This window comes from Nicotiana sylvestris, chromosome 11, assembly GCF_000393655.2.
Source record: "Nicotiana sylvestris chromosome 11, ASM39365v2, whole genome shotgun sequence".
Taxonomy (NCBI): Eukaryota; Viridiplantae; Streptophyta; class Magnoliopsida; order Solanales; family Solanaceae; genus Nicotiana; species Nicotiana sylvestris.
The window spans coordinates 64,802,583-64,946,761 of record NC_091067.1 but is presented as its reverse complement, the minus strand read 5'-3'; the positions used below and the strand labels follow the sequence as shown (position 1 = coordinate 64,946,761).

At 39.5% G+C, this 144,179-nt stretch overlaps 3 protein-coding genes across 10 annotated transcripts; 2 read left to right on the top strand and 1 right to left on the bottom strand.

Annotated features, from left to right (window-relative positions):
* The first annotated feature begins 53,706 nt into the window (after window positions 1-53,706).
* On the top strand, window positions 53,707-77,090 carry LOC104239282 (uncharacterized). Its single transcript, XM_009793884.2, has 7 exons — window positions 53,707-54,244; window positions 54,356-54,444; window positions 54,541-54,679; window positions 75,589-75,684; window positions 75,855-75,977; window positions 76,272-76,534; window positions 76,650-77,090. The coding sequence occupies exons 1-7, from the start codon at window positions 54,103-54,105 to the stop codon at window positions 76,758-76,760; spliced, it is 963 nt and encodes a 320-aa protein (XP_009792186.1). The 5' UTR covers window positions 53,707-54,102; the 3' UTR covers window positions 76,761-77,090.
* Window positions 77,091-78,699: 1,609 nt separating this feature from the next.
* LOC104239283 (uncharacterized) lies at window positions 78,700-86,287 on the top strand. 8 transcript variants are annotated; one of them, XM_070162492.1, is made up of 4 exons: window positions 78,700-78,856; window positions 83,528-84,745; window positions 84,897-85,513; window positions 85,652-86,287. In XM_070162492.1, the coding sequence occupies exon 3, from the start codon at window positions 85,091-85,093 to the stop codon at window positions 85,481-85,483; it is 393 nt and encodes a 130-aa protein (XP_070018593.1). In that variant the 5' UTR covers window positions 78,700-78,856; window positions 83,528-84,745; window positions 84,897-85,090; the 3' UTR covers window positions 85,484-85,513; window positions 85,652-86,287. The 8 variants fall into 8 exon arrangements, 5 of the variants coding, with proteins under 5 accessions (XP_070018593.1, XP_009792188.1, XP_070018592.1 ...); XR_011403613.1 differs by lacking the exon at window positions 83,528-84,745 and having other exon boundaries at window positions 78,701-78,856; window positions 85,055-85,513; window positions 85,652-85,830; window positions 85,945-86,287; XR_011403611.1 differs by lacking the exons at window positions 78,700-78,856; window positions 83,528-84,745 and adding an exon at window positions 78,863-81,202 and having other exon boundaries at window positions 85,055-85,513; window positions 85,652-85,830; window positions 85,945-86,287.
* An 8,167-nt stretch (window positions 86,288-94,454) lies between these two features.
* Window positions 94,455-94,916, bottom strand: LOC138881111 (uncharacterized mitochondrial protein AtMg00860-like). Its single transcript, XM_070161313.1, has one exon. The coding sequence runs from the start codon at window positions 94,914-94,916 to the stop codon at window positions 94,455-94,457; it is 462 nt and encodes a 153-aa protein (XP_070017414.1).
* Window positions 94,917-144,179: the final 49,263 nt, after the last annotated feature.

Below are 144,179 nucleotides of genomic sequence, written 5' to 3'. Positions count from 1 at the left end.
TTGTAGTCGGAATGCTTCTGATCTTGTAACTGTTGCTACCTTCTATCATGTAGCTTTTATGACTCGAACTTTGTATGTGCGCCTATGCGACTCTTCTCTTCTCTTTCCTCCAGCTTTTAGCCAATCTCTAGGCTTCACTTTATGAACATATACAAAATTATGTCAAGTTGTCCCTCTGGGCGTCATTAACTTTACTATATCTAAGTAGGCCATAATATACCATAATTCCTACTTCGATTTATCATTACTGATGTCTGCTACCAAACTCCAGGTTACTCTTGTTGTTTATCTTATATGCATAAAGCTAAATCCTTTAACGCTTCTTCATTACTATTCATCTTAAGACTGATGGCCCAATCTCATCTCGTACTTTGTAACTTTTAGCCATCCATTATTGATTTACCTCAATGTTGTTCTACAATCTACCATTTGAAGACTTGAAACTTCTTGCATAATATATTGCCGCTAGGGCCCATGTCTCATCGGGGACACCTGGAGTAATTAGACTGATCCACTTAGGAGTGATACTATACTTCCATAACCGTATTTTATAGTTTCCCAATGTGATTCATCTTACGTGGATATTTTAACCCTGTCCAATTCATGAGATCCCTTTCTTTTCTTCGTCAGATCATTACTCAATCGAAGGTCCAAACATCATCCTTTATCTATCACAATTACACCCTTATTCTATTACCAGGGTAATATTCCATCTCTTCTTAATGCTATTATCCTTAGACTCCTTTGAGTTCAATCAGGCTACAGTGAGCTTTCTATAACTTAGAGAAATTATCTGCTCTTCTTGTTTTCATGGGCTTAATCCTGAGGACTTGTCCATTTTCGTTACCTTCTTACTCGCCTGTTCTTATCCTTACTCCTATCTTCTAGAACCTTGTTGCTTCACCATATAATAGCTTGTGACCTACACAACTCCATTTATATTACTTGCAATCTTTCAACTTGCTTGCATCATAGATTTCCTTATGTCATTTTGGATCATCAAGTAAGACATCACATTGTCTCTAACTCTTCTTTACTCTGTTAGTCAGGCTTTTTGATACCTAGACCATAGGCTGGAAGATATGCTACTGATGATGCCGCTATTATTCCTGGTTACTGAATCCCCATGCTTCTAGCTTTTTATCCATAGTATGGACTATTCACAACCTTCTGCATTTGAGTATCTCGTACGTTGTTCACTTTAACCTCACCTACTTTAAAATATCACTTTACATTTTTCTATCTTTCTTTCATAACCTCTCTCCCGCGTAAATATAAATCGCATCCACCATTTGAAGCTCTATTATATTACTTGCACCTCTGGTGCCTATACAATCTGGTGGGAGCTTCATACTGACTTTTTAAGAGGCTGGTACTTCTTCTAACTGGCTTTATCATAGATCCTTATAAGATACGATTGTTATAATATATCCCTTGTACCTTTGATATTAAGAGTAATTCTACAATATTCTCAATCACGATTTCTATAATTTCTGGGTCCAATAATCGGATTCCTGATTCAATTCATTGATGTAACTCTTTAGTTTTTTCCTTCTTCTGATCGACCTTTATGTCGGTTTGAATTATATCCGGCTCTAGGGTTCATGTTATTAGTTATTCTATTTAGTCGTTCATGGGCGCTAAGGAATATGCATGATACAATCCTTTAACAATTTAATCCTTCGTTTATGACCTGGGCTCAATTCTTTCTTTTAACGTATACCAGAATCTTCTACGGTTGTATATGCTGCATGTATAAACTCCGAACCCTTAAGTGCATTCATAACGTAATCCATTCTGGATCATTGATCGAATAATTTCTTTTATTACACCTTAGCTTTCTTTAAAAGTAAACAATTACTTTTCCTAGTCTTTTGCCCCCTCGTTGCATGCATACCTAGCTTGCCTTAGTGCCCACACATATTGGAACTCCATACAACTCATATGATCTTGAATATTACTTCTGATTTTACTCCCCATTCATTAGCCACGGTGGGTGCCACTTTCTTATAGAGTGCATGCAATGTTGTGTGGAGACTTGTTATTATACGACCATTTCCTCTTTAGGTTTCTATGCTTAGGTTGAAGTTTTCTTCCTTATCTCCTCAACTACTCTTTCATTGTAGTACTGAGGGAGGTCCCTCTGACTCTTGTAAAGCAGTGAGCTTATTACATCATATACTCGACGGAATTTTCGATGTCCTTCCTCACCTATAATTATCTGTAGTTACTTACCTCCTCACCCTTCTGCTTGTAGGGTTGCTTCTGAACTGATATTTGACTATCTTCTCAGTGGCACTTTCTTTTATCTCTGTAACACTCATACCGTATCTTTAACTACCCCGACTCCTATTTGAATATATCTCAACTATTATAATGACATGATAGCGAGACTGAATTCTCCACGTTGGGGTTTACTACATTTATCTTACACGATCTACTGACTCTTCTTTAACCTCCAGTTTAGTCGTAACTAGGCTCTTCCCGAACAAATTACTAATTACTCATTGGCCCATTCTTATATCAATGTTTCATGTAATCATTCTTGGGTTATTTCCTTTATCTTAACTTATGTCTCGCACTGGCTCTTTATCTATCAATAACATCCCGACAGGGATGCTTACTTCCTTTCCTTGATGTTGTGTTTGCATAATGTTCTGGAATAGTAGTATATCTGTAGGCTTCGAATAAGTGCAATCTCATTTATCGCATTCTTCCTTTACCATTCCATAATTACTAGAATCACTTAATTCTTACTTAACGCCATATCACACGATATTCCCCCCTTTAGGGGAGTACTGAGAGTTGGAGCTACGACAACCTACCTATGATGTTTTACCTCTTCATCTTTGGTGTCCTTTCATACCATCGATGACCCTTACTCGCCTTGCAGTAATCCTTCTATACTGACGATAACAAAATTCCTTACACACGATGGTGACACTTAGTGTAACTAAAACATATAGTCCCTTGAGCTTAACTTTGCTCATATTGCTTGTTTTAGGCAAGCGTCTTCTTGAATGACCATTCTCTAAATTTCTCCTGAATCTTCTTCTGTTGTCCATTCTACTATTGCCGAAATGAAATCTGAAATTCTCATGATGCCGACTATTATCAAATCATTCAGTCCCTAATTCATGTTTAGTTTATCTTGTTCACCAATCCATACTGGCTTTTATTACTATTGGGTCTAACTTTTCCTTTCTGATAGTCACGCTGGAGTCACGAACTTATTCCTTGAAATGAGGATATGATTTTATGGACTATACTCTTTTGTTGTCTCAAGGCTTGTCACCTTTTGTCTTTTCCTTCACTTGATTATAGACTCTGTAATATTGCCATCATTCGTTGCCATCCGTGTATCACATCTTACTCATAATGCTTCACTAACTCTCTTCTTATTTCCCGCTAACATCTATGTCTATTACTTTATTCTGAAAACTCGAACAAGACATTCTTTTGCTTTTAGCTCCCCTTGCTCTATCTATTGGTTTTTTGAATTACCTAACATTCTTTCTCTACTAGGGCGGAAACCACACTAAGATAATATTTGTCCCTTCAAATCTCCCAGTTCCTATCGTTGTAATACTCATATTTGGTTGTACTATTTTATAGTGCACCATCTGGGTGTCTCACAAGGAGATCCATTATCAAGTTTGCACCATCCCTCGGAAATGTTAACTAACTCTACCAATCCATCCTCCATTTTGGGTTACTCTAACCCCAGCCGGATCCTGATAACTCGTTCTTATCTTAAACTATATCTGTTAGCTCCTATAAGGCATAACTGAGATCGATGTGTCTAATTATGCATACCTCTGTTACTATTGAAGGTAACTCAAAATACTTATATCTCTCTTCCTAAATGGTAAATAAGGATAATCTTTATTAACTGGGTACCTTGTACCCTTCTTCACCTTGCTTCTTTTACTTACTGTAACTCGTGTCTAACTTTTGATTCCATTATTCCTTTTTACCGTAAGACTGAATAAGTATTCTTTCCTAAAAGCTCCTTATCAAGAACCGTACACCTTTTAGTATACACATGATCTGTTGAAGACCTCTCATTTACCCATCATAAGCCAAATGCAAAAATCAAGTTCCTCTAACTCAACACTTTCATAGCTATATCTCTTATCGATCATCTTTCTGAATGTAGGCATCTTCTTATTACGAATAGAAGTTCGGGATTTGAATTCTTATAAGTGAGCTTTATCACACGATCTAGAGTAAGAAGAAAGAGTGACAGTCCTAAATGCCCTGTAGCCTCCTGCTTAGAAGTGTAGTGCACAACACACCCATAAACAAGACTCTACTAGACACGGCTTGTAGACTCCCTAGGACAGAACTGCTCTAATACCACTTTTGTCACGACCCAAATCGATGGGCCGCAACAGGCACCCGGCACCTTACTCAACCGAGTACCTACGTAACGTATCTTTCGTATCATACTATCATAGGTAAATGAGCCAGAGAGGCTATCGTGAGATGAGTACAATAAAACATGGAGAAATACTCGACATTGGATGATCCAACATATAGTCCAAACTTATACATATGATGTACAAGCCTATAAGGCAAAAATAACCATTCGTATACTAAACATCGACCGACAAGGCCATACAATCTTTTACGTACATAACATCTATCTACAAGCCTCTAAGAATACATAATTTTCACAAAGGTTGGGACAGAGTCCCGCCATACCAAACAATACACGTCTAAATCATACTAACCAAACAAGCAACTCCGAAGCAAATGGAGCGCACCAACATCTTCTGTTGATCTGATTACCTACTTGGATGGCTCTCGACCTGTCTATCAGGACCTGCGGGCATGAAACGCAGCATCCCTAGGCAAAAGGGACGTTAGTACGAAGAATGAACCGAGTATGTAAGGTACGTAAATAAGTACATAACAGACACGGAAGAAATATAGAGTAAATGACTCAACCTGTAAGTCTGGATAATTCTGTAAATCATGAAATAATTATAGTGTCATGCATATACGTATGAATGTCATGTCGTGCATAGGTACATGTGTTCATAACATCATCAAGCCTTTTCGGGCATCCCATCAAATCATCTCGGCCACTATGGGCAAATCATCAACGTATACCAGTTGATCATGTGGTGGTGCGTATATAACGCCATAACCTTTCCTATATCTCATATACATAAATATATATATATATATATATATATATATATATATATATATATATATATATATACGCGTATATAACGCCATCTGGTCATGGGGTCAATGTGCATGTATAAATGCATATGAAATACGTCAATAAAATCTCTCGATATGGCATAAGGCCATTATGCCTCTAATTAATATCATGAAATAAACTTTACCAACATACGTATTTTGAGACCCATGAATAGATGATACAATAATATGACACATGGGGAATCAATAACATAAGCATCTCTAGTATTTCTACGAATAGAGTCATTTATGGAAGTTGTGCATTTTCTCATTTCGTTCGTGTCATAAAGATCATGCCAAAAAGAAAGAAGGGATAGCCTTAACATACCTGGAGTAGGGAAAATTCGTGTGATTCTCATATTCTCTTTTTTTTTTAAAAAGAAATCGCCCAACTGTTTTCTATTGAAATGTTAATGGGCTTCAATTGAGTACACTGACTTTTCTTGTTAAAACTAAAAGAAGAATAGAGAACTGCTGGGAATTATCCAAGACAATCGAAAGAGGCAACCTGGAGTGCACAAGGGAAAGATTCACTAAAAGCATGACCGTGTATATACCTACTCTTAACTATGGAATTCATTTCCAATTTCAGTCTCAAATATTTTCCTGATAAGCAAATAATCTCACGTATATCAGAGATTCATGAAAATTTAGAAAGGGATAATGAACTCTCATATTCTCATCTTACCAAAGTTCATATCTTGTATGTAACAATTAAGGTTGCCACATATTAAAGAATGACTGAGTCATTGGCTTAATAAGTGGCTTGTTGCCACGTTTTTAGAGGGGTGGGTGGGAAATATTAATCATTATCCACTTACAGGTAACTAGGCAATGTCCCGTTACCCGATAATTAAATAATTACCCGTAAAATTAAAAAAAAATCTCAAATTACTTATACTTCTACTCATTTTTAACATACTTTATACATCATACTATCACGGTCGTATGGTACCTTGTATGGTACTAGTCCATAAATATCGGGTATTATTACTCGGCCCGTATTTTATCCCAACATGCCAAACTTGGACGAAAATTTATTTTTCTTAACTTGCTTCCCCTCTCACCTTCATGAATTTACTTATTTTCTTTAATTCGTATACCCTTTATCCTTCATGGCACTTACTTATCCCTTGTTATAAATAGCATAACTTTGTTAACCTCAAGATAATCTCATCCCCGAGTCTACGTCGATTAACTGAAGATGAAACTTTTAACGTACAAAAATGCGAGATGTAACACATAACATCTCATTTTCAATCTTATATCAATTTACTTGTGGCGTACTTCCACGTACGAAAACATGGGGTGTAACACCACACTTGTTAATCCAGATTATCAATGGTTGCTAATTGACCGAATCGTTTATATGAATAGCATGTTACCACAATACTACTCGTCTATCCATAATATATCAATCCTATATTCCTATGGTATTGAGTCTATCATGAAAAAATATAATACGGTTTTTAACTCAGCAAGACTATTAGATATATTCTTATACTAACCGTAAAATCGTTCCCCAAGCCATGGGTTCAGAAACAAGCTCTCTTTAATTCTACTATAATCTAATCACGGCTTTCCCAAGCATAGCATAGATATTAGGAATTTGTGAGTTTTGTCGGGTTTCGGGGAGCGGGCTCGGGGTTGACTTTTTAATTTTAGTTGAAGATTGAAGATTTATTATTCAGAATCATTTCTTGTGGCTTTCATTTATGATATTAAGTTATTTTGGCTAGATCTGAATTGTCTGAAGGTTGATTCACGCGGAAAAGGCTTATTGGAGGATTAATTTAGCTTCATTGAGGTAAGTATCTTGCCTAAACTTGTGTGGGGGGAGAACCTTTTAAGATTTAACCTTGATTTCTTATTCGTGTTATGTGAAAAGTGATGTGTACATGAGGTGAAGAGTGTGTACACAGGAGTTATGGGTGCTTTGTGACTTGGTTGGAGCATGAACTATTAATATGACTTAATTTTATAAAGTAACTTAATTATATAAAACATGCTTACACCACTTTAGGAATACTTGATCATGATCGATATATTTGACTTAGCCATAGTCATGTTTTATTTGTTGAGCGCCCCTCCGCACTTTTATTTTATTGACATGTCCTTATGTATATTGTTGATAAGTTGTGATCTTATATCATGATAAATCTCTGGTATTATTATTTTGTGATATTGTGGCATATGTAGACATGTTATATAGATTGATTGCTATTGTGCAGAGTATAAGGGTGGCATTTTACTACTGTCGATTGTATAGAGCGAAATGAGTGGCTATTGATATATTGTATGGGGTGGCTATTGATATATTGTCTGGACGAAGCAATACACGTGGCTATTGTAATATTGTCAGGGTGGGATGATACGGGTGACCATTGTAATATTATTATAGTAGAGTGATATGGGTGGCTATTGTTATTGTAATGATAATGTGGGTACGAGGTGCCATTTTGTGAATCTCTTTGTATTGATTTGTTGTTGAAACTGAGCATGTACTTGTATTGAGCAGTTATCACTTATTCCATTAAGGTTATTGTTATTACTGTTTTCCTGTTATACTTTTGTTATCAGTCTTGATTTATTGCACATGTTATTTTTTACTTGTAAGTATCATACGACTTGACCTCGTCACTACTTCCGAGGTTAGTCTTGATACTTACTAAGTACCGACCGTGGTGTACTCATACTACATATCTGTATATTTTGTACAGATCCAGGTGTTGGATATAGCAGACCCAGGCAGTGAGAGCCTCTTTGATTGTGAGGATTCAAGGTAGAGCTAATTTGATCGTCGCAGTCCTTTGGAGCCTTTTCCTTATACTTATACTGTCAATTCTCTCTCCGAACAGTATTGTATTTGAGAAATTTTTATGTATTCAGTAACTACTGAGTTCTGGGAATATATTGTGATTTTCGTCGTGTTGACTCATATCACCTTTATTTATGCATTTACATTAAACTCTACTTCATTATATCTTGTCTTTATTGAATTGAAATTAATAATTGGCCAACTTACCTAGTTTTGATACTAAATGCCATCACGATCTTGAATGTGTAATTTTGGGCCGTGACACCTATGTTAGAATTTGCGTCGTGACAGCTTTTTAGTCTTTTTTATAAAATATTAAAAACAAAATGTACCTCCCCTTTTCTCTCTCTCTCTTGTTCTCTTTAAATTTCATTTACCCACTTTTCGATTTGATTCTGTTACATCTCGTGTTTTCGTACGTTAAAAGTTTCGTCTTCAGTTAATTGACGTAGACTCAGGGGTGAGATCAGCTTGACGTTAACGTATTTACGCTATTTATAACAAGCGATAAATCAGTGTCGTGAAGGATAAATGGTACACGAATTAAAGAAAATAAGTTTCGTTGAAAGTGGCCGATTTGGGATAAAATACGGGTCGAGCGATAATACCTGATGATTATGAACTAGTACCATGCCAGGTACCATATGACCACGATAGTATAATGTATAAAGTATATTAAAAATAAGTAGAATTTTAAGCAATTTGTGGCAATTTTTAAATTACGCTGGTAATTGGTTAATTACTGGATAACTAGTTAATTACTGGGTAACGGGACATTAATCAATTAACTAATAAGTGGATAAAAATTTATAACATACACCCCTAAAACGTGACATAAAGCCACAACGACTAAGGATGACTCTTAGTCATTTATGCCATGTGGCTACTTATGGTTAAACTAAATTTAACTAAATAAGACTTTAATATAAGTCTTATCTCAGAATATCCATTAGGATCAAAATAAGACTTTGATTATAAGTCTTATCATTCCCTCTTAGTTCAATACGTAAGGAGCTAGGATCAGAATGTTTATGGGTCCTTATTGAGATATCATCCTTTCTTCAAAATAGTTAAGGAGCATAAGCTCATTTCGTTCAAAAATTCAAAGAAGCAGAAGCTTATTTTTGTTCAAAGTACTTCACCATAGTTCCATCCAAATTTTGCGGTTTTAAAAGAGTACGGTGCAATCTTCAAGAACATTATACGGAGTTTTCCTTACTCCGGGCATGTTAAGGCTACCCCTTCCTTCTTTTTGGCATGGTCCAATTATAGAAGAAATGAGCAAATACATAGTTTTCATAAATGACTCTATTCATAGAAATACTAGGGGTCTCTGTGTTCTTGACTCCCCATGTGACATATTATTATATCTTCTGTTCATGGGTCTCAAAATAATATGCAATTGATAAAGTTTATTCGAAAATAATATTGAGATTTTTAACGTATTTTAATGCATTTTATTCATTTATGCATGTACATTGACCCATGACCAGATGGCGTTATATACGCATATTTATATGTATATATTTATGTATATGGGATATGGGAAAAAGGTTACGGCATTATATATGCACCACCACCTGATCAGTAGGTATATGTTGATGATGTTGCCCACAGTGGCCGAGATGATATGATGGGATGCCCTCAATGGCTTGATGATATTATGTACACCCATACCTATGCATGGCATGACATTTATACGCACGTGAATGACATTATAAATGTTTCAGAATTTACAAAGTTATTCAGATTTAAAGATGTGTTTCTTTATTTCATGTTTCATCTATGTCTTTTAAGTACTAATTTTCATGCCTTACATACTCAGTATATTTTTCGTACCAATGCCCTATTTCACGGGGCCTGTGTTTCATGCCCGCAGGTGCAGGTAGGCAAGCTGACGGTCCCCCTTCTTAGGATCCCTTATCAGCAAGAGTTGGCGTGCTCTACTTGATTTGGAGTTGCTTTTGATTTTCGTACGATATGTTTGTATATATATGGGTATGACGTGGCTTGGTCCCGTCTTTGTATAGTTATATTTCTATTAGAGGTCTGTAGACAATATGTCTAGTTGGATAGTATGTAGCCTTGCCGGCTTCCAGTTTTGAGATGTATAGTTGTCTATAGCAGCCTTGTCGGCTCGCCCTATGTATGTTGCACGTATATGTGTGTATGCCTTTTTGGGTAGATTTACTTCATGTACGTTATTCTCGTAATTCAGCAGATGTTATTCAGGTTTATATCTTAGACACATGCTTGGGGGTATTTGACAGGTAGGACTCGGGCACCCGTCGCGGCCCATCAATTTGGGTCGTGACAAAAGTGGTATCAGAGCAGTTCTGTCCTAGGGTTGTCTACAGACCGTGTCTAGTAGAGTCTTGTTTATGGGTGTGTTGTTCACCACACTTATAAACAGGAGGCTACAGGACATATAGGATGTTATCCTCTCTTTTTATCTCAGATCGTGCGATACAAGAATTCATGTTCCTAACGATATGTTATATTTTCAGTGATGCCTTCAAAGAGTATGGCCACCCAGAAGGGAAAGTCTGTGGCTGGTGAGACTACTAGTCGAGCACCATGAGTTACCAGGGCTTGGGGATAGTCTCATAGTGAGGTTACATCTCAGACATCACATACCCCGCCCTTTCCAAAAGAGTTCTGAGGGGCACCAGCTCCAGCGCTCGCCCCTGTACATTCAGCACCTCAGCTTCATACACCGGGTCAGGAGATGAGAGATGCTATTCAGCTATTAACCCAATTAGTAGCCGCACAGGCTCGGCGTCAAGAAATAGGTATTGGTCATGTAGATAGGTCTGTTTATCAAGACCCAAACCGATGGGCCGCGATGGACACCCGGTACCTTATTCAATCGAGTACCAATATAATGTATCTTTTCATGTCATACTATCATAGATAATTGAGCCGGAGAGGCTACCGTGAAATGGGTATAATACAACAAGTAATGTCGACTTATACATAAGACATATGGGCCTCTAAAACCAAAATAACCACTTGAATACTAAACATGGGCCGACAAGGCCATACAATCTCTTATATACATGACATCTATCCACAAGCCTCTAAGAATACATAGGTTTTATAAAGGTCGGGACAGAGTTCTGCCATACCAAACAATACACATCTAACTCATACTAACTATACAAGCAACTCTGAAGCAAATGGAGCGCACCAACATCTTCCGCTGAGCTGATAGCCTATTTTGAGGGCTCTCGACCTGTCTATCGGGACCTGCGGGCATGAAATGCAGCATCCCTAGGCAAAAGGGACGTCAGTACGAATAATGTACCGAGTATGTAAGGCACATAAATAAGTACATAGTAGATATGGAAGAAATATAGAATAATTGACTCAACCTGTAAGTCTGGAAAACTTTGTAAATCATAAAATACTTATATTGTCATGCATATGCGTATGAATGTCATGTTGTGCATAGGTACATGTTTCATAACATCATCAGCCTCTGAGGGCATCCCATCATATCATCTTGGCCACCATGGGCAAAATCATCAATGTATACCAGCTGATCAGGTAGTGGTGCGTGTATAACGCCATAACCTTTTCCATATCCCATATACATACATATATACGCGTATATAACGCCATCTGGTCATGGGTCAATGTACATGAATTCAATTCATGAAAAGTATATTAATAAAATCTTTCGGAATGTCATAAGACCATTTTGCCCTTGAGTAATATCATAAAGTAAACTCTTTTCAACTTTCGTATTTTTCTGAGACCCATGAACAGATGATAAAATATTATGACACATGAAAATTCAAGAACATAGATATCTCTAATACTTCTATGAATAGAGTCATTCATGGAATTTGTGCATTTGCACATTTCGTTCGTATCGTATAGATCATGCCAAAAGAAAGAAGGGATAGCCTTAACATACCTGGGGTAGGGAAAATCCGTATGATACTCTTGGAAAAGGTTGCATCGTACCCCTTTAGAACCACAAAATTTGTACGTTGTTAAACTTCCAGTAATTCTCATTTGATTTAGTTGGTTGGAAAACATCTTTGTTGCAGCTTGCTTAACGTTCTGATAGTGCTTTCTATAAATGAAGAAATTAGCTTTGAAAGCTTGAAAATGGCTAATGTTTCCAAGGTTAAGAAGTCTAATGTGTTCCTTTTGATTGAATAATGCTAATACCTTTCACTTGTAAAGGTTCTGATGTAAGAAATGTATAGTAATCATAACAAGTGGTGTCTACTTTCCTTTCCAACTTAATTGCCACCTATTAAAATGACTAAAGAGTTATTCCCTTAGGTTGTGGCCACTTGCCACGTTTTTGGAGGGGGGAAGGGATTAATCTTATCCAAATAAATCCCCAATTAATTAGGTAATGTTCTGTTACCTGATAATTAATTAATTACCCGCAAAATTGAGAATTATTCCCACTTACTTAAAATATTACTCACTTTTCACATACCTTATACACCTTACTAGCATGGTCATGTAGTACCTTGTATGACACTAGTCTATAAATACCGGGTATTTTAGCTCGGTCCGTATTTTACCCCAAAATGCCAAACTTGGACAAAATTCATTTTCTTTGACTTGCTCCCCCTTTCACCTTCATGAATTTACTAATCGCTTGTGAAATAGCATAATCCTTATAATCTCCAAATAATCTTTTACTTGGACTGATGTCGATTACCTTATGATAAATTTAACGTACAATACTTCAAGGTGCAACATCATCGTAACTTAATACTGTGAAGTGTGACATCATCGTAATGTAATACTGCTTTGTGTAACACTATCGTAACTTAAGACTACGAAGTGTAACATCACTGTAATGTAATACTATTAGGTGCAATATTGTCGTAACTTAATACTGTGAAGCGTAACATCATCGTAACATAATACTGCAAGGCGTAACATCATCATAATATATTACTGTAGAGGGTAACATCATCGTAATATATTACTGTAGAGCATAACATCGATGTAATACTACGGGGCGTAACATCGTCAGTACGAGGGTTCGTGACTTTATTAATTTAGACCCTCCAGTATTCACTAGGGCAGATCCGAATGAGGACCCTCATGTATTTATTGATAGAGTGCATAGGACGTTATGGGTAATGAAGGCCACTGCGACTGAGTCAGTTGAGCTAGCTTCTTATAGACTCCGAGATATTGCAGTTAATTGGTACGAGTCTTGGGAATTGTCCAGAGGTGAGGATGCCCCTCCAGCAGTATGGCAGGAGTTTGCAAAAGCTTTTCTTCACCATTATCTGCCAAAAGAGCTTAGACGGGCCAGAGTTGATAGGTTCTTGACCCTTCAGTAGAGTAACATGAGTGTTCGGGAGTACAGTCTTCAGTTTGATTCGTTGTCTAGGTATGCACCCACTATTGTATCTAAGATGGAGGATCGGGTTCACCGGTTCGTGATAGGATTAGAGCCTCACTTACTTAATGATTGTATGTCGGTCTCACTTCAGCCAGACATGGATATTTCTCGTATTCAAGCATACGCTCAGGGTGTAGAGGAACGTAAACAGAAACAGAGGGCCGATTGTGAGCATTATAGGGCCCAGAATAAGAGAGCGAGGTCTTCAGGTCCTTTTGGTGAGTTTCGAGGTGGTCAAAGGCAGCAGTACCTGAGGTATCCAGCCCAGCCATCGGCTAGCGCGCCCCCTTAGTGTGGCGGTAAGAGATTTGATCGTTCCTCATATTCAGGGTCTGGTCAGAATTTCAGGGCCTTAGGTTCTCAGTATAGGGGTGAGTCAAATCAGATGAGGTCGCCCTTGCCACGATGTGTTCAACGTGGTAAGCAACATACCAAGCAGTTCCGTATGGGATTAGGTATTTGTTATACTTCTGGTTACCCGGGCCACATTATGAGGGATTGTCCGATGAGAGGTGATGCAAGCATAGCTCAGCCAGTGGGATTTGTAGTTGGTTCATCATCATCAGTACACCCCTCTAGGCAAGGTCCACAAGCAACAATGAGTCGTGGTAGAGGCAAAGGCGGAGCATCTAGCTCGAGCAATCCTTAGAACCGTATTTATGCGTTGGCCTGATGTTGTTACAGGTCAATTGTCAGTCTCCTCATATATGTATATGCACTGATTGACCCAGGTTCCACCTTATCATAAGTTACTCCATTAGTTGCTAGTAAGTTTGAAATAAAACCTGAATTGGTTAAACCTTTTGAGGTATCTATACCTGTTGGGAACTCAGTGATAGCTAAGCAAGTATATAGGGGTTGTATAGTAGTATTTCATGGTCGATCTACCGTAGCATACTTACTCGAGTTAGATATGGTAGAATTTGATGTTATTAATGGGTATTGATTGTTTGGCTTCTTGTCATGCCAATGTTGAGTATAGATCAAAGATAGTCCGATTTCAAGTTCCAGGGGAGCCTGTTTTGGAGTGGAAAGGTAATACGACGTCGCTGAGAGGTAGATTTATTTCCTATCTCAAAGAAAGGAAGATGATCAATAAGGGCTATATTTATCACTTAGTTCGGGTTCAGGATATGGAAGTAGAGTCACCAACCATTTAGTTCATCCTAGTGGTTAATGAGTTTCCCGATTAACTTCCGGGTCTCCTGCCAGAGCAAGAAATTGAGTTTGCTATTGACTTACTACCAGATACTCACCCAATATCTATTCTTCCCTATAGAATGGCCCCCGCAGAGCTGAAAGAGTTGAAAGAACAACTAAAGGACTTGCTTGAGAAAGGCTTTATCAGACCTAGCACATCACCATAGGGAGCACATGTGTTATTTGTAAGGAAGAAAGATGGTTCCTTATAGATGTGTATTGATTATAGACAGTTGAATAAGGTGACGATCAAGAATAAGTACCCGCTCCCGAGGATTGACGATTTATTTGATCAGTTGCAAGGTGCCAAGTGTTTTTCAAAATAGACTTAAGGTACGGGTACCATCAGGTAAGGGTTAAGGAGGAAAATATTCCGAATGAAGCATTTAGAACCATATACGTGCACTTAGAGTTTCGTGTTATGTCGTTCGGTTTGACCAATGCCCCAACAGTATTCATGGATTTGATGAACCGTGTGTTCAGGCCCTTTTTAGATCTGTTCATAATTGTATTTATCGACGATATATTGGTGTATTCTCATTCAGAGGCTGAGCATGCTGATCATCTGCATATTGTGCTCAGAGTTCTACAAGAAGGGAAGTTGTATGCAAAATTTTCTAAATGTGAATTCTGGTTGAACTCTGTAGCTTTCCTATGGCATGTCATTTCGGGTGAAGGCATCCGGGTGGATAAATAAAAGATTGAGGTAGTAAAAACTTGGCCTAGACCCACAACACTGACGGATGTTCGTAGCTTTCTTGGTTTGGCAGGTTATTATAGGAGATTTGTAGAGGGATTTTCTTTCCTTTCAGCACCTTTGATAAAGTTGACTCAGAAGGGAGCAAAGTTTCAATGGATTGATGCTTGCGAACGGAGTTTCCGAGCATTAAAGAACATATTAACGTCAGCACCGGTTCTAACGCTTCCAAAAGGGACCGATGGTTACGTTATCTATTGTGACGCTTCAAGCGCTGGGTTAGGTTGTATGTCGATGCATCATGGTAAGGTTGTGGCTTATGCTTCTAGACAACTAAGAAAGCACGAGAAGAACTACCAGACCCATGATTTAAAGTTAGCTATGGTGATTCATGCACTAAAGATGTGGAGACACTACTTGTATGGCATTCATGTTGATATCTATACGGATCATAAGAGCCTCTAGTACATCTTCAAGCAAAAGGAATTGAATCTACGTCAAAGGAGATGGTTGGAGCTACTTAAAGACTATGACGTTGATATTTTATACCATCCGGAGAAGGCAAATGCAGTAGCCGACACCCTCAGCCATAGATCTATGGGTAGCCTACCGTATTTACAGCCAGAAAAGAGGGGAATAGCCCATGAGGTTCATCAGCTGGCTAGTCTTGGAGTTCGGTTACTAGACTCAGGTGATATTGGAATTACTATTCAGGATACGGCAACATCCTCTTTAGTAACTGAAGTAAAGGAACGCCAGTACAAGGATCTTGTGTTAGTTCATTATAGGGATACCAACCTTCATAAGGATAAGACACCATTTGAAATTACATAAGATGGGGTCCTCAGATATCAAGGACGATTATGTGTCCCTAATATTGTAGGGCTACGTCGGTAGGTTATGGCAGAAACTCACTTTCTCATTATTCTGTCCATTCAGGAGCGACCAAGATGTATCATGATATCAGGGAAGTGTATTGGTGGGACAGAATGAAGAAGGATATAGCAGAGGTGTTGCTCAGTGTCCTAACTGTCAGCAGGTTAAGATTGAGCATCAGAAACCCGGTGGGTTATTGCAAGCTATGGTGATTCCGACTTGGAAATAGGAAGTAATCAATATGGATTTCATCGTAGGCTTACCTCGTACCCAACGTAAGTTCAATTCGATATGGGTGATTGTTGATAGGCTTACAAAGTCAGCCTATTTTCTGCCCATTAGAACTATAAATTCCTCAGAGGATTATGCAAGGCTTTATATTAAAGAGATAGTACGACTCCATGGTGTCCCTGTATCTATTATCTCGGACAAAGGAGCTCAATTTACAGCTAACTTATGGAGGTCCTTCTGAAAAGGATTGGGGACTCAAGTAAGTCTTAGCACATCATTTCATCCCCAGACAGACGGACAGGCTGAGTGTACTATTCAGACACTGGAAGATATGTTACGAGCTTGTGTAATAGACTTCAAAGGTAGCTGAGATGATCATCTGCCGCTTATTGAGTTCACATATAATAATAGTTACCATTCCAGTATTCAGATGGCTCCATACGAAGCTCTTTACGGATGGAAATGTAGATCGCCTATAGGGTGGTTCGATGTTGGAGATTCTGTATTACATGGGCCAGACCTGGTTCAACAAGCCATAGAAAAAGTAAGCTTATCTAGGATCGACTATTGACAACTCAGAGTCGTCAGAAGTCATATTCTGACATACGGCGGCGAGATTTAAAGTTCAGGGTTGATGACTGAGTATTCTTAAAGGTGTCACCTATAAATGGTGTGATGAGGTTTGGCAAAAAAGGTAAGCTTAGTCCACGGTATATTGGGCCTTATAGGATCATTTGGAGAGTGGGCCAAGTAGCTTATGAGTTAGAATTGCCCTCGGAATTGGAGTCTGTCCATCCGTTTTTTTACGTATCTATATTACGGAAGTGCATTGACGATCCTACCCGAGTGGTGCCCACGGATGATGTACAGATTACAAAAGACTTGTCATACGAGGAAATTCCGGTTGCCATCCTAGACCGACAAATCCGCAAGCTACGGAATAAGGAGGTAGCCTCCATAAAAGTACTTTGGAGAAACAACAATGTGGAAGAAATGGCTTGGGAAGCCGAAGAAGACATGAACTCTAGATATCCTTACTTATTTCCTCCTCCAGAGAAGGGTCTGACTGGGACATCACAACCAGTGTATAAATTCTTATGTTGGTTATTGTCGTTGGTCGTGTGAGGTCATTATCGTTATTGATGATCATGGTCCTATGTGGTATTAAATTATTGAGTTTCTACAGGAAGAGTAGGTAGTAGCGTTGTTACGAAGGCGACCCTGCCAAAGTTATATAGACCCCGGGGAGTTAAACATTCGAGGACGAATGTTTCTAGGGGGGAGGGTGTTACATCTCGCATTTTTGTACGTTAAAAGTTTCGTCTTCAGTTAATTGATGTAGACTCGGGGGTAAGATCATCTTGACGTTAACGTATTTATGTTATTTATAACAAGCAATAAATAAGTGTCATGAAGGATAAAGAGTGCACGAATTAAAGAAAATAAGTTTCGTTGAAAGTGGCCAATTTGGGAAAAAATATGGGTCGAGCAATAATACTCAATGATTATGAACTAGTACCATGCCAAGTACCATATGACCACGGTAGTATAATATATAAAGTATATTAAAAATAACTAGAATTTTAAGCAATTGTGGCAATTTTTAAATTACGCGGGTAATTAGTTAATTACCGGGCAACGGAACATTACCCAATTAAGTAATAAGTGGATAAAAATTTATAAAATACACCCCCAAAACGTGACAAAAAGCCATAATGACTAAGGATGATTCTTAGTCATTTATGCCATGTGGCTACTTATGGTTAAATTAAAATTTAACTAAAATAAGACTTGAATATAAGTTTTATCTCAGAATGTCCATTAGGATCAATATAAGACTTTGATTATAAGTCTTATCATTCCTTCTTAGTTCAATATGTAAGTAGCTAGGATCAGAATGTTTATGGGTCCTTATTGATATATCATCCTTTCTTCAAAATACGTAAGGAGCAGAAGCTCATTTCGTTCAAATATTCAAAGAAGCAGAAGCTTATTTTCATTCAAAGTATTCCAGTATAATTTCATCAAAATTTTGCGGTTTTAAAAGAGTACGGTGCAATCTTCAAGAATATTATACGGAGTTATCCTTACTCCAGGTATGTTAAGGCTATCCCTTCCTTATTTTTGGCACGGTCCAATTATACAGAAGAAATGAGCAAATTCACAGTTTTCATAAACGACTCTATTTATAGAGATACTAGGGATCTCTGTGTTCTTGATTCCCCATGTGACATATTATTATATCTTCTATTCATGGGTCTCAAAAGAATACGCAGTTGATAAAGTTTATCCGAAAATAATATTGAGATTTTTAATGTATTTTCATGTATTTTATTCATTTATGTATGTACATTGTCCCATGACCAGACGGCGTTATATACGCGTATTTATATCTATATATTTATGTATATGGGATATGGGAAAAATGTTACGGTGTTATAGACACACCACCACATGATCAGTTTGTATATGTTGATGATGTTGCCCATAGTAGCTAAGATGATATGATGGGATGCCTTCAGTGGCTTAATGATATTATGTACACACATACCTATGCATGGCACGACATTTATATGCACGTGCATGACATTATAAATGTTTCAGAACTTACAAAGTTATTCAGATTTAAAGATGTATTTCTTTATTCCGTGTTTCATCTATGTCTATTACGTACTAATTTTCATGCCTTACATACTCAGTACATTTTTTGTACTGATGCCCTATTTCACGGGGCCTGCGTTTCATGCCCGCAGGTGCAGGTAGGCAAGCTGATGGTCCCTCTTCTTAGGATCCCTGATCAGCGAGAGTTGGCGTGCTCTACTTGATCCGGAGCTGCTTTTGATTTTGGTACGATATGTTTGTATATATATATATATGGGTATGACGTGGCTTAGTTCCGTCTTTGTACAGTTATATTTTTATTAGAGGTCTATAGACAGTATGTGTAGTTGAATAATATGTGGTCTTGCCAGCTTCCAGTTTTGAGATGTATAGTTATCTATAGCAGCCTTGTCAACTTGCCCTACATATGTTGCACGTATATGTATGTATGCCTTTTTGGGCAGATTTCCTTCATGTACATTATTCTCGTAATTCAGTAAATGTTATTCACGTTTATATCTTAGACGCATACTTAGGGGTGTTTGACAGGTAGGACTCGGGCACCCGTTGCGGCCCATCGGTTTGGATCGTGACAAATTCTTTGCTGCGAAGAAATGGAAAATTAGGGGTTATTTTTTGGGATGATTTTGGGTTATCTTCCTTCTTTGAGTTTGTTATGAATATTTCTTGAAGTCCGCATCATTAAATTGGATGTTTTAGCAAAAAGTTTCAGAAAAACTTATGAAAACTAAATGGGGAATCCCAATCTGAACTAAATTTCTTACCTTGATTAAGTTAACTCGATAATTATAGCTAAGATGATTATAGATAAGAAAGAAGGATTCTTCTGATGTCAAGTGAAATTACAAATCAGAGAGTTTTGGATACATAAGTAATATCAATGTATCTGTCCATCTTTCTAATGGTAAAGGAAGAAATTATAACAATAATTGTGATTTTGGATGAAAATCTTGAAAAGAGAATTAAAGGGTATGAAGAAGAAGATAAATAGCGTATATTAGGGCAACTCGCTTATGTTTCTTTAGTATATTTTATTTATACATATGAGTTTTAGGTTTGGTGGGGTATGTCCTGCTTTAATTGTTTCAATATTTATTAGATTGAAAATAAAAAATAAAAAATATGGAGTAGAAAAATTTTGCATTGAAAAGTTGAATTTTTCATCAATTGTGACTTTTGTGTAAGTATTGAAAGTATTATGATTTTTGCGTAAGAAAATATAATTTTGTGACTTTGAAAGGAAAAAACTGTAGTTATATGACCATTTGTAAAATTTACCCTGAAAGGAAAAAATTGTAGTTATATGACCATTTGTAAAATTTACCCCCGGTCACCAGACTCCTTTAAATACTTTATTTATGTCTCGCCCCTAAAATGATCTTGTCAATATCAACCGGCAAACCATCATAATAATTGGTGCGCAAACGTCTTTTTTCTCTAAAATAGGATTACAACCAATTGAATGGTTCCATAGATTCGCTGGTATGTGGTTATAATTCCATAGTTTCGTACATTATTTGTCTTACATTTTATATGCTTTATTGATAAATTACACTTTATTTAAGCGTAATGGAGTCTATTTTATGTGTAGGTGAATTAGAGATAAAAGTAAAAGAAAAAGGAGACCTATAAGTCGAAAGCGTGCGTGGGAGAAGTGAATGAGAGAGCCTGGCGACGCTAGGCTTGAAGCTAGCGTTTGGATGGTGAGGCCAGGCAAAGGCCAGGCTTGAAGCTGGCGTTCTGGCAAGACCAGGCAAAGGCCAGCTCCACCAGGCGTTATGTGTGGCGACGCCAGGCCTGGGGCGAGATCCATTCCGAGTTTTAAAGATTTATTTCGTCTCCTGGATTAACTAGGACTTGACCTACACATTTAGGTTTTTTCCTACACATATAAAAAGACCTAAAAATGCCACCTTTAAGGGAAATTGGGAGACAGTTAAGGGATATCGAGATTGGATAGATTTGAGAAAGGATTCGACCTAAGGAGGCAAGAACACACTGTTGATACCCAATTTTTTCCTATATATATTTAATACATAAATATACTTTCAAAATAGCATATATGCATATATAAGCATGCATAAGCATTTTTATAATTTTTCTATAATTTTGAAGGCTTCAAATTGATTTATTTCCTCCCTTTTTACTCATAAAATCTCCGATAATTATCCTTCAAATTATTTTTGTGGTGATTTAGCCATCTAAATTCTTTATTTATGTCAAAATATTGTTAAAATATTTTTAGTGCATTGTGTATAATTGCATTTGCATTTTTAAGCTAATTTGCATATATTTGCAATACTATCCTAATTAATGCATAATTACATTTATATGCATACAATAATCTTCTATATTTTTAAAATGTTAAATAGCTATTTTGAAATTATTTTAGTATAAAAAATGATTTTTTAGAAATTATTTATTATTTATTATATATTATATGGGGTTAAATTGGCTATTTAAAAGTTAGCCAAATAATATTTCAATTTTAGCCTAAATTCAACCCAATACCCAACCCAATTTCTGATTAAATTACCTGACCCAGGCCCTAAATACAGCTACCCAACCCAAGACCCTATCAGATCATGGTCGGCCCTCGTTAAAACTTGCCCTTTTAGAACGCCAGGCAAAGGCCAGCTCCCCCAGGCGTTATGCGTGGCGACGCCAGGCCTGGGGCGAGATCCATTCCGAGTTTTAAAGATTTATTTCGTCTCCTGGATTGAATAGGACTTGACCTACACATTTAGGTCTTTTCCTACACATATAAATAGACCTAAAAATGCCACTTTTAAGGAAAATTGGGAGACAGTTAAGGGATATCGAGATTGGATAGATTTGAGAAGGGATTCGACCTAAGGAGGCAAGGACACACTGTTGATACCCAATTTTTCCCTATATATTTTTACTACATAAATATACTTTCAAAATAGCATATATAAGCATGCATAAGCATTTTTATAATTTTCTATAATTTTTAAGGCTTCAAATTGATTTATTTCCTCCCTTTTTACTCATAAAATCTCCGATAATCCTTCAAATTATTTTTGTGGTGATTTAGCCATCTAAATTCTGTATATATGTCAAAATATTGTTAAAATATTTTTAGTGCATTGTGTATAATTGCATTTGCATTTTTAAGCTAATTTGCATATATTTGCAATACTATCCTAATTAATGCATAATTACATTTATATGCATAAAATAATCTTCTATATTTTTAAAATGTTAAATAGCTATTTTGAAATTATTTTAGTACAAAAAATGATTTTTTAGAAATTATTTATTATTTATTATAAATTATATGGGGTTAAATTGGCTATTTAAAAGTTAGCCAAATTGTATTTCAATTTTAGCCTAAATTCAACCCAATACCCAACTCAATTCCTGATTAAATTACCTGACCCAGGCCCTAAATACAGCTACCCAACCCAAGACCCTATCAGATCATGGTCGGCCCTCGTTAAAACTTGCCCTTTTAGAACGCCAGGCAAAGGCCAGCTCCACCAGGCATTATGCGTGGCGACGCCAGGCCTGGGGCGAGATCCATTCCGAGTTTTAAAGATTTATTTCGTCTCCTGGATTGAATAGGACTTGACCTACACATTTAGGTCTTTTCCTACACATATAAATAGACCTAAAAATGCCACTTTTAAGAAAAATTGGGAGACAGTTAAGGGATATCGAGATTGGATAGATTTGAGAAGGGATTCGACCTAAGGAGGCAAGAACACACTGTTAATACCCAATTTTTCCCTATATATATTTAATACATAAATATACATTCAAAAATAGCATGCATAAGTATTTTTATAATTTTCTATAATTTTGAAGGCTTCAAATTGATTTATTTCCTCCCTTTTTACTCATAAAATCTCCGATAATCCTTCAAATTATTTTTGTGGTAATTTAGCCATCTAAATTCTGTATTTATGTCAAAATATTGTTAAAATATTTTTAGTGCATTGTGTATAATTGCATTTGCATTTTTAAGCTAATTTGCATATATTTGTAATACTATCCTAATTAATGCATAATTACATTTATATGCATAAAATAATCTTCTATATTTTTAAAATGTTAAATAGCTATTTGAAATTATTTTAGTACAAAAAATGATTTTTTAGAAATTATTTATTATTTATTATAAATTATATGGGGTTAAATTGGCTATTTAAAAGTTAGCCAAATTGTATTTCAATTTTAGCCTAAATTCAACCCAATACCCAACCCAATTCCTGATTAAATTACCTGACCCAGGCCCTAAATACAGCTACCCAATCCAAGACCCTATCAGATCATGGTCGGCCCTCGTTAAAACTTGCCCTTTTAGAACGCCAGGCAAAGGCCAGCTCCACCAGGCATTATGCGTGGCGACGCCAGGCCTGGGGCGAGATCCATTCCGAGTTTTAAAGATTTATTTCGTCTCCTGGATTGAATAGGACTTGACCTACACATTTAGGTCTTTTCCTACACATATAAATAGACCTAAAAATGCCACTTTTAAGGAAAATTGGTAGACAGTTAAGGGATATCGAGATTGGATAGATTTGAGAAGGGATTCGACCTAAGGAGGCAAGAACATACTATTGATTCCCAATTTTTCCCTATATATATTTAATACATAAATATACTTTCAAAATAGCATGCATAAGCATTTATATAATTTTCTATAATTTTGAAGGCTTCAAATTGATTTATTTCCTCCCTTTTTACTCATAAAATCTCCGATAATCCTTCAAATTATTTTTGTGGTGATTTAGCCATCTAAATTCTGTATTTATGTCAAAATATTGTTAAAATATTTTTAGTGCTTTGTGTATAATTGTATTTGCATATTTAAGCTAATTTGCATATATTTGCAATATTATCCTAATTAATGCATAATTACATTTATATGCATAAAATAATCTTCTATATTTTTAAAATGTTAAATAGCTATTTTGAAATTATTTTAGTACAAAAAATGATTTTCTAGAAATTATTTATTATTTATTATAAATTATATGGGGTTAAATTGGCTATTTAAAAGTTAGCCAAATTGTATTTCAATTTTAGCCTAAATTCAACCCAATACCCAACCCAATTCCTGATTAAATTACCTGACCCAGGCCCTAAATATAGCTACCCGACCCAAGACCCCATCATATCATGGCCGGCCCTCGTTAAAACTTGCCCTTTTAGAATGCCAGGCAAAGGCCAGCTCCACTAGGCGTTATGCGTGGCGACGCCAGGCCTGGGGCGAGATCCATTCCGAGTTTTAAAGATTTATTTCGTCTCCTGGATTGACTAGGACTTGACCTACACATTTAGGTTTTTTCCTACACATATAAATAGACCTAAAAATTCCACTTTAAAGGGAAATTGGGAGACAGTTAAGGGATATCGAGATTGGATAGATTTGAGAAGGGATTCGACCTAAGGAGGCAAGAACACACTGTTGATACCCAATTTTTTCCTATATATTTTTAATACATAAATATACTTTCAAAATATCATATATGCATATATAAGCATGCATAAGTATTTTTATAATTTTTCTATAATTTTGAAGGCTTCAAATTGATTTATTTCCTCCCTTTTTACTCATAAAATCTCCGATAATTATCCTTTGAATTATTTTTGTGGTGATTTAGCCATCTAAATTCTGTATTTATGTCAAAATATTGTTAAAATATTTTTTGTGCATTGTGTATAATTGCATTTGCATATTTAAGCTAATTTGCATATATTTGCAATACTATCCTAATTAATGCATAATTACATTTATATGCATAAAATAATCTTCTATATTTTTAAAATGTTAAATAGCTATTTTAAAATTATTTTAGTACAACAAATTATTTTTTATAAATTATTTATTATTTATTATAAATTATATGGTGTTAAATTGGCTATTTAAAAGTTAGCCAAATTGTATTTCAATTTTAGCCTAAATTTAACCCAATATCCAACCCAATTCCTGATTAAATTACTTGACCCAGGCCCTAAATATAGCTACCCGACCCAAGTCCCCATCAAATCATGGTCGGCCCTCGTTAAAACTTGCCCTTTTAATTTCAAACGACTCCCCAACCCTAATCATTTCAACCCACCCCGCCGCCCTAAGGTTCTCTATGCTCTCAAAACACTCTCAACCTAACCCTAATCTTCCAACATCGATTTCCCATCTTCGTCCATTTACGGTGCCCTCTCATCGCCTCTTACGCCTCCAATGGCTTCTCTCATGCCATTCTTGCCTTCTCTAAGGTCCTTAAAGGCCTAGGGCCACGCCGACTTGCATCTAGGGTTCATCTCCTGCCTGTTCTTGGATATTCCAGTGTGATTTCAAGCGGAATCATTCTATATTTGCTACGATCCTTGGGATTCTAGACAGGTTTCTTTCGAAACCCTAATTTCTTTTCTACACCTCCTAGATCTGTGCAGATCTAGGACGATTTGAGTTTGTTTCTTAAATGTTTTACACTATCCTTGAGGTTCTTTACAAGAATCATGTGATTTCAAGTGTTTTTCATCTTCTTCTAAAACTAGGATTTTCAGAACTTCTTTTAAAAACTTTGTCTAACTGATTCTTTGTGTTTAAACTACTATTTCTTACATATTTTAACTGATTCTATGAGTTTACTACATCTTAACTCGTCTATGTTGAAAAGCCCTAATTTCTAGGGTTCTTTCATTTTGTTCTGTATTAGCATGACTGACCGGTTCTCGTTTTGAGTTTCTGTGATTTCTCGTGACTATCGTACCTCGATATGTTTCTACTGACTTTCTTAGCCTGAACTTACACTGACTCTATGTGCTTGTGTTAATCTTGACTGCTCAAGACTTGCCACTTTCTTGTTGAATCAGTATTGTTTAACTTTTATGTTTGCTAGAGTTGTATGTCGACTCTTGACTATTCATGTCTTACTTTATTTATATGCTAAACGCTAACTCTTTTCATGACTATCTCTTTGATTGATTCTGAATTTCTTGTTTCTTGGTTTGATTTGAAAACTTTCCTTTAAACCTTCGATTCTTACCTTCCTACTCAATGTGATTGATTTGCTTGCCTAAACTAACTTTCCCTTACCTTGTCTGCATGGTTACTTGATTCTTACCGACTATCTCTTTAATTAGAATTTTTCTGAACCTAGCCCTAATTGTTTACTCTATGCCCACTGTGTTTGAATTGTTTTATCTGTTATGCTCTAGTTACACATTGATTTCTTTCCTTATTTGTTACTTGTTCTTACCGTTTGAACTGATTCCCTTAATTAAAGGAGTACTTGGCTGATTTTCGTTCTTAATTGATTCTATAGTTCTATAATTGTTGAACAATTGATTCTTGCCTTATTTACCTAACTTTCAAACTATTATATATACTCTCTTCTCTTTTCATTACACAGACGAACACATTAGTTCAAAACTCTCTCACACTCAAAACTTTTCTTCTCTCTCTCTTTAGTTACTTGTTATTATTCTGAGTTAGCTGGCTGCAAGCCAAGCCTAACTATTGTGCTCTCCTATTCCTCACTTTGTGTTTACTATCTCTCTACTGGTATGTTCTGATTTCAATTCAAATCCCAAAACCAATATGTTTCTTTTACTGCTTCAGTTTATCATGATTCTAATTCGTTTCTATCTATGGTTCTGTTGTTCAACATGTAATTGACATGTTTACATTACTGCTTCATCTAGCATGCTAGTATAACCCTCTTAGGGCCTTTCAGAACAAATCTACCCCCCTCCCCCCTAGTAGTCTGCCTCAACATGACTCTACCCTATTTTGAATGCTTGTCTACTTGTTATCCAGTCTTGATATGCAAACTGATTTGTCACTTTAAATGGCTGATTCTATAATTGTTTCTGAAATTCCTACTGTGTTGTTACCAATAGCTATTCCCTAATCCCTTAAACCCCCACAAGAACTGCTATGCTCATGTATACTATATGCTCTATGTGTCCCCAATTCCCATTCTCCTGTGTGAAGGACTGTTATTTGAGTGTTGTTGAACTTGTTTGACTGACCTGCTGTTTTTTTAATTACACAACTGTTTCAAAAGCTGTTTTACTAAACAACTCTCTTGTTTACAAAATTATTTCAACTAAGTCTCTTTTTACACTACTTTCCTACTAAAACCTCTTCAAAACTATGTCAAGCACTCTCACTCCACTTTTAGATCCTTAAGTTCTTCCCCTCCAATGTGTGACTGCTTTGGGATCCCTATGAGATCCCTCTGAACTCTTATGCACTGGAGCGGGCTCTTCCACACTGCACGTACTTAGTTCTGGTTATAAAGTCTAGGTGTGAGCACCGTCCGGGATCCTTGAGATCCTTAGGGAACTCTGACGCACCTAGACAATGATATTGTCTATGGAATTTGGCATTTGAGGCTATTGAAGGCTTGGAAAAATCATCTGGGCCTGCTTTCAGGCTCCCTATAGTGTAACTTTTTATTTTTCTTTTCTTATCTACTTATGTAATTCATGCAATATTGGTCTGTAATAATTTATTGTAAACAGATATTGGGGTTGGCTAGTAAAAAGGGGAGGGTAGTCATATATGTTATCAACATCAATGGGTAGAAACCATGCCTTAGGGTTACATTTCTCGTATGTTCATTAGAATCCATGTTTAGGACCAATACATTCCAAACATGTCATGCATTAGATATCATGTTCTTAGGTTTACTGTTTTTTGTGCCTTAATGTTCTACGAAATGTAAAGAATAAACCTTGGATATTACATGTACCCTATTATCAAAGTTGAGTAGTGTACTCAAAGTTGATATCACAACAACACTACTAAAAATTGTATAATAAAAAACTATTCCATGAATGGATCCGTGATTCAATTAAAGTCGCATTTGCTGCTTTGCACGTTACCATGTGTGCATGTGCAACATTAATCTTTTGAGGTCCTCATTATCTTCCCCAAGTGATTAAACAATTATCAATGCTGGTTCCTCCCATGTGCAGCCATTTTGCACCATGTGCATCCAATTTGAACGATTTTGCACCATGGTTTTTTGAACAAATAAATGTGCAAATTATCCATTGTTTTCCACCATAAGCATGTGCTTTCCTTTGAAAAAAGAGCTGTTGTATTTGTTGTAGGCGTGCACTTTGTGCAATATTTTAATTCTCATACCTCTTGGAATCTCCCTTTGCACACTCCCATGGAGACACACATCACGAGCTGTGTATATAAAGCAAATTGAAAGCTGTTCACTTGTGAGTTGTGATCCTCGAAAGTGAAAGCTGTTCAAGCTTGAGCTTTGTTATCAGTGAATCACTTTTAGGATTCCCCATGTGCATGCCTTCCTATTCTATCGAAGAACAGCTCCCCATTCGCATCAAATGGCGAAAAAAGTGAAAACTTGCATTGATTAGCTGCATTTTTGCATTTGTTGACTGAAGCCTCAATGCCTCTGCGCTCCAGCACGTCTTTAGAGACAAGCTAGCCCAACAGTAATGTTCCAAAAAGCATGTGTCAAATAAACAACATGCTTGACAATAAAGCTGTCCATAGAAAGTGCTCCTTGATACTTTAGGTCAATGGAGGTCAAAGTTAAACCCTTGGTAATTGCCACCACGCCTGAGTTCCTTTTGTTTCTATCGAGTTTGATTCCTCGATTCTTTCATGTTGCTTATATTTTATTCTGCAAATGAGCACGCTTATGTCTACCTTCAGCTTTCTGTCCGAAAAATGAGTGTACAACACTAACACTACCAACTTTGAGTCCGCAAGAATAGGGATTTAACACATAATGTGTACCTGCAAGAAAGTAAACAATGTTAGCTTTAAAATTTCTTACCAAACTCTCCTCAAGAATGATTCGAGTATGGTAGAGAATTGTATCCTCTTTTCCTCATAATTCCTTGCAACCTTCACTCTTATGTAGGGACATTGCATCTTATCTTCATTAATAATCCTCCTTCCTTTTGAGTCCATATCCCAGAAACCATGACATTCAATATTTCCTTCATCTAGAGCATAATTAGCAAGGTGATATGCTAGTGTATTCCCTTCTCTGAATATGTATGTGACCTTGAAGATACTTTGTTCTTTCAATCTTAAAATCTCCTCTACATGATCAGTAATACACCAAAGAGGCTTCCATGATTCCTTTAAAATGTTCTTTAGTAGTAGGGAATTTGTCTGCAGCCATATCTGAAAATAATTAAGATTTTTGCACATCTTTAATGCCTCCACAATAGCTACTGCTTCTGATTCATTATTGGTTCCTTCAGAAATCTCCCTTCCTTCCGTGTATATCAAATCACCTACCTCATCCCTTATGCAGAAACCAATTGAACTCCTCCCTGGGTTCCCTCTACATGTTCCATCCATATTTACTTTGATCCACCCTCTTGGAGGAAATTCCCAAAACACCTTTTCATATTTCAATCGAGGTGTGTATTGCTCCATCATTGTCAGTAAGTCCGGCCACTTGTGAGGCACATGCATTCCAGGCTTTTTCAGTTGGACTAGAGCTTGCAGAGTAGATGACACCTGGTATATAACTCTGCTCACTGACACTGCTTCTCCATATTTCAAACTGTTTCTTCTCTTCCACAGTTCCCATACAATGCATGCAGCTAAAGCTTGTAAAACTGGCTTCAATCTGGGAACAATTGGTGTTGTCGAACACTTTGTAATTGCTTGTTGTAATGATAACCCTTCTAATGCAATTCCTGCTCTCCTCAGGAAGTAATTCCAAACACTCCTAGCTGCATTAGATGTGAAGAACAAATGTACTAATGACTCCTCCTTAGGATCAGCACAGCACCAACATTTAGATGGCATGGAGTATCCTATTTTTCGTAAGAAATCATCAAGTGGCAGTTTGGCTTTCCACACCTTCCACAGGAAGAAGGATATCTTAAAAGGTAATCCTTTGACCCATATCATCCTGTAAGCTAATCTTAGGTTGTCTCTTCTTCGCAGGTAATCCCATGCAGACACTGAAAAATGACCTCTTGTTTCAAGCATCCAGAATGGTGTATCTAACTCTGCACATTCGTTTGGTGGTCTAATATTCTGCACAATGTGGTTTGCCAAATCTTCAGGTAGAGTCTGAAATAATTTTTCCAAGTTCCACATACCATTTTCAACCAGATCATTGACATTGTGAATATCCTCATCGATACCAAAGTCTGCAGGCACTTGGAAATATAAGGCTCCCAGCTCAGTCCAATTGTCGAACCAGAATTGAGCTGATCTCATTCTCGGTTTCCAGTAGATTTGATGCTCAATCAAGTCCCTACATTCTATCATTTTTCTCCACAAGTTGGATCCACGCTTCCAAGGTACAATTACTGGATTTAGTTTCTTGCAGTACTTTTGACTAATAAATGCACTCCATAAACTGGGTTTTGTCCTGAAATTCCACCACAATTTACAGAATAATGCCTTGGATACATCATGTAGGGACCTGAAGCCTATGCCTCCCTCCTCATAAGGCATACAAAGGTTAGTCCACGATAACCAGTGTCTAGAGTTGCCTCCCACATTGCTGCTCCAGAAGAATTTGGCAAAAATGCTATGTAATTTATTGATCACATAAATTGGTGGATTAACTGCTGACAACATATGAATTGGGATACTCTGCATGACATTTGCGATCAATACAGCTCTGCCTCCTACAGATAGGAGTTTGCCTTTCCACGACTGCAGTTTGTCCATGACCTTAGTGATTAATCCTTGGTAATAGTCACTCCTTCTTCTTGCATAAAAAATAGGGCATCCAAGATAGGTCATAGGGAAACATTGTCTTCATATACCTGTAATCCTTTCAACCTTGTTAATCACCTCATTATCCGTTAATTGATGCATGTATATGGCAGATTTGGCTTTGTTCACCAGTTGACCAGGCGATGATTCATAAGCTTGCAAAACCTCCATGACAAGTCTCACTGAAGTTTCATCAGATGAGGAGAAAATGATTGTATCATCAGCGTATGAGAGATGATTTATTTTTGGGCTCCATTTTGTCATTCCAAATCCACGGAAATACAGGTTAGAGTGTAGTGAATTCAAACCACGAGACATTGCTTCTGCTGCTAGAATGAATAGGGTTGGTGACAAAGGGTCACCCTGCATAACTCCCCTCAAAGATTTGAAGAAACCATTTGGCTGCCCATTTATAAGAATAGAGTACCAATTATTCCCAATCAAATCAAAGATCAATCCAATAAACGCTTCAGGAAATCCCATCTTCCTTAGCATTTTGGTCAGGAAAAGCCATGATAGCCTATCGTAAGCTTTTGTCATGTCGAGCTTAATCACAATATTTGGGCCTTCTTTTGTTCTAACCTGATATCCGTAATGATTTCTTGAGTTAACAGTACATTCTCAATTATATTTCTTCCCTTCACAAAACCTGCCTGTTCCTATGAGATTAAGTTTGGTAAATATTCAACCAATCTTTCATGAATAACCCTCGAGAAAATCTTGTTAACAAAGTTGCTGAGACTGATTGGTCTCATGTCTGCAAAGGTCATCACTTCTTTTTTCTTTGGTAATAAAACCAGGTTTGTGTGTGTCACACTCTTTGGCAATTGCTGACCGTAAAAGAAAGCCCTGACCATGCCGACTACATCTTCTTCAATGATTTCCCAGCATGTTTGGTAAAAGGCTCCAGTGAAACCATCTGGTCCGCCTGCTGAGTCCCCATTCAACCCCATAACTGCTCTCTTCACTTCTTCATTGGAATGCAAATCCATCAATCTCTCATGTTGATCGCTATCTACCATTGAAGGTACATGATTTAGAATATCAAAATCATTAGGCACTGCACTCTCAGTAAATTGATCCTTGTAGAAATTTACTGCTTCTTCTGCTATTAAGTGATCTTCTTCAATCCAGTTACCAAGGCTATTCTGGATCCTTGATAATTTCAGTCTCTTCCTTCTCCCATTAACCTGAGCATGGAAGAATTTAGTGTTTCTATCGCCATCTTTGAACCATAACATGCCAGCTTTTTGCCTCCAGAATTCTTCTTCTAATGCAAGATATTTAATCATTTCAGCTTGGACCTATCGTAATCTTTGTCTGTTCATCTGTGTAGGATTGACTTCAAATTGTCTTTCATGAACCAAGACCACCTCCTCAAGGCTTGCAATCTTTTGGAATATATCCCCATAAGTAGCTCTACTCCAGGTAGATAGTGCTTGCTTAAGCTTCTTTAACTTGTAGTTAAAAATGCAGAAAGGGTTAGCACTAAAATCAGCATTCCAATTCTCCTTCACTACCTCTTTGAAAGTTTCATGCTTTGTCCAAAAGTTTAGAAATCTGAATGACTTCTTAATTGGAGGAGTTTCTATATCACATTTCAGCAGCATCAGGCAATGATCAGACCCAATTTTGGACAAGTGAGTTACCTCCAATCCAGGAAAGGTCTGTTGCAATTCATTATTACCAAAACATCTGTCCAATCTTTTAAAAATATAATCCTCCTCCGATCTTCCATTCCACCATGTAAATATGCTTCCTTTAAATCCCAAATCTGTTAAGTTGCAGGTATTGATGCAGTGTCTAAAGTCATCTACTTCAAGGAGAGAAACTGGCAAGCCTCCATACTTCTCTTCCTCGTCCCATATCACATTAAAGTCGCCTCCAACTAGCCATGGTACTATCATATCTAATGCCATTTCATACAAAGTATCCCATAGTTCAATTCTTTCAATGCGATCACATTTGGCATAAATTAGTGTAAGGATGAGCTCAACATGTGTTTCAGTGTGCATCAATCTCAAAGTCAGCTGTTGAGTCATGTTATATAGAATAGTAACCTCAAAAATTTCATCAATGAAAGCCCAAATCTTGTTTGCACATTCACCATAGCCTGTGTCAAACCAATTCTTGCTCTATACCTCTCCATTTTGTGAGACTGTTGCATAGGCTCAATGATTCCTATGAACTCAAAGTGATGTTTCCTGTGCATTGTAATCAGCCTTTCAAATGCTTGCATTGTATTTACTGACCTCGCATTCCATATAATGGCATCCATTAAAGGTTTTTGGGTTTGGACAGTGTTCTCCTTGTTTGTACCCCTCCTGTTGGGATAGATGGTTCTTTGACTTGTTTGTTTTTTCTCTTTGTTGCAGATTTAAACTGCTCAATGTGCCTAGGTGATAAATCTCCTTGCTTGGCAACATTGAGAAAGTTTTGGGTTGTTGACTCCTCATCCAGGTCCCTGTTTGCCTGATTACTTTGGCCTTCAATTTCTTTAGTGTTAGCTGTAACCATTAGACCAGATTTTTCATGTAGGATATTTATCTGTTTGTTACCAGAACTGCTGACATTCTGTTGATGTGCATATTTTAATATAACAGTACCCTGCTCTGCAGCTTGTGGATATGGTTGTTGGTTTGTAGCATTTGCACTAACAATTGGCATTGCATTACTACAGTTTGGACCTTGTTGTCCTGCTTTGGTCTGCTCAATATCTCCAAGTGTTCCTCCTGGATCATCAACATTGCACAGCTCTGCATTTTTTAGGTTTAGGTCTTCAGCAGCTGCATTCTGTTTTTTAGAAGTTTGCTCTCATTTGCTTTTCTCATTTACACTTGGATCATCTTCATTATTTGCAGCCCCTCCTATCTTATCATCACTTGCCATTCCATCTGGAATTTGACCCTCTCCTGGATCTTCTTCAGTCTGATTTAACCACAACTTGCTTCCTTTCCAATTAATTGTTTCACTGCTTTTAAACATTTCAAAATCTGTGTCTTCCACCTGCTCATTGTCATTGCTTGTATGCTCTTATTGCCTTGTCACTGCATGCACAGTATTTACCTTAACTGAATTTTTGGCCATTGTCTCATTTATCCTAGTGTCTTGAGATGGTATGTCTTTACATGAGGTGTTGGTACCTACAGCATTGTTAGCAAAAGCTGTTTGCACCCAAGCTGCTGTTGATTTCTCATTGTCTGCATTGAACTTTGTTGTTGGATTCCCATTTGTAGTAGGAATAAGTGTTGGAGCTTTGTGGTTCAGTTTATTAGCTTCAGTATTTGATAATTGTCTCCTAGCTGAAATAGGAGAAGTTATCTTTTGTACTAGCTGCTTGGTCGATACATGAACTTCCTGCTCCTCTGAATCAATGACCACAATTGTTGTGGAATTATTGTGATGTATATCACTGTGGTTTGTTGTTTTTTGAACTTCCTCCACAACTGCCAGTTGGTTATCTTCATTTAACTCACCATTTTCAATTTCTAACACTGCAAATTTGTTGGTTGATTGTATTTGTTTTCCTACAGCAACATTGTTAACACGAACCATTTCTTTCCCTTATTCAGTATTATCTTCAATTTGTTTGCCTTTGTTTAGTCCCCTATTGTCGCGGACTTCCTTCCATTGAGGGCCTATATTACCAACTACCTTTCCACTAGTAAGGACCATCAAAGGAGCATCATGTTTTGCATGTTTTTTGTTTTCTTGTTGCACATTTTCAACATTTTCTTGCTGCTGGGCAGTTTTGGTTTCCCTTAGCTCAGGATTAATTCTCCAACATTCCATCCTATCATGTCCTTGTAATTTGCATTCTTTGCAATACTTAGGTAGGTAGTCATAGTTAATGGTTACCCATTCAGTTCTTACCTCTCCATTTGTCTCATTGAGAATGTCCATTCGAACTTTCTTTGGGAGATTAGCTAGTAGGTCCACCAGCACTTTCACACGAGCACAGCTATGTCTTGTTTTCTTTATAGTGGCCAAATCCAATTGAAGGGGTTTACCTACAGCTGAAGCTAAAGAGAATAGGAATTCCCTGACAAAGTATGTTGGCAGTAGATTAGGGAATGATATCCAGGCCATAACCTTAGGTGTCTCTTCTCCAACTTTGAATTTTGCATCATAAATCAGTGTTCTCAATTGATATTCATCCCCATGCTTATCCTTAACATAGTACACACCTTTTGACGAGAAATCTACATAATCTTGCCATAGTGTAAATCGTATCAAAATGTGTCTATCACGTAGATATCCTATGTTGCATTCAGCTTTGATACCACATTGTAATGGGACTATTCGACGTATTTCATTGATATCTGGCCATCCGTATGAAAATTTGCACACCACTGCCTGTTGCAATCCCTCAATATATTTCATACGTTCTAAAACAGACTGTTGGTTGTCCTTGAAAGTATTGAGCTTGTCTAGTAGCTATTGGATCCACCTGTACTCTTTCTTGCATAGTTGAAGTACTGGCCATGGGTTTGAGTGCCTTTGCGTAGTCCATTTGTTTTGGAACGTTAGCAGTCATCGTACATGGCTGTGTGATGTTGGGGGCTGGTTGGGGTTGTGGCCCATCGATTGAAGGTAGCTTGCCACTGGCCACTGTGGCCATGGAAGCACTGCGTCAAAAAATAGTGGACTTCCCAGGAAAATCTTGTTTCTTTAAAGAAATTGAAGTATCATTGATCCACCAGTTTAGTACAAAGTATTTCTCTTGCACAAATTACAATGTATAACTATCTTTGACGATAAAAGCTGCAGATTATACTAATTAGATGCTACAGTAGCTCCAAAATTTTTTGTAATACCTGTTGTTGATTTTGGCTTCAAATCAGATAATTCCAGTTAAAAAAACAAAGCTTCCAAGTTGATCTTCAAAACTTCAGCTTCACGTCAAAAGCAGTAACATGTAGGCTTGCAATCGCGATGCTACAGTAACTCGCAAGATGAAATTAAAGATCTGATGCATTTGGTTAAAGTGTTTAGGAAGAAATCAAATGGGGATTGATCACAACGAGAAAGGTGTTCTTTTGGTACTAAGATTGTGATCTTAACTTGCCGAAGTCCGAAATTATGGCCGATGAATAGTGACGGAATCACTATTCATGGTCTTCTTCCAAGAGGTTGTAAAATGGGGATTCTTTACCAAACACTATATTAATTATGCAAGATAGGTTTATTGTTTCAACATCTCATTTGACATTATTTTTATCACTTAGAGATCCTACTTTACGCTAAATAACAGCGTTAACATAAAACTGCTACTCCTGCATATCCCGAAATCATGTTATAGCTTTTCTGGGCATTGAGATGTCATGCTTTAGGAGTTTTGCGTATCCTGAAATCATTCTGCATTTTATATGTGCATATTAGATACCCTATTTTAGGATCTCATTCAGTCACACTTAGTTTAAACTACTGGTTATAAAAGATGTAAAAGCAATGTCACATTTGTCCTGTTCAAGTAAAATTGGTCATAATTCTTGTATCTTTGCAACACTTAGAATTGCATGCTCCTAAACTATTTTAATAATTCTGACGACTGTGCACTATCCCACGCCCAGGCAATCCTTAGGTAATCAACTCTTACAAAAAACTAGAAACTGCCTCTTTATGTTTACTGCGTAATAATTAACAGGCTTTAAAATTAGTAGGCAAACTGATAAGGGCCTTGCTTCTGAGTTTATAAAATAAAACTGCATATCTCATGTGTTCTGATATTTACCTAGACATCATGTCTTAGGATACTGTTTAACAATATTGCCTTATTTGTGTTTGAGTCATGCTGCTTACATGCATTATCTGTGGAGGTGAACCTGAGCCTCTTATCTGCTATTTCATGCTTTTATTTGTTGAAGTCCTATGTGTTCTTGCTTGTCGCCTTAGTATTTTCTCCTTTAAACCTTAGGGGTCTGTCTAGAATTGCCTATAAATAGAGGTCTTAAAATCCTCCAGGACTATTAAGAAGGGACGGGTAATAGCAAGCAATAGAGATCGTTAACCAACACTTGCTTTAATAATCACTAAGGGGTGAGAAGGGTAGATATTGGATATGATGACTACGTGCTAATGTCACGTGTAGCCCCTCTTTGAGGAGTGTTTACCGGGCATTGCGTGGGGTGATCCTGTAGGCTAACCAACCTAAGACCCCTCCTTTCCAAACTCCTTTTTGCTTAAAACTTTCTTTTATACAACTTGTTCAGATCCTTTGTCTTATTATCTGAGTTATACAATGTCCAACATGTTTTATTTGCAATTATTTATTTCAACTACTTATTTATTAAAGGACTAATTCACAAGTATAAGTTCGCCTGGGACCCACCGTTGTGGACCGCGAGGAGTGCCTAACACCTTCCCCTCAAGGTTATTTCGAGCCCTTACCCTAAATCTCTGGTAATGCAAACCTATCCAAGAGTTAATCGCTCCAGGTGCCCTAACGCACCTTAATCTGTTAGGTGACAACTCTTTCAAATACCCAATTCCCGAAAGAAAATGAATTATTTCCCTCATGAACGTCGGAACCCGGACTTCTTCTCCGCGGAGGGAAAAAAAGGGGCGCGACACACACTAGGAGCAAGGCGGAGAATTCTTCTACGATTTTTTCACTTCCTTCTTCCTATTTTCATTATTGGTTATGAATTCTAGAATTCATACTATTATGAATAGTTAATTTGTTATCTAGGGTTTTGATGGAACCTATTGGAGGATGATTTTCCTGTTGCGTTAATATAGATTTGCTGTAGTTTTTTCTTTATTTGTTCAACTACGTTTATATTGTGGTTGGTTGAAGAGCTCTCAATCGACTGTGACTATTTAGTGTGTATTACTCGGGAGAGAGAGTGAATATTTAGGTAGTTGTTGAACAACATCACTCCTAGTGTATATGAGGGATCAATATGGAGGGTTTAATTGTGGGATTACGGATAGCGAAACCATGGTACGATCTGATTGAGCCATACTTAATGCCAGTTGGCGTAATTCGGGAGAATATATCTGGTAAATTATGGTAATTATTCAGGAGCGAGTTATGACAACCAGAGCGATCAATCCAGATATTACAAGAATTGTAAGATCTTTACCTCTTTATCGTCCTGGAATTTCATCTTTACCTAAAAAAATGGCGTAATGGCTTCCTGGCCACTTAAACTTGTTGGGCTTTTGAAAGCCGATACACAAACTTTGGACCTTCCTATTTGAACACTCGAACTCATGATTCCATTAACTAATAAACACTTCTGACCCTTGAGCCTATGCGCGTGTATTACACATACACATACGTGTCCATCCAGTCAGCAAATGATCCATCCAGTTAGCGAATGACCAATGAGATTATTACACATCAAGGGTGCGAAAACAAACCCCAGCTGATTGGGGTCCCCCCTCTTTTAATCAATAGACTGACCAAAATCAACCATGAACTTCCATAAAATCCACCATTTTTCACTTCTAACAAAATTGGTTTTTTGTTGCTCAACGAAAATCTATAGATCTAGCCGAGTTTACAAACTCTTCGGCGACCATACATTGTCATTGTTCATAGGCTGAGGCTATGTCACTCGCCACTGATACTTTTGCTATTCGTTATTGTTGGTTTTCTGTTTGAGGGATTGGAATGTTTATTGTAGTTTCCTTGCAATTGACTTTGTGCTTTGACTGATATTTTCGGCGATTTGTGGATTTTCCGGTCATTATTGGTTTTACCGATGCTTGATTGTTGCAACTATTTTGTCAAAACTCCAAAATCAACATCCAATCCCTCAAGCAGGATTCATCATCTTCTTCGGCTTCCAAAGCACTAATCGACAAGCAAAAAATCGATGATTTAAACCTTCCGTGACAGGAGGTGATTCGCCGCCTTAGGTTTCTGAAACAACCGGTGACTTTGTTCAGAGAAGATGATGTGGCGAGGGGAATAGGGGTTTAATGATTTTGGAGCAGGGCTTATTTTCTTTCTTTTTCTTTGTATTTTTTTATAGATTTTTTTAATCAAAATTATTGTAGTGACGCGTTTAGTTTAGATGATTTGCACATACTTTGTCCAAATCACCTCTGTCACTGCCACATGTGCATGGTCAATGGTCAAATATGTTTATTAATTATCAAATATACAAGTTCAAGTGTTCAAATGGGAAAGTCTAAAGTTTGTGTATCGGCTTTCAAAAGCCCTACAAGTTTAAGTAGCTAGGAAGCCATTACGCCTAAAAAATTCATAGAAATTTGATTTCTTCAAATTCAAGCAATTTGTAAAATCCATCTTTTTTCACATGACCATTCTAGTTGCACACGCGCCCCATTTAAGAGATAAAAATAACACGGGCTAGTCAATTTTCGGACTGGTCATTCCAAAATAGCCAGCGTTTGCAAAGTCATTAAAAAATAGCCGTTATTTTTCTGCAACACAAAAAGTTCCAGCATAATATATTGGAGATCGGTGCACCTGTGTATGAACTTCCAGCATATTATGTTGTAACTCTAACATGTGGAGAGTTGTAGTATAATATACTGGAGATTGGAGCACCAGTGCTGGCAAGGGATTTTTAAAGATGATGGGGCTGAAGAAGAATGTCGACCTAGTGTGCTTGAAGGAGTCTTACATACCTTTCGAATACCTGTATGAGAGGTATGGCCATAGAAAGTCTTTCTGTACCTACCATGATGAGATCTCTCTCACTTCTCTAGGTCACATCCACGTCAGAGTGTTCATATTCATTGTATGCTTCTTAGGCCCGATAGTGTTCCTAGTGAAAAAGGGAAGAATCCACACTAGGTTGTCCATGGTTACCAAGATTGTGATGGAAGGGATTAATGGACAGACATATACCATAGTTCCCATGATCTTACCTGACATCTACAGGGCTCTGGAGCACTGTCAAAGAGAGGTCAAGCATTTCGTGGGTTGTAACTTGTTGCTACGATTGTGGTTGTTAGAGCATTTCCAAAAGGGCCACTATCGCCAAGAATTTCCGCGAAGAGATTGGAACGACCATATTGCCTTCCATCACCCCAAGCAGATGACTTACATTCCAGACAAGTTTGCTCAGCCGGAAACTGCTAAAGAATGGGTAGGGTTCTTCGACAATCTGACCGAGGAACAAGTGCAATGGATGTTTGAATAGTTCCCAACAGACGAATTCATCGTCAGATCCAGGGATGCTACGCACTTGGTGTTGATCGGGTTGAGAGGGATATACCCCTATGTCCCTATCCGAGTTATGAGGTAAGCAGGTAGGAAACAGGTTGTACCAAGAGTTGTCAAGATGAGTCATTTCAGGTCATACTTTCAAGACGACGACATCACATGTGGCACTGCAAAATCATTGTGGAGAAGAACACCGTTGAGCCAAACAGGTATCATGCAAGGTGAGAGCCTCTCTACCCGGTATGGGTAGAGGACAATCTAAAAGGAATGGTGACACCAGGGGCCGATCGAGGGAATAGAATTATAGATGAAGAAGCTGAAGCTCAAGTCAAATACAACATGTTGCGCAAGAGGGTCCACGACTCTGAGAATGAGCACTGGGAAATACATGAGAGGAATATGAGGTTGATCGAGGAATGGAAAGAAATGGCAGTCACTTCTAATAGGAAACTGGAATATCTGGAGCGAGGAATAGTGGAGCTGGAAGGTAAAGTCATAAAGAGGATTGAAAATTGCCAGAACGCTGAAGGAGGACATCTGGCCAGAGCCTACTTGCTGTTGGGGCTGCACAAGCTGGGGGATCTATATGATAGAGTCCAGAAGATTGAATCTGGGGAAGGTCCTTCTTAGACCAAATATGCTAGATTTATTTTCTTTTCCTAAAATGTAATAAGACCAAGTGCCAGCAGTGACTTATTTTTTATTATCTTAGTGTCGTTTTGGGATTCGTCAATTTTTATATTATGAAATGAAGCATTTATTGGCATTTAAAGTTCTCCAAATTTATTTGTCGCTAGCCTACCTTGGGCACAACTAGGTTCCCAAAGTAGGACACAAATTTACATTTCCGTAATTACTGCAAACATTTCAGGATCCTCACTGACTTGTTACCTTTTTATTTTTCCTTATTTTTATTATTCCTATCCCCTTAGGTTGGTTCACTCATACTAGCCTCATCAGTGTAGCACACCAGATCTAGAGGCCCTCCACCTCCTCCTCCTCCAAGTAACACAAAAGGTAGAGGAAAAGCAAAAATGGACGACTTAAGAGGTATCCAAAAGGAGAATGTTGAGAACGCAGAAATCTCAAATGGTCGTAGTACTCCGGCCCCAAATGATCTAGTTCTGAGACTAGAACAAAAGATACTGGAACTACAAGGAGAGCTTGAGCAGGTTCGCAACTTGGAAAACTTGTCACTCACCTTAAATGTCCCCGACATCCACCAACAAAACACAAAGAACCCAATACCTCCTCAGAATACCCAAAATCAAAATCCTCCCCCACCAAATCAATATGCAACTCCACCCAAAATCTCAATCCACTACCAACTCCGCCACACCATCCTGAGCCCGCCGAGTCCCTGGGTAGCTTGGCAGAATTTACTTCTATAGCCATTCTAGGCATTTAAGATTTCCCGTAATTTTGTTTTAAGATTTACTTGATTCAAAATAAATGCTCGATTTATCGAGTCGTACTTTGTCTGGACGATTTTTTCAATTTTAGTCAAATGCATTTGCTCTTTATTATTCATTATTATTTTTACACTTTTCCTTTCTACAGTGTTATTATTACTTTTCCTAATGAACCAGTGACTGTGACATGTAATGAGGAAATGCAACATGAGAATAGTGATTCAGATGAAGAAGATGAGATACCCGAGAAAATTATCAGGGAGGTTGAAAACTTTGACAATAAGCCTAATTCCAATCTGGACGATATCGAAGCAGTAAATTTGGGAGACACTGAGACCGTCAAGGAGACCCGCATTAGCATTCACTTGTCACCAACAGAGAAGGAAGAGTACATTTGCTTCCTAAAAGAGTATGAGGATATTTTCGCATGGTCATATGATGACATGACCGGTTTGAGCATATCCATAGTGACTCACAAGCTGCCTACCAATCCCATGTGTCTACCAGTAAAACAGAAACTCAGAAAGTTCAAACCTGACATGAGCCTGAAAATCAAGGAGGAAGTTACCAAGTAGATCAAAGCCAAAGTTCTTAGGGTGGTTGAGTACCCAACCTGGATAGCTAACATTGTACCAGTTCCGAAGAAGGATGGGAAGGTCAGAGTATGTGAGCAAGTCCCAAGAATGACTTCCCATTGCCAAATATACACATTTTGATCGACAGTTGCGCCAAGCATGAACTCCAATCCTTTGTGGATTGCTTCGCGGGTTATCACCAGATTTGGATGGATGAAGAAGATGTAGAGAAGACATCTTTCATCACACCGTAGGGTGTATACTGTTACAAGATGGTGCCATTCGGTCTGAAGAATACTGGGGCTACTTACATGAGAGCCATGACAACCATCTTCCATGATATGATACACAAAGAAATAGAGGTATATATGGACGACTCCATTATCAAATCCAAGAAGGCCGCAGATCACATAGCTGACCTGAGAAAGTTCTTTGATAGGCTAAGGAGGTACAATTTGAAATTGAACCCCGTAAAGTGTGCACTCGGGGTTCCCACAGGAAAATTAGTGGGATTCATTGTCAGTCGTCGAGGGATCGAGCTGGATCCGTTTAAAGTCAAGGCTATTCTGGAGTTACCACCACCTAAGAACAAAAAGGACGTGATGAGCTTCCTAGGACGTCTCAACTATATCAGTCGCTTCATAGCGCGGTCCACAATCATATGTGAACCCATCTTCAAGATGCTGAAACAAGATGGACAGAGGATTGTCAGAAAGCTTTTGACAAGATCAAGGAGTACCTATCCATACCACCAGTTCTAGTCCCGCCAGAACCAGGACGACCTTTGCTACTCTATCTATTTGTATTAGATGGAGCCTTCGGATGTGTTTTGGGACAACATGATGAGACACAAAGAAAGGAGAAAGCCATATATTACTTTAGCAAGAAGTTCACACCTTACGAAGCATGGTACTCTCTGCTGGAACACACTTGCTGTGCTTTGACCTAGACAGCTCAGAAATTGAGGTATTACTTCTGTGCCTATACTACATACCTCATATCGAGGATGGACCCTCTAAAGTACATATTCCAGAAACCCATGCTGACTGGAAAGTTGGCCAAGTGGAAGATATTGTTGAGTGAGTTCGACATCGTCTATATAACTCAAAAGGCGGTCAAGGGACAAACATTGGCAGATCACCTTGCTGAAAATCCGGTGGGAGGGGAATACAAACCTTTGAAAACGTATTTTCCTGATGAAGAAGTATCATTCGTAGGAGAAGACATTACCGAAGCATACGATGGTTGGACGATGTTCTTTGACGGGGCTGCAAATTTCAAAGGAGTAGGCATTGGAGCAATTTTGGTATCAGAAATAGGTCAGCATTATCTGGTATCTGCTAAACTCAGATTTCCCTACACCAACAACATGGCAGAGTATAAAGCCTGCATACTAGGACTCAATATGGCAGTCGACATGAACGTTCAGGAGCTACTGGTGATCGGTGATTCAGATTTGCTTGTGCACCAGGTACAAGGAGAGTGGGCCACCAAGAATTCCAAGATATTGCCATATCTGCACCATGTGCAGGAATTGAGAAAGAGGTTTACAAAGATAGAATACCGACATGTGCCCAGAATTCAAAATGAGTTTGCCGACACATTGGCCACCTTGTCATCTATGATACAACATCTAGATAAGAATTACATTGATCCCATTCTGATGAGGATCCATAATCAGTCGGCATATTGTGCTCATGTTGAAGAAGAAACGGATGGAAAGCCTTAGTTCCATGACATCAAGGAGTATTTAACAAAGGGATAATATCCGGAACATGCAAACCACACTTAGAAACACACACTCAAGAGATTGTCAAATCACTTCTTCCACAGTAGAGGGAACTTGTACATAAGAACTCCTGATTTGGGTTTACTAAGGTGTGTCGACGCAAAGGAAGCTTCTAAGCTACTTGAGGATGTGCATGCCTAGACATGTGGCCCACATATGAATGGTTTTGTCTTGGCTAAGAAGATACTCAGGGCAGGTTACTTTTGGATGACAATGGAGATGGATTGCATTCAGTATGTCCGCAAATGCTTTCAATGTCAAGTGCATGCCGATATGATAAAAGTGCCGCCAAATGAGCTCAATGCAACAAGCTCACCTTGGCCATTCATCGCTTGGGGAATGGATGTTATTGGTCTGATTGAGCCCACTGCTTCAAACGAACACAGGTTTATTCTAGTAGCCATTGATTACTTCACAAAATAGGTAGAGGCTGCATCTTACAAAGTTGTAACCAAGAAAGTCATCACACATTTTGTCAAAGATCGAATTATTTGCCGATTCGGTATTCCCAAATCCATTATTACTAATAATGCTGCCAATCTCAATAGTGATCTGATTAAATCTATGTGTGAAACTTTCAAAATCAAGCACAAGAATTCTACAGCCTACAGACCTCAGATGAATGGATCCGTAGAAGCCGCCAACAAAAACATCAAGAAGATACTAAGGAAGATGGTAGAGAACCACAAGCAGTGGCATGGGAAACTACCTTTTGCTTTATTGGGATACCGCACTACGTTCGCACATCAACCGGGGTGACTCTTTATATGTTGGTTTATGGTACCGAGGCTGTCATCCCAGCCGAAGTAGAGATTCCTTCTATGAGAGTCATACAGAAAGCTGAACTCAGCGATGCAGAGTGGATAAGGAACCACTATGAACAATTAGCCCTTATAGATGGAAAGAGGATGAACGCAGTGTGTCACGACCAACTTTATCAAAATAGAATGTCTAGAGCTTTCAACAAAAGGGTTAAACCAAGGCAGTTCGCACCAGGGCAGCTGGTATTGAAGAAAATCTTTCCACATCAAGATGAAGCCAAAGGGAAATTCTCTCCCAACTGGCAAGGTCCGTAAATGGTTCACAGGGTTCTAACAGGAGGAGCACTCATACTTGCAGAAATGGATGGAGAAGAGGCAAAACCAATCAATTCATATGCAGTTAAGAGATATTATGCCTAGATTATTTTGCATTTTCTCTTCTGATGTAATTGAACTACGCTTGACCTGATTCCCGTTTAAGAGGGGATACGTAGGCAGCCTTATGGGTTTGGTCATATCATAATAAAATTTCCATTTCCCCCCAAGCTCAGAAACTGGGGCAGAATTTTGGGGAGGACTCTCAAAATTCCGGAGCAAGTCCAGCCAACGCCATCGCATGTCAGATGGTCAAGAATCGGTTAAGAAACTAGGGCAGAATATTGAGAAGGATTCTTAAAATTCTAAAGAAGGTTCAGCCTGGCCTATCATCCGCCAACAGTCAAAAGATCATTTACCAAACTGGGGCAGAATTTTGAGGAGGTCCCTCAAAATTCCCATATAAGAGAGCTCCAATGCCTTTGAGATGCGTTATAGTCACTAGTTCATCTAAATGTATCATTATATTTCTAAAATAGCTCTATTTTTATCAATAATTGCATATTTTAGGAAATGCTATTTCCATAATAGTCAGGTGTCACCCATGGGAACTCGAAAAGGCTTTCAGAATGGAGCAAAGCAAAGCCATCGAACAGAAGCACGAACCAACCTCCCCCCACAAAACTTACAAATAGAATGTCTAGAGCTTTCAACAAAAGGGTTAAACCAAGGCAGTTCGCACCAGGGCAGCTGGTATTGAAGAAAATCTTTCCACATCAAGATGAAGCCAAAGGGAAATTCTCTCCCAACTGGCAAGGTCCGTAAATGGTTCACAGGGTTCTAACAGGAGGAGCACTCATACTTGCAGAAATGGATGGAGAAGAGGCAAAACCAATCAATTCATATGCAGTCAAGAGATATTATGCCTAGATTATTTTGCATTTTCTCTTCTGATGTAATTGAACTACGCTTGACCTGATTCCCGTTTAAGAGGGGATACGTAGGCAGCCTTATGGGTTTGGTCATATCATAGTAAAATTTCCATTTCCCCCCAAGCTCAGAAACTGGGGCAGAATTTTGGGGAGGACTCTCAAAATTCCGGAGCAAGTCCAGCCAACGCCATCGCATGTCAGATGGTCAAGAATCGGTTAAGAAACTAGGGCAGAATATTGAGAAGGATTCTTAAAATTCTAAAGAAGGTTCAGCCTGGCCTATCATCCGCCAACAGTCAAAAGATCATTTACCAAACTGGGGCAGAATTTTGAGGAGGTCCCTCAAAATTCCCATATAAGAGAGCTCCAATGCCTTTGAGATGCGTTATAGTCACTAGTTCATCTAAATGTATCATTATATTTCTAAAATAGCTCTATTTTTATCAATAATTGCATATTTTAGGAAATGCTATTTCCATAATAGTCAGGTGTCACCCATGGGAACTCGAAAAGGCTTTCAGAATGGAGCAAAGCAAAGCCATCGAACAGACGCACGAACCAACCTCCCCCCACAAAACTTACAAATTTTCTTTGAAAGCAGGCACATTTGACGTAACGATAGCGCTCGCAAACATATATACACAAAGCAAATTCACTATCCATCCGGCCATCAGACACTGAATATATCTCCAGCTAAGACATACACTACTCTTATTTGCTACTCGCTCTTTGCATGGGACTAATTCTTGTCCCCCATATTTGCATGAGGCTAATCCTTGCCTCCCTACTTGCATGAGGCTAATCCTTGCCTCCCTACTTGCATGAGGCTAATACTTTCCTCCCTATTTGCATGAGGCTAATCCTTGCCTCCCTACTTGCATGAGGCTAATCCCTGCCTCCATACTTGCATGAGGCTAATCCTTGCCTCCCTACTTGAATGAGGTTAATCCTTGCCTCCACATTTGCATGAGGCTAATCCGTACCTCCATATTTGCATGAGGCTAATCCCTGCCTCCATATCTGCATGAGGCTAATCCTTGCCTCCCTACTTGCATGAGGCTAATCCTTGCCTCCCTACTTGCATGAGGCTAATCCTTGCCTCCATACTTGCATGAGGCTAGTCCTTGCCTCCATAACTGCATTAGGCTAATCCTTGCCTCCACATTTGCATGAGGCTAATCCATGCCTCCCTACTTGCATGAGGCTAATCCTTGCCTCCCTACTTGCATGAGGATAATCCTTGCCTCCATACCTGCATGAGGCTAATCCTTGCCTCCATATTTGCATGAGGCTAATCCCTGCCTCCATACCTCCATGAGGCTAATCCTTGCCTCCATACCTCCATGAGGCTAATCCTTGCCTCCATATTTGCATGAGGCCAATCCCTTGCCTCCCTATTTGCATGAGGATAATCCCTGCCTCCATATCTGCATGAGGCTAATCCCTGCCTCCGCATTCGTATGGGACTAAGCATTGTCCCCTTTCGCACAAATTTTTCTCTATTTCTAGCACTATCTATTTGCTTTTCGATCGGGCTAAGCTCTGCCCTCCATTTCACAAGACTAAGCCTAGTCTTGTTAACATCATTACTGCATATCATGGGATGAAATATCTCCAATCTATCCTAAGGCATCATAGTCTAAAGACATCATCCTCATAGCCGGAAGACACCATGCTATGGCCTGAGGATCTCTCAAATTTGCATATCATTATTCAAAGGCGCCATGGTTCGGAGGCACCATTTTCATGGCCCGAGAACATTATTTCATGGCCTGTGAATTCCCCACTAATCAATTCATGGCCCAGGACGTCATGGTCCAAGGACGTCATCTTTAACCGTCCAAAGACAACCTTCATGGTCCAAAGGGAATCTGCATCATGTTTAAATTTTCGCAAATACATGCTTGTAGTATCTTTTATCTGCAGGTAACTAGTAAGCAACCGCTATCCTAGCAGGAGTGACCTCGCTCCAGTTCCTTCAACTGTCTCGAACCTTAAACGCTCACCATAGCCGCTTCCGTATCGCGTATCCGTTCTTGCAATAATTCCATCAGCATATTCCGCTGATGGGTCCAAAACTACACATGACCTGATTCCTGTAAAACCAGGGATATGTAGGCAACTCGAAGACCAGAGTCCAGCTTATGTCTTTCAAAACATCCCGCCCGGTCAAAATTGGCCATCTTTTCTTTACCCGAAAACTCTTTCATCCTTCCTGGGTAAAGAGGGGCATCTGTCGATACCCAACTTTTCCCATATATTTTTAATACATAAATATACTTTCAAAAAATCATATATGCATATATAATCATGCATAAGCATTTTTTAAATTTTTCTATAATTTTGAAGGCTTCAAATTGATTTATTTCCTCCCTTTTTACACATAAAATCTCCGATAATTATCCTTCAAATTAATTTGTGGTGATTTAGCCATATAAATTCTGTATTTACGCCAAAATATTGTTAAAATATTTTTACTGCATTTTTTATAATTGCATTTGCATTTTAAAACTAATTTGCATATATTTGCAATACTAGCCCAATTAATGCATAGTTACATTTTTATGCATAAAATGATCTTCTATATTTTTAAAATGTAAATAGCTATTTTTAAATCATTTTAGTACGCAAAATTAATTTTTATAAATTATTTATTATTTATTATAAATTATATGGTGTTAAATTGGCTATTTAAAACTTAGCCAAATTGTATTTCAATTTTAGCCTAAATTCGACCCAATGCCTAGCCCAATTCCTGATTAAATTACCCGACCCAGGACCTATATACACATACCCGACCCCATCAAATCATGGTCGTTGATCTAAAAAAGCAACGACCCTCGTTAAAACTTGCCCTTTTAATTTCAAACGACCCCCAACCCTAATCATTTCAACCCACCCCTCCGCCCTAAAGTTCTCTATGCTCTCAAAAAACTCTTAACATAACCCTAATCTTCCAATGCCAATTTCCCATCTCCGGCCATCTCCGGTGACCTCTCATTTCTTTTACGCCTCCAATGGCTTCTCAGGCCATTCTTGCCTTCTCTAAGGTCCTCAAGGACCCAGGGCCACGCCGACTTGCATCTAGGGTTCATCTCCTGCTTGTTCCTAGCTATTCTAGTGTGATTTCAAGCAGAATCATTCTATGTTTGCCACGATCCTTCGGATTCTAGACAGGTTTCTTCAGCTCTATATGGGTTTCTTTCGAAACCTTAATTTCTTTTCAACACCTCCTAGATCTAGGACGATTTGATTTTGATTCTTTACAAAAATCATGTGATTTCAAGTGTTTTTCATCTTCTTCTAAAACTAGGGTTTTCAAAACTTCTTTTAAAAACTTTGTCTAACTGATTCTTTGTGTTTAAACTTCCATTTCTTACATATTTTGACTGATTCTATGAGTTTACTACATCTTAACTCATCTATGCTGAAAAACCCTAATTTCTAGGGTTCTTTTGTTTGGTTCTGTGTATTAGCATGACTGACCGGTTCTCGTTTTGAGTTTCTGTGATTTCTCGTGACTATCTTACCTCGATATGTTTCTACTAAGTTTCTTAGCCTGAACTTACACTGACTCTATGTGTTTGTGTTCATCTTGACTGCTCAAGACTTGCCACTTTCTCGTTGAATCAGTATTGTTTAACTTTTATGTTTGCTAGAGTTGTATGTCGACTCTTGACTATACATGTCTTACTTTATTTATATGCTAAACGCTAACTCTTTTCATGACTATCTCTTTGATTGATTCTGAATTCTCTATTTCTTGGTTTGATTTGAAAACTTTCCTTTAAACCTTTGATTTTTACCTTCCTACTCAATGTGATTGATTTGCTTGCCTAAACTAACTTTCCCTTACTTTGTCTGCATGGTTACTTGATTCTTACCGACTATCTCCTTAATTAGAAATTTTCTGAACCTAGCCCTAATTGTTTACTCTATGCCTACTATGTTTGAATTATTTTGTCTGTTATGCTCCAGTTACACATTGATTTCTTTCCTTATTTGTTACTTGTTCTTACCGTTTGAACTGATTCCCTTAATTAAAGGAGTACTTGGCTGATTTTCGTTCTTAATTGATTCTGTAGTTCTATAATTGCTGAACAATTGATTCTTGCCTTATTTACCTAGCTTTCAAACTATTATATATACTTTTTTCTCTTTTCATTACACAGATGAACACATTAGTTCAAAACTCTCTCACACTCAAAATTTTTCTGCTCTCTCTCTCTTTGGTTACTTGCTATTATTCTGAGTTAGCCGGCTGCAAGCCAATGCTAACTATTGTGCTCTCCTATTCCTCACTTTGTGTTTACTATCTCTCTACTGGTATGTTCTGATTTCAATTCAAGTCCCAAAACCAATATGTTTCTTTTACTGCTTCAGGTTATCATGATTCTAATTCGTTTCTATCTATGGTTATGTTGTTCAACATGTAATTGAAATATTTATATTATTGTTTCATCTAGTATGCTAGTCTAACCCTCTTAGGGCCTTTCAGAACATGTTCTACCCCCTAGTAGTCTATCTCAACATGACTCTACCCTGTTTTGAATGTTTGTCTACTTGTTATCCAATCTTGATATGCAAACTGATCTATCACTTTAAATGACTGATTCTATGATAGTTTCTGAAATTCCTACTGTGTTGGTACCAATAGCTATTCCCTAATCCCTTAAACCCCCACAAGAACTGCTATGCTCCTGTATACTATGTGCTCTATGTGTCCCCAATTCCTATTCGCCTATATAAAGGACTGTTATTTGAGTGTTGCTGAACTTGTTTGACTAACCTGCTGTTTGTTTAATTACACAATTGTTTTCAAAAGTTGTTTTACTAAACAACTCTTTTGATTACAAAATTATTTCAACTAAGTCTCTTTTTACACTGCTTTCCTGCTAAAACCTCTTCAAAACTATGTCAAGCATTCTCACTCCACTCTTAGATCCTTAAGTTCTGCCCCTCCAGTTTGTGACTACCTTGGGATCCCTATGAGATCCCTCTGAACTCTGATGCACTAGAGTGAGCTCTTCCACACTGCACTTACTCAATTCTGGTTATAAAGTCTAGGTGTGAGCATTGCCCGGGATCCTTGAGATCCTTAGGGAACTCTGACGCACCTAGACAATGATACTATCTATGGAATTTGGCATTTGAGGCTATTGGAGGCTTGGGAAAATCATCCAGGCCTATTCAAGCTCCCTATAGTGTAACTTATTATTTTTTTCTTATCTACTTATGTAATTCATGCAATATTGGTCTGTAATAATTTATTGTAAACAGATATTGGGGTTGGTAGTAAAAAAGGAAGGGTAGTCATATATGTTATCAATATCAATGGGTAGAAACCGTGCCTTAGGGTTACTTTTCCCGTATGTGCATTAGAATCCATGTTTAGGACCAATACATTCCAAACATGTCATGCAATAGATATCATGTTCTTTGGTTTACTGTTTCAGCATCTCATTTGACATTATTTTTATCACTTAGAGATCCTACTTTAGGCTAAATAACAACGTTAACATAAAACTGTTGCTCCTGCACATCCCAAAATCATGTTGTAGCTTTTCTGGGCATTGAGATGTCATGCTTTAGGAGTTCTGCGTATCCTGAAATCATTCTGCATTTTATATGTGCATGTTAGATACCTTATTTAGGATCTCGTTCATACTCACTCAGTCACACCTAGTTTAAACTACTGGTTATGAAAGATGTAAAAACAATGTCATATTTGTCCTGTTCAAGTAAAACTGGTCATAATTCCTGTATCTTTGCAACACTTAGAATAGCATGCTCCTAAACTGTTTTAATAATTCTGATAATTGTGCACTATCCCACGCCCAAGCAAGCCTTAGGTAATCAACTTTTACAAAAAACTGGAAACTGCCTCTTTGTGTTTACTGCGTAATGATTAACATGCTTTAAAATCAGTAGGCAAACTGATTAGGGCCCTGCTTTTGAGTTTATAAAATAAAACTACATATCTCATGTGTTCTGATATTCGCCTAGACATCATATCTTAGGATATTGTTTAACAATATTGCCCTTATTTGTGTTTGAGTCGTGCTGCTTACATGCATTATCTGTGGAGGTGAACCTGAGCCTCTTATCTGCTATTTCATGCTTTTATTTGTTGAAGTCCTATGTGTTCTTGCTTGTTGCCTTAGTATTTTCTCCTTTAAACCTTAGGGCTTTGTCTAGAACTCCCTATATGTAGAGGTCTTCAAATCCTCCAGGACCATTAAGAAGGGACATGTAACAACAACAATAGAGATCGCTAACCAACACTTGCTTTAATAACCACTAAGGGGTGGGAAAGGTAGATATGGGATATGATGACTACGCGCTAATGTCACGTGTAGCCCCTCTTTGATGAGTGTTTACCGGGCATTGCGTAGGGTGATCCTATAGGCTAACCAACCTAGGACCCCTCCTTTCCAAACTCATTTTTTTAAAACTTTCTTTTATAAAACTTGTTCAGATCCCTTGTCTTATTATCTGAGTTATACAATGTCCAACATACTTTATTTGTTTCAACTACTTATTTGTTAAAGGACTAATTCACAAGTATAAGTTCGGCCAGGACCCACTGTTGTGGACCGCGAGGGGTGCCTATCACCTTCCCCTCAAGGTTATTTCGAGACCTTACCCTAAATCTCTGGTAATGCAAACCAATCCAAGAGTTAATCGCTCCAGGTGCCCTAACGCACCTTAATCCGTTAGGCGGCGACTCTTTAAAATACCCAATTCCCAAAAGGAAATGAGTTATTTCCCCCATGAACGTTGGAACCCGGACTTCCTCTCCGCGGAGGGAAAAAAAGGGGTGCGACACACACTAGGAGCAAGACGGAGAATTCTTCTACGAGTTTTTCACTTCCTTCTTCCTATTTTCATTATTGGTTATGAATTCTAGTATTGTTATTATTCATACTATTATGAATAGCTAATTTGTTATCTAGGGTTTTGATGGAACCTATTGGAGGATGATTTTCCTGTTACATTAATATAGATTTGCTGTAGCTTTTTCTCTATTTGTTCAACTACGTTTATATTGTGGTTGATTGAAGAGCTCTCAATCGACTGTGCCTAGTTAGTATGTATTACTCGGGAGAAAGAGTGCATATTTAGGTAGTTGTGGAACAACATCACTCCTAGTGTATATGAGAGATCAATATGGAGGGTTTAAAGGTGAGATTAGGGATAGCGAAACCTTGGTGCGATCCGAGTGAGCCATACCTAATGCTAGTTGGCGTAATTCGGGAGAATATATCTGGTAAATTATGGTAATTATTCGGGAGAGAGTTACGTCAGAGTGCTCAATCCAGATATTACAAGAATTGTAAGAATTTTACCTCTTTATCATCCTGGAATTTCATCTTTACTTAAAAAAATTCATAGAAATCTGATTTCTTCAAATTCAAGCAATTTGTGAAAATCCATCTTTTTTCACGTGACCATTCTAGTTGCACACGCGCCCCATTTAAGAGGTAAAAATAGCACGGGCTAGTCAGTTTTCGGACTGATCATTCAAAAATAGCCAACGTTTGCAAAGTCATTAAAAAATAGCCGCTATTTTGCTGCAACACGAAAAGTTCCAGCATAATATACTGGAGATCGGTGCACCTGTGTATGAACTTCCAGTATATTATGCTGTAACTCCAACATGCAGAGAGTTGCAACATAATATACTGGAGTGCTCCAATCTCCAGTATATTATGCTGGACCGATATATTATACTGAAACTCCAACATAATATACTGGAGTATTTTTTCGAATTTTGAACAGCATTTTTATTAAAATTTATTTTTACGTAAAAAGTGACTAAATTTTAATTACTTTTAAAATTGCGGCTATTTTTAATGACCGGTTGTAAATTTAACTATTTTTGAATTTCTCAGTAGAGATCCAACACGTGAGGTTTTTGCAGCCTTCTAACTATTTTTGAATTTCTCCATAGAGATCCAACACGTGAGGTATTTGCAGCCTTCTAACTATTTTATCAGGTTAGTACGCGGCGTTTGGACGGGAAAAAAGAAAGAAGGAGAGCACGACGCATCCAACCTCCCACTTCCCCTATACCTTTACACGGTACATCACGTAAATCAAAATTATCACCTAATTATCGAAAAATAGAACCAAAATTACCTCACAAACCACAACACGGGGAGAAGAATCCCATTATTAAATATACTGCAGTATACAACTTACATATATTGTTGTTTAATCAAATCAAAAGCCAAACCCAGGAAAAGAAGACAAGGGCTTATATTGATACTATCGATCTATTGACAGCTAATCATAAATCTTTGAGAAATAGTCTAAACATTTATGAATTAAAAGATAGTGGTGGGAGATGATTGGATGGAGGGTAAGCAGAAGTTGATGCAGAGAAGAGAAGAAGGGGGAGATGGCAAGAGCAGAAGCCAAATGGTGTTCGTACAAACGAACCACGATTGTTGTTTGTTCAATTAACATTTTTGTTGCTCTCTATGTGCTTCACTCTTACACTTCAGTATCCATGTACACTACTCGCAATGATACCCAAAGGGGTAAGTCCTTATTTATGCCTTTTCTATTGCTTTTTCCCTTTTCTTGATTTTTTACCCATTTGGGGATTCTGTTTCTTTTCTTTGAAAATAAATGCTATTATGTGTATACAGCTTTTAGGTATACCCCAGATCAGGTTAGGAAAATGGACGAATCGAATCGAATAAGAAAACAACTAGAACCTGTGCAGCTTATTAAACTAGTAAGACCCTTTTCTGATTGTCGGATATTTAGTTGTTTTTTTTCCTGAGCTTTAAGGCTATGGGCTTGATGAGGGATGTTTGTTTTTCCGGTGAAGATAAAGGGATTAAAGGAAGAATTTTTCATTGATGAAAAGGTGGTGCAAGTACCACAGCAAATTAAACAGAAGATAGCTGATGAAATACTAGCAACTTTGAGAGGTGTCAATGTCGGTGACAATGCAACAGCACAACGAGGTGATTATGCCTTCAGTTTCAGAGTAAATTGATCGATATTGGGCTATCTTTGTTTCTGAAGCTGCATTGTTGAATCTTTTCATCGGATATCCTTCTTGTTGTTCATTCTGTAGCCTAGATAATTGTGGACTTTCTATTATCGTGTCTTTTTCGTAATATTGCAAGATCTGGTAATATTTGATCTATGCTACATTGGGCATATAGAAGTCTCAGGTACATGTAGAAGTCTGAGACAGTAAAAGTACTGCATTCCGTTTTGTGCCCATGAGATGTCACTATATAACTGAGCGAGTGGGACAAGGTGCATGAGACTTCGATAGTATATTTTCATAATCCTCATTGATTTCATTGATAATATTATCAATATGGTGTGAAAAATATTTACAGTAGAGTGCAAGGCTTAACCTCATTCATCTAACAAGCCTGTCCAACTCTCTATACAAGAGGGTATCTTCCTTCTTTGCCAAAAGTATAAATGAGAAAAAATGAGACTTTTTGCTGAACTAGGAAATGTCATGTTGGTTGAAGATTCGGATAAGAATGACAAGGCCAATGCTCATCAATCAAACTGGAGATCTATACAATTTATTTGCTATTTATTTGGAATAGTCTCTGAGGTGTTTTCTTTGGAAAATGATTGATGAGGCGAAAAATCATTTAGACCTACTTTTGAAGGTAGTTTGCTAAAGCATAATTGGAGTGGGTCCCAGAAGACTTGATATTCGGGGCGAAAAAAGGTTAGACTTGTTTGACTGGACATATTCTTGGGACGAGTACATTCGGTATTGGCAAACTTTGATATCTCTTTAATAGGGATCCTATTTATTTGAATTCAAACCTTAAAAAGGGAAGTGCTAACTTTATCCGAATAAGTTTCTGCAGTCATTTAACTTTTTAAAAATGGTTGCTGCAGTTATTTATTAGTCATTTTGTATGGTCCGAGCACCCAGCTATTGGCAGTTATGCGAGCTGCAATATCAAGATGAGATCCGTATGTCTTTGTTTATTTTTCACTCTTTAACCAAAACCACAATTGAAGTGGACCAAATTGCTCAACTTTTGTTGTTCTTTTCTCTTGGTAAAAAGACAATATATTAATTTGTAAGTTAAGTTGTAAAGTTATCGATGCTTGTGCTCCAAACTTTTAGTGTTCTGTTTTCGTATTGGTCTCCAAGCACTGGTCTTTTTGTTTTTTCTTTTTGTCCTCTCCCGTGGTAAGTTGTCCCGGTGTCTTTTTTTCATATGTAAGATATGTTGTGGCTATATTTGTAAGTGAAAGGTCATGGATAAATGAATGTGAACTTGCGTATTGTGCTTTCCTTCTTTTTTTAATAGGATGCTTCATAGGAAGTGACCTCATCTTAGGATGTTATTCCTTTATTACTTATCACTAGAGATAGAAAAGAATGTCATTTCCTGATTCGTGAGTGCTTCTAGGTATAATACCTAATTTTGGTTTATCCCGGTTTCTAGTCCTCTCATCTTAGTGCTGCACAGTTCTTACCAAATGAACAGTGTTAGTGAATCAGTTGCTGTATCAAGAAGCTGGAAATTGAGAAAGGTGACTTTAGAATACAGAAGTTCCAGAATTTGTGCTCACGTACTTTCTTTTTTTATTGAGTATAATGTTACATTTAAAGTTCCATCTATGTTCATAGTGCTTAGGCGGTCCCAAGTTCAGATAAAGGAGGGTTGCAGTAGGTTGAAAACTAGTATAAAATTAGCCTAATTATGAAGAACCCTCTTTTTAACACATTTTTGGGGACGTGCTCTTCTAGGCATTCCCTACACAACACCCAGGTATAGTGTTAGATGGGTAAAAGGTTCTTCTATCACATCACAACTGGATGTGGTGGAGTATAAACTATAAATGGACCTGAATAGCGGACAAAAATTGATTTGAGATTGAGGATTTGTTGATTGATTGATTGGTAATGTTATGTTTGGAAACAAGGAAATGGGAGAGAAAGGAAGGTAAGTTTCTAAGTGTTCAATTATTTGTTTGGCTTGTATGAAAAACGTGACAAGAAGTATGAAATAGGGAAGCCAGTTTCCTGTTGCGCCAGAAAGAATAGAAGAAATGTTCTTGATTTTGACTTCTATATTTCTATTTCTATCTATTATTTTCCCTTTCTTTCTTTTCCTTCCCATAAAAGAAAGATCCAAAATTTGTTGTGCCAACAGCCTCTGAGGTTGATGACAAAGATCAAAGCGAAGACATCAGAAAATTAACTGATTTGCATCAACAAAATAACACTTTCTAGGTGCTACTACTCTTTAGGCTTGAAATTGGTCTTGATCAATGCATTTGGGAGATAACGAGGAAGGACAAATGAGCATTTGGATGATAATGGTGATAATAACATAAAAAATAGTCAAATGATTGTATTTTCTCTTTGTTCTTGTGAATTTTGATTGTTAATTTATGATGTCTGTAGGACTAAGTTTTATATCCATGCTCACGAGAATATGTATATTTTGTTAGACAAAAATGCATGGACCTATCGGAATATAGACTTTAGACAAAGACTTCATACAATAGTAGGAGTTACTTATGCGTGAAAAATAATTCAAATATTTGGTTTTGAAGTGGTCCATGAAATTGAACATCAATTTAATACAGCTCTTGGACATCTTACCATCCCCAACTTGTCTTGACTCTCCCATGTGATTCCTTTTGCATCATGAAAAGATGTGCAAAAACATTGAGAAGCCTGACAACCATTTTCTTCCCATGACATACTATTATGATTTTAAATGTCACGTTAGTCGACCTTCATTACTAGTTTGTAATTACATCTTTCATCTATTTATTTATTGTTTATTCTATATATTCAAAACTCTTTGACCTTGTTTACTTTGGCCTTTCAATAATCTAGGAGTGTCTTGAGGTAATAATCCTAGATCAATAATGTTCTCAGATCTCCTAGTAAAAAGTATCTCTGAGGGGTTGGATAATTTTATTAGGTCCATGATCTCTGAGTTATCCTCATTTAAATTTGTCTCGCTGCCACGATCCTTTACGTGTAGTTCTTGTTCAAAATCCCTATTGGTACTTCCCTTAGGGAGAGTGTGGCATGGAGAGATTGAGCAGCATCTGTGATCTTTCTCGTATTGGGGCGGTGAAATTGAAAGATCATCTCCATGTATGGGATGTAGGAGTTCATCTGAATTGGAACAGGTGATTGTGTTTCTGTAATTTGGTTGCTAGAAGTATTTCTTTGGTTGAAAGTGATTGTGCTAGTTTTCTTTCTTCTTCTTTTTAATAAAAAAGAAAGATGTGATTGTGCAAGTTCTCTGTGATACTTAATTTTTTCAATGCATAAGGTGATAGAAGGAATTACAATTATCTGGAAGTTTTCTGATTTCAGGTTGGTATTATCTACCTTTATTTGATCACTCCCGACTTTAAAGAGGTGTTGACCACTTTTTGATGAAATTTAGAGAGAATGGTATCCTACACAACTCTATCTCTTGTAGCTCGACAGTACATCATTTTTTCTTTTGATAAGTATCTCCCATGCTTGTGCATAATGCTCCAATTCTTCTCATCTCTATCTTCACTTTTCACCTTTTGATAACTTGAATGTTGGAGAAACTAATGATCTCAACCCAACTTTGACTTGCTTGATGAACTAATCCCTTTTTCTAACTCAAAATTTTTGTATTTGGTTCCTCGTAAGTTTCTCTTCTGTTACCTTGCTCCTTGTATAGTCCAAGTGCTTCTTTAAAGTAGGCTAACACAACAACAAACCCAATATAATCCTACAAGTAGGGTCTGGGGGAGGCTAGTGTCTACGCATACCTTACCTCTACATTTAAGAAGGCATAGTGGTTGTTTTCGGTAGACCCTCAACGTAGGAAAGATAAAAGGAAAGGCAACAACAAGCAAACCAATCAGAAAATCGAAGCGAAAATACAAAACTAACAGTAGATAATGCAATCAGAAAACCGAAACAATAGCAAACAACAAGTAATAACAGAAGTTAAGGAGTACGAAAATACACAAATGACACGAAGTAATGTACTAAAGCTACTGTTACAAATAAGGACAAGGCTCGGTTACCTAATCCTTTACCTTTATTCTCAACCTACATACCTTCCTATCCATGGTCATGTCCTCAGTAAGCTGGAGCAATGTTATGTCTTGCCTAATCACTTCTCCCCAATACTTCTCCGGCCTGCCTCTACCTCTCCTTAGGCCCTTCAAGGCCTACCTCTTACACCTCCTCACCAGCGCTTTTGTGCCTCTCCTCTTCACATGCCCGCACCATCCAAGTCTCGCCTCCCGCATCTTGTCCTCCCCCTTGTCCTGAATAACTTCATTTCTAATTCTAACCTGGTATGCCCACACATCCATCTCAACATCCTCATTTCAGCCACCTTCATCTTCGGGACATGGGAGTTCTTGACTGGCCAACTTCGTCCCATACAACATAGTCGGTCTGACCACCGCACTATAGAACTTACTTTTAAATTTTGGTGGCACATTCTTATCACACAAAACACCGGAAGCCAGCCTCTATTTCATCCACCCCACCCCAGATACGATGTGTGACATCCTTGTCGATCTCCCTATTCCTTTGTATAACTGACCCAAGGTACTTGAAACTTTCTCTCCTAGGGTTAACTTGTGAATCAAGGCTCACGTCTTCGTCCACTACCCGGGTCGCACCACTGAACCTGCACTCCAAATTTTCTGTCTTGGTCCTGCTCAACTTGAAACCTTTAGACTCTAGGGTCTGCGTCGAATCCTCTAACCTCTCGTTAACACCGCATTACGTCTTATTAATCAGTACAATATCATCTGCAAATAACATGCACCATGACACCTCCCCTGGAATGTGGCGCGTCTATGTGTCGGTCGCCAGGGCAAATAGAAATGGGCTGAGGGCCGACCCCTGGTGCAACCCCATCACAACTGATCCCCTCCCCCTGTCCTCACTCGAGTCTTAGCTCCATCATGCATGTCCTTAATAGCCCTAATGTATACAACAGGAACACCTCTAGCCTCCAAATATCTCTACAGAACCTCCCTTGGTACTTTATTGTAAGCCTTCTCTAAGTTGATGAACAATCTCTCTCCCTCTCTAAGTCGATAAACACCATAACACGAGAAAATTAAATTGACTTTGTGATATCTTTACATGTTATATTGAATCCACATCTTGAACTTTATTCTCTTAAGCTCTGTTTCTTTTTTTTGGTTGTGGCCACCCAACATTGACTACAAATCCAGACTCTTAGCCTAACGTCCTATCTAGGATCAAGCAAATTATTTTCATTTGCTACAGAATCATAGATACTCTCCTCAAACCATAGCTTCCTTGGCACGATTCCTCTTCTCTTTGTGATCACCAAGGGTGGACTTTGTCCAATTGGAGGCAAATTTTTCTAAGATTCCTTCCTTGTATTTGATGTCCACCAGTTTCACCGCATCATTTTTCTTGACAAGATTCAACATAGACTCCACACCTTCCCTACACTACATTTATGTCATGTTAACACAGGCCGGCAACACCAATCAGACGATCCTTGTAACATAGTTGATACCATGTGAATAGGGGTGTTCATGGTTCGGTTTGGATCGGGTTTTCCCTAAAAAGAAACCAAACCAAGTAAGTCGGTTTTTCAAATATTAGAACCAAACCAAACCAATTAAGTCGTTTTTTTCTCGATTCGGTTTATGTCGGTTTTTCGTTTTTTTGGTTATTTGTCGGTTTTTTTCTTAAACATAAGACATACACTATCAAACACATATTTTGGCGACCACATTTTTAACGTAACACTATCAAATCAATTGCCCTTTGAGAAATCTATTATTTACCAAGATATATTCATGATAATTAAATCAAATAGTGATGAATAATTTAAGGACTCAATTAAAAATATATTATTTTTAACATGAAATAGATTCTTACACTTAACAAAAGTGAACTACCAATCAAACTATAATGTAAAGGTAAAGAGCTGTACTAAAAGTGCAAACGATTAACATTTACTATTAAATTTTTGAAACTTTGTATAAAAGTATACATATATATAGGTGTACTTCTAAATTTAAAATAGCTACTCCTATATTCGGTTTGGTTCGGTTTTTTTTTTATTAAAACCAAAACCAAACCAAATTTGATCGATTTTTAAATTTCAAAACCAAAACCAAACCAAACCAAACCAAAAAGTATCGGTTTTTTTGGTCGGTTTGGTTTGGTTTTCGGTTTGGTTCGATTTTTCGGATTTTTGTGAATACCCCTACATGTGAACATAGAGAGAAGGGAGTCTTATTATTTTGGTAAAATACATAAAACGTTTTTTTTTTGGGTATTCGAGAAATCCAAACAAAGGCTAGTGGTGCATGGTTATAAACTCGATGGACAATAGGCCCACCCTATACCCTAAAAAAGGGGCTATATATATGGGAGTTTCCTTAAGGGATATAGGACATAGGGTACTCTATGCATTAGAGCTCTGACTTAGGAATTGTGCCCTTAGCCTTTTTCTAAACTTTTAGCTCATCTTTCCGGCGAGGCTTTTCCAGCTTATTCTCTTTTAACAGGGGAGATAAGTTAATCCTCATTACAAGTGATAAATCTTTTGAAGTTGCAAATATTAGTGATGGTCGAGTCAGATGGTTTTCTATCACCGAATGCAACAGACGTTTTACAAGCACAATAAAAGTCGACGAAAGCAACCTCCGGTGGATATGTTCAGTCCTATACCAAGCATTTAAGAGGACAATGAATTTATACAAAAGATGGGGAACGAAACAAGAAATATATCTCTCCAGGGTAGATGAAAACTACAACATCTACGGGCGCTTTCTGAGGGTGGAAACTTGGCTATGTGATCGGAAGTCAGCCATCATTATTCCTGAATCAAAATATGGCGCCGATTGGGTGGAGATTGCAGAGAGAATCCAATGTCATTTGGGAATTGAAAGTGCGCATTTACAGCCCCACCTCCTCAACTGAAAACTTACTCAGAAGCTGCAGATATTCAGAAATGGCCAGAGTCACCGTCAACTTTTTTTGGGGTAGAAGATAACCACCCATTTACCAGATGCTAAGTGGGCAGATTCAATGATGCTTTTAATCACACTCCGAAGACAGAGATTATTCACAAATGGTTCATATCCAGATGGAAGATGATTGCTGGACTGAAAATTGCTCCGTTGGATCACAATCTCTTCCTTTTTGAGTTCCCGTCAAGGAAGGAGGCAACCAGAATTATGGCAGGGGACTGGTTTTGGAGCGGCAGACATTTATCTCTGGATTGGTAGTCACCGCCTCTACTGGTAAAGCTGCAATATCGGAGAACATCTGGGTGAAAGTTTTCGGAGTTCCATTACATGCGTGGTCTTTGGAAACTTTCAAGTTGATCGAGGTTCATTGGGGTGGACAAGGATACAAAAAATAGAAGCCAGTTCTCTGGGTCTAGAATATGTGTTAAGAATACAGGGGTGAAACCTCTACGGACTTGCCAGGTAAAAATTAGTGACTGGAGCTGTGAAATATTTATTTTGATGGAGCCTCACGAAAATTGCAGCAAATATGGGGTTGCGGGCAAGGAGACAACGGTTGGAGAAGGTGTGGTGTTAGAGCCAGCGGTCGTTTCTATGGTGAAAGAACCAGTGGTTGCTTCTTTGGCGTAAGAACCAGTGGTCGCTTCTTTGGTACCAGTTGTTTGCCCTAGCCGTGCGGTCAAATCAGTCAACAGCTTTATTTTAAATCCCATGACCCTGTACTCAGCTGATCCACCCCGTTCTAAACCCAAAGCCGTCCTTAATAAGTCTAGGGCCAAAACCCCAGTGGTAAAAGACTTAGGCTATTACACAAAAGCCCAAAACAAGAAAATAGGGCTTCTATTATAAAGAAGTGGAAAAGGAAAGGTGGGTCTCTTGACCCATGTCTTTTTAAGCCCCTCTCTTTTGAACCTGTCGTTTATTTCGACCCAGTTTCAATTGAACTCCAAGCTCATGACTTCAGTTCCAGACCTTTGTCTGGTAACTTGGAGACTTACCTAGACGCTGATGACGAGGCGGAGGATACTTAGTTGATGAAAGGGTTGTTTGGGGTAAATGACTCTGAATCTCTTCTTTCTTCTCAATCGCTCAACGACTTTATCCCACTACCATTGTATGAAGGGGAAGCCATGAACACGCAAGTTGTTGAAAATCCCACCATGAATGAAGCCACTAGGTGGTCAAAAATGGCTATGCTTAAGGCATGCAAAGCATTTGGGGTTAATGTCGCCGGTTTTGAGCACGATAATTTGGAAATTATCCTGAGAATGGAGCAGAGGAGGGCAGTCCAGTTTCATCAACAGAAATCCAGCCATGCAACACCTAAAAAGATCCGGAAGAAAGGGGAGATTGAAATAAAAGAGTTAACATGGGGGCTAAGTGACAGCAGTGATAGGGGCAGGTCTCAACCCAAATCTTTTGAATGTTAGTGAAAATTATTAGTTGGAATATACGGGGGATCAACAGAAAAACAGAAGCGAAGCTCCTTGAATTCTCTTGTTAAAAAGTGGGGGCCAGACATTCTTTGTTTGCAAGAAACCAAAGTGGTAAACTGGACCAACAACCTAGCAAGACATATTTGGGGGAACAGGAGGGTCACCTGGACTGAGTTTAAAGCCCGCGGCAATAGTGGGGGCATTATCATACTTTGGGACAAAAGATGTTGGAAATGCCACGACACACAACAGGAGGAATTCTCTATTTCGTGTAGGTTTGAAAATTTACAAGAGGAGTTTAGGTGGGTATTCACAGGTGTATATGGCCCTCACACTAACCCCAAAAGGGTAGAGTTGTGGGAAGAGCTGGCTGCAGTTAAAGGACTTTGGTCTGATCAATGGGTTATCAGGGGGGACTTTAATGTGTGCAGATTCGTAGGCGAGAGATTTAATTGTTCCAGGATCTCCAGGGAAATGGCTGAGTTTTCTAGAACTATTCAAGACCTTGAACTCATTGATCTTCCGCTTTAGGGAGCCCAATTCACTTAGTCAAGAGGAGAGGACCAACTTCAAGTGTCACGAATTGACAAGTTTCTAATCTTTCCGGAATGGAATGATTGTTTCAAGTCTGTAAAGCAAGTGGCATTACCTAGAGTTTTATCTGATCACAAGCCTATTCTCTTAGAATGTGGCGATTGGGAAGCAACCCATCTTATTTTAAGTTTGAGAACATGTGGCTCCAAGTTGTAGGTTTCCTGGAAATGGTGAGGAATTGGTGGCAGTCCTATCAAGTAATGTGCAGTCCTGACTTTATTCTGACTCAGAAGTTGAGGCATCTGAAAGGGACATCACAACATGGAATAGGGAGGTATATGGTCAAGTGGACAGGAAAGAAGTCAGGCTCTTGCGGACTTGAATACAATAGAGCAGGCAACAGAGACAAGAGTGCCCAGTCAGGATGAAAAATAGAGGGCATTCAACCTGAAGTTAGAGCTGGAGCAGATCACCTTTTGCAGAGGAAACCTCATGGAGGCAGAAATCCAGATGCTTATGGTTAAGGAAGGGTGATAGGAACACAATTTTTTTTCAAAGAACGACAAACTCACACATGAGGAACAACCACATTGACAGGCTTCAGGTTGGTGATGAAATCATAGAGGACAAGGTCCTTATAAAAGCTGAAATTCTGGACTTCTATCAAAAGCTATACACTGAAAGTGAACCATGGAGACCAGTTACTAACTTTGACGGACTATCATCCTTAGATTTGGAAGATACAACATGGTTGGAACTCCCCTTTGAGGAGGAAGAGGATTTTACAGTCTTAAGAGGACAAGGCTCCTGGTCCTGATGGCTACACCATGGCCTTCTTCCAAAAGGCCCGGGATTTTCTTAAAAATGACATCATGAATGCAATGCAACACTTTCATCAAACAGGACGCTCGGTGAGATCCTGTAGTGTTTCTTTTATAGCTTTGGTTCCCAAAAAGAAAGGAGCAATTGAACTAAAAGATTATAGGCCTATCACTCTAATTGAAAGTGTCTACAAACTAACTGCAAAAGTAATGGCTGAAAGATTAAAAAAGTGAAGGGGAAACTAGTCTCTGGACAACAGAATGCATTTATTAAAGGCAGGCAGATCTCTCATGCTTCACTTGTTGCAAATGAAGTGCTTGACTGGAGGAGTAAGAGTGGCATTCTTGGAATTTGGATATTGAAAAGGCTTTTGATCAGTTAACTTGGTCGTTCCGTATCAATATTCTGGAAAAGATGGGGTTCGGTAGAAAATGGATCAAATGGATTGAATATTGCATAAAAACAGTGAAGTACTCAATATTGGTAAACAGAGGACCGGTTGGTTTTTTCTTTCCCCAGAAAGGCCTAAGGTAGAAAGATCCCCTCTCCCCATTCCTATTCATATTGGCAATGGAGCATTTACTAGAATGTTGGAAAAGGCCAGGCAAATGGAGTGGATACACAGGTTCTATCAACATCTCTCATTTGCTCTATGCAGACAATACTCTGATATTACTGAAGCTGGTAAGCAACAAGTTCTCAGTCTCAACCACACTCTCCTTATTTTTGAAGCTTTGTCTGGTTTGCATATTAACATGCTGAAGAGTATAATTTTCCCTGTTAATGAAGTCCCAAACCTAAAAGAGCTTGCTGGTATTCTAAGTTGTAGCATTGGTACCTTTCCTGCTTCTTAATTGGGACTACCATTCAAGGTAACATGGATATGTATGGCATTATTAAGAAGTTTGAGAAGAGATTGGCTTGTTGGCAAATGCAATACTTATCAATGGGAGGAAGACTTACACTGATTAATAGTGTGCTTGATAGCATACCAACATACCATATGACTCTTTTCCCTATGCCAATTGCCAAGTTCAGTACTCAAGAAGATTGACAGAATTAGAAGATCATTTCTATGGGAATGGAGCAGCCAAACACACAAATTTCACTTGGTAAAATGGAACAAGGCTACCTACGCTAAGACACTTAGGAGGCCCGGGCATATTATGAGACCTCAAGTTGCACAACAAAAGCATGTTCTCCAAATGGCTTTGGATATATGGGCAAGATGAACCTAGCTATTGGAAAGAGGTTATCAATGCTAAGTAGGGGGTTCAGAATAACTGGTGCACGAAAAGGGTTACAACAGCTCATGGCACTGGCCTATGAAACACATTTCCAGTTACAACAATGAATTCTTCCAGAACATTCCTATAAGGTGGGTAATGGAACTCGTGTCAAATTCTGGAAGGACAAATGGTTGAGAAGCAATGCTTTGAAAGACTCTCATCCTGCACTTGCATTGATCGCCTGCAATCCTGATTCAACTAGTGCTGAGAATAGAGAGGGGAACAGATGGAACATTGCTTTTTTTTTGATGAAATAATTGGCTTCATTGATGTCATCAAGAAGATGCAAAATATTACAAGAAGTAGAAGCATAGAAGCTTCAAAAAGCAAAAAAAGACCACCTGTTAGCTTACTACATATATGCTAACTTAGATCCAAAGAGCTAACAAAGTTCACAAATGTTTCGGGGGAATCTACAGGGGAAATATTTGCCGAGCTAAATAAAAACAAAAGGCATTTAGCTTTTAGGGTGTGGTTAGGAGTTGAAAGTCCATCAAAGCATCTTCTATTTCTTTCATTCCATATGCTCCAACAAATACAAGCAGGTATCATTTTCCAGATATTCTTGATGGTCTTATCAACTTTCCAGCTGCCCCCGCTCTGAAATGCCTCCTTCATGTTGTGAGGCATAACCCAGCTAATACCAAAAACAGAGCAAAACATGCTCCAAATATCTGCTGCAGCTCTACAATGTAGGAATAGGTGGTTGTTGGTTTCTGCATCCTTTTGACACATATAACATCTATTAACTAACTGGAAGTTCCTTTTAACAAGGTTCTCCTGAGTCAAATATGCCTCATAAAGTACAATCCAGCTGAAGCAGATGACCTTGGGTGGTAGTGTGGTTCTCCATATCAAATATCCTACCATCACTTGCTCATTCCCATCTGAACTTATCTGTGATGTGCTCATTTAGTGTGACGCCATGTAGTACCTCTAGCAGAAACCTCCCAGTCTTGCAAATTCCTTCTTAGAGTAACATTCCAAGTGGGGCCGTCCTTATTTTGAAAGATTGTAGAGTCGGGATCACGTGCAATCTGAAACAGGTTAGGAAAGTCAGTCCTTAGGGCTGAATTCCCAAACCATTCATCCTTCCAAAATTTGATTTGTTGTCCATTCCCAAATGTAAGGTGGTGGTGTACAGAGAATTCCTCCCACAATCTGCGTATGCACTTCCACACTCCCACCCCATGGGGTGCTCTTGTGAGTTTAGTACACCAATTGCCTTGAGTTCCGTGCTTAGCATTGACCACCATCTTCCACAAAGGTTGCTCTTCTTGTGTACCTCCAAAGCCACTTTATCAGTAGGCATTTGTTGTGAATTGCCAGGTCCTTGATTCCCAATCCTACTTGGTGTTTTGGGAGGATGACCTTTTTCCACTTCACCAAGTGAAACTTATGCTCAGTGCTATTTCCTTCCCAAAGGAAATTTCTCCTTATCTTGTCCAACTAATTTAACACTTTGCTGGGCATATGATGTAGTGACATGTAGTATGTGGGAATGTTGTCTAGGACACTATTGATTAATGTGAGTCTACCACCCATAGAAAGGTATTGCATCTGCCAGGAGGCTAATCTTCTCTCAAATTTCTCAATGACCCTGTTCCATATTGTTGAAGAGTTGTGCTTTGCTCCCAATGTAGGCCCAGGTACGTGGTAGGAAGTGTGCCAATATTACAACCCAGAATTCCTGCTAGCTCCTCCAAATTATGAACTTCATTGACAGGATAGATCACACTCTTGAGCATATTGATATGTAAACCTGAAAGTGCTTCAAAAAGAAGAAGAAGAGAGATTTAGATGAAGCACCTGATCTCTGTCTGCACCACAGAAAATCAGAGTGTCATCAACATATAGCAGATGAGAGATGTTGATATTGCTCTGAACTCCCACATCAAATCCTCTTATCCATTGTAGTCGTTTGGCCGTGTCTAACATTCTGCTTAACCCTTCCATAGCAAGAATGAATAGGAAGGGAGAAAGGGGATCTCCCTGCCTCAAACCTCTTTGTGGTGAGAAGAAACCAATTGGACTTCTGTTGACTAGGACCGAATACTTGACCATGGAGATATTAAATTTGATCCACTTGATCCACCTGCTGCCAAACCCCATCTGTCTGAGTATTGAGATAAGATAAACCCAATTTAATTGATCAAAAGCTTTCTCTATGTCCAACTTACATAGAATGCCTGATCCTCCCTTCTTTAGTTGCCAGTCTAGGACTTCATTAGCAATCAAAGAGGCATCAGTGATCTGGCTATTCTTTATGAATGCATTTTGCTGATTTGATACTAGCTTCTCCATCACTGACTTGAGCCTTTCTGCTAGAATTTTTGCTACAATTTTATAGATACTTCCAATAAGGCTAATTGGTCTGTAGTCTTTGAGTTCCATGGCTCCTTCTTTCTTAGGGATCAGAGAAATAAAGGAAGCATTGCATGACCTCACCATCCAACAATGATCATGATAATGATTTAGTGCTCCCATGATGTCTGCCTTAATAAAATCCCATGCTTTGTGATAAAATGCCATTGTGTATCCATGTGGGCCAGGTGCCTTGTCTGGAGAACATGACTGTATAGCTGCTAGAACTTCTTCCTCCTCAAAGATTGTCTCCAGGTTGAGACTTTCTTCTTCTGTGATACTGTCCATGCCTTCGAAGGTGAAAGTAGGTCTCCAGTCCTCCTGCTCAGTGTAAAGCCCCTTATAGAAATCCAGTATCTCCTTTTTAATCTGCTCTTTGTCCTCAATAATTTCTTCTCCCACCTGAAGTCTGTCAATACTGTTGTACCTCCTATTGGAATTTGCAATCTTTTGGAAATACTTGGTATTCCTATCCCCATCTTTAAGCCAAAGACACCTTGATTTTTGCCTCCAAGAGACCTCTTCTGCACTTGCTAGCTGCTGCAATTCTGTTTTCAAAGTCATCATGTAAGTGATCTCCTGTTGTGTGAGATTCCTTCTCTCCTGTTCAAGTGCTAGGATCTCGGTCAAAACTCTAGTCTTTTTGGTTTCCAATTTCCCAAACTCTTCCTTGTTCCAGGTAGTAATATCTTTCTTTAAGGTTTTCAGCTTCTGCATGAGTATGAAATCTGCACTACCAGGGAAAGAGTAGCTTTGCCACCACCCTTTCAATTTCTCCATAAACCATTCTGATTGCAGCCACATATTTTCAAATTTGAAATATGAAGGGCTGGCATCCCAATCACCACTTTCCAGCATGATACGTTTGTGATTAGAGATCACTCTAGGAAGTATTTGTTGCTTCACTGCTTTGAAGGATTCATTCCATTCAGGGGAGATGAGGAACCTATCAATTCTTGAAGCTTGAATGCAGTTCTCTCCTCTGGTCCAATTGTAACAGGCTCCTTGAAGTGGCAAATCTATTAAACACAAGTCCTGTATGGTTTCAAAGAATACTCTCATAGCCCTGGATCTCCTTGTGCAATTGAGTCTTTCCCTTTCAAATCTGCAAATGTTGAAATCCCCCCCAAGCACCCAGTGACCCTCCCATAGACCCCTTACACCTGCAATTTCATGCCACATGACCTCCCGTTCTAGGTTGGTATGAGGCCCATATATACCTGTAAAGCACCATCTGAACTCCTCCTAGGTTGGTATGAGGCCCATATATACCTGTAAAGCACCATCTGAACTCCTCCTGAGTACTCTCTAAAATACAGGAGATGGAGAAGGAACCTTGCATATTCTCAATATTATTCCAATGCCTTCTATCCCATACCACTATAATCCCACCCCTATTACCGCTTGCTTTCAACTCAGCCCACTCAGCCCATCTATTTCCCCATAATTTGTAAACTTCACTTGTTGGCCAGTCTTCAATTTTGGTTTCTTGTAAACATATTACATCAACCTTCCATTTACGAACCAGAGACTTGATAGTACTCCTTTTCCTACTGTCATTCGCCCCTTGCACATTCCAGCTTAGAATTTTTAATTTCATCCAGAAACAGAGCGGTAATGCCTGCCCTTAACCCCTTTTAACTGTTGTTTCTTTCGATCGTAATTCAACCCACATATTAGTCTCTTTCTTTTCCCTTCCGCTTTGCATTTACCCTCCTTCCCCAACTTAGATGGTGACTTTTGTTGTTGTAGCTGAGATTGTCTTCTCTGTTCCATCCTTAGAACTAGGCCCAACAATTCATGCTCGAACCCCTGTGCATTGATCCTGAATGCTTTGCATGCCTTACCCATTGTAATCTTAGTCCATTTCGAAGTTTCAACAACTGTTGGTCTGTCTATCCTCTGCATGCTCGTTTCTCCTTCGTACCATGTTAATGGAAGAGCTGTAGAAATTGATTGAGAGGAAAAATCTGAATCCGAGTTACTCATCAAAGCCAGCTCCCTGTGTGGCGATGGCTGACGATGCAATTGAGGAGAAAATTCTGTTGGATCTTCTTCGTCATCAGCATCTGTAGAGCATATGTAAAATATCGATTAAACTAGTGCAAGGCTCAACTGATAATTTATCAAAATTATTAGTGGTTGGGCTGGGTTTCAGCTCAACTACCCGCCAGATCTGCTTCTCCTTTAAAAGCTTGGCCTCCTTCACTAGAGTTTTCCTCTTTGGGCCTGTCTTATAATAACTCCTGTCCATATTTTGGCCAAAGTTTTGGCCCAAATTTGTGGGCCAGATTTAAGATTTGCCTTGCGTGTAATAACCAAGGGTTTAACAAGTGCTTTAATTTTTGAATTAAAGTTGTTTTGCTGCATGCCCACGTGCGTACTAGGGTTGGAAGGAACGTCTCTCGATTTACCTGCTCCATCATACCCTTTTTCCAACAACTCGCTGGAGTCACTTTTTCTGGTTGGACTAGGCTTGACGTGAATATCATCAAGAATTGAAACTTCAAAGTTCCAATCTCCCAAAGACAGATCTACCTTCGCCGGAAGTTTATCCTGATTCCTCACGCAAATACGGGCCCAAAAAAGTTGAACTTTGTGCTTCCTTGCCCAAAGATGGAACATTACTTTTAGAAGGAATTTACAGGGTTGGGAGTGTGATGGCTTCCTTGCCCTATTGGCTTCAGTTGAGGCTTGAAGGTCACAACATAGAAGAGTCACAGCTAGATAGAATGTCATGGGCCAACTCAAGCAGGGGTATTTTCACAGTTAAAACATGCTATTACCATTTAAGTGCCCAGAATGGCATAATTGAAAACTAGCCTTGGAAGCTCATATGGAGAACAAGACGTCCCACCAAGGTGATGTGCTTCGCATGGATTGTCATAAACAATGCCTGTGTAACTCAAGACAATCTATGTAGAAGAAGCATCCCACTGGTCATGTGTTATGTGTGTCATCAGAATCTGGAGTCCATCAGTCACCTCTTTCTTCACTGCCCTAGTTGCAGCAGAGTTGTGGATTTTTTTCTCTTTTTTTGGACTGAATTGGGTGCAACCCCAGTCTCCAACAGAAGTCTATGTATACTGGAACTGTTGCAGAGTGGACAAAGCCATCAAGAAAATCTGGAGAATGACCGCAACTACTATCTTTTGGTGTATTTGGAACGAAAGGAACTGCAGATATTTTGATGGAATCTCAACTCCAGCTCACACTTTGAAGGGCTCATGTTTAGTTAATCTATACAGTTGGAATTTCCTCAAACCCGTACAATGGCCAGTTAATTTTTTGGATTTTGTTGGCTCCCTGATCTTTTAACTGATCTTTTTGTATTTTGGAGCTGACATTATCATCTCTTTTTACTTATTTTGCATCTTCTTGATGCCATTTAATGATTACTTACTTCATCAGGAAAAAGGTATATAGAACATATGTATATAGAATATTCTCCTACTCAGAACATATTATGACATAGATAATTCTAAAATGTGAATGTACTGAATTCTTGATTATATGCAAGTCTAAGTATGAACACAAGAATTTGAACCCAAGCATTGAATGGGAAAGTTCAAATTAACATCCAGTGAACCCACCTCCTTGGTTGTCTAACTGCTTCATTTGGAGGGGAAAAATTCATTAAAATGTTGTAGCATTTACTTGATTGTTAATCTAGTGCTTGGATCTGAAGTCACAAGTTCATAATTGATTGGTTCCTCGTCTTGATAGATTTCCAGGTTTCCTTATATATTGTCCTTACTAAAAAGAGTTGTGGTTGCTCGTGGGACGTTGGTCTAGTGGTAAGAGCACAATACGTGATATGTGGGTTAGGCGCACGGAACTAGTTTGAATCTTACCGCTGACAAAAAACTTGGTGTTTAAATAGAGAAGGGTATAGTGATAGGCCCATTATCCATCGAGTTATGAACCATGTGCCAATGGCTCTTGGAGATTTTTGGTAATTAAAAAAGATAATGAATAGAGTTGTGGATGAGATTTAGACATAATATGTAATTAAATACATAATAGGGGTTTAGAAGAAAATGAGAACTAGAGCTTAGAAAGTAGTGCCTTTAGCATAGAGATGGACAATTTGATTTGAACGCAGTATGAGAGATTTTGAAGGGGGGTCATTTTTACAAATTAGGGGATGTTTTCTATTTCTTAAATATTTTGTACTCATGAGATTCCGGTTACCATTGATGATTTGGTTAGATTCGTTGAGAATCATCTTCTTTTTCAGTTAGGCGTTTTTGCTTTTTGTATACGAGATATTGCTCCAATATATCACTACAATTATTACTTAATCAGAGAAAAGTAATAGTTGTTGTTCTCTATACACAAATCATCCTTCTAACGTTCTCTGTCTGTCTGGTTAAGATCTACACTAATATGTCTTATAACTGTCTCATCACTGATACAAACTTTAATTGGCTACTTTTTAAATTGCTCCCCCTCCACTTTGTCGAGCCTCTAGAAGTAGATTTGTGATTTATTAAAAAAATGCTTTATCTGATAGCTAAGGTAAAAGACCTCTTGCACATGCATATAATATAGACTCTTCTTGCTTCTTTATTTCCTAGAGATTATTTTCCACCAAAATGTCATTTTGGTGTTATTGCAAATTGCTTCTTCATGACTGATCAAATGCCTTTATCCATTTGTCATTTGAGATTTTTGTTTGGTTACAACTAACATGGTTACTAGTTGAAGTCAAGACTGCCAGAGCCAGTTGAACTTCAGTAGATCCCACCCCGTTGAATGAGCTGTGTTTGATTATCATCTCATAATAGATCAAAATTGGTACTTCAGCTGTTTATGAGCAGTTTCTATGCAAATAATGTTAACTTGATTCATTCTGTAGTTCATTACAGTCTAATTATAGGGCCTATAGATTACCGTCTTAGCTCCATATTGTAAATGGTCCTTCTTGTTTGATAGATACCATTTATTCTTGGTGTTCTTATTGGTTGTTTGTTTAGAAATTTTCCACTTATACTTTGTTTTTTCTTAGAAAAAAAGAAGTAAATATCACTTGTTACTATAAGCACAATACTCTAATCTTATACGGACCATCTGCGGGGGGGGGGGGGGGGGGTATTTATAGTAGACAAAACTCAGTATCTAATACAGGTCATTTTCTATGATTATTAGGTTATTAGGATAAAAACTTAGTTTGCCCTCGATCTCTTCCCCTTTGCCTCTCATCACTCGACCTCAATTATGCAAGTTCTTTATATTTTTCATTACTTTACTTGGTGCTTCAACTGGCTTTCTTTCTATGTCTTCATGTACCCTGACAATTACTGTTAAACATGAGTTAACAATTATTTGTTATGCTTGGCAAAATTTAATTATTGTAACTCCAATCATGCCCTTAATCTTATGAAACGTTCCTGGATATAGAAGACCTGCATTGTTAATGCCTCTACAAAATTTTAAAAAATAAATCACCCGTATTATGATATACTTATCCTGATTCCCCTTGGTATTACTGCATCTGTTTGTTAACGCCTCCACAAAATTTAACAAAATAAATCACCCGTATTATGATATACTTATCCTGATTTCCCTTGGTATTACTGCATCTGTTTGTTAACGCCTCCACAAAATTTGATAAAATAAATCACCCGCATTATGATCTACTTATCCTGATTCCCTTGGTATTACTTCATCTTTATGATAGCACCTCCCCAAATTTGAAACAAAAAGCAAGTAAAATCCCTCCCCATTAAGGTACCCTTACCTGTTAGTAAACCAATGCACTTCTATAAGGTTTGATGAAAAGAAAAGGCTTAAAGAGATGCAGTTCTTTGAAGTGATATTTCTTTAGATAAGGTAAGAAATTTTATTGAATTTGGGAAAAGCTCCCGTTTACAAGAGGTATACCAAAAAGTTGAGAATCTACAATGATGTTTTCTCTATCAAAATTAACTTTTCAGCCATTACATACTATTTTCTTGCACTACAAGTAATATAAATAAGTCAAATGAATATCTTAAACATCGTGTCCAGTCAAACACCACCATATGAATTGAAATGGAGATAGTAGATGCTAATCGAGTGTTAGTCCTCTTGAGCTTAGCATGCAATAAATTTTTTCTAATTGTGGTGTTGGCAGTGGCTTGACATTCGGCAAGCTTGGTGCCAATTTCTTTTATTTACTTACATTTTACCAAAGTTAGGGTAAGGCTGCGTTCAATAGACCCTTGTGGTGCGGCCCTTCCCTTTACCTTGCGCATAGCGGGAGCTTAGTGCACCGAGCTGCCTTTTTTTTTTTTTTAAACCAAATGAGCTAGAACTGAGAGTCGGTGGGAAGGACCACCCTCCACCTCCACCTCCACTTCCAAGCATAAGGTTAGCGGGTCGAGTCATCAAGGAAGCAAAAGTGGGAGATGGCCGCTGTGAGGCTTTTGATATGTGGTTTGTGGGATTGGGGTTTTATACCATATCCAAAAAAATTATAATAATAGAAGAGTTGATGTACTAGCATACATCTAAAGAAGTGTTAAGACTGTTAGAGTTCTGGAAAGTGTTGAGCCAAATCCTACTGCCTTTGCTTTATGCAGCATAGAATTTTCTAGTTAGAGGCAAATAAATATTACGATATTCCTTGCATTCTAGAAAACTTGATCTGAATTGGTTTACAAGGTTCAATTTACTGATCATCGGTATCGGTTTGGACATTGATTAATTCATATTCTCAAACTCAAATTTATAACATTAACTACATAATAATATTGTTGCCCGTAAATCTTATGATTAAGAAAATGTATGAGAAAATCACGGTAAAAGATTCTTTTTTTTTTTTTAATAACCGCAGTAAAAGAAGATTCTTTTAATTTTTAAACTTTTGTATAGGGGTAAGTTACTGGGAAATGCAAACATGCAGTTATTTTTCTGTCTCCATGAGCTATTTTCTGCAATCACCATCAGTTGCAAAAAGCTAATGAAAAATGATCTCCCAACCCCACCACCTCTGTGGTTTCACTTTCATTGGAGCCACTAGATGACCTGCATATTTTTCATTCTTGAGTTGATAAATTGAGTTCAAAAGTATGTCATGAAAGATGCTTATTTCATATATCTGTTCCCAACAAAAGATATCACTTAGAACTGCAATATTTCTGAACAAGTCGACATGATTGCTTTTATGAGTAAATTATTCTATATTGGACTAAGGTCTTTTTGTGCAACAAAAATTGGATGATCTACTTAAATGCAAATTCTTCAAGAGTACTACTTGAAGGATACATGTCTATGCAAATATAGTAGTTACCGTTTACTGATTTCATTTGTTATTACATTCTTTGTCGGTTCTAGTGCTCTGTGAATAATGTGTCAATATTGAACATCAATATCATTTTAAGTTCAGTAGTATTCCTTCTGTTGTTTTTCATTTACTTCTTCCTGGTTATCATTGTTGGTGTTGTTTCTGGTGAACAGAGGCAGTTGAAAGTTGGCGCAGGAAAAAGTTAAAAGAAGCCAGGAGGCTTATTAATAGGAAGACGTCAAATTCAACTATTGCCCCAGAGGAAGCTAGTACGTTCTTTTACTTATGACTGTTTTTATTTCCTTTATAACTCAGTTTTTGTTCACGCTTTCCATATTGAGCTATAAGCTGATGTTAACCGGGGTTTCTTTTTCCCAGCCCATAATCCATATGTACTTTGACAAGATAATTTAATAGTTCTTAGGAAATTTGCTTGCAGGTGTACTTGCACAAGCTTTGGATGTTGACTGGGCTGATCTTGCAGAGGAGATTGGTCTTTGGATACCTGTTGCAATAATTAATAAGGAACATGATGACAAACCTGAGGGTGAAGAAGAATTTGGTAATGACGTACTTCATTTTTCAGTCAAAATCTTGAGTTTATTGTTTTGATTCAGATAAATTATTCACTTTATTCCCTATGTTTATTTCCCGATGGAAGTGTAGTTGTTTTCTGTGTAGAAGATAGGAGAAGGTAAAATATGGTGGATAGATAGTATTTCCGCTTAATTTGTGCAGTTAGAGCACTGTAACATGAACTATTTTCAGTCACTAACTTGCTCCTCTGTCAAAACAAGCTCCCTGGGGAAGATTTTGCTTTCTTGTTTCTAACCCAGTATTCACTTCCATTCTCCAGACAATGAAATTATAGCTGGCAGGCGGCTTCCTCCTGAGTGTAACGTTGAACTTCATACTGATTACGGTGGCGATGCCGTCAGGTGGGGCCTAACCCACCCAAAGGAATCTGCATATGAGTGTTGCATGGCCTGTTTGAATCAAGCTAACAATGCTGGACCTAATGACAAGAAATGCAACATATGGGTTTATTGCCCATCTGAGACAGGATGCCATTCTCCGGATATTTATCAACACAAACATCAGGAGTGCTGGCTGAAATATGTTAGTTCTTGGTCCCCCTTCATTTAAGTTTACTACCTACCATGCTTTTTCTCCTCCTTATGTCTGATAATTTAAGAATGATGACTAAAGCGGTCCCTTTGATTTGCAAATGCAGGCAGAGAAACCTAAAACGACTTTTAAGGACCGGTATTCTGAATCATACAGAAATGCCCACCCAAATGCACCAGTTGTTGTTCCATGGATGTCTGGTGTTGTCAGTGTATAATTTCCCGCTAACAAAATATAGTTACTAAGTCTTGAGGCCTTGGGGCTTCTACAGTGTTGTGATGTCGTATAAGTTCCACGTGAGGCCACTGTATCTTGGGATAGTTGTGCCATCAGAATTCTTGAACTGCAGTTTCTAAGCACAGCTGCTTCTCTTTTTGTCATGAAGCTTGGAACTTGAGTGTAACATTCTTTTGTATCACATGGTGGTTAGAGTGGTACTGGTAGCTTTAAGTTAGAAAGCTGACTGACTGACTGACTGCCAAGGATATGTGGTTAAAATATTTGAAAGCTTTTTTCACCTGATGAATGTAATATCAAAGTTATTACATTATTGTATTGCCCAAAAGGTACCACGTATTGGTACTAGATCAATTATGCCTTTCAAACAATAAATTCGCTTCCTGCCATCTTTGATATCTCAAGGTGGGCTGATTTTTAATTTTACCTCTTATGGTAAAGGTATACACCCTATTTATTATAAATCAAAATTATTTTAAAATATTATTTACCATAGCTACCTTTTATATTTTATATCAAAATAGGTATGTATGATATATACTACAATTGAGGCATGAAATACGCTATTTATGATTTTCCTCTCTTTCATTCAATTAACACACAATTCTCTCTGTAGAATTTTTCTTCTCCTCTCTCTTTCTCTCCTCTCTCTTCTGAGATAATATGCAGCGTTTCACTCTTCAAATCTCTCGTTATCTAATGTGCAACTACATGGAAGACATTCTTATGAAAGATACATATTGGAGTTTCTCCCCTTTTCCCTACCTTATCTAGCTATTTTATGCCTTGAAACTTCCTTCAGATGAGATAATTTGTAACAAAGAGTTTCTTTTGCTGTTTGATTATTGCAAGTGGCTTCTTACATATTTCTTTCTAATCAATGTGGTCTCTCTCCTCTCTCATCGCTCCGAGGCTAGGGCCACTGCGCGGGGAGCAAAAATGATATTGGGATAATCCGAGTAGAGCATGGGTACGGTAACATGAACGAGTATTTTACTTGGCCGGAAAATGCCATCTCCGATGAACTTTCTTCTCTTCTTTGCAATTTAGCCACATACAATGATACAATATATTGTATTCTTTACAAATTCACTCAAACACATTGTATTTTTTGTATAAATACATTTTTTTACCTGTATTTATGTATTTCGAAGATCTGCATTTTTTTAATACCGCTGAATATAGGATAAAAACATTGAACTAAATACAAACATTAAAATAGAACAAAATATAAACAGTGAATACATTTAATTTTAAAATATAGTGAAAAACAGTAAAATACACTGAATACAAATAGAAATACAGTGAATACAACCAATGAAATATACTGAATACAACAGTAATAACATGTATTAGGAATAACTAAAATAATGTTAATACAAATACATTTGAATACACTGAATATAAAATAGCGAATACAGTAAATAAAAACATTGAATCTAATGAATGCAACAATAAAAAAAAAATATATTCAAACACACTAAATACAAAAATTAAATACAACAGTTATATACAACTGAAAATTTATTCTAATTAATTGGGTTGATAATGAGGCATGTTAGAATTGATTTTTGTTGAGTTATATTAGGAGTGTATCACGCTAATTGATATTATTTCTGTTATTAGACAGTTGGACAAATTTATTTAAAGGTGATTGCCGTTACTGTATTCATGAATACATGTGAATACATGCTCGTATAGCTGAAATGCCCTAATATTTAGGCACTTTTTGTTGCTATATTCGTGAATACAATATCGCGAATACACTACCATTATAAATAAATAGTAGCTATAAAAAGTAATTATTTATATGATAACTATAATAAGTCAATAGCCACTAAATAAGTGGTTTCTGAAAATTACTCTTTTATTTATTTTAGTGATCAAACAAATATGTTTATGAAAAGAAAACAGATATTTATTTTATTTTATAGGGAGGAAAGTCTACCAAACCTACCACAAAGAAGAAACAAGAGAGAGTTCCTTGAATGTAAAGAGAGAGGAAGAATAGGAGAAGTGATCAGCCCTCGCGAGCTTAGAGGCTTTCAAACTATTTGATACAGTTCAGTTTCAAAGGTTCATTCTTTTCCCAGTCTCTTCTTATTTTCTGCTTCTTTTTTTTTAATCCAAATAACAATTTTGCAAATTTCGCAATTGTTTAATCTTATGGATTTGTTGTTAACAGTGGTTTAGTGCCTTTAAATACCAACTCTTTTTTTTTTTCCTGAAAAAGTTTCAATTTTCATTTTTCTTGATGGGTTTTTTGGTTATTTCTGTTTTGTTATCTGAAATTTGAACAAGTAGTATGTGTTGAAAACTAAAGAAAACTTATGCAGAGAGAAGAAATATGAAGGAGGAACTCAAAAATGATTTTATTGAAGCGAATATGGCTATATATAGCCTTACATAACAGACGTCTAAAACTAAAACTATGTTTCCTAGAGTCTAACAAATTCTGATGACGTGAAGAACTCGATAAACAAAGAACTCTAATAACTCGATAAACAAAGAACTCTAATAACTCGATAAACAAAGAACTCTAATAACATTAGGAAGCTAAACACTAAAAGACTCCTAACAATTCCTCCCTTAAACTGAAAGCTATGAGCACTCAGTTTATCTTAGACTTAAAACAAACTCCCAGCAATTCTCGCAACTTCAAGAAGACATCCAGCCTGAGGGGTTTAGTCATCACATCAGCTAATTGTTCCTTTGTACTACCGCAGTAAACCAATTCCACAGTGCCATCTTTTGTGAGTTCTCGCAAGAAGTGAAAACGCACATCTATGTGCTTGCTGCGACCATGCATAACTGGATTTTTTGAAAGTTTAATTGCAGAACTATTATCACAGTGAATAATAGATGTCTTGCCTTGATTAGGATCCAACTTTTCTAATACCCTCTTCAACCAAACAGCTTGGCATGCACATGAAGCAGCAGCTATAAATTCTGCTTCTGTAGTAGATAAGCTCACTACTGGTTGTTTCTTTGAAGACCAAGATACTGCCCCTGAGCTCAATAAAAACACATAGCCTGGTGTGCTTTTTCTATCTTCCAAATCGCCAGCATAATCGCTATCAGTGTAACCAACAAGTTCATCATCTCCTCCCTTCCTGTAAAATATGCCAAACTCAACTGTCCCCTTTAAATACCTTAACACCCTTTTTGCCGCCTGTAAATGAAGTTCAGTGGGATTCTCCATATATCTGCTAATAAGGCTCACCACAAACATCATATCCAGTCGAGTTGCGGTGAGATACATGAGACTACCTATAATTTGCTTATAATAAGTCTTATCCACCTTGATCCCGTCCGCATCTTTCATAAGCTTAAAGCCAGGAACAATTGGATTATGGACAAAATTACTTTTATCCATCCCAAACTTTTGCAGTACCTCCAATGCATATTTCTTTTGAGTAATAAAAATTCCATCTGATCTTTGATAAACTTCCAAACCAAGGAAATATCTCATTCTTCCAAGGTCTGTCATGTCAAACTCATGCTTCATCGAACCTTTAAATTCTGCAAACATTAACTCATCATTCCCAGTAAATATAAGATCATCAACATATAAACTTACAATTAATATTTTGCTATCTTTACTTGTCTTGATGAACAATGTATGCTCGTAGTCACACTTTTCAAAACCTTCCTTCATGAAATAGGCTTCTATGCGGCTGTACCAAGCTCGCGGCGCCCATAAAGTGCCTTTTTAAACTTATATACTTTCTGTTCATTTTCCCTCTGCCCATAACCACAAGGTTGTTCCACAAAAACATTTTCATGCAATTCTCCATGTAAAAATGCAGACTTTACATCTAACTGGTACAGAGGCCATCCTCTTAGAGTTGCAAGCGCAATTACCAATCGAATTGTCTCCATACGTGCCACAGGTGCAAATACTTCTGTATAGTCTACCCCATGTTGTTGGGCATATCCCTTCACGACAAGCCTAGCCTTGTATTTAGTTACTTCTCCATTTTCATCAAATTTTGTTTTATAAATCCACTTAACTCCAATTTTTTTCCCTCCTTCAGGCAAATCTATTAATTCCCATGTACCATTTTTTTCTATTGCTTCCATCTCAACGTCCATGGCATGCCGCCACTTTTCACTCTTCACAGCATCTTCAAAATAAATAGGATCAGTATTAGTGGCTGCAAACATAACCATATCACTTTCTTCTTCTGAGATGGCATCACCTGTTTCATAGTCTTGCATCTAAACCGGTGGTAGCCTAGTCCTCTGTTGTATTGAAGTAGAGGATTGATGGTCTGAAGACAATGGGTCGGAGGAAGGTAGTATTTCCTCTGTTTCTTCCGAACCAGGTTCATTATCTTCCCTTATATCGGTGACAGGAACTGGTTGAGCTGCTTCCTCTTCACGTTGAGCTTCTTCGTCGTCATGTTCATCCCATTCCAGGTCACACATAATTATTTTTTCATGCTTGTTATCCCAATCCCAGCTCTTGTCTTCTTCAAACATGACATCCTTGCTTATAATGATCCTTTGTGAAATTGGGTCATAAAGTCTATAAGCTTTTGATTGCTCACTGACTCCCAACAAAATACAACACAAACTCTTATCATCTAGCTTTGATCTAGTATTATCAGGCGCATGAACATGAGAAAGGCACCAAAAAACTCTAAAGTACTCAACTGAGCGCTTGTATCCACTCCATGCTTCCTCTGGTGTCTTATTTTTTACTGCCAATGTCGGACTCCGATTCAAGACATGGACTGTCCAATTGACTGCTTCAGGCCAAAAAGTCTTGGGAAGTTTCTTCTCTGATAGCATGCTACGAACCATATTCATAATAGTTCTATTCTTTCGCTCCGCGACCCCATTTTGTTGTGGCGTCGTCAATTGTCTCTTTATTCCATTCTCATCACAAAAGCTAGAGAATTCTTGTGAAGTGAATTCTCCTCCCCGATCTGTACGAAAGCCTCTAATAAAAGAATTCATCTCTTTTTCAACGTGAGTCTTAATTCTTTTTAAAATAGCAAAGGCTTCAGACTTCTCAGTCAAAAAATAAACCCATAATTTTCAGGCCAAAAAGTCTTGGGAAGTTTCTTCTCTGATAGCATGCTACGAACCATATTCATAATAGTTCTATTCTTTCGCTCCGCGACCCCATTTTGTTGTGGCGTTGTCAATTGTCTCTTTATTCCATTCTCATCAAAAAAGCTAGAGAATTCTTGTGAAGTGAATTCTCCTCCCCGATCTGTACGAAAGCCTCTAATAAAAGAATTCATCTCTTTTTCAACGTGAGTCTTAAATCTTTTTAAAATAGCAAAGGCTTCAGACTTCTCAGTCAAAAAATAAACCCATAATTTTCTGCTAAAATCATCAATGAATGTGAGCAGATACCTCTTTTTGCTATTAGATATAGGCTTGATCGGACCACAGATATCAACGTATATTAGTTGTAGAGCTTGTGAAGCTCTCCAATTGCTCTTCTTTGGAAATGGATCACGTTGTTGCTTTCCCACCAAACAGTCTTTGCATATTTCAGAGGAGACTTGAGTTGCGGCAAACCATGCACCATGCCTTTTTGCTGAAGAATTTGTAAGCCTTTAAAGCTTAAGTGTCCATACCGACAATGCCAAAGTTGCACTGCATCTTCTGTAATAGTATTGAAACAAGCATATGTTATTGGTCGAGATACAGCATGCACGACAAACATCCTGTTTGAAGTCATTTGTGTCTCCATAATTGAGCCTCTGTCAGAATGATACACCTTTCATTAACCACGTTGAAACAAAACATCAAGCCCCTTTTCTTGTAACTGTCCAATACTCAATAGATTATTTTTCAGTTCTGGTACATAAAACACACTTGTGATAACCTGTGTTGTTTCCTTCACCTGAAGCCTTATATTTCCCTTTCCTATTACACTCAAGCTTAAATTGTTACCCAACTTCACCGAATCTCTAAAACTTCCATCAAAATCGTAAAAATATTCTTTCTTTCCGCACATATGATTACTGCATCCTGAGTCAAGAAACCATGTGTCTTCATTGTTAGCATCACCTGAATCAACATACGCCATCAACAACATATCTCCATGAGTTTTTGCATAATTGGCCGCTTTTTATTTTTGTGGACACTCCCATTGAAAATGTCCAAGCTTATGACAGTTGTAACACTCCACTGTAGCTTTGTCAAATCTGCCTCTTCCCCTTCCACGACCTCCCCTTCCAAAGCCTCGACCTCTTTCACCAGATTGTTTTCCATGAGCAATCTTTAAGGCTTGTTCATCTGCAACTGGAGAGCTCATGCGTTGTTCATGCACAAGCAGACTGCTTTGCAACTCATCAATAGTTATCGTGCTTGTATCCTTGGATTCCTCAATGGAACATACAACATAATTGAACTTGGGAGTCATGGATCTCAAGATCTTTTCCACGACCCCTGCATCTCCCTTGTCTTCACCATTTGCTTTTAACTTGTTAGCAATGGTGAGAGTTCCAGCAAAAAACTCATTCACGGTTTCCCCTGCTTTCATGTGCAGAATTTCAAACTCTTTGCGAAGAGCTTGCAATTGTGCTCTCTTAACTCATGTATTACCCTGATATTTCTGCTTCATAGAATCCCATATATTCTTTGCGGTCTCCTTTTTCAGAACTGTTTCTAAGACTGAACGATCTAATGCTTGAAACGGAAAGTTCTTTGCTTTCAAGTCTTTCAATCTTTGATCATCAATGTTCTTCTTCTGTGCATCAGTCATATCTTCTGTTGCTGCAGGAATTCCATCCTCCACGAGGCCCCAGTATTCCTTTGATCATAGGAAATTCACCATAAGCATCGCCCAATGATCATAGTACCCATCAAACTTCGGTACTGCCGGTTGGACAAATGAACTCTCTGGTGTCATATTTGGATTGCCAAACACTTAGAAGACTGCGACTTCTTACGCCGTGACAAGGCTCTGATACCAAATGTTGAAAACTAAAGAAAACAGAAGCAGAGAGAAGAAATATGAAGGAGGAACTCAAAAATGATTTTATGAAACGAATATGGCTATATATAGCCTTACATAACCGACGTCTAAAACTAAAACTATGTTTCCTAGAGTCTAACAAATTCTGATGACGTGAAGAACTCGATAAACAAAAAACTCTAATAACATTAGGAAGCTAAACACTAAAAGACTCCTAACAGCATGTTGGGTCTCAACGAATGTTGGAGTAATGAGCTCAACAGAAAAAAAAATGATCGATAATATTTTCCGGAATGAAAAGCCATTTGTTAAAGATTGAAATAATGTTAGAGTTTCAGATAATGTTTTGATGATATTTGAGTAGTAAAGATTTATAATAATGTCTAAGTGTTGGTTGAAGAGAGCATTCATATGAGGTTAAGAGTTGACATAGTCGTGAAGAAATATGACTGCTGTCCATAAGTAAGAGAAGTCATTTTTACCTTCTGGTGGAAAAAAGTATGATTGAAGTATATTTTCTGGCAATCAAACACCAAAAAATGACTTATGTTCTAGAAAATATTTTCTCGTCGCATAGGCGATGCTACTACTTTAATAGGAATGAATATTAGGGTGGAAGAAAGCACATAAAAGCCAGCACATTCCTAATAGCCTCTGCATTTGATAAGTTAATCGCTTAGGTAGGCTATCAACTATTCCAGCAGAAAGGGAAAAGCTTATTTGTATATTTTCTTCTCGCTCTAACATTGAAAGGCATGCGGGAACTTGACTTAAAGAAGACTGTATCGTTTTGTGGTTTCTCCACATTACTTTGAAGGGGACGTGGTTTCAAGTTTTGCAGCAAATTGCTTTCTCTATTTCCATCTCTAGAGATTACTGGTTTAGCTCGTGCATTTGTTCTAGGTTTAGCTTAACAAGTTTTACTGTTCTTCGGAACAAGAATGAAAGTTATGTGCTCCTGTGGACTTTGCTTGACATTTGCTGGTTCTGATTTAACGGAAATTCAATCATTTTTCTCCAAGGTCAGCTAAGTCTAATTTTTCTTTAGTAGTACCTATGCTAGTTGCCTTTTCACTTTAACCCTTGACCGTCTATGTCATTCGCTTGTGTTTCTATTTGACTGAGTAGGGGGGTAAACAATATGAACTTCCTGTGATTGTTTATCTGGCTCAGTGGCAGGATAGAGTTGGGGCTATACTTGCAATTCTTGTCAAGGCTTCTTTTCTGTATACTCTTATCACAATACAACCTCTTTGCCTTCTTACTTCATTGTACAAAATAGCGAAAATAATTACAACTGCAGAAGTCAACTTTTGAGTTCTGCTGTACAGACTTTGTTATTTGAAATACCATTATCTACTGGGAAGATGGAGATGGGCTCTGGAGAAGAGCGCGCTCACTGGAGCGTCTTTGATAAGGTTAAAACTATTCCTGCTACACCTGAAGCACTAATGGCTCAGATAAACAGTGCCATATCTGCGCTTGAGTATGCTCGTGCTGCAGCTTTGTTGCAGTCCCCATGTACCCCAATCTCCAACAAGAAGAATTCATCAAGAAGTGCGAATCCAGCATATGATACTCGAGGGGCAGATGAAGCTTATAGGGCAGGTTTAGCTGCCATGGCTGCTGGGAAGCCTGAAAAAGCTGTCAATTCTTTGAATGTTGCCCTTTCCAAATGCCCCCCTGAGAAGACTTGTGCTGTTGCTAAGATTCAATCGCTTATCTCAGTTATATCCAAACCTCAGAAGTCTTCCAAATGAGCTATTGCCACCTCTTCCATCTAACTTTTGGTATTACATATTGCAATTGTTCCTTCCATGAAACTACTACTCTTGCATTTTTTCTTTATCTTTGTTAAGTGTTTCTCCTTCATTACTTCCAAAGTTGATGCGTTTGCACGTAACATAATCTTTTGTGCTGTGATCCAGGCGTCACTTGTCATTGATTGGTCCAGTATGTTGGCCCCTGGAAGTAGGAGATGGTGGGTTGTTTGGTCCAGTTGTTTCCTCCTCTACTAGCCGAGGGTCTATCGGAAACAGCCGAGACGTAGGGGTAAGGTTTGTGTACACACTATCCTTCCCAGATCCCACCCATGGGATTATACTGGGTATGTATGTTGTTGTTGTTGTTGTTTCCTCCTCTACTGCTTTATTGTACTTGATTGCAAAAAACTTAAGAAGATGAATAATTTTACTGACTTGGATAGATGGGGCTTGTTCAGACGCCCCAGATTCGACGTTGTCTGCCTTGGCATCATGGTTTGCTGATTGATCAATCGAAACTCTGAATTGGAATCACCACCACGGCCACTGCCCGTTGATTCAGTGCTTCAGAACTCTGCATATTACTAAAGTAATTAGCTATTGGAGCAATCCAAATGATGACCATTGCTTAAAGCCCCCAAATCCACAAGAAAACATTGATAGATTGGGTCAATTATCCTCTCTGTCCTCCTTTACTTTGTAGCAATTTGTTTTGTTTTCTTATATCTGAAATCCTGTGCTAATCAATAAGCATATATCTCTAAGCTTGGGTGCAAAAAGAAATCAAATTTTGCTTCCAATCCATATATATGATCTCAAGGTTACCAGGAGATCGCTCCCATGCTTGTATCTATACAGGAGGGATACAACTTTATACTACTATTGTCTGCTCACAACTATGGACAAATTCAGCAGACATTTGGCCTGTCATAGAGGATTCAACCTTTCCTAAAGCTGAAAATTGTCACACACTCAATGTGTGTGTTGCTAATTGTCTTTGAATAAAATTCTAAAAATCAAAGTGGGCAAATATTACCAAGATATTTTCAAGAAAAGTGAAGAAAGGAAATATGAGACAACGAGCTAGAATTGGGCGAGTGAAGTGTAGTGGAGATATCAAGCGACTTTTGAAATTTAGCCCTACAGTATATTATTATTAGAAGGGACATGAAAACAAATTTCGGTTTAAACCTGATGAAGACCATGGTACTTATAAGATATTATAAGATATTGGGTGTGTTATTGATAACTAGAAATCGGGGGATGCACTATGATGTGCATATTTTTCAAATACTTTTAAATTTTTTACTATTATTTAACATAAATCGCCAAAATATAAGAAAATAGGGCAATAAGAATAGTGTTTGTTAGCAAGGAAAAAAAGAAAGAAAGAAGAGAGAGTAAGCTAATAGGCGATGCACTACCACGAAAAGACCTATTTAGCCCCCATATTATTGTCTTTTTGGTTAGAGTTGGGTGCAATTTTGAATGTAGACACTGAAAATCCAAGAACTAACTTATTCAAAGGTATTGGAGCTAAAAAACATAGAATAAAGATACTGAAATTTGAACTCTTTTGTAATCATAAAAAGCAAATGATGTCATGTGAAAGAATACAAGACAAAAGTTTTGAATTTTGAAGTTAACAATTTTGCACGAAAGTGAAAATTTTCCTAATAGTTCCATAGCATCCCGAAGATAGGTACATACATTTCCGTATCGATCCGCAAGACTCTACTAAACCTGCTTGTGACTCACGACACCTATGAACCTAGAGCTCTGATACCAACTTGTCATGACCCAATTCTTCCTCCGTAAGATGTGACGGCACCTAGTCTCTATGACTAGGTAAGCCTAACAGTTGCAGAATAACGAAAATGAAAGCAAAAATTTAACAACTAACTGCAACAGATTAAATAACTGATAAAAATGCCGCTCGGCATGAACAATAACCAACACTCGAGTATACACAGTATTCCCAAAATTCAGAAATCATAAATCACAAGCTACAGAAGAAAACTAGTATCTCTATACACCATAGTCTAAGAAAAGATATGGAAAGGTAAATGACATAGGAGGGATGTAGGGGGACTCCGAGGTATGCGGACGACAGATATACCTTGAAGTCTCCAAAGTCTCAATGCTCGTTGATGACGAGGCTGATACGAAGTACCTGGATTTTCACATAAACATGTGCAAAAGAGTAGCATAAGTACACCATAACGGTATCTAGTAAGTGCCAAGCCTAACCTCAGTCGAGTAGTGACGAGGTCAGGTCAGAGCCCTACTGGTATATATAATAAATAAGGCAAAAAAAATATTGCAGTGTAATAAGAGACTGAAAATTTAACAAAGAGAAAACCACAGAAAAATAACAGCACAACACACAGGGATAAAACAGGAGAGGATCTCCCGAGATGCCGTCTCGTAGTCCCAAAAGTAAATATGCAAGGATATCTCTCGAGGTACCGCCTCGTAATCTCAAAAGTAAATGTGCAGGGGGATCTCCCGAGGTACCGCCTCGTAGTCCCAAAGTAAATGCACAGCTCGAAACCGATGAATACAACAATTAACAGCAAGAATTCTACAGTTAAGACTGACACAAATAAAGAAAAAATAGGAAATCAACTAAGCATGCTGCACGGAGTTCAAATAAGCAATTAAGACACGTAAACATGCGATATTAGGCTAAACAAGATAACTACACATGCTGGTATAACTCAAGTAAGATGAAACATGTTATTACTCAGCAAAATCGGATTTTACAATAATTAGCCCATGTGCGCACTCGTCACCTCGCGTAAACGGTGCTCACATATTACAGAAGTATCACAACAGTACCAAATCCTAAGGAGATTTCCCCCACATAAGGTTAAGCAAGCCACTTATCTCGAAGCAAGCTCAATCAATCAGTAAGAATGTCTTTTGCACGATTTTCCCACTCCGAATGACCCAAATCTAGACAAAAGCAATTACATACCATAAATATAACTATAAGAAACTAATTTAATTAATGAAATCAAGGTTAAGCAAGAAATTAGAAAATCGCCCCAAAAAGTCGACCGGGGCCCACGTCTCGAAATCGGGTACAAGTCATAAAATATGAACATCCATTCACCCACGAGTTTTGTGCCAAAATTATCCAAATCCGATGTCAGAACTCAAAAATTTGGTTGAAGAACTTTTCCCATTTTTCCTAATTTTTCAACCCAAATTCGAAATTAAAGGATGGAATCAACTATATATTAACGGAATATAACCATAAATGAGTCAAGAATCATTACCCAAAAGCTTCCTCTGAAAATCCCCGAAAATTTCATCCAAATCCGAGCTCTCTATCTCAAGTTTTGATAAATATGGCTAGCTTTCGTTTTTGAAATGTTTATAACTGCCAAGTGATCCCTTCTCTGCGAACGAGGAAGAACCCTCACGTTCGCGAAGAACAAAATTGCCTCAGTCCAAAATTCTTCATCGTGAACCCAATGACCTAATCGTGGACGCAAAGCTTACTCTGCTCGACCCTACATGAACATGGGACCATCATCGCAAATGCGTAGGCAAATTGCATGGAGACTCAGTTGACCAGCTTTCTCTACGCGAAGGCAGGACCCTCATCGCGAACGCATAGAGATATTACCTCAGAGCTTCGCGAATGCGGAACCTTCATCGCGAATGCGAAGCACAAATCCTCACCTGCCCCAGCTCCTCTTCGCGAACGCGGAACTCCCATCGCGACCGCGAAGAAGGAAACCAACAACTGGAAATACTAGAAATTCTACAACGTCAACAAGTCCAATTTTAGTCTGTTAACCACCCGGAATCCACCTGAGGCCCCCGGGACTCAACTAAGCATACAAACAAGTCCTATAACACCATACGAAATTAGTCAAGCCCTCAAATCACATCAATCAACGCTAAAATCATGAATCACCCTCCAATTCAAACTTAATGAACTTTAAAACTTCAAACTTCTATAACCGTTGCCGAAACCTATCAAATCACGTCCGATTGACCTCAAATTTTGCACACAAGTCATTTGATATTACAGACATATTCCAACTTTCGAAATCGGAGTCCGACCCCGATATCAAAAAGTCCACTTCCGATCAAACTTCCCAAAAATTTTAACTTTCGCCATTTCAAGCTTAATTCAGCTACAGACCTCCAAAACACAATTTGGACGCGCTCCTAAGTGTAAAATCACCCAACAGAGCTAACGAAATCGATGAAACTCCATTCCGAAGTCGTTTTCATACAGTTCCAACTACGGTCAATATCCTAGAACTTAAGCTTTCGTTTTAGGTACTAAGTGTCCCAAATCACCCCGAACCCAAAAACAGAACCTCCCGGCAAGTCACATAAGCAAAAAAGATAAGAGAAAAGCAATAAATAGAGTATCGTGGTTAATACTCTCAAAACGATTGGCCGGATCGTTACAGCTACCTTCATTGCTTCTTCTAGCTCCCCTACCACATCAAAGTACTCTTCGATATCAAATATGAAGTTCTCCGCTTTTTTTAGCATTCTGAGCCCTATTGTAGGGCTTCTCTCACTATCTTGAAGATAAAAGTTTCGAGACTTTCGCGTATGTATGTTGTATTTTAGGTAACCTCTTTTTCATTTTTAATGATAGATATATCAAATAAATTTACAAACTTTTGGCTTCTTAATTTTGTAAAAAGCAGTAGGTTGCATACAACTTATCAAAGACTGTAGAACATATTTTACTAATTAAATTATTTCAAAGGAATAAACTACAATAAATAAACAGTTGTGTCAAAATATTCTTTAAGAATGGAGAGAAATAATTGTAGAAATTCTATAAAGGTGTTTGTGCACGATTAAATAATAATCTTTTGGATTGAGTGTTGTATCATTTACATCAAACAACAAAAAATATGTGCAATCGAAAAGATTACCCGAAAATTTTCAATTGAATACTTAAAAAACAAATAACTATTGCACTTTTTTGTAATGTAAGAACCGCATTGAGGAAGGAAGATACTACACTGAATTGACAGATGAATAAAAATGTTATTTTATAAAAGATAGAACCGGTGCAACTAAGTTTATTTTTAGAAAAAAAAAATATTTTTTTTTAATTGAAGTTTGAATATTTATTGGTACGATTCTTATGCAATGAAGTTAATAAAAATGAGATAGAGTTCATTGGCAGACATTTTATAATCTAAGCAAGTCTCCTACGTAATTAATGTTTACAAAAAAATGAAATTATATGTATATAAAACATATACAAGATATTGTATTTTAATTAAATTAACCACTAAGTTTTGCAAAGGAAGAAATATCACATGGTATTCTGGGGATGCAATGTGTTGCATGAAAGTAATATAAATTAAAATACACTTCAATGATCGTGAAATTGAATAAATTTGAGTAATTAACAGTGTTACATTGCGTGACTTAGAGCAAAAACTAATGCTGCTTTTAAGAAGATAGGTAATTAAGAAGTATGCATGCTCAATTCGTCTCTGTGTATTATACAAATCAAGAAGTTGTGTCAAATGATACTATGTGGTAATTAGGAAACATAAGAGAGTAGTATATGGTAACTATCACTAAGTATATTTGAGCTTTCAAGATTGAATTAAAAGCTTATATTTTCGTAGTTGTTCTTTAATCTCTTATTTTTATGCCCAGTTACAAAATATTCTATTAGCGAACTACAGAAATATTTATCTAATTGGGTGATAAAAGTATTAGTAGTAATTTGAAAAGGTTTAGAAAGATAATAAAAATAAAAGAATTCAAGACAAGAGGGTTGTTAGACCTAACAAATAGGTAATACTATTTTTTGTGTTATATTCTTATTAAAATTGCATTTATTAATAATATTGACTGCTGTTAAATTCTTAATAAGGAAAAAGATTCAAGCAACACTTTTTAATAATCACGTGGATATATTTCAACACTCCTCATCATTAGAGTTGTCAATATGGGTTGGGTCGGGCTAGCCCAGCCCAGCCCACGTGGGCTTTAGCAATTGACGGGCTAGGTTGGGCTAACCCACCATTTTGATGGGCCTTATAATGGTCAGCCCATCCCAGCCCTATGTGGGCCGCGGGCCCCCACAGACCGGCCCATCATTTTTTAAAAATATAATTTTATATTTTTTCTTTAAGTTCTGACCTTTAAAAAGATAATTATTTAAAAGTTAAAAAATATCTTATTGGAAAAAATTCGCAAAACTTAATAACTTTTTATATTGTTCCAATATATCACAATAAATACTAAACAAAGTAAAAGACAGGACTATATTTCATTCACTAAAAGTCAAAACTTAAAACAAACTATTCAAGAGAACGTTCATGATGCTTATGAGATATCCAACACATCATCTTCATCAAATACATTTGAATTCGCTTGTGACAAAGTTGTCTTAACATCTTCACTTTCATCCACAATTCATATGCAATATTAATTAGTTAAATATTAAAAATAATTAAATTTTAAAAATGAATAATATTTAAATTCACATAAAAAATATTACCAGTTTGAGTTCGAGAAAACCTGTGCAGCCAATTTCGAGTAGTAACAAGTGTTTGGACATTTTCATAATAAATGCAACTTCTATACTTTGTAAGAACACGCCACCAATACTAAATGTTGATTCCAATGGTACAATAGTAATAAGAATGCTAAGTACAGCACGCACCATCATTGAAAGATTGAGATATTTTCTAGAATGGTCCTTCCAATACATGACAACATCATCTCTTGAAACTTCTCAAGATCAAGTTTTGGTTTCTCTTAGTAAAGATCCAATTCTGACTTTCCATCTTTAAAGGCAATATACTTTTTATTTTTTTATATATTTTAAATAAATATTTTATTAGGCCCACGGCCCGGCCCGGCCCGGCCCAGCCTCAATCAAGCCTCACGGGCCACGGGCTTACTCAGGTCGGGCTTAAAAGCCTCGTTTTTAAACGGGCTTCAAAAATTCTAGCCCAGCCTTGCTAAATCACGGGCTGGGCTGGGCTAGCCCAACGGGCCAAGCCCATATTGACGGCTCTACTCATCATTGTAGGTTCAGATGGTATTGAATCATCGTAACCTCAATAAACAAATTATCATACCACAATTCACATTAATCATTTACAAAAAGTTGTACTTTATTTTTTAAGAATAATTATTTACTCAAATCTATATTTAAGTAATATTAATACTATTATTTTACAAAAGTGTGCATTACGTAACTCAACATACAAATCGAATGCATGTGCCGAGAACAATAATCATCTTGATGATGGTAGACATCGAAATTTTAACGGATCAAGCTAAATCCTAAATTTAAGATACTACAAGACTCTTGAAATCCTAAGGGAGGTTACTCTACCCTAAACCCTAACGCACACCTATATAAAGTGATACATATTCCCTTGAAGAGGCGTCTCAAAAATCCCATATATTCTCGGGATTTTCACCAAGGGATTAATGCATAAAATAATATTGTGATCAATAGATGTTCTTCTTGATAACCAAATACTTTAAGAAGAATATCCATACAATGATCGATTTTTATGGAGATGAAATGGTTTGCAACTAATTTTCAACATCTGAAAAATAAACTGCACCACAAAAGAATAAAGTGATTTTATTTATAAACATTGCGGGTTACAACTCTGTTTATCCCTTGATTCTTCCTACGAATTATTCTCCGTGATTCGAGGGCTGGATCAACGTATTCTCGAACGTAGGATGATACAGATCTCTCTGGATTATTTGCTCTCCATGAAAGTCGATCATTGTATGGATATTCTTCTTGAAGTATTTAATTATCAAGAAGAACATCTATTGATCACGATATTATTTTATGCCTTAATCCCTTTGTGAATATCCCGAGAATTTATGGAATTTTTGAGACGCCTCTTCAAGGGAATATGTATCCATTTATATAGGTGTGCGTTAGGGTTTAGGGCAGAGTAACCTCCAAGAAACTCTGATAGACTCCTAGGATTTCAAGAGTCTTGTAGTATCTTGAATTTAGGATTTAGCTTGATCCGTTAAAAATTCGATGTCTACAAATGCCCCCTACTTCAAGGTTTGTCGGGGTGTAGGCTTGCTGAAACTTGAAGATAAAACTTGAAGTACTTGACCATCACAGCAAATGATTTTGAAACTTAGAGTTTTCGATTTACAGGAGGAAGAGATGAAGGGCAGAACTGGTCCCACTAAGCGTGCCAATTTGTTTGCAACTAATTTTCAACATATGAAAAATAAACTGCAAGTACAAATGAATAAAGTGATTTTATTGATAAATATTGCGGGTTACAACTCTGTTTATTCCTTGATTCTTTTCCCGAATTATTTTCTGTGATTCGAGGCCTGGATCAATGTATTCTCAAATGTAGGATGATACGGATCTCTCTGGATTATTTTTGTAGACATCGAGATTTTAACGGATCAAGCTAAATCCTAAATTCAAGATACTACAAGACTCTTAAAATCCTAGGAGTCTATCATGGTTTCTTAGTGGCTACTCCACCCAAACTCTAATTCATTCCTATAAATAAGGCTACATGTGTCCTTCAAAGATGGTCTCAGCAATTCCATAAACTCCCGGAATATGCACAAAGAGATCAAATATACGATCTCTAAAATTCCATAAGACTCTTGGAATATTCATTAAGAGATCAAAGATATGTCAAATATGTCTGCTCAAAGTTCTAGCAACATTCAAGATCCAAATGGCGTGTTGCTACATGCTTCTTGATCATCAAATACATCGAGGAGATGCATATCATCCTATGTTCTAGAAATACACCGGAAAGACCCTTGAATTATGGATAATAAATCGGAGGAAAGAATCAAGGGATAAACACAGAGTTGTAACCTACAATGTTTATCAATAAAATTCTTTTTTCTTTATAGTTGTTTGTGATTGCAGATTTAATTTTCTCTGCATAAATTTGTGGCAAACATTGGACCATTTGTATTGGACCTCGTGTTAATTCATCTCATTTGGTGTCATCATCCTGCTCAAGTTGTAAAGGGAGTTTTCTTTTCCTTCACTATTTTCTTGGGCCAACAGCGCTCCAACAGACCTTTCTTGTGCTGAAATGTATAGTATTAGCGGTTTTCCAAGTATAGGGGCTGCCAAAACTGGAAGCTTCATCAAGTAGGATTTAATGCTCTCAAAGGCATTGCTACATGCTTGGTCCCATTTGAAAGGGACACCTTTCTTCATAAGGCGACTAAATGGTTGGTACCTCCCAGCTAGGTTTGAGATGAATCTTCTAAGGTATGCTAGCTTTCCTTGCAGACTTTTCAATTCATGAATATTGCGGGGCTTGATCATTTTCAAAATGGCATCCACTTTGGCTTGATCAATTTTGATCCCTCGATGTCGGACAATGAAACCAAGAAACTTTTCGGAAGTAACTCCAAAGGCACATTTCAATGGATTCATCCTAAGTTAGTACCTCCGGAGCAACTCAAACACCATTCTCAAGTCTTTCAAGTGGTCGCCCCTCTTTCTTGATTTTACCACCAAGTAATCCACATAGAATTCGATATTCTTGTGGAGAAGGTCATCAAATATATTCTACATAGCTCTTTGGTAAGTAGTACCAGCGTTTTTCAAGCCAAAAGGCATTACCTTGTAGCAATAAATATCTTGGGGGTACAGAATACAGTAAGCTCTTAATCTTTTGGCGCCATGAAGATTTGGTTATAACTTGATGAACCGTCCATAAATGACATGACCTCGTACCCAGTAGTAGCATCGATCATCAGCTCTGGAATAGGAAGCGGGAATTCATCTTTTGGGCACACATTGTTGAGATCCCTGAAGTCGATGCACACTCGAATCTGGCCATTTTTATTCCTTACAGGGATAATACTTGAAACCCATGTTGGGTATTTAACTTCACGAATAAAGCCAACTTCGATGAGTTTGTTAACTTCGGTTTCAATCAAGGGAACCAAGTCTGGCCTAAAGCGCCTTTGAGCTAGTTTAACAGGACGAGCACCATTCTTGACGGCAAGGTGATGGACTGCTACTTTAGGGTCCAACCCAGGAATTTCTTTGTAACTCTAAGCGAAGACATCCCTAAACTCCTTGAGTAACTCAATATAAGTGCTTTCTTCATCAACTTCTAGTAAAACACTTAGGTAGGTGGGTCTTGGTTCTTCATCAATGGAAAGGTTAACTTCTTTTAAGGCATCAATCGTTCCTTCATCCCTTCTTCAAGTTCTACAGGAGAATCTTTTGCATCTTCATCTTCTCGAGGGTCCCTATTGTTGAAGGATAAGTGATAACATGGTGAAACATCGTCCAATTTCTCGTTATCCTCCATTAGAGATAAAACACCATGCTCGCCTTGTGCAGTAACATGATACGAAGAACCCACACTTTCTTCGTATTCATCACGTTTTTTAGTGTAGACCACAATGTATGGCTTCACCTTCAGTACTTCATTACATGAAACCATGACTTTTGTTTGTCACGTCATTCTAGAAGGAACCAAACTTTAGAAATCTTTAGAGATCTTCTGAATTTTGGGTGAAGTGGGTGTTCTTGTTTTTCGATAATTTCTCTGGAACTTATTCCCCTTCTTTAATGGACCCAATCTCTCAAATACGGAAGTTCTCACAGTTGATTTTCCAAGTCGATCAAATATAGAAGGCCTGTTATAAGCGGCAGATTCGTCTTCTACAGTGTTATAATTGCTACTTGCCCTTTTTATTGAGATGTGCATTATTGATGGTTGCTTCTATCCCAAACCTTTACGTGGTTGGCTCGTTGTAGCCTCTAATTAGAGCTTCCCTAACTTTGACGGCTCATTGGGATTGTATCCAGCTTTTGCAAATAGCTTGTAAGCGTTAGGGTCAAAACCTTCATCTGTTCGCTTTGTAGGGAGTGCCATATTCTGCAAATGGTTTTGGGCTACAAACCCTACAAGCGGCTTCGAGGACAACTTTACTGCCTTAATTCATTTTACCAGAAGAGTTAACTCCTTTAGCGTGTTAGTTTGGAGATTAAATGATTCTACCTTGTCTTTCTTCCTTTTAGGGACATATTGGAGCGCGATACTTACTTTCTTTCCATAAGACGCAATATCCCCTCTATGAGATTTATTCGTGTTGGCATGTACCTCCTTAGTAATAGCTTTGGCTTTACCAATAGTCACCTAAACTCTTTTAGTTATGGGCTCGTCATTCTTGCTTTTCATGCCATCATCAACTTTTATCTCCTCCACAATGCGGTTCTTCAAGTAGAACTTTGCATCGGCGAAGTGTGACTCTGCCTCGGTGAATGCCTCATCATCAGCAACTATCTTCTTCTCGACTTCACCCTCGTAGTATTTTAAACATTGATGGTAGGTAGATGGAACTACTTTATTCTCATGTATCCAAGGCCTTCCAAGCAAGACATTATATGAAGTCTTCGCGTCGATTACATCCAGCCATGCACTTGATCGCGTCGATTACAAATAATTTGTTTGCAACTAATTTTCAACATATGAAAAATGAACTGCAATCACAAAATAAGGGGAAAATAATTTTACTAATCAATTGTGAGTACAATTATGTTTCTCCCTTGATTCTTCTCTCCTGAGTATATCCGTTATTTGTTTGCAACTAATTTTCAACATATAAAAAATAAACTGCAATCACAAAATAAGGGGAAAATAATTTTACTAATCAATTGTGAGTACAATTCTGTTTCTCCCTTAATTCTTCTCTCCTGATTATCTGCGTGATTCGAGGGCTAGAACAACGTGTTTCTCGAACTTAGGACTTTGAGCAAGACATATTTGAAATGCCTTTGATCTCTTGATTAATATCCCAAGGGTTTCATGAAATTTCAGAGATCTCATATTTGATCTCTTTGTGCACATTCCGAGAGTTTATGGAATTGCTGAGATCGTTTTTGAAGGATAAATGTAGCCTTATTTATAGGCATGAATTAGGGTTTGGGTGGAGTAGCCACCAATTAACCCTAATGGACTCATCTTGTAGAGGCCCTACTCCAAATTTTTATGCATTAATTTGACAAATTTACAATGTCTACAAATGCCCCCTACTTCAAGTTTTGTCGAGGTGTAGACTTAACGAGTCACAAAGACGAAGCTTGAAGTACATACAGAGCCAACAATCTTGGGTTAAGGCTCTTGATTGATACTACAGACGATAGTTGTACTTCTGACAATTCTCTGGATGTAGTTGAACTTTTGAATATAAGGGAATTTCTATTCCTTATTACTCCAATAAAATAGAGACTTTCTAACAAGCTTTCAGCTTAAGACACATGCGATTATCATGCCATGCTATGTTATTTTAACCTCCTTTTTTTGCTTTCAGGCTTGGGTACGAACTTGCTCCATTTCCTGACTTCTTGCTTGTTGTCACCTTTGCGAGGCTCATAGATAGGCAACCTTTCATTTCCAGCGGAGGCCATGCTCAACTCTATGTCATGGGCATGAGTCGCAAGTTCTTCAAATGTTCCAGTCTTGATACCTTGCAAGATGTAGCGTAGTCCCTAATACATGCCTTGGATGCACAACTCTATGCCCGAATGTGATGACCCAAAAGGTCATCTCTTATTTTAGAAGTCAAATCTGTGTTCCGAGACCTTAGAAACCTCCTTTTGTCTCACCTTGATTTGCGTGCGCAGTCCGAGCGTATATCCGGAAAGCCTTTATGTGAAAATTTGAGAAAAATGCTAAATTTTTCCTTTAAAATTGAATTAAGTTGACTTCTGTCAATATTTTGGGTAAACGGTCCCGGACCCGTGATTTGATGGTCCCGGAGGGTCCGTAGAAAAATATGGGACTTGGGCATATGCCCAAAATTGAATTTCGAGGTCCCTAGCCCGAGAAATGAATTTTTGAAGAAAATTGTTTAACTAAAAAATATAAGGAGTTTAGAAATTGAATAATGCTTGAATTTGATAGTATCAGGCCCTATTTTGGTTCCTGAGCCCAGTACTGGTTTAATATGGTATTTAAGTTATGTCTATAAAATTTGGTAAGAAACGGAGTTTATATGGCGTGATTCGGACCCTCAGTTGTGAAAATAGAAACTTTAAGAGTTCTTGAGATTTTCATTGATTTTGATGCTAAGTTCATTGTTTAAGATGTTATTTGGGCGATTTGATCATACGAGCAAGTCCGTATGATATTTTTAGAATTGTGTGCATGTTTGGATTGGAGCCCCGAGGGCTTGGGTGAGTTTTGGATAGGTTACGGGGTGTTTTGGACTTGGAGATTTCTGTTGTATTGCTGCTTCTGGTGTTCTGATGCTTTGTGCTTTGTGTTCGCGAAGCAACTATCGCGAATGCGAAGTGCAAGTTGGGTTGGGGAGGGGTTTCTTCTACGCGAACATGAGGCCTTGGTCGCGAACGTGGAGCACTAGGGGGATTGCTCTTCCCAAACGCGACCGACCTTATGCGAATGCGTAGTATAATAGAGGTGGCTGGAGGGAGTTCTTGAGTTGTTCTTCGCGGACGCGGTCCAAGGTCCGTGAACGCGATGGTCGGGTGGACAGACTATCGTGAACGCGAGCAGCTCATCGTGAACGCGTAGGCCTTTCTTGCCTCAAAGCATCGCGAATGCGACAGACCTCTCGCGAATGGGAAGAAGGTTTGTCTAGTGTTTTAAAAACAGAACCAAAATGGGAGTCTTCCATAATTTCATATTTTCTTTCATAATTTCATATTTTCTTCCATAGAAACCCAACTTGGGCGATTTTTGAAGAGGGATTTCATCACCAAATCATAGGTTTGTGTTCTTAAACTCATTTATTTCATTTTCCATCAACACCCATTAGATTTCTAGGACTAAATCTTGTTCTTTAAGGGTAGAAATTATGGATTTTAGGAGAATTGGGATTTTACAAATTTAGGGATTTGGACCTCGATTTGGGATGGGATTCCAAAACTAATTGCATATTTGGGCTCGTGGGTGAATGAGTGAACGGGTTTTGGTTCGAACCTCGAGTTTTGACCAAGCGGGCTCGGGGTCAGGTTTTGACGTTTTTGGAAGAATGTTGGGAAATCTGTAATTTTTCATTTGAATTGGGTTCTTGGGTTTCAATTAATGTTAATAAGTTAATTATGACTAGATACAAGCGGATTGGATGTGGAAGTTAAGGGAAAATCGGTATTGAGGCTTGAGTTTGGCCGTAGAATCGAGGTAAGTGTTTGGTCTAACCTTAGCTTAAGGGAATATGTGTTGTGTCTTATTTGCTACGTGTTAGTGTCGAATACGACATATAGGTGAGGTGACGAGTATCTATATGTTTGTGTCAAGCATGCCCGTGAGTCTTATAATATGATTGTTGTGACTTTTATTATGTACTGTTCATGCTTAAATTGATGATTATCACTGTGGTACAAGATTTATGATAAATTCTTGGTAATTGACCATTGTCGAGTATTGCTCAAGTTGAGGTTTATTTTGTGAAGTAACTGTTGAAACTAGAAGGGTGATATCGTGCCGATATTGTGAGTGTTAATGCACGAAGGGTGATGTCGTGCCACATCAATGAGAGTAAAAGCACGAAGGGTGATGTCGTGCCGTTTCTGTTGATTTCTATGGTAAGGACGAGAGTAAAAGCACGAAGGGTGATGCCTTCCACTTGTTACTGTGTCATCATTTCTGTTGATTCAAGTTTGATATGTACTTTGTTGCCTTACTTTATTATTGTCACAACCTGATATCCCTCTCAGCATGTTCCCCCTTTTCCCGTCTTATTCCATTAAATTCTTATTATTATTGCTTCTCGTATATGATTTAACTGCACGGGTTTATGTTATTGTCGTGTCTTAGCCTCGTCACTGCTTCACCGAGGTTAAACTCGACACTTACCAGTACATGGGGTCGGTTGTATTGATATTGCACTCTGCACTTTCTGTGCAGATTTCGGTGCTGGACCTCGTGAGTAGATCGTGGATTGCTGCCTTCAGTCCACATGAGACTCGAGGTAGATCTGCCGACGTTCGCAGACTCCGGAGTCCACTTCCTTATGTTTTAGATATTTTGTCTCTTTTCATTCTGAGAATAGTTGTATTTTCCTTTCTAAACCAGTATTTGTAGAAATTTGTAGATGTTCGTGAAATTGTGACACCAGATCATTGGGGTAGACATGTATTGGAGTATTTTGAACTGTTATATCACTTCTGCATTTTATACCTGCTTAATTTTAGTTACTACTTGTGAGCACGTGATTTTTGCCCTACGAGAACTACTCCCAGAAATTCAAAATAAAATAGTTTTGTGTTGTTGGTGATTTATTTGTAATTGCCTGTGCATGTTTGTTTTTACTTTAATTAAGAAAAAGTATAAAATATGTGTTGCATGTGTATTTAGGGTACAATTTCACAATTAGGAATTGATTAAACAATATTCGTTTTACGAAAAATGAAAAAATTGAAAAATAACGTACTTCGCATTTTAAGTGTTTAATGTCAAAGTGGGTGATTATCTTTGTATTTAATCTTGTGTGATAATTGTTATTAAGGGTTACTTAGTATTTTTGAGTTAATTTTGGCTTTACAATTTATTTGACAAATTTTTGGTAATTAGGAATTAAAAAGAAAATAGAAGAAAAAGAAGAAAAAAGAAAGAAAATCGGACTGGGCCAATTTTAAAAGAAAGTTCAGGCCCAGTCCAAATACCCTTTTACCCGGTCCAATCCAACCAGTCTTGGAAACGGGTGGAACGACGCCGTTCGGGCATGAAGAATCTGGGTCGTTGATCTCACTCGATCGAATGGTCCAGTCCATCTCCAGATATATCCAAACGACGTCGTATATAGCCAATAGATCCAGGCCATTCATTTCATTTGATCCAACGCCTCAGAACAATCCCCACAACCCGACCCATTGGCCCCCGGATCGACCCAGGCCCCCAACAAAACCAAACGACACTGTTTCCTATAGGGGGATTGATCCAATCCATTGATCTCACTTGATCGAACGGCTTGGATCAAATCCCCACCCCACTATATATTCCCAAACCATACCCCGCCCCCCAAACCAAGCCCTCCCCTCTCATTCTCTCCCAAGCCTCGTCTCTTTCAGAGACGAGGAACCCTAATATCCGTCACCTCATCCCTTCACCATAAACCCGGCAGCGCCGACTCCGATGACCATGAAACTAACACCCCTAGAGCACCTAACCACCTTCTCCACGAATCCGTTACCCGTTTTGCTCGAATCAGCCTGTAGCTTCTCGAATCTTCAATCGAAGATTCGAGCAAAACTTGAAACTACCCCAACCAACCCCAAACTCACACCACGGCACCCCCTGACCACCCTCGTTACGGATCCGTTAACCGTTTGCCTCGAATCAACCTCCAGCTTCTCAAATCTTCAATCGAAAATTCAAGCAGAACCTAAGCCTACCCCAACCTGCCCCAAACTCATACCAGACATCTCCCTGACCTCCCTCATCACCAAACCACCGTTGGTTTGGTTCGAATTAGACCAGAACCGTTCGAACCCTAAATCGAACCCCCAAGAACCCTAGAAAACCAAAGGTTGAAGTCCGTCCAAATTAAAGGATGATTTGGGGTCTAATCAACCTTAGTCGAAGTGTTCTCAGTTGAGAACACTCGATTAAGGTCTGTTCGACCTCAAAAAGTCTGAGTCAGAGTCCAAGCCAAGATCGTTTAGTTTCTGAGTTCTTGAGGTATTTTCCCCTTTCCTGTTTGTTCCATTTTTGTGTTTGTTTATTCTGTTTACTTTTTTTAGTGTAGCTTTATTGATTATTCAATTTTTGTCGATTGCTTCTGTCCTTCTCCATTAGACCTTTTATTTGGTCCAATTTTATCATTACTTCAGTTTGTTGTCGATTGTTATATGTTATAACTGTTTAATCAATCGAATAAGTTTCTTCGATTAGTCCGGTAGGTTTGAGTGTTAGTTCAACACAATAGTAGTTTAATTTTGGTTTTGATTTTCATAGCTCATTCCTGTCTGTTTCCCCTTCTGCCTCGTTTGTGTTCTAAATTTTGTGTTAAAATGAGCTCGTTGGTATATTTGAACTCAGGACTGAGCCTGTTGGTATGTTCAGTTCATTGAACTGAATTTATTGGTCATTTGTTATCCTGAATCTGTCGATCCCCCTTAAGGCTCTTCTGGCTGTTCCTTCTTTTGTATTACGATTTGATTAAGGCATATGCTCGTCTAGTTGATTTCAGTTCATCTGTTGCTGGGCTAAATATGATTGGTTCCCCAATATAGTTAGTTCAATACGTGCTGCCCTGACCCTTTGTTTTCATTTTGGTGCCATTTGATTTAATATCCTGAATTACTAATTGATTTGAATTGGTTATAGCTATTGTAGTTTGTTGGATTCAGCTTAGTTAGTTGGTAGGTTTGAATAGGTTAGAGTTGAAAGGTTCAATGCAGAGTGAAAGGGATTGGGTAGGATAGTAATTTCAAGGGCTTTAGGAGGGCATTTTGGGATTGAAAGGTTTGAAAATGGCTTAAGATGAATGGGCTGACAGTAAGGTACTAAAGTACCATTAAACTAATGCAATTATTTAATGATAATGGGGAACAAAACATAATAGCATGGGGAGACCTAATGGGAATTTAATTAAAGTATGCACTACCCATAACCATTGAATAAAATAAAGAAAAGACAAGGGTTAATGGGGGACAAAACAGACCTTAGTGGAGTTCTAGAGAAGATGATGGGAAAAAATGTTTGATTAATGGGTCTAAATGGTCCTAAGAGCTGAAAAAGGATAAAAAAGATTGGCTATAAAGGAGAGGGGGCTGGACAGTAATAAAGGGGGGATCAGAGAGAGGTATTATGAGAGGTTTAGGAGTTCTTGAAGGATTCAGTTTTGAAACTAAGTCTGAGAGTTTTAAAAAAGAAGAAAAAATAGGAAAGGATTGAAAGTTACTGTTCCCTTGGTTCTTAGTTGGATTTGGAGTCTTAAACACTGATTCATGCTCTATGTTGCCTGCTGAATCTACTCTTGAAGTCTATTGGTCTACTTTCTGGTTTAAACTCAAGTTTTGTTAGGCTTACTTTGGGTGTTTGTGTTGCTATTGGTACTTCTGGAGCTTTAACTGGTTTTCCTGATTTATTCCTGGTGTGTTTTGCTACTGGAAGTGTTGTGGGTCAATCTTTTTTCTATTTCGTTCCTGGGTTGCATTTTGGTCCTTCTGGTGTCACACCTCCTTTTTACATACCCGAGAGGGTACAAGGGAGTTTTTTCCAATTAAAGGACAATCGAAACGGGATTTGTTTATTTATTTCAGAGTCGCCACTTGGGAGATTTAGGGTGTCCCAAGTCACCGATTTCAATCCCGAATCGAGAAAAAGAATGACTCCATATTACAGTCTGCGCACCAGAAATCCGGATAAGGAATTCTGTTAACCCGGGAGAAGGTGTTAGGCATTCCCGAGTTCCGTGGTTCTAGCACGGTCGCTCAACTATTATATTCGGCTTAATTATTTGATTTTATACAAATATGAACTTGTGTGCAAATTTTGTCTTTTAACCGCTTTCATAATTATTATTATTTTACAAGGAATTGCAACGTCGTGGAAGCATACCTCGAATCACGTTACATCAATGTACACGTGATTGTTGACATATCTCGACTCGGTTGAGATTTGGATTTGGGTCACATAAATGTACACCCGAGTTAAGGAAAATAAACTATTAAAGGCGCGCTTGAAGCAACTAGCGTATTGTTATTTTTGGGGAAAGCCGTGAAATTCGCTAAACGGCGTGTTCCGAATTCTAAGTATTTTTATACATATGCATTTAGAGGCCCCCGCACTTTGTACATCTTTGTTCGTCGAGGCTCGTCTCATTCCTTATGAAAAGAATTTGCAACGTCATGGAAATGCATCTCAGACCACGCTACAATCAATGTACCCGTGGTTAGAGACCCATTTCGATTCCGTTGAGATTCGGATTTGGGTCACATAAATGTGCACCCGAGTTTAAGGAGATAACATTATTAAGTATGCGCTTAAAGAGACTATCGCGTTATTATTCTGGGAGGGCCGTGAGATTTGCTAAACGACCCATCCTGGAAACTGAATGCTTCGATAATATACATTTAACGAGGGCCCCGCAACTTGCGCATTTTTATTTATTTGTCGAGGCTCATCTTGTTCTTATTAAAAGGGTATCCTATAGCAACTACGTTTCTTGTCGCGTTTGTCTCTACTAATCGAAAACAGTAGATAGTCCTAATTAATTACATGCTTGCAAGTTATCTATAACAGAATTCTGAGTACTTGGGCAAAATCAGAAGCACGACCACGTACACAATCAGCCAAACGAATATTAAGGGCCCAAATCCCAAACCAAGCAGTAGCGGTTGGGCCTAGGCCACTATTTTTTGCTGGGAGCCTGCTTGATTTGCTCGACTTGGGCTCAACCTTCGTGAGGTTGAGATTGCAAGCTCTGTGTTCTATGTCTTAAAGTATGGTTTAAACAGTTATATGAGCCAATTTATCGGAAGGGGAAGAATTATACTAGTAGTAGATAGTTTACATGCTTGGCCTACATTAAAGAGTATGTTACACAATTTAAACCTAAATCTGGGATACAACCTACTGCATTAGGAATATTTATCTAACAGCATACATATAAAACTAACATTCAATCCTCATACATTGATATTTTACTAGGCGTGCAAGTTACCTTCAGTATCCAGACAAAATGTAAACTATCATGCATTACATGATATTCAATATAACAGTCTATGCTTAAAGTAAACAATCTTCAATTCTTCTCTCTTTGCATTCATACTCAACTTCAAGTTACATTGACAGTATTAGTCGTGTACCTGGATGTTTGCACAATAAGAAAAGGAAGAGAAAGAGTATCAGCAGCAAGTAACCAACAGCAACAACAGATAGCAACAACACAACAACACAACCAGCAGCAACTATGTAGCCCACAGGTGCTTGAGCATCAGACAGACAAATCCCAGAAAAAGAGCAATGAACCAACCGAAAACCCAAGATACCAAATGTAATAGCAACAAAAGACCCAATAACCACAAAGCTCAGCAAATACCCAGTACAGTTCCCACAATCAAGAAGGCTAAAACTCAATCCACAGCACACAGAAACTCAGTGTAGTAACAATCACAGCAGAAAACACACAGCCTTCTCTTAACGGAACAGTAATGACCCTAGTTAGAATAACTGACTTGGCCAGAACAGCTCAACCAACTTAGTTCCTTGTGCAGTTTTGGGCAGTGTTTAGTTAAAGTATTCTGAAAATTTTCACTTTGTTTTCTCTTTTTCTGAAGACTAAAAAGTCCAGCCCCATTTAAGTTCTGAAATGGCCTATTTATAAGCCAAACGACCCAGTGCAGCTAAGCTGCCTGGATCCTCCCACTTGCAGACTGCCCATACTCCTTAAATCCCATGCCTAAACATCTTTTGATGCCAGCCATTTGTTCCCCATGCCTGGTTTATTCTTTAATCAAGAGTTATGGGCTCATTTTATTATTCATTTTAAAGCCCCCTACTCTTGTGTCTTGTTCCCCATTGAGCATTAGTTTAATCCTAAATTAGTACCCTACTTGTCAGCTCATTTAAACTAATTTTTTCTGTTCTTTTCAAGCCCCAGACTACCCCTGTTAAACCCTGCTTATTACTGCCCTGCCCCTTGCAGCATCAGGGCATTCTGAACTCATGAAAATTCAAATTCAGGACTGCCCTGGACTGAACCTTTTCAGTCATTTTTGCAATGCAAACAAACTCATTTCAGACAATGTTGGGCATTCAGTTAGTGACAAGGTTCAATTAGTCATGTGAAATTATTAGCTCATTCGATCCATTAGTTATAGAAAACTAATCGACGATGTTTATCGAGTCGACTATACTAATTATAACAGGTAATAATCAGTCGTTCAAATAAACAAACACATACAGGGACCTAAAGGGCTTCAGACAACTTTGGTCAATCACTGGGAACCTATATAAGTTCTTTATGCGACGACTATCCTAATCGGACATGCTTATCATAGGATACATTCAAACCATACACAGAAAACAAACGACCAAATAAAAGGTCTTTGCCAGAGATGGAAGAAATTAAGAAAACTATCAGAAAATAACAAACAATCACAACAAAGCATGCTAATGACTTAATTAACAGTTGAATAAAACAAAAGGGAAAGAAAAACTTACCGAGAAATGTTTAAACCAAACTGACCCAAAACTGACTCCACTTTGACCATTTGAGGCCGAACAAACTTTAACCAGGGTGTTCTCACATGAGAACACCTTGGTTAAGGTCTATTAGACCTCAGACCCCTGTCAAGACTGGCCGGATTCCACAGGTTCATGTGTTCTAGGGTCTGGATTTTCAGATCTGGTTTTTAGAAGTTGTGGGTAGATTCGGACCAAACCAAGCTTGGTTTGGTCACGAGGAGGGTCAGGGGAGTGTCTGGTATGAAGATGGGGTGGTTTGGCATAGATCGAGTTTTGTCTCGAATCTTCAAATCCAGATTCGAGACGATGGGAGGTGATTTGAGGCTAGGGAGTAATTCGTGCTCAGGGTGGTTGGATGTATCGGTGGTGTGAAGGGGGTGGTCACCGGCGTTCATGCCGCCGGGTTCTAGTGAAAGGGATATCAGGGCGGCGTTAGGGTTTGGGGGGTTTCAGGGCTTGGGGAAGGAGACGAGTGAAGGGTGGGGTTCGGATAGGGGGCGTGGGGTGTGAGGGAAAGCTTATATACGGAGTAGGGGATTGGATCTGAGCCGTTAGATCAGATGATCTCAACGGCTTGGATCTGATGGTGAGAAGTGAGACGGGGTCGTTTGATATTCAAACGGGGTCGTTTGGTTTAAGTGAGGGGCTGGGCTAAACTGGTAGCTGGGTCGGGTTTGGAAACGGGTTGCTAAAGGGGGGTCCTGGGCCGTTGGATTGGCCTGGACGGATGGCTCAGATCAAACGCCTTTATACGACGTCGTTTGGGGGGGTTTGTCTGAGGCCTGGTTTGGACTGGATCAGATTGAATTGGTTTGGGCCTATTTTTGGTTTCCTTTCTTGGCCCAAACCGTTTTTCTTCATTCTTTTTTTTTTTCTAATTTTAAAACTAAAAATAAAAATTGAAATTCAAACAAACATTTAATTAAACACTTAACACAAATATCACACACATATCAAAATATTTAAATAGGTTAGATCACACCCTAGAATATTTTTGTGAATTTTCTTTTAATGACCGAACCATGACATACACATTTTGGTATTTTTTTCGATAATGTTAAAAATAGCAAAATGGACAGAACCACACATGACTAACAGCACACGTTACGGAAAATCGAAAATTGTACAGCGAGGTCTTTTGTCACTATTTTTGTTTTTCTTTTGGAGTGACTGTCCGTGAAGCAAAAATCACGTGCTTACAGCTGCCCCTCTTTGCCCGAAGACACGAAGGGTTTTCGCGCAAAGATAAAGCGGGCGATTTTTGTTCGTCTGAGTACTCCGTGTGAAGCATTTTTTTGAAAAAGATTTGACCGAACCTTTGCTTCAGAGGTTTCCTACATATCCTGGGCTGAACAGGAATCAGGTCAATGTAGTTCGGAAAACTTTGGTAGCTGGGACTACCGTATGATTGTAGTGTTCGCTGCTATTGTGTGCTGTTGCATGCTGCTGTAGGATGCTACCGCTCACCGATCTCCTTGTTACATTGTTCTAAAAGGAAAAACAAGAAGCTAAGCTAGACTATGGATCAGGAGATCTCATCCATATTCAACTTGTTCTTGTTGCCTTGCTTTCTTGTCGGCTAACGCTTTCCTCTGATGCCCTTATTTTGTGAACTTGGGAGATGATGCTGGTCCTTCGCCTTTTCTGAATGCCAGTTTTCATCACTTTGCTTGATTTGCTGGGAACATGGCTTTCTTCTTTAAATCTTTCAATGGTTTCTTCAGTGGTATGGCTTTCTTCATCAAAATTCTTATATTGGGCATGCTACAACGTTTCCAAACTGCTTCTTCTGAGACGCGTTCCTTCTTCCTTTTGAATGCGCGCTTGCTTTTGCAGCCTTCTGCTTCTTGGCGCTGGGGATTTTATTGTTTCCTGCTTGGGGATCTCCGTTGTAACCTTCCGTCTTCAGGTGGGGTTATTGATTCCAAAATCTAGAGCTTAAAAGTATTCCCGCATTATACTGGTGGGCGACCTAGAACTTAAAAGTATTCCCGCATTATACTGGTGGGCGACCTAGAACTTAAAAGTATTCCCGCATTATACTGGTGGGCGACCTAGAACTTAAAAGTATTCCCGCATTATACTGGTGGGCGACCTAGAACTTAAATGTATTCCCGCATTATACTGGTGGGCGACCTAGAACTTAAAAGTATTCCCGCATTATACTGGTGGGCGACCTAGAACTTAAAAGTATTCCCGCATTATACTGGTGGGCGACCTAGAACTTAAAAGTATTCCCGCATTATACTGGTGGGCGACCTAGAACTTAAAAGTATTCCCGCATTATACTGGTGGGCGACCTAGAACTTAAATGTATTCCCGCATTATACTGGTGGGCGACCTAGAACTTAAATGTATTCCCGCATTATACTGGTGGGCGACCTAGAACTTAAAAGTATTCCCGCATTATACTGGTGGGCGACCTAGAACTTAAATGTATTCCCGCATTATACTGGTGGGCGACCTAGAACTTAAATGTATTCCCGCATTATACTGGTGGGCGACCTAGAACTTAAATGTATTCCCGCATTATACTGGTGGGCGACCTAGAACTTAAAAGTATTCCCGCATTATACTGGTGGGCGACCTAGAACTTAAATGTATTCCCGCATTATACTGGTGGGCGACCTAGAACTTAAAAGTATTCCCGCATTATACTGGTGGGCGACCTAGAACTTAAATGTATTCCCGCATTATACTGGTGGGCGACCTAGAACTTAAATGTATTCCCGCATTATACTGGTGGGCGACCTAGAACTTAAAAGTATTCCCGCATTATACTGGTGGGCGACCTAGAACTTAAAAGTATTCCCGCATTATACTGGTGGGCGACCTAGAACTTAAAAGTATTCCCGCATTATACTGGTGGGCGACCTAGAACTTAAAAGTATTCCCGCATTATACTGGTGGGCGACCTAGAACTTAAATGTATTCCCGCATTATACTGGTGGGCGACCTAGAACTTAAAAGTATTCCCGCATTATACTGGTGGGCGACCTAGAACTTAAAAGTATTCCTGCATTATACTGGTGGGCGACCTAGAACTTAAAAGTATTCCCGCATTATACTGGTGGGCGACCTAGAACTTAAAAGTATTCCCGCATTATACTGGTGGGCGAACTAGAACTTAAAAGTATTCCCGCATTATACTGGTGGGCGACCTAGAACTTAAAAGTATTCCTGCATTATACTGGTGGGCGACCTAGAACTTAAATGTATTCCCGCATTATACTGGTGGGCGACCTAGAACTTAAATGTATTCCCGCTTTATACTGGTGGGCGACCTAGAAGTTAAAAGTATTCCCGCATTATACTGGTGGGCGACCTAGAACTTAAAAGTATTCCCGCATTATACTGGTGGGCGACCTAGAACTTAAAAGTATTCCCGCATTATACTGGTGGGCGACCTAAAACTTAAAAGTATTCCCGCATTATACTGGTGGGCGACCTAGAACTTAAAAGTATTCCCGCATTATACTGGTGGGCGACCTAGAACTTAAAAGTATTCCCGCATTATACTGGTGGGCGACCTAGAACTTAAATGTATTCCCGCATTATACTGGTGGGCGACCTAGAACTTAAAAGTATTCCCGCATTATACTGGTGGGCGACCTAGAACTTAAAAGTATTCCCGCATTATACTGGTGGGCGACCTAGAACTTAAAAGTATTCCCGCATTATACTGGTGGGCGACCTAGAACTTAAAAGTATTCCCGCATTATACTGGTGGGCGACCTAGAACTTAAATGTATTCCCGCATTATACTGGTGGGCGACCTAGAACTTAAATGTATTCTCGCATTATACTGGTGGGCGACCTAGAACTTAAAAGTATTCCCGCATTATACTGGTGGGCGACCTAGAACTTAAAAGTATTCCCGCATTATACTGGTGGGCGACCTAGAACTTAAATGTATTCCCGCATTATACTGGTGGGCGACCTAGAACTTAAAAGTATTCCCGCATTATACTGGTGGGCGACCTAGAACTTAAAAGTATTCCCGCATTATACTGGTGGGCGACCTAGAACTTAAATGTATTCCCGCATTATACTGGTGGGCAACCTAGAACTTAAAAGTATTCCCGCATTATACTGGTGGGCGACCTAGAACTTAAAAGTATTCCCGCATTATACTGGTGGGCGACCTAGAACTTAAAAGTATTCCCGCATTATACTGGTGGGTGACCTAGAACTTAAAAGTATTCCCGCATTATACTGGTGGGCGACCTAGAACTTAAAAGTATTCCCGCATTATACTGGTGGGCGACCTAGAACTTAAAAGTATTCCCGCATTATACTGGTGGGCGACCTAGAACTCAAATGTATTCCCGCATTATACTGGTGGGCGACCTAGAACTTAAAAGTATTCCCGCATTATACTGGTGGGCGACCTAGAACTTAAAAGTATTCCCGCATTATACTGGTGGGCGACCTAGAACTTAAAAGTATTCCCGCATTATACTGGTGGGCGACCTAGAACTTAAATGTATTCCCGCATTATACTGGTGGGCGACCTAGAACTTAAAAGTATTCCTGCATTATACTGGTGGGCGACCTAGAACTTAAATGTATTCCCGCATTATACTGGTGGGCGACCTAGAACTTAAATGTATTCCCGCTTTATACTGGTGGGCGACCTAGAAGTTAAAAGTATTCCCGCATTATACTGGTGGGCGACCTAGAACTTAAAAGTATTCCCGCATTATACTGGTGGGCGACCTAGAACTTAAAAGTATTCCCGCATTATACTGGTGGGCGACCTAAAACTTAAAAGTGTTCCCGCATTATACTGGTGGGCGACCTAGAACTTAAAAGTATTCCCACATTATACTGGTGGGCGACCTAGAACTTAAAAGTATTCCCGCATTATACTGGTGGGCGACCTAGAACTTAAATGTAATCCCGCATTATACTGGTGGGCGACCTAGAACTTAAAAGTATTCCCGCATTATACTGGTGGGCGACCTAGAACTTAAAAGTATTCCCGCATTATACTGGTGGGCGACTTAGAACTTAAAAGTATTCCCGCATTATACTGGTGGGCGACCTAGAACTTAAAAGTATTCCCGCATTATACTGGTGGGCGACCTAGAACTTAAATGTATTCCCGCATTATACTGGTGGGCGACCTAGAACTTAAAAGTATTCCCGCATTATACTGGTGGGCGACCTAGAACTTAAATGTATTCCCGCATTATACTGGTGGGCGACCTAGAACTTAAAAGTATTCCTGCATTATACTGGTGGGCGACCTAGAACTTAAATGTATTCCCGCATTATACTGGTGGGCGACCTAGAACTTAAATGTATTCCCGCTTTATACTGGTGGGCGACCTAGAACTTAAAAGTATTCCCGCATTATACTGGTGGGCGACCTAGAACTTAAAAGTATTCCCGCATTATACTGGTGGGCGACCTAGAACTTAAAAGTATTCCCGCATTATACTGGTGGGCGACCTAGAACTTAAATGTATTCCCGCATTATACTGGTGGGCGACCTAGAACTTAAAAGTATTCCCGCATTATACTGGTGGGCGACCTAGAACTTAAAAGTATTCCCGCATTATACTGGTGGGCGACCTAGAACTTAAAAGTATTCCCGCATTATACTGGTGGGCGACCTAGAACTTAAAAGTATTCCCGCATTATACTGGTGGGCGACCTAGAACTTAAAAGTATTCCCGCATTATACTGGTGGGCGACCTAGAACTTAAAAGTATTCCCGCATTATACTGGTGGGCGACCTAGAACTTAAATGTATTCCCGCATTATACTGGTGGGCGACCTAGAACTTAAAAGTATTCCCGCATTATACTGGTGGGCGACCTAGAACTTAAAAGTATTCCCGCATTATACTGGTGGGCGACCTAGAACTTAAAAGTATTCCCGCATTATACTGGTGGGCGACCTAGAACTTAAAAGTATTCCCGCATTATACTGGTGGGCGACCTAGAACTTAAAAGTATTCCCGCATTATACTGGTGGGCGACCTAGAACTTAAATGTATTCCCGCATTATACTGGTGGGCGACCTAGAACTTAAAAGTATTCCTGCATTATACTGGTGGGCGACCTAGAACTTAAATGTATTCCCGCATTATACTGGTGGGCGACCTAGAACTTAAATGTATTCCCGCTTTATACTGGTGGGCGACCTAGAAGTTAAAAGTATTCCCGCATTATACTGGTGGGCGACCTAGAACTTAAAAGTATTCCCGCATTATACTGGTGGGCGACCTAGAACTTAAAAGTATTCCCGCATTATACTGGTGGGCGACCTAAAACTTAAAAGTATTCCCGCATTATACTGGTGGGCGACCTAGAACTTAAAAGTATTCCCGCATTATACTGGTGGGCGACCTAGAACTTAAAAGTATTCCCGCATTATACTGGTGGGCGACCTAGAACTTAAATGTATTCCCGCATTATACTGGTGGGCGACCTAGAACTTAAAAGTATTCCCGCATTATACTGGTGGGCGACCTAGAACTTAAAAGTATTCCCGCATTATACTGGTGGGCGACCTAGAACTTAAAAGTATTCCCGCATTATACTGGTGGGCGACCTAGAACTTAAAAGTATTCCCGCATTATACTGGTGGGCGACCTAGAACTTAAATGTATTCCCGCATTATACTGGTGGGCGACCTAGAACTTAAATGTATTCCCGCATTATACTGGTGGGCGACCTAGAACTTAAAAGTATTCCCGCATTATACTGGTGGGCGACCTAGAACTTAAAAGTATTCCCGCATTATACTGGTGGGCGACCTAGAACTTAAATGTATTCCCGCATTATACTGGTGGGCGACCTAGAACTTAAAAGTATTCCCGCATTATACTGGTGGGCGACCTAGAACTTAAAAGTATTCCCGCATTATACTGGTGGGCGACCTAGAACTTAAATGTATTCCCGCATTATACTGGTGGGCAACCTAGAACTTAAAAGTATTCCCGCATTATACTGGTGGGCGACCTAGAACTTAAAAGTATTCCCGCATTATACTGGTGGGCGACCTAGAACTTAAAAGTATTCCCGCATTATACTGGTGGGTGACCTAGAACTTAAAAGTATTCCCGCATTATACTGGTGGGCGACCTAGAACTTAAATGTATTCCCGCATTATACTGGTGGGCGACCTAGAACTTAAATGTATTCCCGCATTATACTGGTGGACGACTTAGAACTTAAATGTATTCCCGCATTATACTGGTGGGCGACCTAGAACTTAAAAGTATTCCCGCATTATACTGGTGGGCGACCTAGAACTTAAAAGTATTCCCGCATTATACTGGTGGGCGACCTAGAACTCAAATGTATTCCCGCATTATACTGGTGGGCGACCTAGAACTTAAAAGTATTCTCGCATTATACTGGTGGGCGACCTAGAACTTAAATGTATTCCCGCATTATACTGGTGGGCGACCTAGAACTTAAATGTATTCCCGCATTATACTGGTGGGCGACCTAGAACTTAAAAGTATTCCCGCATTATACTGGTGGGCGACCTAGAACTTAAAAGTATTCCCGCATTATACTGGTGGGCGACCTAGAACTTAAAAGTATTCCCGCATTATACTGGTGGGCGACCTAGAACTTAAAAGTATTCCCGCATTATACTGGTGGGCGAACCTAGAACTTAAAAGTATTCCCGCATTATACTGGTGGGCGACCTAGAACTTAAAAGTATTCCCGCATTATACTGGTGGGCGACCTAGAACTTAAATGTATTCCCGCATTATACTGGTGGGCGACCTAGAACTTAAATGTATTCCCGCATTATACTGGTGGGCGACCTAGAACTTAAAAGTATTCCCGCATTATACTGGTGGGCGACCTAGAACTTAAAAGTATTCCCGCATTATACTGGTGGGCGACCTAGAACTTAAATGTATTCCCGCATTATACTGGTGGGCAACCTAGAACTTAAAAGTATTCCCGCATTATACTGGTGGGCGACCTAGAACTTAAAAGTATTCCCGCATTATACTGGTGGGCGACCTAGAACTTAAATGTATTCCCGCATTATACTGGTGGGCGACCTAGAACTTAAATGTATTCCCGCATTATACTGGTGGGCGACCTAGAACTTAAAAGTATTCCCGCATTATACTGGTGGGCGACCTAGAACTTAAAAGTATTCCCGCATTATACTGGTGGGCGACCTAGAACTTAAATGTATTCCCGCATTATACTGGTGGGCGACCTAGAACTTAAAAGTATTCGAAATTGTTTCCCCGTTCTTCCGAGAAATTTTTTGACAATCGGCAGAAAATTTTCTGCCCCGGTTTTTGGTGACTTCCCTGGCGTTGCATCTTGCTGCCATCATCAGTCCTTTGTTTTCTTGCAGCAGACAAAAGGATTTAATTAGCCTTCATCGTGGTGATAGAGGGTGCCTTTCTGGCGGATGATTTTTCCTTTCTTCTCTTTTCCTTGCTCTATGTCCCCATAATTGATTAGTGGGCAGAGTTGCCTGCTGGGGGTCTCTAGCCTGCTGGGGATTGACTTTCAATTAATCCCCTTTTCTGCTTTCTCTTTAAGCACATGCTGGGGGAGTCTGCTTTTAACTCCCGAAACCACTCCCTTTAGGAGCTTACTTCCTCCAAAATTGCCGGGCACGATCACTGCATTGCCTGGGATCGGCTTTTAAGACTGTTTGTATTATCCTGCATTGGATGAATTCCCCTCCGGTTTCTGGTAGTAAGCTTTGAAAAATCCTTTCAAGACAAATTTTAGGAAAAGAAATAAAAGATAGAAAAAGGAGAAAGTCTTTCTGAACCAATATTTGGTGGGAGAAGAAACTCAAAAGAACTTATCTGGGGGACATGACTGGTCCCCGTGATCATACGTGCACCACAGATTCCCGACCCAGTCTATTTGTATCAATCGATTTGCCCGATGGTCTGATTTGCTGGGGATGATAAAGGAGTGTCCATTTCGTTTCGAATGTGGTAGCTTTTGTTGATCTGTCTTGTCGCCTCATAGTGCCCTTCGAGGGGTTTTCACTAATGAGACTCTCTCTTTTCTCTCATCTCCCGGCGCCTTATGGTGCCTGTGAAGGTTTTCACCAATAAGACTCTCTCATTTCATATCCCTCATCTTACATCGCCTCTCGGTGCCTGTGAAGGTTTTCACCGATAAGACTCTCTCATTTTATTTCTTTCGAGGAATCGGGGTGTTGTAGATACGACCCTCTCTTCTGGAGATTCCTTTGACCATCAATTCATTCCCAGTCTTGCGATCCTCTTCTTTGCTGGGGATAGGTGTATTATTCTCGGCCTTATTTTGCCTGACTCGACATCTATTGAACATTGATCGGGAGGTCTTTTGGACGTTGATGTTGGTTTTGGTGTGGAGTTAAAGAAAGGCTATAAAAATGAAAATAATTTGATGGGTGATGTGCTACAACTTTTGGAATCAAACCTTTGTTGGAACTTAAAACATAACCTCTGCCCCAGTTTTCTTGCTTGGGGAATTTTATTTTTTACACTTATGTTGAGCTATGTGCGTTACGCACATTGCGCCTATTATGCACACTATGTACATTATGCATCCTATATTTACTATGATGCACACTATGACCGAGCCGTGAGGCGCCTACGTATCCTCTTCGAGGAATCAGGTCTAACGTAGTTCCCACGGTTTTGTATTTCTTATGATTTTATCTTCCTTTTTTTCTTTTCCTTCTTTTCATTTTTTTTTTCCATGTCTTTTCCATTAGTGATTCCAAAAGAGGGGTATGAAAGAATAACTTAAGGCTCAAAGAGGGAAGCAAGGGTTAAAAGTGTTTGGATAGAAGAAAGAATTGCCTCCGTCATCTCATTATCCAATAAATGCCAAATACAAACAAATAAACCAAAAATTGCCATAATTAAAGAAATTATGCATAATATCTCTTGACCGCATCTGAATTGATAGCCATGTCGACACATCTACCTTCGACATCTGTCAAACACAAAGCACCGTTGGACAATACTCTGGTCACGATATAAGGCCCTTGCCAATTTGGGGCGAATTTGCCTTTTGCCTCGACCTGATGTGGGAGGATCTTCTTCAATACCTGCTGCCCTACTTCAAACTTCCTGGGGCGCACCTTCTTATTATATGTTCTTGCCATTCTCTTTTGGTATAGCTGACCATGGCACACTGCTGCCAATCTTTTCTCATCTATCAAGCTCAACTGTTCCAATCGAGCTTTGACCCATTCATCATCATTAATCCCGGCCTCAGCGACAATTCGGAGGGACGGAATTTCGACTTCCGCTGGTATTACGGCCTCAGTTCCGTACACCAACAAATAAGGAGTTGTGCCTATGGAAGTTCGGACGGTAGTGCGGTAACCCAACAAAGCAAAGGGTAATTTCTCGTGCCATTGTCTGGATCCTTCCACCATCTTTCGCAGTATCTTCTTGATATTCTTATTGGCTGCTTCGACTGCTCCATTCGCCTTGGGACGATATGGGGTGGAATTGCGGTGTGTAATCTTGAATTGTTGGCATACCTCTCTCATCAGGCTGCTATTAAGATTCGCACCGTTATCCGTGATGATCACTTTTGGGATCCCAAATCTGCAGATGATATGGGAATGGACAAAGTCCACCACTGCCTTTTTGGTTACTGATTTGAAGGTTTTAGCCTCAACCCATTTGGTGAAGTAATCAATGGTCACTAGAATGAACCTATGACCGTTGGATGCTGCCGGCTCGATGGGCCCAATGACATCCATGCCCCATGCCACAAACGGCCAGGGTGCTGACATCGTATGTAACTCCGTTGGCGGAGAATGAATCAAATCTCCATGTATCTGGCACTGATGGCATTTCCTTACGAAGGTGATACAGTCGTGTTCCATGGTGAGCCAATAACACCCTGTTCGAAGGATCTTTCTTGCCAATACATATCCGCTCATGTGTGGCCCACAAACTCCAGCATGTATCTCTGCCATAACCGTCGTTGCTTGACTGGCATCTATGCATCTCAACAATCCCAAATCCGGGGTTCTTTTGTACAATATTCCTCCGCTGAGGAAGAAACCATTCGACAAACGCCGAAGGGCTCTTTTTTGGTCTCCAGAGGCATGTTCTGGATATATCCCCATTCTGAGGTATTCCTTGATATCATGAAACCAGGGTTCGCCATCTGCTTCTTCTTCTACGGCATTGCAGTAGGCGTGCTGATCACGGACCTGGATGTGCAGAGGGTCAACATACATTTTGTCAGGGTGGTGCAGCATTGATGCTAAGGTGGCCAAGGCATCCGCAACCTCATTGTGAACTCTCGGGATGTGTTTGAATTTCACCGATCGAAATTGCTTGCTCAGATCATGCAAGCATTGTCGGTATGGTATGAGTTTTAGATCTCGCGTTTCCCATTCACCCTGAATCTGGTGTACCAAGATGTCCGAGTCTCCCAAGACCAAGACGTCTTGGACATCCATGTCGGCAGTCAAGCGCAGACCCAGAATGCAAGCCTCATACTCGGCCATATTGTTGGTGCAATAGAAGCGTAGTTGAGCCGTAACAGGATAATGGCGTCCTGTTTCAGAAATGAGTACTGCTCCTATTCCAACCCCTTTTGCGTTTGCAGCTCCATCGAAGAAAAGCTTCCAACCCGGTTCCTCGGGTAATTCCAACTAATTTGTATGCATTACCTCTTCGTCAGGAAAATACGTTCTTAAGGGCTCGTATTTTTCATCAACGGGATTCTCCGCCAAATGGTCTGCCAGCGCCTGGGCTTTCATGGCCGTCCTCGTCACATAGATGATATCAAACTCTGTGAGCAGAATTTTCCACTTTGCCAACCTTCCCGTGGGCATAGGTTTCTGAAAGATATACTTTAATGGGTCCAAACGGGATATGAGATAAGTAGTATACGAAGACAGGTAGTGCTTCAACTTCTGAGCTACCCAAGTTAGGGCACAACATGTTTTCTCGAGTTGAGTGTACTTGACCTCATGTACTGTGAATTTCTTGCTAAGATAGTAGATGGCCTGCTCCTTCCTTCCTGTGTCATCATGTTGCCCCAATACACAACCAAATGAATTTTCCAAGACCGTTAGGTAAAGAATTAGGGGCTTCCCAGGCTTCGGCGGGACCAATGCGGGTGGATTAGACAGATACCCTTTGATTTGGTCGAAGGCCTCCTGACACTCTGCCGTCCAACCTACCGCAGCATCCTTTCTCAGCAACCGAAATATGGGCTCACAAGTTGCTGTGAGTTGGGCGATGAACCTGCTGATGTAATTGAGTCTACCCAGCAAACTCATTACCTCTGTTTTGTTCCTTGGCGGTGGCAAATCTCGGATGGATTCAATTTTGGATGGGTCTAACTCAATCCCCCGTCGACTGACGATGAATCCTAGCAGCTTTCCTGATGGAACCCCGAATGCGCATTTGGCCGGGTTGAGCTTGATATCATACCTTCGGAGTCTTTGGAAAAATCTCCTTAGGTCTGCTACATGGTCTTCCTGACGCCAAGATTTGATGATCACATCATCGACGTACACCTCGATTTCTTTGTGTATCATGTCATGAAACACAGCAGTCATTGCTCGCATGTACATTGCCCCGACGTTCTTTAACCCGAACGGCATTACCCGATAGCAGTAGGTTCCCCACGGCGTAATAAACGCTGTTTTTTCCGCATCTTCCTCGTCCATTAGGATCTGATGATAACCCGCATAGCAATCCACAAAGGATCCGATCTCGCGCCCAGCGCAATTATCGATCAGGATATGAATGTTGGGTAATGGAAAATTGTCCTTGGGACTTGCTTTGTTGAGGTTGCGGTAGTCGACGCACACCCTGATTTTTCCATCCTTCTTTGGGACTGGTACCACATTGGCCAACCACTCGGGATATCGAGTGACCCGAATGACCTTCGCTTGCAACTGCTTAATCACTTCTTCTTTGATCTTTACACTCATTTCTGTTTTAAATTTCCTTAGTTTTTGCTTGACCGGAGGGTATGCCGGGTCAGTGGGCAATTTGTGAACCACTAAATTGGTGCTTAATCCAGGCATATCGTCATATGACCATGCAAAAACATCTTTGAATTCCATGAGGGTTTTGATCAATTCTTCTCTGACATTCGGCTCAATGTGGATGCTAATTTTGGTCTCTTGGATGTTATCATCGTCTCCTAGATTCACAGCCTCAGTGTCATTTAGGTTAGGCTTGGGTTTCTCTTCAAATTGGCACAATTCTCGGTTTATCTCTTCGACGGTTTCACCTTCGTCACATTCAGATTCATCATCACAAACGACCTCTTGCATTATTGAGTCGGATTCAGATTGATTTATTAGACTAGGGCGAAGATCCGCTGTGCATGCCATGTCATTAGAACCAGTAAAAAGAGAACTGTTCAGAAAGAAAAGAACAAAACAAAATTAAAATGGGACAAAAGAAAAGAACTTTATTAAACTTGCGGGATAAAAGGGTTCACACTTTTACAAAAACGAAAGTAAAATTTGGATTACACCCTTGAATAATCCGGACAAAACAAAACACACAAAACATAAATCAAAGCCTACTACCAAGACTCCCCTCGGACAGGAAGAGGAGTAACCGTCCAATTGTTGGTCTTGGCCTCAGGCCCCACAAACTGTATCTCTGCTCTGCTGGAACCTTCTCCAGCTTCCACCATACTGACATCCGCGAATAGCTTCTCAAAACTCTGATTCAGGTCTTCATTTATACCGATCAAAGGTCCTAGGATCTTTGGGACCGGTGACCCCTTGGCACTTGCTTTGACAAAAGACCTTGAGAGGCGTGGCACTGGTTTAGGCAGAAACCAGACCCTCTTCTTCATTTTTCGCGCTTGCTTCCTATCTGCTGCGGTTGGTTTGAACCCCAATCCGAAAGTTTCCAGATTTTTAGGAAGGGAGACAGGTTGGACAATCCCTTGAAGCTCGACTCCTAGGCCTTTTCCCGGCACAAATCCATTACCCAGCATTTCTGAGACCATCATGACTGTTGCGGCAGCTACCCTAGGGTGCGGGATGATTTCTCCTTCAGGAATTTTGTTGGCCGACCCTGTATCGAAAATCTGGTAGACCCAAGGACCTTTGTCATCAGCGGTCTATATGAAAGGTACAATGGTTCCGCCCATGGTGCACGTTGTATCCTCCCCGTGTAACACGACCTCTTGTCTTTCCCACTCGAACTTCACCATCTGATGTAGGGTGGAGGGCACTGCTTTTGCTGCATGAATCCATGGTCGTCCTAACAGCATGTTGTAAGATACTGTGGCGTCTAACACCTGGAATTCCATGGTAAACAGGACTGGACCAATGGTCAGTTCAAGTACAACATCCCCTACAGTGGCTGTTCCGTTTCCGTCAAACCCTCGGACACAGATACTGTTCTTGTGGATCCTTCCGTGGTCGATCTTTAACTGGTTCAAGGTAGATAGTGGGCAAATATTGGCGCTTGAGCCGTTATCCACCAATACTCGAGTTACCACCGAGTCTTCACATTTGACAGCTAGGTATAGAGCTTTATTATGCTCCGTACCTTCCACCGGTAGGTCATCATCTGAGAATGTTACCCTGTTCACCTCGAAAATCTTGCTGGCGATGGTTTCCAGGTGGTTTACAGAAATCTCACTGGGTACATGAGCTTCGTTCAATATCTTCATCAGGGCCCGACGATGCTCCTCAGAATGGATCAGTAATGACAACAGTGAAATCTGGGCCGGTGTTTTTCTCATCTGTTCGACCACAGAATAGTCTTGTACCTTTATCTTCCTCAGGAACTCTTCAGCCTCTTCTTCGGACACAGGTTTCTTGGTTGCAGCTGGGTTGGTTCTTCTTAGCTCCACCGGAGTAAAACATCGACCTGATCGAGTCAGCCCTTGCGCTTCACAACTGACTTCTTCCACCTGTTTTCCTTTGTACATCACCACCGCCTTTTCATATTTCCAAGGCACCACCTTGCTATCAATCATTGGCAGCTGGACTACAGGCTTTATGGTGACCAGTTCTTTATATGCCCCATTTACCACAACGGCAGGTGCGGGTGGAACCCCTGATATTACCAACTTGTTTGGCTCGGGTTTGCTTGTTATGGCGGACGGACTCTTTCCCAATATCACTACTGGCTTGACGCTTTCTCCCTGTGACTGTACCCTCGTTCCCCCACTGGTTGAAACTTCCTTTGGGGCGGCTTGAATCATCATCACTGTTTGTGAGGGTTTTCTCAACTCTCCTCCCTCATACACCAACTCAATCATGTGAGTTTCGTGGTGCGCTGGCAGTGGGTTTTGGTTGATGTTAGGAGCTGCTGGTGTCTGAACCTCGATCTTATTGGTGTCAATAAGATCCTGTATGGCATGCCTTAACTTCCAACATTTCTCGGTGTCATGCCCGGGCATCCCTGAGCAGTATTCACAACTGATTGATCGATCTAAATTCTGAGGTGGGGGATTTGGTTCTCGAGTCTGGACAGGACTAACCAAACCCAATTGCCTCAGCTTGTGGAACAAAGCGGTGTAGGTTTCTCCCAGCTCCGTGAAAGTTCTCTGCTTCCGCAACCTGTCATTCCTAGCATCTGGATTTCCCCGAAAGCCTGCCCCTGAAGGGTTTCTATACGCCCTTGGTGGAGGGTAGGTGTTTTGTGGTGGTGCATATATGTTCTGGGGAGCCGGCGCGCGCCATTGTGGGCGAACCGGAGGCTGAGTGTATGCCTGGGCTTGGTGTACGGAACAATGTGGTTCTCGAAGTGGATAGAAATTTTGTGGTGGGTTGTATGGGTATTCTGACCTGTGAGGTCTGGGTGGGTTGTAGTGCGGCCTGCCAGCCCTAGACCAACTACCTGCCTCGATCGTGGCAACCTCTTCTTTCTTTCTTCTCAGCGCACCTCCCGTGCCGCTTTGAATAGCCTGGGTTGTGGCTTTGAGTGCCGAATAGTTCAAGATTTTGTCAGACCTCAGACCCTCTTCTATCATGACCCCTATCTTGACCACCTCGTTGAAAGATTTTCCAACTGTTGTCACCAAGTGACCAAAGTAGGTTGGATCCAGTGTCTGCAAGAAATAGTCCACCATCTCTCCCTCTCTCATGGGAGGATCGACTCTAGCTGCTTGTTCTCTCCAGCGGAACCCGAACTCGCGAAAACTTTCCCCGGGTTTCTTCCCAGTTCTCAATAATGTGAGACGGTCAGGGACTATCTCGAGATTGTACTGGAAATGACCTGCAAAAGCCTGCGCCAGATCATCCCACGTGTACCACCTGCTGGAATCCTGCCTGGTATACCATTCTAGTGCAGATCCGCTCAGACTTTGGCCGAAATAAGCTATCAGCAGCTCATCCTTGCCGCCTGCCCCTCTCATTTTGCTACAGAATCCCCGCAAATGTGCCATGGGATCACCGTGCCCTTCATATAAATCAAACTTAGGCATCTTGAACCCAGCCGGGAGTTGGACGTCTGGGAAAGGGCACAGATCTTTGTATGCTACGCTGACTTGATTGCCCAGCCCGTGTAAGTTCCTGAAGGACTGCTCCAGGCTTTTGAACTTTCTCAGCACTTCATCCTGTTCAGGGGCCTTAGCCGGCTTTTCAATCTCTGCCGGCACTTCCAAATGTGGATTGTAAGCTTGAGGCTCGGGTGCATGGAATGTAGGCTCAGGGGGATAGTATTGTGTATCGTGAGCCTGAAACAATGGCTCACTGGTCGTTCTTTGCAAAGGGGCTGATGTGGGTCCCACAAAAATGGGAATATTGGGTGTTGGGAGAGGTTGATGGGGTGGTGGAGCTTGGGAATCATGAGGGCTTCTTTCTTGATGATAAAGGGGATTTGGGCGGCTTGTGGAAGGGCCGGAGTGAGGGTATTCTGGCATGTGTCCCAGTGTTTCAGGGCTCTTTTGTGTTTTGGCTATGGCTAGCTGCATTGCATTCATCTCTAGTCCCATCCTTTCAATCTTTTCCATCGCTTCTTTTAACAACTGGCTCATCGGCCTCTCTTCCTCATTACTATTCTCTGAAGTAGTCATGCTTGTTGCTATCGGTCCTTTGGATCTGGTTTGATAGGAGTGTGTTGCCAGAGTTCTTTAACAACTAACTTGTCTGGATCAGACAACAACAAACTTTGTTAGCGTTAGAGTTTAACAGATTTGATCGTAACACATAGAGGATGCAATGCTCCTAGGCAGTTAACTGTTTCTACATGCTTTGCTTCGAACAACATGCGTCATTCCGGTTTGCTCATTTGCCCCTTTTTTATTTATTTGTATTTTCTTTTCTTTCTTTATTAAAAGCGGCCGAATCTTATGGGGATTGCCTACGTATCACGTCCCCGCGCGAATCAGACCAGGCGTAGTTCTGCCATGAGGCTAACATTTATAAAAGAAGATGAACAAACATTACATTTGAAAACTTTGTAAAAACAATGTCTTGCAATACACACATTCAAATTGAAATAAAAGATACAATTCTTAACATCTCGTAACGTGCCCCACTTTCCACTTGTGTTGTAAATTATTAGATCATTTGCTCAAGGCGGGGCTTGACCCGGATGACCTCCCAATGTTCGATACATCCTTTCCAACTCCACTGCTAGGTGACGGGCAAAGGTGGGTGCATGCTCTGTAAACCTTTCATAATCCATTCCTTGGCAGTTTACATAACTTTGAGAGGTGTAGACCGCCAGGTCGTGGATCTGTGCCCTGAAATCTTGGAGATGTTGGCCTTGATTCTGCAACTGCTGCTGGCGAGTGGTGGCTATATCTCGGATACGGCCTTCACGATCTAGGGCTGACTCTAATAGAGCTCGGAGTCTGGCCTGCTCTAATCTCATCTGCGCTCTTTCTCTATCAGTGTCCGCTTGTTGATGCTCTCTGTACCTTCTTGCCTCTTCTAGTTGTGCACGAAGTTGGTCTTCTGATCGTATCCAATGGTCTTTTTCCTTCTTGAATTGTGCCCTGTCTTTCTCGGATTGCCTATCTTGGCGTTCCTTATCAGATCTGGCTTCTTCGTTTAATTGTTGGATCCTTTCTTTCGCTTTGCTCAACGCCCTTTCTTTTGCAGCAAGAACGGAATCATAATCTTGCATTCTTTCAAAAAGATTGGCGATGGTTTTTTTATCCTTCCAATTCCTCATTGGCGTTTCAGAAGCCTTTTTCATTCTCAGAAATCGAGCATGAAGACTTTCATTCTCGCAGGCTAGACTCTTCTTCTCGCCTTCAGCTTCTTGTGCTTGCAAATCCTTCTCCAGACTGAGGTTCCTTAGATTTTCCTTTAGGGCATGGATAGTTGCTTTGTACCCCTTCTCTTTTTCTCCCCAGATCAACCGCTCTTGGATTTTATCATTAAAGTTTTGAATATGGGGTCTTTTAGTTGGCCTTCTTAGCTCAGGTTCTGGTACATCATCCATGCGAGACCGTTTCTCGAACCACCTTGCATATCCAGGATTTATCTCACCCTTTGTAGTGTCTGGGACTTGAGTATCGCTTTTCAAGTATCGACATCCATTCCACATCTGCTGAAGTAACGCCTCAGGAATAGTGGCCTCTGGGTGTAATTCGATTTCTTGCGTACTCAAATCTTCATCATCAGGAACTACTTGATATCTTCCTAGTTGTCTTAGGACTCTCAATGGCGCATACGGCTGGATGCTTCTCAATCCCAATAGTAGCAGATAACTATTTGAGTTTGACATATGTATCACTTCCCTCATCGGGAGCCATCCCAGAGTCCATTCAATTTGATTTGCAGTTAGAGCCCTTAGCCGAGATACCCATGCTTCTATCCCTTCTGGAACCTGATAATTTTTCACTCTTTCCTCATAACCCTCGATGTAATTATCGTTGCTTGGCCCATACTGTATGATCTTGGGCTGTTGTTGGAGATGTTCAATCAGCCACATTTGCAACAAAATTTTGCATCCTTCGAAGACTTTCGCTCCTGCTTTACATAAAGTCAAAGCCCGATAAATGTCTGAGAGAATGATGGGGACAAGGGTGTGGTTTTCCTTGGTGGTGAGGATTTGCACAACTTTTGCGGTGCGAATATCGATTGTTCGCTCTTTGTTCGGGAAGACCATGATTCCTAGAAAAGCCACCATGAAGGCGAAGCGACGGTGAACCTGCCATGCGTCTTTGTCTTGTTTGTTAGTAAGGCCTTTCTCATGAATTTCGAACCCATCTGACTTTCCGAACCTTGAATACAAAAAGTTGAAAGAACAACATCCGTTGACGACATTGCTTTTCCTGATTTGACTGCTGATGTTCAGAAGACCGAAGAATCGATGTACCGAGGGAGCCTTCGTGAATATCAAGCTTTGATTCCTTAAACTTCCGTCAAAACCAACATATCCAGCTACCTCCTCTAATGTAGGAGTGAGCTCGAAGTCAGAGAAACGAAAGACATTGTGAACAGGGTCCCAAAAAGTTACTAATGCCGCAATCAGATCATCACGGGGTTTAACTTTCATAATGTCCGGGAGATTTCCCAAATGCTTGATGACCCACTTTTGACCATCTTCGCCTAATTCACACCACCACATTTGAAGCTGGAATAGAAACTCTTCTGTATTTGCGGAGGAGAGGTTTTGTGTGGTGCTCATTTTGTATCTGAAATTTAATTTAATAAAGTCAAGACTCATTTTGAACACATACTCTAATCATTTTTAGTCAAAACTATTTTCAAGATTTAAAACTATTTTTGGGAATTTTTTAAACTATTTTCAAGATTAAATACCTTTCAAGATTAAATACCTTTATTTCAAGATTTGAAAACTATATTTTATTTTTTTATATATATATATATATATATATATATATATATATATTTTATTATGAAAAAAAACCCATTTTATTCCCCAGCTCTTACCATGATTTCATTTAAGCCGGTCAGCAAGCATGTTCGAGGCAAATGAATGCACATATAGCAAGTAGGATGCATCAGGATGGTCTTTTTATTTCGGGTTCACCTGTCTTAGACAGACCCAACCCCTGTGTTGAGTCCCCTAAGTCAAATGCACGTGATGCAGATAAACGTTCCTACTAGGGATCCGGTACGTGGCTGAGTTATTCTAAGTGTAAAACCTGAGGTTGATTGTTCTAAACCTGGCTTACCCAAACAGACAGTTTGAGCCGAAGCGGGGGCAACGTACCGGGAGCACGAAAGTCTGCCCGGCCTAGTTACTTGTCCCAACTCCGTCTTATTTGGTATGACTTTAACAGAAAGGTGGGTCACGCGCACGTGTACACCATAAATTCAGAAGACTCAGAAAGAAGGGGGTTTCGTAACAGTTGTATATATTCACAATTCAAATAATATTAAAGCGGTAAAAGCATCATTTAGCACATTAGGCATACATCATGTAAAAATCAGATAATAAATAAAGCCAAATAATAACAATTACTCTAAGCTCGAATTCTTAACCCTGAACCAGTGGTTCTGGTAAGTAAATACAATCCCCAGCAGAGTCGCCAGAGCTGTCACACCTCCTTTTTACATACCCGAGAGGGTACAAGGGAGTTTTTTTCCAATTAAAGGACAATCGAAACGGGATTTGTTTATTTATTTCAGAGTCGCCACTTGGGAGATTTAGGGTGTCCCAAGTCACCAATTTTAATCCCGAATCGAGGAAAAGAATGACTCCATATTACAGTCTGCGCACCAGAAATCCGGATAAGGAATTCTGTTAACCCGGGAGAAGGTGTTAGGCATTCCCGAGTTCCGTGGTTCTAGCACGGTCGCTCAACTGTTATATTCGGCTTGATTATCTGATTTTATACAAATATGAACTTATGTGCAAAATTTTATCTTTTTACCGCTTTCTTACTTATTGTTATTATTTTACGAGAATTGCAACGTCGTGGAAACATATCTCGAACCACGTTACATCAATGCACCCGTAGTTGTTTGGCATATCTCGACTCGGTTGAGATTTGGATTTGGGTCACATAAATGTGCACCCGAGTTAAGGAAAATAAATTATTAAAGGCGCGCCTAAAGCAACTAGCGTCTTGTTATTTTGGGGAAGGCCGTAAAATTCGCTAAACGGCCTGTCCTCGAATTCTAAGTATTTTAATATATACATTTAGAGGGCCCCGCAGCTTGTGCATTTTTTGTTTGTCGAGGCTCGTCTCATTCATTATTAAAAAGAATTTGCAATGTCATGGAAATACATCTCAGACCACGTCACAATCAATGTACCCGTGATTAGAGACACATTTCGATTTCGTTGAGATTTGGATTTGGGTCACATAAATGTGCACCCGAGTTTAAGGAGATAACATTATTAAATACGCGCCTAAAGCGACTAGCGCAGGGTTATTTTGAGAAAAGGCCGTGAAGTTCGCTAAGCGGCCGATCCCGAGTTCTAAGTAATAATATACATTTAACGAGGGCCCCGCAACTTGCGCATTTTTATTTATTTGTCGAGGCTCATCTCGTTCTTATTTTAAAAGAGTTTCCTATAGCAACTACGTTTCTTGTCGCATTTGTCTCTACTAATCGAAAACAGTAGATAGTCCTAATTAATTACATGCTTGCAAGTTATCTATAACAGAATTCTGAGTACTTGGGCAAAATCAGAAGCACAACCACGTACACAATCAGCCAAACGAATATTAAGGGCCCAAATCCCAAACCAAGCAGTAGCGGTTGGGCCTAGGCCACTATTTTTCGCTGGGAGCCTGCTTGATTTGCTCGACTTGGGCTCAACCTTCGTGAGGTTGAGATTGCAAGCTCTGTGTTCTATGTCTTAAAGTATGGTTTAAACAATTATATGAGCCAATTTATCGGAAGGGGAAGAATTATACTAGTAGTAGATAGTTTACATGCTTGGCCTACATTAAAGAGTATGTTACACAATTTAAACCTAAATCTGGGATACAACCTACTGCATTAGGAATATTTATCTAATAGCATACATATAAAACTAACATTCAATCCTCATACATTGATATTTTACTAGACGTGCAAGTTACCTTCAGTATCCAGACAAAATGTAAACTATCATGCATTACATGATATTCAATATAACAGTCTATGCTTAAAGTAAACAATCTTCAATTCTTCTCTCTTTGCATTCATACTCAACTTCAAGTTACATTGACAGTATTAGTCGTGTACCTGGATGTTTGCACAATAAGAAAAGGAAGAGAAAGAGTATCAGCAGCAAGTAACCAACAGCAACAACAGATAGCAACAACACAACAACACAACCAGCAGCAACTATGTAGCCCACAGGTGCTTGAGCATCAGACAGACAAATCCCTGAAAAAGAGCAATGAACCAACCGAAAACCCAAGATACCAAATGTAACAGCAACAAAAGACCTAATAACCACAAAGCTCGACAAATACCCAGTACAGTTCCCACAATCAAGAAGGCTAAAACTCAATCCACAGCACACAGAAACTCAGTGTAGTAACAATCACAGCAGAAAACACACAGCCTTCTCTTAACGGAACAGTAATGACCCTAGTTAGAATAACTGACTTGGCCAGAACAGCTCAACCAACTTAGTTCCTTGTGCAGTTTTGGGCAGTGTTTAGTTAAAGTATTCTGAAAATTTTCACTTTGTTTTCTCTTTTTCTGAAGACTAAAAAGTCCAGCCCCTTTTAAGTTCTGAAATGGCCTATTTATAAGCCAAACGACCCAGTGCAGCTAAGCTGCCTGGATCCTCCCACTTGCAGACTGCCCATACTCCTTAAATCCCATGCCTAAACATCTTTTGATGCCAGCCATTTGTTCCCCACGCCTGGTTTATTCTTTAATCAAGAGTTATGGGCTCATTTTATTATTCATTTTAAAGCCCCCTACTCTTGTGTCTTGTTCCCCATTGAGCATTATTTTAATCCTAAACTAGTACCCTACTTGTCAGCTCATTTAAACTAATTTTTTCTGTTCTTTTCAAGCCCCAGACTACCCCTGGTAAACCCTGCTTATTACTGCCCTGCCCCTTGCAGCATCAGGGCATTCTGAACTCATGAAAATTCAAATTCAGGACTGCCCTGGATTGAACCTTTTCAGTCATTTTTGCAATGCAAACAAACTCATTTCAGACAATGTTGGGCATTCAGTTAGTGACAAGGTTCAATTAGTCATGTGAAATTATTAGCTCATTCGATCCATTAGTTATAGAAAACTAATCGACGATGTTTATCGAGTCGACTATACTAATTATAACAGGTAATAATCAGTCGTTCAAATAAACAAACACATACAGGGACCTAAAGGGCTTCGGACAACTTTGGTCAATCACTGGGAACCTATATAAGTTCTTTATGCGACGACTATCCTAATCGGACATGCTTATCATAGGATACATTCAAACCATACACAGAAAACAAACGACCAAATAAAAGGTCTTTGCCAGAGATGAAAGAAATTAAGAAAACTATCAGAAAATAACAAACAATCACAACAAAGCATGCTAACGACTTAATTAGCAGTTGAATAAAACAAAAGGGAAAGAAAAACTTACCGAAAAATGTTTAAACCAAACTGACCCAAAACTGACTCCAACTTTGACCATTTGAGGCCGAACAAACTTTAACCAGGGTGTTCTCACATGAGAACACCTTGGTTAAGGTCTATTAGACCTCAGACCCCTGTCAAGACTGGCCGGATTCCACAGGTTCATGTGTTCTAGGGTCTGGATTTTCAGATCTGGTTTTTAGAAGTTGTGGGTAGATTCGGACCAAACCAAGCTTGGTTTGGTCACGAGGAGGGTCAGGGGAGTGTCTGGTATGAAGATGGGGTGGTTTGGCATAGATCGAGTTTTGTCTCGAATCTTCAAATCCAGATTCGAGACGATGGGAGGTGATTTGAGGCTAGGGAGTAATTCGTGCTCAGGGTGGTTGGATGTATCGGTGGTGTGAAGGGGGTGGTCACCGGCGTTCATGCCGCCGGGTTCTAGTGAAAGGGATATCAGGGCGGCGTTAGGGTTTGGGGGGTTTCAGGGCTTGGGGAAGGAGACGAGTGAAGGGTGGGGTTCGGATAGGGGGCGTGGGGTGTGAGGGAAAGCTTATATACGGAGTAGGGGATTGGATCTGAGCCGTTAGATCAGATGATCTCAACGGCTTGGATCTGATGGTGAGAAGTGAGACGGGGTCGTTTGATATTCAAACGGGGTCGTTTGGTTTAAGTGAGGGGCTGGGCTGAACCGGTAACTGGGTCGGGTTTGGAAACGGGTTGCTAAAGGGGGGTCCTGGGCCGTTGGATTGGCCTGGACGGATGGCTCAGATCAAACTCCTTTATACGGCGTCGTTTGGGGGGGTTTGTCTGAGGCCTGGTTTGGACTGGATCAGATTGAATTGGTTTGGGCCTATTTTTGGTTTCCTTTCTTGGCCCAAACCGTTTTTCTTCATTCTTTTCTTTTTTTTTCTAATTTTAAAACTAAAAATAAAAAATGAAATTCAAACAAACATTTAATTTAACACTTAACACAAATATCACACACATATCAAAATATTTAAATAGGTTAGATCACACCCTAGAATATTTTGTGAATTTTCTTTTAATGACCGAACCATGACATACACATTTTGGTATTTTGTTCGATAATGTTAAAAATAGCAAAATGGACAGAACCACACATGACTAACAGCACACGTTACGGAAAATCGAAAATTGTACAGCGAGGTCCTTTGTCACTATTTTTGTTTTTCTTTTGGAGTGACTGTCCGTGAAGCAAAAATCACGTGCTTACATCTGGTACCACATTGGGTCACTTTCAAGCTGTTGGTTATCTGTTGTTGTTTGTTGTTGCTGTGTTGTTACTGCTCTGCTGATCCTCTTCTTCCTTTTCTTGTATTGTCAATACCAGGTACACACTTGTATATCCTTGGCTATTGGAATGAAATGAAGCATGATACGAGTCTTTGTGCTGCCTGATTGTTGATAACTACTGCCTAGTCGTTATTTCTGATGGTTTTTAGTTGTATTGGATAGGGATTTGTTTAGTTAGAGTTATCTTCAGTTAATGTAAATTGTTGCCTGAAAATTGAACTGATAAACCCTACGCCTAGGTTGTTCACGTGGTTGTTAGTTGAGTGTTATTGTATTTATATTCCTGTGCGTGATGGAAACAGTGAACTATTAGTTGGATATTTGCCCTTTAGCCATGCTATAGTATAATCTCAACTGACATAGTTTATTTTTTTTTGAAAAACAGAATTGAAGTAGAATAGGGAAGTAGATTTAGAGTACCGGAAATATCTGATGAATGTTAGAGCTTGAGTTGTTAGTTGTCAACTTAATTTCTCATGTATATCAATTCGAATCAACTTCAATTTACTGCAGTTTACTTCAGTCTACCATACACACCTAAGTTTGCATTTAGTAGAATTGAACAACTTGAAGGGAATTCAATTGAACAATATCTTCTCGTTTGGTATAACCGTTGAAATTGCTAAGTTGTTGGAACAAATAATAAAAGTTGGGCCATTATACGCATGTAATTAATTATGACTTTTCTTTATCTTTAGAGACAAAAATAAATAGAGAATCATAGTCGCTTTAGGATATCCTTAAAATGGACGAGACGAGCCTCGCCAAATAAAACGTAAATTGCGGGGCCCTCAATAGATGGTTATTTTAATTGCTTAAATTTCGAGACAGGTCGTTTAGCGAATTTCACGGCCTTCTCAAAATAATAATGCGTTAGCATCTTTAGGCGGGTTTTTAATAATATCTCCCTAAACTCGGGTGCACATTTATGTGACTCAAATCCAAATCTCAACGAAGTTAGAACGTGTCAAAAACTGCGGGTACATTTACGTGACGCAGTTCGAGATACATTTTCACGATGTTGCAATTCTCTTTTAGAATAATAAATAATAAAAGCGGTTAAAAGTTGAAATTTGCGCACATGTTCATAATTGTTAAAATCAGATAATTTAAGCCAGATATAGCAGTTGAGCGACCCTCTATTTTCTTATGTATCATATCCTATAAGATGGTCATCATGGATCTTATATAGGTGGCCCCAATGTTCTTTAGACCAAATTGCATCATTTTGTAGCAGTACACTCCCCACGGTGTAATGAAGGCTATTTTCTTTGCGTCTTCTTCGTCCATCAAAATCTGATGATAACCGGCGAAGCAATCTGCGAAGGATTAATCGATCAAAATGTGTATATTCGGTAGTGAAAAATCGTCCTTGGGTCTTGCTCTGTTTAAATCCTGATAGCCAACACACACCCTTACTTTCTCATCTTTTTTCGGAACCGGTACGATGTTGGCTAACCAGGTTGGGTACTCAACTACCCTAAAGACTTTGGCTTTGATCTGCTTGGTGACTTCTTCCTTCATTTTTATGCTAATGTCTAATTTGAATTTTCTGAGTTTCCTGCTTCACCGGCGGACACATTGGATTGTTAGGCAACTTATGAGCCACTATGGATGTGCTTAGACCAATCATGTCATCATATGACCACACAAAAATATACTCATATTCTTTCAGGAAACGAGGGTATTCTTTCTTTTCTGATGGTGATAGGTGAATGCTTATTCGAGTCTCTATGATGGTTTTAGAATCTCCCAAATTGATTGCCTCAGTTTCGTCCACGTTGGACTTAGGTTTGTTCTCAAAATTCTCAACTTCTCTAATAACTTACTCCGGTATCTCATCCTCTTCTTCTGAGTCACTATCTCTTATATTGTGTTGTCTTATTACATGTCACAGTCATCGGTTCATCAGGAAAAGTAATAATAATGCTGTGGAGGAAAAATGTTAAAGATAATAATAAATACTAAATAACAATGCATTAATTAAATTTTGACAACATCTAAAACAGGTACGACTCGATGACTCGAGCAATTATTTTGAAACAAAATACGTCTTTAAAACAAAATACTGGAAATATCATAAATGCCTAAAATGGTTATTAAAACAGGTCAGGCTAATTGCCAAGCTACCCAGGAACTTTACTGGCCTGGGATGGTGCGACAGTCCAATTCTTGAGAACAACTCCCTTCTCCACCGTCTGAATGGTAAGGCCTTCTTCCTCTTACTCATCAACTATCACATGGTAATCCATATCCTCGTCTTCTAGAAACAGGCTCCTTAGCCTAGCCAAAGCTTCTTCCTCTGCAGATCCCCATATTGTGTCGGCATGGTGAAAATCCTGACTCAAATGTGGCACTGGCTGCTCGAGAGGGTAATAAGGACCACGCCATGGTGGCGACCAATCATTATATTCTTGCTAGGTTTTTGGATATCCAAGCCCAAAGGTTGTGCCATGACATTTCAACTATATTGGTTTGGTAATGCCCTAGAGTTTCTTCCCAAGCCCTTTGCGGGGTTCATACCCAAACCATACCAATATGCTTTCTATTTTGCTACTCCACCACTTATATTTCTCAATTGCGTTGACATGCTCAATGCGGTGATAAGTTTCTCAACCCAGCTTTCTTCTATTCTGGACAACCGGGACAATTTGACTTGTGTAAATGGGGTTACTTCCATCTCTGTGAATGATTACCTCCTAATGGTTCCGTTCAAACTTCACGGCATGGTGTAGTGTGGAAGCCACAGCCCCAGCGGAATGTATCCAAGGTCATCCCAATAGATGATTGTATGTAGCAGATATGTCTAATAGTTAGAACTCAACATGGAACCTAGCCTGGCCCATCTGCAGACAAAGGTTAATTTCCCTAATTGTGGCCCTTTGAGACCCATCAAATGCCTTCACATTCATACTTCTTGCTCGTATCTCATGGAAATCTTTACCCAGCCTTTTTAGAGTAGTCAATGGACAAATGTTGAGGCTTGAATCCCCATCTATTAAGACTCTGGCGATGAATTTATCCTCAAACTGTATTGTGATATGAAGCGCCCCGTTGTGACTTAATCCTTCTGGTGGTAGTTCATCCTCGTGAAAGGTGATCTTGTGGCTCTCCAGTACCTGCCCTACCATATTGGCCATCTCTCCACTAGTGATATTGTTAGGCATATAAGCTTTATTCAACACCTTCATCAGAGCGTTCCTATGCACCTCAGAATTTTGTAGCAGTGACAGGATGGATATCTGGGCGAGAGTCTTGTTCAGATGATCAACCACAGAGTATTCTCTTGCCTGTACTTTCCTCCAGTGATCATCTACGCTAATTTCAATAATGGGTTGCTTGGTAGCAGCTTCCTTGCTTGTTCTTCCCAAATTTTTCGGTGTATATATCCTTCCAATTTTGATCATCCCCTATGCAACACCATATTCTTCCTTCTTTGCTTTTCCCTTTCTCCGAGCTTCGGCAACGTAATCCCAGGGTATAGAATTGGACTTGAAAGGAAGTGTGGGTGGTACCTTCACAGTGAAGGGTTTGGGTATTTCTACTTCAAATGGAGCCGGTGTAGTCGCAGGTGCTATTACTTCAACTTCAAACGGGACTGATGTGGCTACTTCAACTTTGACTAGTGGTTGTATCTTTACCACAATAGGTGTGAGCATGACTGCAGGTTGAGGGTCATCACCTTCCTGAATAAGCCCAATTGACCCCTTAGGATCACATTCTTCATCAGTTTCTATCACATTTACTCCTTCAACTCTATGATTTGGGAGGGGATTATTGCGGACATTTGGTATGGTTTCCTTTACTTGTATGGCTTTGTTATCAATTAGGGTTTGAATCTTGTCATTCAGAGTGCGACATTCATCGATAGTATGCCCTTTCATACCAGAATGGTATGCACATGTTTTGTTTGGGTTGACCCACTAGGAAGAGTTTTCCATGGCAACAATAGGAATAGGGGTGTTTACCGTAAAAATAGTAATAACAATTAAATTTGTTGATGGGACTCTAAAAATATGTGATCTATTTTTTTGCTAGTTGTTTAAGCAATTGATGCTAGATATGTGAAGATAAAAGATTAAATGCAAGCTAAAGTAGAGTTATAATCAAACCGAGGGGTTAGCTACTCGGGCGTCAAACTAACCGATGAGGGGTCTCGAGGTTGATGCTTGGGCTCGGGATAGAGCTACCAAGGATACTCGGGGAAAGGGCTAACAGTTAGGATATAATCAAGGGAGGATCTATATGGTCAATAACAAGCAATAAATGAAGAACAAATGAGAAAGTAATAAGCAATATCATCGGGAAAATATGTTAGATAGAAGAGAGAGAGAGAGAGAGAGTTGTTATTTATCTTGTGTAGAATAGTTGGAGCAACAACAGCCCCTTACAAAGTGGTAATGATCCCCATTATATAGGAGGGGAAATCAAACATGGTACATAATGCATTAATTGTAAAGGCATGGAGATGAGACGGCTAGACGTGACACCTTGATACAGGTTTTGGACAGGCCGACTTTGTCAGACTTAGTCGCATGCCCTGGGGATCCCCGATTTTACTCTATCCTTGATCAATATTCTCTTTACTTCGGGCCTCGACAAGCTCCGAGGGAGGGAACTCGATCACAGCTTCGTGTCCTCGAGTCCTCGAGGTGTTCTTCTGAAGTGACTTAATAGAAAGAAATTGGACCCTATGATTTCGCTGCATATAGATAGTCTCCGCGTTTCCTAGAATGAAGCGATGGGAAATGATTCTGATATCCAACTCCTTGAGCTTCCCGTGATGACATCATGCCGATGACGCAACCTATGGCGTGAGTTTTCATGATAATTGGGACATCCCATGGACTTGTCTTTTCAACGCCTTTCAATGCGCTGTCGATTCCTATTCTTCATAGTGATAGTACCGCCGTTAGTTCAATTGTTCAAGAATGCATTAATTGTATCTGCCGGTCGGTCTTCCAAAGGCATTGATGGCTATGTCCTTCTCTCCTATAAATGGGGGTATTTTGGCATTATCTCTCTATCCAAGTTCCTTCCTTCATTCATTCATTCCTTTCTTCTCACCATCTTTCTTTATTACTAATCACCATGTTTGGAGTTCACTGTTTTAATATTGTTTGGCAGCATTCCCATCGGCTGTGCGGTGGCCTTCTGCCTTATTTTCCCCTTGCCGAGCGAGATCATACCATCTTTTCGTTGTTGTTGTTGTTGTTACACCTGATACTGCTGTCCTTATTGGCTCGAGATGACGATATACGGGGGATCGACTTTCCCCATTTTAGAAACTTATTTGGAATATACACCGCTGCTCACGGGGGTTCTCGGATTATACACCGCTGCTCACCTTCATACCCCGGCTCGGCATGACGCTCTGCCCTGGGCTGGTAATTTGCACGACTCAATGTCCCAAGAAGTGAATTTAAAGTAGTCGTGCAAGAGAGGCCGATGTTCGCCAAGTCTGTTGCCTCTCTGAGGTTCTCTTAGCTAGTGAGGGTCCTGGACCTTTGGCGGGCTATGGCATTTTTTCATCCCTCCCTACTTCTCGACATATCTTTTGGGGATATCAGTGTAGAAGGCCGGGATAAGGCTTCTGAGGAGACATCACTTCGGAAGATATTGTCTTTGAGGACGCATGCCCAAAGAGAGGATGTCCGAAGGAGTTGCTATAGGAGATGGACCTTTGAGAGTAGACTAGGCTCTAGGCTTTTACTACATGTATCTCTTCACTTCTTTGTTTTCGTATAGAGACCCTTTGTAGACTTTTGTAATAATATGTAAGGATCTCTCGAGGGCCGCTGTAAGCAAATGTTTATGAATATGAATTTAAAGCTATTTTCTTGACTTTTGCCTTTAGTGCTTGTCATACTCTTTTATATTTGTGGGAGTTCTAAATGTATACCTCTGTTGATGTTTGTCAATGTCTAACTCAGATACGAGTATTTTTTTTGGTCTTTGGTTGATAGAAATGGCTCAATTCTGAGCCCATCGTTGTCCCCCAGACCAAGACTGAAGCGGTCTGATAGACTCGGGTCATTGTTACACTCAAGTCTTATGAAGATAGTGCATCAAACCTTGAAATTTTTGAGAGTGGCCTCTGAGTGAAGGTCAACTTCAGGCACTTGGAGATTTGCTTTAAACTTGGCGTAGATAATATCTTAAGGCATTGCAGATACGTCCCCAATGAGGGGTTGCTCATATTTAAGCGATGTCTTGGGGTCAAGCCCTTATGGGTGGAATTTAAGGAACTTATTTTTCTTTTTTATGGAGGTCCTCGAGGTCGGGTACCACTTTAGGACTAGAGATGATGTGTCCGGCCTTTTGAAGCATAACTTCTCTTTGATGGATATCCTCGAGGTTGGGTACCACCTTAGAACTCGCATTGAAGTCATTGTCCTCCCGGGGCCTAACTTGGGTAGGCGGACCATTGCTGTTTCCCAACATATATATGAGGTTGCTCCCGATTCTTGGGATATCCCATTATTTTAGATAGCTATCCTTCCATTTCGGCATCGAGTCCTTCGTTACCTTAGCACCAATGTGTTTGTGTAGGTTCTCACTTCAGTTTGCTAGTTTCACTATAGCCATGACTGCTACTTCAGGGTCTGCCCGGTAGAGAGGGGAGAGTTCCACTCCCAGTGCTCACAATCCACGAGAGTTCACTTTGAAGACTATGTCTTCGATAAAAGAGGTGCACCTTGAGCTAGTAAGGAGAGACTATAGATTGGGTAAGGGAGTAGCGTTGCAGGTGCTTCCCCCGGATGAGGGTATCACAGATATTGCCGATGGGTTCCTGAACATGTACTTGTACCCTTTTGCACTAGCCCCCCTAATAGGGTCGTGCTCGATTTCTGTTTAAAGTATCGGGTTACTTTGGCGCAGATACATCCGTCGTTTTGGCGAATAGTGCTGCTGATGAGGTTCTTTGTAGAAAAGGCAAGGCTTGAATTTACACTCAGTTATCTTGTCAGGCTGTAACGGCCCTTTCAGCATCAAGGTCTGCTAACCTTGCGGTGCCGTTCATCCATGCCCTTTGTTGTTGATAATGAGGAAGATGTAGATCGAGAGTGGATTAGTCGGTACATATGGGTCTGGAAGACTGACGTTATCCCCGTAGAACTTATGCCATTCTCCGAGGAATGGAATTATACGCCTGAGTGGAGCATCTCGTGCATTTTCAGATTTGCTCGTGGTGGATGTTAGTTTCGTCATCGTGTTTTCCTCCTTTTCTGCAACAATTTCATGGGCGTCGGGCGAAGTTCCCGATCTACCTGGTTGGGTCCAGAAGCTAGCGACCCATTCGACTTGTGGAATGCGTAGGTGGCAAGCCGTGTTCGGGGACAGATGTGAAGCAAAATATCATGGTATGTGTGTACGCTGCATTTACCTTGTTCCTCGTACATTTGGAAAGACATTTTCCCTTTCTCATGTGTTAATATTTTCGTTTTAGGTATCGGAGGGTCTTCAAGGGCGAGGTTGTGCTCCTCCGAAGAAGGGAAGGGGTTGCCAACTTTCGAGCAAAAGGATGGCGATAATAGACGGGATATGCATTTGCAGTGTAATGAAGCTCACAGCAGGGCAAAACGGGGCCGAGTCTTTGACCGGGATTGATTCTTCCAGGGTTGAGGGGACTATATTAACAGAGGTGTGCTCGGCCTTCGAGGAAGTCCGTCGACTGCACTTTGTGATGAGCTTTGGCACAGGCCTTCCAAATCTCGCGTCTTCCCTTCCTTATCAAGTTTTTCTTTTGTAGGCCTTTGACAGTCCGAGCTGCTCCATCATGGGTCTAGGCTCCTGAAAGCTCTGGATTAGGGTAGGTCCCTTGGGCTCCTTTGTGAGGAGAAGGAAGTTGAGCTGACACACTGGCGATATAAGGCGTACCAGAGCTCAAATTATGAAAGCTATTTGATGGAGCAGGTAACTTCCCGTCCCGGGCGGGTATGCGCTTCGCTTTTCAACATCTCAGGTTAACTCTTCGTCTACCCCAACTGCAGAAAAAGAAGGAGGCCCTGGAACTCCTAAGGGATGAAGCCGACCGAATTAGGAATGACTGTGGCGAGCTAAGAGCTCGGATGCAGGCTCAAGGTTTAGAGGAGAAAAGTGCCTTGGCTAAAGTTCCTACCTTCGAGGTTCAACTCCGCCTAGCTTGTGATAACGCTTTAGTTCAAGCGGATATGATCGCGAATCTCAAATCTGAAATTTCGAAGGTCAGGGCTGAGATTGTTGATGCTCGGACTGAAGCGGCACTGATCCAGACTAAGGCTGATCAGGAGATGGCAATTTATTTAAAGGATGCTACCGATGCCCAAGCCAAGTTGAAGAGGGTCCTCGATCGTGAAGAGAGGATCAAAGAACATGCTCTTTGTAGATCCCGAAGAAAAGTTCTCGAGTAGATCAGTGCCAAGGGTTTTGTTCTCCCATAAGAGTTGGCGCAAGTGAGGGCGGACGAGCGTGATGCTCTTGAGGAGAGAGAAGATGAGGCTGGTACGCCGTAGCCCTCAAGGGTGGGGCGTAGACTTTGCTATCTTGTATGTGATATTTTCAGAGCATATTCATAGATGGAGAATGCACTTTTTCATGTATGTAAATAATAGAAAACTCGAGGCTTTATTTCTTATGTACCCCTTTCTGCTTCTCTTCTGACCAGGTGGACTGGTTTCAGAGTTGGTAAAAATCCTTAGATTTGTGATATGGCTCCAGGGCTCATTAGGCGTTCGGTCGATGCGGCCTTTAGTGTAAGCTAGTATTAGAGCTCTTATGCTTTTGCTCAACTGTTTTGGGTTTATTCTCCGTGTTGGGATTTGACTCGAGCTCATTTGAACCTCAAGCTTTTGTGTCTACATGGGCGAGCGACAATGGCTCTCACACCTTGCTCTTGGGCATTTGTATTTTAACTATTTTGGGTTCAGTCTCCCAGTCGGGTTTCGACTCGAGCACAATTGACCCTCAAGTTCTGTATTTGCGTGGGCTGGCGACAACGGCTCTTACGCCTTGGGTCGAAGCGACCTTTTATGTGTGTGGCCCAGAGGCTCATGAAGCTGGCGATGATGGCTTCTACACTTTGCCCTAAGGCATGTATAGTTAACTATTTTGGATCCTGTCTCCGAATCGGGTCACGACTCGACTTCATTTCAACCCTCAAGCTTTCAAATTTTAAGTTGGCAACAGTGGCTCTTACGCCTTGGGTCGAAGCGACCTTGTATGTGTGTGGCCTTGAGGCTCATGAAGCTGGCGATGATGGCTCTTACACTTTGCCCTTAGGCATGTATAGTTAACTATTTTGGATCCGGTCTCCGAATCAGGTTACGACTCGAGCTCATTTTGACCTTCAAGCTTTAAAATTTTATGTTGGCGATAGTGGCTCTTATGCTTTTGGTCGATGTGACCTTTTAGTGTGTGGCACTGAGGCTCGTTATGATGGCGACAATGGCTCTTACACGTTGCCCTTAGGCATATGTAGGCTTTGTTTTCCTCTCTTTAAGGTCTTTTTGAAATGATTTTTCCTGACCCGTTATCGGTTGGTGAAGAACCTCGATTTCAAGTCATTTGCGGTGATGTTCGAGAACCTCGGAAGGTTTGGCGTGTAGGCTGAGTAGCTCAAAGCCTCGTGATTTGGAGCTGACATGATCGAAGCTCTTTTGCCTGTTGAAGGTAGCCTGTTTAACTGGTTCTTTTCGAAGTAGATTCTAAGTAATGGCCTATGATTTTGTAGCGACGGTCGGGCATCCCCGAGTCGCGTTAATTCAGCTGGTACATCCGTATGACAGTAGTCATTTGTGTTTGGCCGGAGCCATTTTGATCCTGAGCGTAGTAGTTTAGGCGTCTATATTGAGGGTATGCGCTTTCGGGAGTCTTACAAATGCAGCATATAGCCTAAACTTCGGGATTGAGTTTATGCGTGTAGCAAGGTCTTACAAAATTTTCATGCCTTTTAAGGTTTTACAGTTTTGTTAATACTTGGTACAAGTATGATTCACGCCTTGCTTGAGGTCTTACAGTTTTGTTGATATTTGGTACAAGTATGATTCATGCCTTGCTAGAGGTCTTGATTCATGCCTTGCTTGAGGTCTTACAGTTTTGTTGATACTTGGTACAAGTATGACTCATGCCTTGCTTGGGGTCTTACAGTTTTCGTTGCTACCTTAAATAGGTCTTACTAGACCGAGTCTACTCACGAGGTCTTATAGCCTCAGGTTTTTAAGTAAATGGTGATTGGCGATAGTCTCCGAGTCATCGGGTTTGCTTAGGCTTGGATGCCGTTACTAATGAGCTCGGATTTGCCTCATTGAGGGCTTATGTTTTTTGGAGATTCTGATCCTGGGGTCATGCGCTTTTTGGTTTGCGTTGCCAGTCTCCGAGTGTTGTGGACATTTTTCCCTTTTGGAGATGTCTCATGATTTATGTGCTGCCTCGTTGAGGGCTTATGAGCATGGAGTTCTGACCCTGAGGCCATGTACGTGCCAGGTTGTTGGCGCTAGTCTCTAAGTATTTTGGGGCGTTCTCGATGGAGGGATCCTTGCTGTGAAAATGCTAAATTTTCTTTGGAGTACGAGATTCTTTGATTGTTTGGCATAAGTACATGTTGTTTTGTTACCGTAAGCCCGGCTTATGCGGGCACGATTCATTTGACCGTTTGGCCTTGTACACCATTTTCTATTGGAACCTTGTTTGTTGTTTCCTAGTTCTTCCAAGTGGATGACCTCTCAAGGGGGTGCCCTCAAGTGTTCGGGGTTGATTGCAAAAGAAGCTTTGTAAGTGTGCTGGATCCTCCTTAGGTAGCGCATGGACATTGCCTTGTTAAAAACCTTGCTGGTGAAACCCTCTTCGGGATAAAAGCTCGATCAAAGGAAAGAGTGCGATGGATGCCGTTAAGGCCTTGAGATCTTCGGGTTTGGTTAGCACTTTTGACTGCCCTGATCGGGCGTCTGCATATGGGTTAATGTAAAATAATGAAAGAGGGAGGTGGTCTTAACTTATCGTGTGATATGCCGGCGATGTTCCGAGGTCTTATGTGTCCCTATTGTTTGGAGTGAGGACTCGGTACGGTCCTCCGTTGTGTTTAATCGGGCTTAGCCGAAGACGCAATTTGATTATGCTTTGGCTCTTTTGAGAGTGGAGATATCCGCGCCGGTGCTACGTTACCTGCCGTGAACGCTTCCTTGCCGCGTGTTGTTCCCCAAAGATGGTTTTAACCCCATCCTCTATCGGAAATTTCATCGTTTGGTGGAGGGTTGATGGTATCGTTCTCGTGCAGTGTATCCTTGGTCGCCCGGATAAGGCATAGTATTTCATGTCTTCTTCAATGACATGGAATTTGATGTTTTGGGATGCACTGCCCGTACTGACTGGGAAAGTGATCTCTCCTTTCATTGTTTCGATTGCCGTACTGAATCCATTAAAGACTCGAGAGGCGGGCTTGATTTGGTCTAGTAGTCCGAGCTGCTCTATTACCCTCGACCTGATAATGTTGGTCGAGCAGCCTAGATCCACGAGCACATGTTTTATTTGAAATGAATGAATGAGGAAAGAGGCTACTAGTATGTCGTTATGAGGTTGGGGCGAGGTTTCAAAGTCCTACTCGTTGAATTTGAGGGCATCTTCGGGTACGTATCCCCAGGTTCGTCTTCCTATGGTGATGGATATTTTTGCCCTCCTAGTCACGGGTTCTTGGGGAGTGTCAATGCCCCTCCAATATAATGTGGATAACATGTCGTGGCTCATTTGCTTCGTTTTTCTTGGCTGCCTCTCTTTCTTGGGAGTGACTTTTGTTGAGTATCCTGGCTATTTCCTTTCGGAGCTAGTGGCAATCTTTGGTCCTATGTCCGTGTGTATTATGAGGTCCACATACTATGTTGCACTTCTTCTAGGAAGGATCCGGCTGAATAGGCCTGGGCCATTTGGTGTCCCTAATTTTGTCGATGGTGAACATGATGTCCGATATATCAACGTTGAAAGTGTATTCTAACAGGAGAGGTGCCCCCATTTTCCCCGTGTCCTTGTCGAATCCGCCTCCGTTGATAAGTCTCCGACAGTTCTGTCCTCGGTTTACCAACCGATCGTTGCGAGGCGAATTGCGTCTCAGGGCATTCCTCCTATCATCGGGGTACGACTAATACCTCTTTTTTTAGGTTTTGACTGCTTTTCTAGGAGTCTAATTGGATATACTGAGCCCGAGGGTGCTCCCAGCTGGTCATCTTCCACCCTAATCTTTGACTGGTACCGGTTGTGGATGTCCGACCAGGTTACAGCGGGATACTCGATCAGATTCTCTTTTTGCTACCTTGAGGCCACTGAGCTTCATTCTTTCAGAACTCAAGTGAAGGCCTACATCGCCTAGTCATACTGGGGGTAGTTCCATTCATTCTATTTGGAAGCGAGGTACGACTTATTGCATCATTTTATTCTCCCTCTACTCAATCTCGAATACGTCAGACTTCCTTGTTGCTACTTTGATGGCACCGACGTGTGCTTTTATGAAGGAGTCTTCTAGCATGGAAAATGAATCTATGGAGTTGGGAGCTAGGTTGTGATGCCGCATCATGGACCCCTTCGATAGCATTTCTCCGAACTTCTTCAGTAAGACAAACTCGATCTCCTCGTCTTTTATGTCGTTGCCCTTTACTGTGCACATATAGTCAATGACATGTTCGTTGGGATTTGAGGTCCCATTGTATTTTGGGAGTTCTGGCATTCTGAACTTCTTTGGAATGGGTTTTGGATCCACATCCTCTAGGAACGGCTATTGTACGAACTTATTCGAATCTACACCTTTCACGACC

What these genes read in the sequence shown, in the direction of transcription:
- LOC104239282 (XM_009793884.2), top strand. Translation starts at nt 54,103, where the DNA reads ATGGCAAGAGCAGAAGCCAAATGGTGTTCGTACAAACGAACCACGATT. An exon ending in TCGCAATGATACCCAAAGGG is followed by an intron (nt 54,245 to 54,355) that starts GTAAGTCCTTAT and finishes ATGTGTATACAG; the next exon opens with CTTTTAGGTATACCCCAGAT. An exon ending in CTGTGCAGCTTATTAAACTA is followed by an intron (nt 54,445 to 54,540) that starts GTAAGACCCTTT and finishes TTTCCGGTGAAG; the next exon opens with ATAAAGGGATTAAAGGAAGA.
- LOC138881111 (XM_070161313.1), bottom strand. Translation starts at nt 94,916, where the DNA reads ATGAATCCATTGAAATGTGCCTTTGGAGTTACTTCCGAAAAGTTTCTT.